This window comes from Megalops cyprinoides, chromosome 6 (assembly GCF_013368585.1).
Source record: "Megalops cyprinoides isolate fMegCyp1 chromosome 6, fMegCyp1.pri, whole genome shotgun sequence".
NCBI lineage: Eukaryota > Metazoa > Chordata > Actinopteri > Elopiformes > Megalopidae > Megalops > Megalops cyprinoides.
Genome location: NC_050588.1, coordinates 30,118,677 through 30,262,855, shown reverse-complemented (window position 1 = coordinate 30,262,855; position 144,179 = coordinate 30,118,677). Strand labels below are relative to the sequence as shown.

At 39.4% G+C, this 144,179-nt stretch overlaps 2 protein-coding genes across 6 annotated transcripts; one reads left to right on the top strand and one right to left on the bottom strand.

The window, feature by feature from the left end:
* The first annotated feature begins 27,293 nt into the window (after positions 1 to 27,293).
* slc6a6b (solute carrier family 6 member 6b) lies at positions 27,294 to 55,869 on the top strand. Of its 3 annotated transcripts, none has more exons than XM_036530859.1 (14): positions 27,294 to 27,690; positions 37,229 to 37,458; positions 37,699 to 37,833; positions 40,369 to 40,603; positions 41,162 to 41,294; positions 42,632 to 42,766; positions 43,537 to 43,640; positions 43,773 to 43,897; positions 45,900 to 46,012; positions 50,906 to 51,043; positions 51,972 to 52,074; positions 52,802 to 52,902; positions 54,067 to 54,237; positions 54,435 to 55,869. In XM_036530859.1, exons 2-14 carry the CDS (start codon positions 37,230 to 37,232, stop codon positions 54,588 to 54,590), a joined length of 1,878 nt encoding a protein of 625 aa, XP_036386752.1. In that variant the 5' UTR covers positions 27,294 to 27,690; position 37,229; the 3' UTR covers positions 54,591 to 55,869. The 3 variants fall into 3 exon arrangements, with proteins under 3 accessions (XP_036386752.1, XP_036386749.1, XP_036386751.1); XM_036530856.1 differs by lacking the exon at positions 27,294 to 27,690 and adding an exon at positions 31,340 to 31,791; XM_036530858.1 differs by lacking the exon at positions 27,294 to 27,690 and adding an exon at positions 34,255 to 34,549.
* Positions 55,870 to 65,357: 9,488 nt separating this feature from the next.
* Positions 65,358 to 141,574, bottom strand: grip2b (glutamate receptor interacting protein 2b). Of its 3 annotated transcripts, none has more exons than XM_036531938.1 (24): positions 141,451 to 141,574; positions 107,905 to 107,985; positions 104,901 to 105,036; positions 102,816 to 102,961; positions 101,898 to 101,984; positions 101,423 to 101,498; positions 100,330 to 100,475; positions 98,569 to 98,716; positions 98,100 to 98,269; positions 92,907 to 93,044; positions 92,186 to 92,338; positions 91,743 to 91,929; positions 88,848 to 88,993; positions 86,777 to 86,857; positions 84,393 to 84,456; positions 81,427 to 81,572; positions 78,030 to 78,174; positions 76,448 to 76,593; positions 75,701 to 75,880; positions 75,469 to 75,622; positions 73,953 to 74,070; positions 70,386 to 70,613; positions 69,658 to 69,804; positions 65,358 to 66,576 (listed from the first exon to the last, which is right to left on the bottom strand). In XM_036531938.1, the coding sequence occupies exons 1-24, from the start codon at positions 141,491 to 141,493 to the stop codon at positions 66,379 to 66,381; spliced, it is 3,264 nt and encodes a 1,087-aa protein (XP_036387831.1). In that variant the 5' UTR covers positions 141,494 to 141,574; the 3' UTR covers positions 65,358 to 66,378. The 3 variants fall into 3 exon arrangements, with proteins under 3 accessions (XP_036387831.1, XP_036387832.1, XP_036387833.1); XM_036531939.1 differs by having other exon boundaries at positions 104,901 to 105,033; XM_036531940.1 differs by lacking the exon at positions 141,451 to 141,574 and adding an exon at positions 118,782 to 118,855.
* Between the last annotated feature and the right edge of the window lie 2,605 nt (positions 141,575 to 144,179).

The window sequence follows — 144,179 nt, the reverse complement described above, 5'->3', positions numbered from 1 at the left end:
CTATATTTAAACTCGGTGAACTGTGTGGGTTAATTTTCCCCTCTATATATCAAGATAAAAATGCATACAATGTGATTACATAATACATGAAGGGGGAGGGGGATGACATTGAAAATAACCATACTGCACTATCAAACAGACTAAGCTGTAGGATCAAATTACGTGAACAAAACTCAACGCACGTGAGACATGGCTCTGGAGATATTAGAATCCTGCCTCATTCCGAATCAGGATAGTGTCTGTTTCTTCACTGCTTTAATCTCTGCAAATTTAAAGAGCCTTCAATATTACATTCAGTTCATAACAATAGTTAGTGTAGGTCCTTGTGACATCCTTGTGATATGTTAAGATGCAAACAAAATGCAGTGTGAACTTGCATTTTATTTGCATCAGTAATGATAAAACACATTTCTATGATAGGAGGGTCTTCACGTTTTCAAGATGTGTTATTACAGCTATGCTGTTGCAGTTTCTCCTGGGAGTGTCCAGCAGTGTGTACAACACCAGGGATGAGGCCTGGAGCTTGCTGGTGTTGAGATTTTCCTGTCAGTGTATAGTGATAAGGAGTTTTATTTGGAGTGTGTTGTGTGTGTGTGTGTGCGTGCGTGCGTGCGTGCGTGTGTGTGTGTGTGTGCACGCGCGCACGCACATGCGCACATGCACACATATGCGTGTTGGTGTTTGTGCGTGTTCATGTGCGTGCGCGTGTGTGTGTGTGTGTGTGTGTGTGTGTGTGTGTGTGTGAGTATTCTGGACGCTCTATGTCCTAATAGGCATTTCACTGATATTGTGTTTATGGTGGTATCAGTTGCATGCATGGTCTGAGGTGGATATGAGAGAAGTGATGGGTAGCAGGGATGACAGTCTCATTAGCAACGTTACACAGAAAGTACATTTTGTGTTGGATACGCTGCTGCCTTCACACCACATGCTATTTAAAGACAATGTTATCTTTATACAACGCAGAGGGGGAATCAGGGTGAAATACAGCTGTACACAATTTCAATTGCAACATAAATAAATGTGAAATTTCCAATTTTGTTATAAAACTGTGCTGTTGTAGATAAATAGCTGTACTACTATTACTTTTAAGAATGGATGAGCCAAAAAGCATGTAAAAAAACAAAAACAAAAAGAGTGTCACATGCCCCTGGATTAGCAGACACACAAGTCAAAAGTCAAAGACAAAAGTCACATTGCTTCCAACATATATATTATATGTTTCCAAACATACTAAACTTCACCCTTCTTTTAAATTGCACATCACATGGTATATCAATGATCAGTTTCAAATCAATATTAATGGTATATTAAAGATACGTTTGAATTATTATGGATACACACAATTCCATACATCTTAAGTTATGTTTTACAGCATGTGTGTTATCCTTTAAAATGGCTTATTTTAATCTCTATCTGTGATTGAAGTGAGGAAACAGTGTCTTTTGGTGTGACACACTGCAATATTTGATTTACCAAAATAATAATAAAAATAGTACAGGTCTTTGGTTAGTTTAGACAGACAGCCTTTTTTGGGCCACCAAAATGTATCTTTTCTGGATAGGTTGTAGAACTCCTGATAATCCCTTAAAAACAACAAAAAACTAAGGTGAAACCATACCACTTTTTTCTGAAGGTATGTAAATGGAAAACGTCTCACATGGATTTCCAGAAAGACACAGACCTACCACAGTTTGGTGTCTCATTAAAGGCAGAGCCATGCATTGGATGCAAATGAGATAAGCCTTTTGATTACTCCATGGGTCAGTTGTTAGGGGCATCCACTTGATGAGTGTTTGATATATGTAATCAAGCAATTTATTTAGATCTAATCACAGAATACCTATTGACTTTTTTTTCTTCAGGCTTCAATTACAATTATTAAACTAATATAGTATGGCATAAGTATCAATTATTTGAATGGACAAAGCCAGATAACCTTGAATCATGAAATGATGACGCACTTAACGTGTTTATCATTTAGACAGAGATTAAGGTTCCACACCCTTTTATTTTCTTCTCGTTGCTGCCTTATTTGTGTCTGAGCCATTAAATGGGACATTGTGGCCCAGATTGAGTAAATGCATCTACTAGGTTTTAAAAGCACTTAAAATACTGTATCTGTAAAACCAAAAATCACTTTAACTTGTCCGAAACAAGAGTGTAACTTTATGTAACCATTAGTGTAACCATTAATCACTGTCCTTTCCCACCAGAAATAATCTCCAATACAGAGCTGTGTGTTCTTTTCTCTGCATGTTCACAAATGGCCCATGTGTTTGTTTCAGAAATGATATCCATTATCCATCAAGGCAGCTAATTCAAGAGCAGCAAGCACAGAATCAACAATATAATCCAAGGCCAAAGCGTTTTTATTTTAGAGAAGATAATCAAACTTGGATGTTCTGAACAGCTGCCAGTGGGGTACAATGCTCTAGTTGTGAGACTAGTAAATGGGTCAGGTGCAACAACCTGTTGTTATGGCAACTTCTGTCTGTGCCATACCAACTCACGCATTTAACAATTATTCACTTTATGTCCACTTTGACCATGATTTCACACATTTATAATAATTTCCATCATTCACCGTCACTGTCACCCTTGCTTTGTGCTTGAAATCGCAGATCAATTGACTTTTGTGAATTCCAGTCCTTTAGTGCCTCACAGCTGGTAAAGATGATTATAACCATAATTAGTTAATAATCATAAATATAACAGTAATTCATAAAAAAATGGAAATAATAACTCGTTTAGCAGTGTATGTGATTCCAGTGGTGGAAAAAAAGCGACAATCACTTGCTTACTTGTAAAATAATTAAAAAAAATTTAACATTATTTGTATACAATACATTGTATCAACATACCTATGGTTCCAGACGCTCAGAAAGGGGCAGGACTCTCAGCTGCGAATTGGATCCGATGTATGGTACACAGGATGGACAGACGAGGGAGGCCAAAGTGATCAGAACAACTCTCATGGCCTCTCCGGTATTCCAAGTGAGGTCTTGGTTACTGAGTATGAATGGATCATAGTCAGGGCCTAAATTGTGTAGGTGGCTGTAAAACAAGGTATGGTCTTAAGGTGGTAGGTATCTGTCAGAAACGTCAACACAAAGACTGGTAGCAGCAGTGGGAAAGGCTGTGAATTTGAAGAAGGAGCGATCATCGGTGTGTCTTTACAAGATGTTTTATTACCATTCTAATCTACCTGAAAAGGAAGGAATCAGCATCATGCTGAAAACACGTGCACTGTGTCTGTGGCACAGGCACATTCTCAAATTGCATAACATTTGCCAATTTTCTTACACATGACATTTACCCAACAGCGCAATGCACATATAGAGTTTTAAAAGTTACATAAACAGCACACATTTTCTCCATGCATTGATGCACATCTCTCAGATGGGTGGTGAATTGCTTTGTCGTCACAGAAGCCTGTTTTGACATTCAGTCATTGTCAGTGCCTCCTGAGTTCAGTCCCAGTGAAAGCGCTATCATTCTGTTAGATTTAGACCAACCTAAATCAAAAATAAGATGGATTGCAACAAATGAAAACAAGTCACGGCATTTTCAGTTATTAACAAGAGTGAACCAGCCAACAAATTCTATTTAAAAAGTACAACTTCACAATCAATACTTGGAAAGTCACAAGTAGAATCAAAGTGAGGAAAGGCTAAATAGAGTTTGTAAAAGTAACAATGGTAAAATCAAATCAAGCTTGGCATATGAATGGGCTTTCTAGATTTTACAAGGAATGTAATAAACTCTAAACCTGTTAATAATAATGATAAAAAGCTGGAAGAGTAATGACTCATTGCAGTCCTTACAGCATGTCTGTTAAGAACACGATGTTGCATCTTGTACATTGTGAGCAGAAGACTGTTAATCAGCTAAAGGGTAAACTACAGATAAAGAGTGAACATTGTCAGCTTTACGTCATAGTGAATTATTATTTACAGTATGTATGTCACTTGGCTAGACACACACATCTATGAGAACAAAGTGGTAAGGAAGTTATCTTTCTTATTGACCTATGTGAGTACTGTGAAGACTGAGCTTTAACTCAGAGAAGGCATCTTCAAGGTCATCTATATTTTCTTCAATGAAGTCCTGAGAACCTATTTGCTGCCAATGTGAAGTGAGGGTATGACTTTGGAGTTCATTTATAAGTTTAATGCAGTATTATTTTTATGCATATTATTTTAGCTCAAGCTGAGACAGTAGTAAATCCACACTAAATACATTGCATATGATTCTGTAAAATGAGGTTAACAACAGGACATTACATAAAAACAGCTGCAAGCTGAAAAAAAGTAGCTAAGACTGCCTACAGGACAAGGGAATGTACAGTGGAAAAAAAAGATAAAAATATGCAGATGAGAGACTCACTAACCAACAGATCCAGACCTCTTGCTAATTAGTCTGGACCATTTCATTTACATTTACATTTATTCATTTCACAGATGCTCCTATTCAGAGCGACTTACAAATTAGAGAACATTCAGTGCATATCATAAACAGCTTAAACAACATTAAAACAGGAATAAGCAAACAACACATTCAAAGAAATTCAAAATCATTTAGCCTGATTAGTCCAGACGACATTTCACAAAATGTTACAAACCCCTCTGCAACTGAATATAAATTCATTGTAATGATGCTAATTTCTTGTCATTTATTACCAACAAACTTATGGAATTCTGCACTGGATGCCAGTTTGTTTTTTTTACTAGTATTGTGTCTTGGTGTCAGGTCTGGTCACTGTCACAATGATGCTTATCCAATAGCAACTGTTGGGTGATATTCTTCTTTATGATAATGCATATTTTCAACTGCAACTTCAGGGAAAGAAACAACCGTTCATGTAGCTTGTGCCATCTAGAAAGTGTACTTTATTTGTAATTGCTTCTCCATTTGCATCGCTCGAGGATTTCTTTAGTCTCCCAGAGACCAAGGTGCCGTGTCATGTGAATTGCTCTGTCAAGGAGAAATACCAACTCCATGCCCCAGCACACAGTATCAGGGAGGGCTTCAGCCCTGGAGGCCAAGAGAATGTCAGCTATAGCACAAGGCCAAGGGTGTCCTTCTGAGAGAGAGTGCTGGAGAGAGAGGGCGCTTTCACATATGGCCTTTTGGTACGTGCCAGGGCTCAGTTCAGCTGTTGTCTCAGTAATTGGCCTTCCATGAACAAGGATGTGTCACTCAGCCTGCTGCAACTGGCACAGTCAGAGGGGTAGTGCTAGGGTGTGATCTGTCGGGCTGCTTTGCTGTGTTGAAGACACTTGTTCTTCATTTATACCCCTGAGACCAACCATGATACTGTTTTATGGTCAATGACTAAATGATTAATAAGATTTGGACAGCAGTTGGCATTGGATGAAGGACTGGTTGTAGGAACTTCACGTATCATTAGCTTGCCCAGATATGTAAAGCTCTGCATGTACAAAGCATGATTCTGATTGTGTTGACTCTAATAATGCTTTCAGTGGACTGATAGACAAAGTCATACCGCATTTGTCAGAAAATGCAGGTTGATGTAGATTTTACCTTTTAGTTGCCTCTGAATACCATCTGTTGAGCTTTTCTGAGAAATACACAGTAAGTGTAAGGAATTATGAAGGAAGTGACAGGTAGAGAAAAGGAGATGGATAGAGATATGGATAGCTGTCAAAATCAAGGCAACAGTATGATCAACAAGAAATGAGGCAGGATATTCTGATAGAATGAGGACTATTTTATAAACTCCTCCAGTTCTGTTGTGACATGCTCAAACTAGTTTGTTCTCCAACAAACTAGTTTTAAACTAATGCGAAAACAGTTCTAGGAAAAGTAACTGCATTTTGAAACTATTTCCTTTGAATATGCATGGGAACCGAGACATGTCAGTGTAGCATAGTGGTAAGAAGCAGGGCTTGTAACCAAAAGGTTGACTCCCCACTGGGGCACTACTGCTGCACCCTTGGGTAAGGTAACTACCAGCATTGCCTCAGTAAATATTCAGATACGTAAGTGGACAACATTAAAATTTAGGACCTAAGTAAGTTGCCCTGGATAAGAGAGTCTGATAAATGACAATAATGTTTATGTGACAGTACCTAGACAGCAGCAGAGGAACAGTGGCAGAAAGATACATTAGTAGAAGATAATACACATCATTATGTTTAAGACCATTTATAGGTTAAAAAAATAAAACACAATGCCCAGCTGCAAAATACAAGAAAAGACAATTACTAAACAGAAAGTGACACCAGATGAATGGCATAAATTTTTGTTCACTGAGAAGGACTAGATGCTCATTTAATTTTTGTAGTGTTAGGTAAGCGTTAGCTTACATTACTCAGTGTTATTGCTCACAACTATATTCACTTGACTTAAACATAATGTAAAAATAGAACAGATTTTTCTATTGTGAGTGAAATCCTCTTTTTTTTCTTGGAAACAACAGTGCAACATGCATTTACTTTAGCCATGAAGGTCTGACCTATGCCAGTTTCCCCTTGATATAATGACATGAATTTCTCTATATCGATGTCAAGTAATTAAAATGTCCTAATTTGCTCTTCCAAGTTTCTGGGACTATGGCCTGACAATATTTGCACCAGTGGACTCTAATGTTTCTTATGGGATGTAAACTGCATCATACTGAATGGACTGTGTTTTTCCTTTTATCTGAACTGTGGTGAAGCTAACCTTAGTTATCCACATTCCTGGTAAGGGTGAGGCTGTGTCGCTACATCACTACGGCATCACCACTAGCCAGAAAAAAGGAATGTTTATTTTGCAATCTTCAAAGATAAATTATTACCAATTGATCAAACATGCGCATGCATATCAGCCTGAGGGTTTAAGCAACCTGTGATGGTGCAAGTATTACTTGAGCTTATGAAACCTTACACATTTGTTTTATTTTAAACAATGTTTCTCTTCTTCACAGTTGTTCTGTCCTTCAGTTTCAGCTCCTCTTTAAGCATTCTTTCGAACAACCCTTATTTATTGTTGTTATCAGCTCAACCTGGTTTACCTTTGCGGTTTCCTCATCACCAAGCTTCTACCTTTTACAGCAGAGGACTCACAGATGGTATGGCTGTTGACTGCTGTAACAATAAAGTGACCTTCATTTTTATCACTCTAGATACTCTTTGGAATTACACTTAGCAGCGTATTTACAAAGTCTGTATTGTCTCTGAAATGTGAAGAGCTGTGATGATTTTTCAGATTGCGATATCTATAATGCAAGCATTTCATGTTTTAAACATCTGTGTTAAAAATATCAAATGACTGTGTTTTAATAATAGGAGGCTCACTGTTTGGGAATTGCAGTCAATGTGTTTCCAGGGGAGTCATATTCACAGCCATGTTGACATGGTCTGTTTTATTTATATACTTCCTTAGTCATTTATTTATTTACTCCATTCTTGCCTATATGTCATTATCCTGAAATATTTCAGATGTAAACTATCATTTCAGCCCTAAATTTGTTTGCAGCCTATTGTGTTTTCTGTGACGATGAAATAACACAATTTGCATAGTATAGTTTGGCCCTTGGCTACAGCTAAAATCTCAGTCTGTAAGTTTATTTTAGAGAATGTTAATGCCATCGCTATGTTATCTTTATGTACTCATTTGCATTAGCCTTAGCTTGGCTTACATCTTTACATCTTTTTCTGATGTGTATGGGAAAAAAAAACTGACATGGGGGCCCTGATGTGGGGGTTACTGTAAATTATTTATGTTTTATCATATTGTTCAAAATATAATTAAGTGAGATTGTGAATAAATGAATAAACTGAGAATTTTTTTTCCTTCCTATGACCATTTACAGCATATTCAATTCAAAAGTTGTGATAAATGTTTATGGTCACTTATGCTAATGATTATTAAGTGTTATGCTGCAATGAGGAGTCTGTTGCATACAATAACATACACTTTATGGAAGGACTGACATAGCTCAATAAATACATTTAAGGACATTGCGCATGTGTTATCTTTTGATAAATGAGATTCCTTTTCATTTCATTTTATGCTCAAGCCCTATGAGAACGATCACAACAGAATGAATGTTACATAATTCTGGGGAGTACTTGTAAGAATTCAATGACAATCTGCCAGGTTGTGAAGCCACCAAGCATTATAGCAGCCTTGCTCTCCTACTTATTTCTTAGTACCATATATTGCTACAGAGAGAGGGTTTGGTAGTTTTATGTGTGTTATATCTATCAATATCAGGATTTGAGGAGGTTCAGGGTTTTTCTTACCTCTGGTATTCAAACCAAACATTGAACGTCTTGCGTCTTTGGATTACAAATGACAAAACCAATGCATTTAGTGGTTTATGTTTTGGGTTAGCCCTTCTGCCATATACATGCCATAAACCTGCCATAAAAAGTGGTAGCGATACTGGCTTTGTTATAATTAAATTCAGGTTTTTAAATGCTTTGTTTGAATTCTGGAGAGATGGAAAAGCTGCCATGGTGGGAGGTTTGCAGTCCCTTTCAGTGTTATAGTACAGACTCATTCAAGGATCACTGTGGCATTGAGGCATTTCAATTTAGAGGTGTAAAAACAATGCAATTAGCAACCAGAATCATTTAAATAAAGTACAATAATCAATGTAGCAACACATTAACTGTTCTGTGGGGATGATTGTAAAAGGGATCGCAGTGAATATATAAATCTCATAATGGTTTCCTCTTCGTTTCAGAGGAGGACTGTCGGGAGCAGCCTGAGTGGCTGACCTCTGCCATATGTATAATGTTCAAATGCATTCTCCGTCCATGTTTTCTGTCTCTTGCTGTAAAGGTGACTGCTGTCTTGTCCTTCTGTGCAACAAAGGTCATTCCAACACACTGTGGCGTATTTCCCAGATGGTTGTCAATTTTGCAGATTATCTCATATTAAGTGTTCATTAACTTCATAAAACACATCAGGAAACATTTTGTGAGTGTAAGCCGTACCAAAAGAAAACAGGGTGAATCAATGACCCTTGTGACTTCTGGAATTAAAATTCATTGTCTGTGAACAATATTTGCAATGTGCATTGCCATTAAGATATTTAATATAACATTTAGACTTTCTAAAGCAGACACAGTTATCCAACATGTACATTTTTCTCTGTTGTATGGTATCATATTTTTGCTCATTGTTCATTTGATGAGCAGCATGAATAAATATGGAGGGCACAGCATGAGGGTGGCCTGACCCTGGCAAAAGGGGAAAACTCCCCTCCCACCACACACACAAACACACACATTTTCCCACTTGCACTTTGAACTATTTGTCAATTATTGTCTGTTATGATCTGTTATTACCGGCAGTGTAATAAACAAAGAAGGGGAGAGGTTGGGAGCTGGTTTCTGGTTGTTAAATGAATGAAAAACCCTTCATGCTCCTTATCAGTGACTGATGTCACAGAATTAGGACAAATATGAACACCAAGAATGGGCTTACAGCTGCATTATCAATTTAAATTGTCGATGAATGTCTCAAAAGAAGTTATGGGAACTTTAGCTAGTCTTACTATAGTTTGCTCAGCATAAGTGCATGCAGCAGTAATGAATTCTGTTAATGGCCTGAATTCATGAATTATCATTCATTCTGTGGTTATTAATTATGTTGATTCGTTAAAAAAAACAATATTAATCATTTATTTCAAGGTTTACCTATCGTACTTGCATTTACATCTATAAATCATATTTATATTAAAACACAGTGAAAATTATGACATGTACCAAATCTTCTTCAGGATGTTTGGCTGATCCATCCCCCCCAAACACCCCTCATAACTTTGCATCACAGTTGTGTCCTCCATCTTTCGTGACCCCAATGTAATGGACAAGCTTTGTCTTGCAGTCAGAACAGTGAAGATACTGGCCATCTTCTGACACAGACTGAGGACCTACCTCTTCAGGCTACATCTCAGTCTTCCTACCCAAGTGTTATCTTTCATTCTCCTTATGTTGAATTATGTATGTGGAAGTGTACTTCCAGGTTATATGTAATTATATATGTAGAGGTTTACTTCAGGGTATGTTTTGGCATTGTATTTGGAATGATATGATCCTTACTTTATGTATATCGCATGACACTTGTGATAACAGCACTAATACTTATTTATATGTCGCTTGTGATGTCTGGTTTGTGCAACTTTTCATGCCACTTTATTAGATGCATTTTGTAAGGCACTGTTGATAAGAACATCTGCTAAATGACAATGATGCAATGTAAAGTCACAGCTATGTATTAGCAATATTTGATGTGATGTTTTAGAACTGCATTTAGGCAAGCAGCATTAAACCTCATCTTTACTTCACAACTCCGTAACTGTGTCATTGTGAGTCAGGTGACAGTGCAATGTCTGACACTTTCAGTGATCCTTCAAAATGTACCTTCTGTGTCACACATTGCCATTGTACAGTCACACGCATAACTCTGATGATATCATGTGCTTACAGTAAATATGGATTAGTTGTTAATAACATGTGTTTTATAATCAACTTAATCTTTGATGAGACAGGACAAGTACTGAATCCTTTTGTGTATTTTTGTCCTTAATGGTCCTTTTGCATTTTCTCAATGAGCACATTGATGTCCATATATTCAAAACATAAAACGCAAAAATAAGAGCATCATCACTAATACAATTCATAAGCTGTTGGAAGTGCTTGGGTAAGGCCAGCTAAATGAAGGCATTGATAAAATATATAATGAACAGAAATATAAACAATCAATTTCCCTCATTGCCCTAACAACAATTACTATGTATGCAGTGTTCCCATGATGCATCAGCATATTTTTAAGCTTCACTTACTTTCAAATTTTCATTCTTAACAATGAAATCTTGTCAGATTTGTCCCATTGAATTACGCATGCACAGAATAACTGCATGACAGGCTCTTGTGTGAACGCCAGGGGCACTACAGGTGAGAATGACGAAAGGAAAGCAATTTGAATGCACTGCTGCATCTGTGGGAATGTTGATATTTTCTCCTTACAGCACTGTCCCTTCTGTGTATTCTTGTGTTTTAACTCATTTTAGACTAATCAAGCTATTTAAGCATACTCTTAATGTATTTACTAATAAGTGCTCATGTAGTAGTGTGGCTGTTGCTATGGTTGCTGCTGAATGACAGTACCCGATTTGAGTGTAATATACACTTTAAAAGTATAACCATTACTTGTTTTGACATCACATTGTGCCTTTAAAGTTGTTAAACCACTTGTTGTGTTGCTAAATGAAGATTGTCTGTTCTAAAAGTTCTAAAAATGTGTCCTTCAACTTTATTACTGTAATCCTGTAAGTGGTACGATCTCCAAGGAGAGCAATGTTGAATAAACAGTCCAAGGTCTGGGCAAAATCTCACCGTATACTCATACTTGAATGTGTTAGGGTTGTTTAGCAAACATGATTATCCCCTTAGTGTTATTGACCCCAAAAAATAGCTTTCAACATGCTGATACCTCAATTAAATACAAGTGGAAGCTTATCAAATTAGCACTATTCTAAAATGTACCAAAGTTTTCAATTCTAATATAAAGCACAACAATTCTTGTGTTTCTTGGTATCAAAACAAAAATATGATACCACATCACCTCTCTTCTGCCCAGCCCTCTGCTTTTTTCCTCATGTAATATAAATATATCCCAAGAGTCTTTGTTAGTCCATTGAGGGTGCTATCTTGTTAAGTGTCTCGATTGTTTCCGTTGCACCTTCCAGGAAGTGTGATGGAAATAGGAAAATCGGTTTGCGTTGATCTAGTAGGCACAAGCAAGCCTCTCTTTCTGAATTCATTGGTTGACTTGATGTTCTTTCTGTGTCTATTTCTTTTATCTAAAATATGGTCTGGTGTATAAATCTACATTTAACAGGAAACACTTAATAATCAACTGTGTAACATTTTCTGTGATGGAGGCTTAATTTCCTGTTAAGTCATACACATAAAGGAATCACAGAATATTGTCATTGCCTTACAATCATTTCATCAGAAGGCATAAATCTAGGACCTGTACTTGATATTTACTAAAAGGTTTCACCAACTCCTAAGAAGGTGCAGCTAATGACTTGCAGTATTATGCAGTATTAAGTTACAGCCATCTATGGCCAAAAAATCTCGCCTGAATATTTTCACATAAGGCCAATTCCTTATTTCATGAACAAAGAATTCTGCATTCAGGTGTCCGTCTGTAGTATCTGGTTAATTAATTAGCACATAGGCTATAAAGCTAACTAGATGTATTTAGTGTGGCTAAATGGATGCCTCTGTAGCTAGCATGCTGACTATCTGCAGACAGGTAACTAGGTAGATGTTGCACCAACTTCAGATTTACTGTTTAGCCATTAAGCTACAGTAAGGAGGTCATGGCTATCTGAGGGTACAATTACAACTTGATACATTTGGGGAGACAGCTATCTAGTGAGTTGAGAGGGTATGTTATATGCTATGTTATATGCAATTGTTGCACATTTAACTAACTGCAATAGCTGGCTAGCTAACTAGCTGGCTATACCCCAAATCAAATGCATACCTATCAGGTACTGTATTTGCAAAATTACATATCAGAATGTCAATTAATCAATCAATTGGTCATGGCTGATTGGATAACATGGGATTGGAATATCATTCTCTGTGGTGATTTTTTTTCTTGTTATCTGGATTTGCACTAGGACTTGTTGCATTAGATCAAAAGTATTTGTCGTGCACACAGACACCAGACAGCACTAACAATCAACTAACTAGCTTCTTAGCTGTGACTTCACAGATTTATTTATGCAATAGCAGAGGAGCAAATGTACCTATAGGTGGTACAAGGCAACCGTGGCCCTTAATCAGGGGAGTGATGTCCTTTTCCTGTTTTTCCCACCAAAACCCCACAAATCACTCAAATCAATTTAATCAGAGTTTAATCCTCAGAAATGAGGTCAAGAATAATGATGTGGCACTCACCAGGAAGCAAAGGGCAATTAGTCTAGGAAGAATGTTTATCTTGTGAGATTTGACGTTTGAGGAAATAGGCAAAAGGAATGACTTACGACAGTTAATCATGAAATGTTTGAGTGCCAGAATACGTCTAGGCTTACCGAGCTAATGCTTTGTAAAGGAGATGGTAATTGTACTACAGGACTAAGTCTCTCTTTAAACAAAGCACAAATGAACCCTCTGTTAGGAAATTGGGAAGAAATAATACTTTGTTTAATCCTTTGGAATTTGAAGTGATTGAAGCCTGCCTGGTTGGAGTTAAGAACTGCAAACATTGTTTGTCGGCTGTCAAAATAAGAAAGTAAGAAAAAGAAGAAAAAGTGTGATTATCTTATGTACAAGGATGTACATAATGTACATATACACATACAGTACAAGAACTGTAGCATTTGAAGACAGTGTTGTCAGTATCCATTGCTAAGCCTCAATCTATTAATACTGAGTTCATTCATTTTCCAACACTCCTAAATATACTTGAATGCTGACAAGGTATCTTATTACATCTTGTAAAATTAGAAGACAGAAAGAGTTACCCTAGGACAGTTATAATAATAACATGGAGTGGTGGAGATCATGTCCAGCACTTTTTTGAGTTTGAGAATTTTTTTTCATTGAATGGTTCAAAGGCTATTATGTTAATTATTTGGCATGAAATTTAGATTTAAATGATAGATTATACGCTAAAGCATAAATTAAATTGTCTTTTTCTCAGAGATTTGCACACTGTTTACAGGTTAACAGATGTGCGTGTTGCTGTGTTATGGTAGTGGTCACACTACATTCTTAAACTGCTGGAAATCCTAGTTAGACTTTACTAAACAAATAAGTTGATAGTAAACAAAGGACCACCCTTGAGACTTTGTCAAATTTAGCGCAGTTCAAACTCAGAACAGACAAGGACGCACAAGCTATCCCTGCCCCTGACCAGAACTGCTGATTATTGGTTAACAACTGAGACTTCATGTACGTCACGTGACCCTCTCTGTTCTGCTCTCGTCTATTCTGTTGCACGTACACAAAACACTTAGTTCACTTCTTTACTCCGGGCTCATTTTAATAAGCGCCGAGAGCACAGCGCATGAACCCAGCGGAGACAGGACATGTAATGAGATTGTCTGCTAGTGTGAGGAGAGGGCAATGGATTTACCTTGAACAGCATTAAGCAGGTTTAGGGTTGACACAGAGGACTTATGCATGTCCTGCAGACATTAACACAGTCGTTACTACTCTCACTTCGCATTGGATTCCTCTCAAATGGCTGAGCAGTCACTGTTTACTTTACCTCCCTGCTTTGCCACGTGGCTTTCTTTGCGCTGGGGCCCAAAATGCAAGCCCAGGCAGTCGATGAGCCAGGAAGCATGACTGTTAATCTAGGCATTAGTTGACTACGTTAACATGCCAGACAAATGCCAGCTCTCCAAGATGTAAAAGCACCCCCATGAAAGAAAATGTGTTAGTAACATACAGCAAATTTTGCCACCAAGCACAGCATTCTGTCGGAATGTAAGGCCATTCATACCTGTGTGTCTCCAGCCTGTTCCTACCAGGCCCCACTCAGCATGAATACCTTCTCCCTAAATATAAAATCACACTGACATTGTTTTCAGTCACTCGCTATCTACTTGGAGCTCAGTTTATTTCAGCTTAATCTCTCTTCTTGGCAGCACAAGCGAGTCAGATGCTTAAAGCTCACATGACAAGGCCTGAGCCCTGGTAATATGGGATTAGGCCGTACATGCTCACGTACACTGCAGCCAAAAAAACCCAAGCAAGTGAAAGGCAAACAACAAGAAGTCCTTTCCCTTTCCCCCCTTCCCTCCTCTTCTCATCTCACTATCCATAAGCTCAACAATGTCACTTTCGAATATGACCCATGTATTGTTTTGGTACTCTCCTGTGGCTAACACTATGGCTGATAAAGAGTTGTCCTCTGTGACTCTGATGCTCCATGATAAATTAGCCATTTGTTTACAAAGCTGTTGCATCTACTTTCCTGTCCTAGACACCTGCCCTCAACTGTATTGCCTAACCTTTGAACAGAGGAACTGATTCAAGAGTCTGTAGTGGCTGATTATAACTAGTTTGGTCATTTTTATGTACAAATTTAATATTGGTCGATGTTTCAAAATGGACAGTGCGTTTTGCTTTATGCTATGTGCAGCACCCTACAGGAAAAATCTGGAATTTACCTTGGATTTATTATATTGTCACTGATGTACGATAGGCTACTTTAAAAAGTTAAAATGACTCTATTTTGCTGTTTCTTTTTCCAGAAGGCTCCACCCCATAAAACAAGAGAAGTGGTTAAAAGTTTGCTATTGTATGCCTTTCAGTTCAATGAAAGTCACAATTTATAATTCTTATTTGCTTGTGGTCACACATTCAAGCATGGCCAATACAGTTGGAAATGCATTAATATGAGCCCGTGGTCAAATGAAGAAATAGCTAATATGGGTTGAGCTGTACTGTATTTCAACACCCTACTAGTAGTTATAGTCTAATCAAATGTTGGCAAAATCAAATGCAGTCACATAAGAGAGGTTTATAAAACCTTTGGTAAGATATATTACCAGTGCAGTTGCCTGTCAATGTACAAATAAAAGGATTGGACAATAATGCCTTCCATCCTTAACATGTAATTCATGTAATGAGGAAAACATTTGACGCCATTACATTCACCACTACTACTAAGTTTTCATAGCAATCAAATGGCACATTTTATTGCTCTTAGACACTTGATTATGAAACAATGATGGATGGGGATGGCACTGTCCTCATTAGTGACAGCAACAAATGCATGATCTTCTTTCTCCTGTCCATACCTTCCATAGGATGACTGCAAAGTGCAAACAATCAATGTTTCTGTCAGTTATCATCTTATCATGCTGAAAATATATCATCAGGGACAGGGTATTCCGTTTGTAACTGTGAAGCCGATGTCTGGACAAGGTGATCTACAGTTTATCACAGCTATGCATTAGCAGTGAATAGGTAGAACTTTGTGTGTGTGTGTGTGTATGTGTGTGTATCTAGACATTATTACATATGTGCAGCATTGAAGGAGGTTTTGATTTGTACCTTTACAGTTATGCTCCAGATTCTTTCTGATTAGCTCAGAGCATGTGGAAAGATTGGAAAAGGAAAGTGGAGAGGTTTAAACATTGAACAGCACATGGCCTGAGAAACTAATCGCTTTTGTGGGGCATAATTGCATTGTGTTTGTGTGTGTTTTTTTTTTCTACTGGCATACCCACTATCTGTCTCAGCCTCCCATGATTTCACTTGTCTCTGTTCTCAAGCAAGCAAACAAGCACAGGGAAAGTCAGTCACAAGGTTGACACCAGATCAGAGAAACATGGAAGTACCGCAGGTAGATTGTCTGAGACTCTCTGCATGTGGGAGGGAAAAGAAGATTACACACAACTACTGCTCAGATGCAAACTATACCAAGGACGAGGACAGCTACCTGGCACACTCCTCAAAGGAAATGTTCAGACAGGACATGCCACCAAATTGAGGTATGGATTTAATCAAAACTTAATCCAGTCCCAAAGGCAAATTATAGGGATGGTAGCAGTATCATGTTCTCAGAGTTTGGGGCTAGCCGTAAACAAAGCCACCGTCAATGCACTCCCGCACATCCAGACCACCGGCACAGAAGTCCTGCACTGTAATGAGATAGCAGAAAACAAAGAGATAAAAACCTGAGGAGCCGCATATTTTCACATCAGCTCTCACTTTGCCTTATTAATTCCCAGGCTACTCATCTCTCACCTCACCTCTCCACAGTAGCAGAGGGAAGCAATCTTTCACTGGGAAGGGCACATTTCCCACTCCCGTGGTGACTAGTGTTAATTTCATATAACAGTGCCAATGCATCTGTCATCTGTGGGCAACACATTTCCATGGCAGAGATGCTGTGCAGACTCACTTCAACACAGACAGAGCAGAGCTCCTTGACGACTTCACTGACTTATTTCATTTAACAAGCAACAGTGAATTACTTACAACACCACTTAAACATTCATATTCATTTGTCATATCATCATGGATATGGAGGCAAAGTTTTTTCCAATATTATTTCAGGTGATGGAAAAAAGAAACATAAAATATAACTTTTTACGGTGTGCTCCTCTTCAGGCCTCACATTACATTGCTCCATTACACAAGCCTGTGTAGGGAGAGTGCAGCTGTTCAGCATTAGTGATACAAAATGTGAATCTGTTGTAGTTACAAAAAGGGAAAGGAAGGCAAAATGTTGAAACAGAAACTGAATAAGGTACAGCAAGGATACAGCAAATGATCATGATTGTGGTATCAATGAAAAAAGCATGCAATGAAATGTACTTTTAAATGGAGATATTATGCAACTCAAAATTAAATATCCTGTATATGAATAACACTGGTCAGTTTGGCACCAGAATATACACCAGAATTGTTAAGAGAATACCAGGCCAAATGAGGCCTCCAACCTGCTAATGTGAGCTTTTTTATTTTCCAAATAAATAAATTAGTTACCAAATAAGAAAACAGTTTTAAAATATAGTAACTATTGTATATAGAACAAGCTGCTTCTAAAAATGTATCTGCATCATTGTTATGCATATGGCCTCAGATGATTGAACAGAAATATCCATCGATAACCTGAGTACAACGTGTATCATAGAATTACAGTGAGATACGTCCCTCAGTTTTAATGGCCCAGTTTTCATTTCTGAACAGAAGTTGGAAATTAGATTCCACTGTGAACATGTGATTGCACCACACGTAGATGTTGGTTCGTCCACTCACCGCACATCCTCACATCACGTCGATCAACTAGATTTACAGATTTTCATTTTTGAAGGGAATAAAACAGGGATCTAAACTGGTTAACATTTACATTTACATTTACATTTATTTATTTAGCAGACGCTTTTATCCAAAGCCACTTACAAAAGTGCATACAGTAAGTCAGTCAGTAAGTCAGTTAACACTCAGAGCCCAACCCGCCTTCAACCTCACTGGACACATTCTTTGCTACTTTTCTCTTTTTCTCTTCCTGTCTCCTGCAATAATAGCACAGCATGCACGGGTCAACAGAGCAGGTACCTATGGGCTTTAATTTTTGTTTACGTAGAAGTGCCAAAGCACCCATTAAGAGCCCGTTAAGAACGTCATTGGGAGGCTGTATTTAAAGAGGAGCTGCAAATTCTTACGAATAAAAGAAACTCCACAGATCTTTACCGTCCCATCTAGTAGATAAATGTGCATTGTTAATGGTATTCATACTAATCTATGCTCTTAGATGTAAGCCTGCCTTCACTACACAACCCACTCATTTGTATTATTCTTGGGGTGGTTAAGAGCAAAACAAAGGACTGCATGAAGGAGATGTAACTGATGGATGCATGTGCCAGTGCAGGGAAGGTATGAGTTAGTCAGCTATAGAACGTCTCATTAACTATCTACACATTCATGTCTTACATGTTTGTTATGTTAAAACTGCAGATGATTGTTAAAAAACATTGTGTTAAGGCATTGTGTTGAGATATTGCTTCTGGGAAAGCATATCAAAGCAAATTTTCAGGAATGAACTCAGAATATGTATCTATTATCCATGCTGATTTCAGGTGGAAAATTCTGTAATCTGAATGATTGTTTAACCCCTCTAAGTGCTATTGGGTAAGGTGTTAGAATGAACACTGTTGAGTCTGGTGACTCTGTATATTAAAGTTCTGAGTTTTTGTGGTTGAGGTAATAATAGCATTCACATGCAAAGGTAATAGCTATATGTAATGCACCAGCCAAGGTTTGTCAAAGGATTCTCTCTGCTTGTTGTTGCAGTGGCTTTGAAATGTGCTGCTGTGTACCAGGAAGTGATGCTTTTAACTGTTTTTTTTCTTTTCTGCAAAGGACTTCCTGTCACATTTTCCTGTCAGCGCCATTCTTGGCAGACCAGCTGATCTGAGAGAATTATTTTTATGTCGTGCCTGTCACAGAATATGTCGTGCCTGTCACAGAATATATTTCCTGTGTGGAGTAAGAAAAAGGCTTATGCAGCAGAGGTACATTAAATTCCTATTAGTGCTACCTTTATATACAAAACTACTTAGATACTACAGACTTATTCCTGTTTTCTCTTTGTTGTGCACCACCCCCATGTTAGAGTTCGTTTGAAAGACTCGAGCTGTTCATGCACGTCATGTGTCTGTTTACAACCACCACACATAAAAAAGGAAGTGATTTTTCATTTTGCCTAATGTTGCAGAAATGAAAAAGACAACGAAAAAAAAATGCTGCAGTTTCCCTTTTTCTGCTTCCTGTTAAGTACGGATGGAAAATTACTGAGTAGCTCACTCAAAAACAAGGCCGTGTAAAATCATTGCTGTAAAAACCTGACTCAGAACTACACTCCACACAGTAAGGTTTGTGTAAAACAAGTTGTCAAGTTTAGATTTAATCGCAACAAGGGATCTATCTGAGGATGGAGGTACTCAGAAAGCATCTCAACAAATTAGGACAAAGAACTACAATTTTCACTTTGTTTCTGTGATGCAGAGACAGGTACAGTACAAGAGACATTGTTTATATATTAGCAGGTAAAGCTATATCATTTTCTTGTATGATCCATCATATAATAACATATGTTTAAATAGTTAACACAAATTGTAATAAATGTTTTAAATACCATTTTCTGTATTTTCTGCAAGGAACTTGACATGTCTTTATAGCAGTTGGCCTTTGAAATATCTTTAAAAGGATCGGGCCTAGGTATGTATTGCCTCAGGGATTATTTATTCGGACTGAAAACAGAGTGAATTAGTGTTCTAGATTAATATCCCAGAGTGGCTCAGTCAGTAAAAGCACTTGATGTTTCAATTGCAAAGCTGAAGCCTACAGCCCAAGTTTGATCCCAGCTATGTCATCGGTCAATGATGACTAGGAGCCCACAGCAGTGGAACAAGTTGGTTTCATTCCACTGGGGATGTAGGGGAGAGTAGGTCAGCCAGGGGCTTGCCTGTCCTGTGTCTTACCAGCTTGTTCATCTGTAGTTGCCTGTCGTCGATGATTGTCAGTCCCAGCTCAACATGTGGAATCGTTGTCAACCGTCAGCGAGAGACTTTCAATCTTGAGCCATTCAGGGTACACAGCCAAGAGAGCATAAATGAACAAAAAGGAGAAGAAGGGTGTAACTTTCTTGTGTAGCAAAGAAGATACTTTTCTTCAGTTATGGCAGCAATTTGGAGGGACAAGAAAGAGGAACAATTAATCAGCTAGGCTGAAGAAAGGCCAGAGCTCTATGGTATAACAGAGAAACAATACGGCAACAAATTCATAAAATCCAATCTATAGCAGGAGATATGGCTACTATGGCTACGTTCATTGTCTTCCTAAGGAGCAATGTTTAGCTAACAAGCCAACAATATAACAAACTGACTTAGCAAACTAGGATGGGGTTGGAGAGGTATGTTAACTCTCCACGCTGTGGACATGTTTGTAAAGGAACTGTCAGCTCTAGTTTGGCCTGTGTGTTTCAGTGCATCTTTTTCAAAGATTGTTGGCCAACACTTACCCTCTATACTGTCTATACCATCAGAGCTCATTGGCACTTGTGAAATGTGTGTATCTCCAGCATTAGAAGGTTTATCAGCCTTTTTGATCTTGAGCTGTGGGTAGACTATCATGGTGGCTTCTGTGAAGTATAAAATCACACACTCTCAAACATTTCTTAGTATTTGAGTCTTTTTTATACCCGCTGTATGTGTACACTGTATTTTATATTATTTTTGCTTCAGAATGGCCTGGATTCTCACACCTGGCAGGACTCTCTCCCTTCTGTTACCCAGTTTCAATACCCCAGCATCTTGAGATGGATCAAATAACAAGTGCATCATTACATTTTGTTGGATCTGACCAAAGGTTAATTTGACGAAGCAATATTCAATGCTTCTTTTTTACTTCCTCTGTTAACAAGACAATGGGATATGAGGAAGTCCAGCTTTTGGTGATGTGTTCTCAGGTGCATGTGTATTATTCTCGTTCAATTTGTGGTCCTTTGTCAGTGATACTATCATGAGTATGATGCTACTATTTCAAGACTAATATTTTATAGCAACTTTTCTATTGATCATTTGCAGTAATATATACTATCTTCTTAACATTTTCACTTGCAGGTTGCTGCCGTCAAACTAAATTCAAAATGTGCAAATCTTGAAATTTACTCAATGTCCAATTCATGCAGCTTGGAGAAGATATCCCAAATTAATTTTCACAACATTAAACAACATGTTCCACAAAAAAAACAAACAAAAAAAAACAACACCTTCAGCCCCCCCGTATACACACACCCTTACACAAAACAGCAGCAGTAACTTGTTTTGTTTATAACAGCATGTAGCGTTGCAGCACCCTGTTGTAAAATGAACACTCTTCGTTTGTGATTTTTGTAAACACATCCATTAAAAGCAGCTGAATAAAATGGAAACAACATGACCGCCAGTCCCTTGCATGACATTATGTGCGACTGACCGAAATGAAAAGGCTGAATTAGCAATAAAACACATGGAAGTAATTACGGAGACAGTGCACTTTTGCCAACAGTATTTTCTTTTACTTTATTTTAAAGGAGTTACAACATCAGCTTTAAAAAAAGTTGCACACAAAATGTACCAGAAGGTGAATGTGGCTGGTACAAAGTGCCTGAGGGATTACAATGCAGCAAGGAGAGAGTGCACGGAAACTTCAGGTGATCTACTACGTAGTGAATTGTACGATTTCTCACATAAGTCTTAGAATACCTGAGACTCATTTCAGCAAAGCATTGTGCCAATGGAAGAGTTCACACAGGAGCTCCTAAATCTGTGAATGACAAATGTGTTCTTAAGTGAGATAAATGGCATGGATATGATGATATGATAAGAACAGCCTGACCTATGTATCGTAGGATGATCCCTCAGTGTAATTTTATTGCCATCTATGTGGGTGACCTTTGCACAGATTATGACATCATTCAGCTGTTACATGATTTTACAATAAACGGACAAGCTGAATGTAAACATTTATGCACCTAGATACAAGAATCTGTCAAATCCTCATAACATATGTATTTACATGTCAGCAGTCATCGTTTTGGTCTGTACGGTTTTAGATCTGGTTTATTACACATTATGTGGACCATAAGAAGGGGTATCTACATGTATGTACTCTCTCTAAGTACATACATGATTCATTATATATTATTATCTACATAATAATGCATTTGGTTACATATTTGTATGGTGTCTGCAGATTATGGTTGTTTTTAAGCAATGTAAAAACAAATCATGCCATTAATGAGCATGTAATGATGCAAAAAGGCGTAATATAGGTATAGTATATAGGTTATACAGGTCTGAGGTAGTGCAAGCTAGCATCATACTTCACACTGCTAATGCAACATAGCAGCATCCTTTAGATTTCATTCTGCTCATCTTCTCAAACTTTTTGAAATATTTTATTTTTATCACACTTATCACAATGTTTCACCTAGCACAGAGGGTAGCCTCAAGATTTACTGGTTCCTTTTTGAAATCACATGATATTTTCAGAGCTGTAGATACAGAATGACAATGTCTTTGGAAACTATATTCAGAAGAAGGAAGTGTAAAAGGGGATATGACTTGTGCTGTTATATAAACATTGAACTGTGGAAGATAGCGTCCATAATAATAGTTGGAAAAGAGTGACTAAAAGATATAAAGGATTTACCATTTGAGTTGGACCGATGATGTTGACTGTTTTGATTAATTTTCCTAAATCTGATCATTCTGATTACAACAGCTTGGAGCAGAATGCTTCACATGCCGAATGAAGAGGCCTGAAGCATAATCAGGCCAAACGAGAAAATACTTTAAAAGGTGTAAGGGACTGGAAGATCTCAACTTCCTCATTCACAGCAAGATGAGAATCTTGGGCACCCCCACCCACACACACATATTAATGTTCTTGGGTTTAGTCACTTTGGATGCAATCTCATTTCATTACTGCCTTGATTTTTTTTCTATCTCTGTTAAGGGAGAGTTATAATGCATTCATCTCTGACAGTATGAACCCCCACCTGGCTAATCCCCAGCCTTGCCTGACAGGAGGCTAGGCTGGGCCACATGACTTGGCCACCTGTTTGGGCAGAACTGTGGGCTGCAGTGTAACTAAAGAGAAATGGCAGGCAAATTGTACACAGATTCAAATCAAGATTCAAATACCAAGAATATGGAGCTCTGCAGCAAGCATTTGTTTCCCATCCACACACAGAACCTGCAAGAGAAGTAGAATTTGCATGTAAGAATTAGAATGATGATAAGCAAATACCCCATTCTCAGTATTCTTAAACAAAGTGGGCTCATATTCCATCGATTAAAGTGAAGGGTAGAAGATGAACAAAATGCCAGTCATTTAAAAAAAGTATTGGTCACAATCATTGCATTGTACAGCTCGTAAAAGCCTGATAATAAATAATAATAATCTTATGATTTGGTAATTTGATGAAATGAGTATTGCCTTTCTGGAGAGAAAAATACATTGATAATGTACTGGTAGGCAGGCTTGGCCTGTAAATGAATGTAATTGAAATGGTCTGTTATTTATTTATTTATTTATTTATTTATTTTACGGGTGAATATGTATTCATTAAAATGTAGGTAAAAATAGTTGTTATGGTCATTCATTACTCCTTCCATGTCTGTTCTATGAACAGAATGTTTACTAGGGGCAGGGCAGAGATTGCATTTGAGTCACAAAACGCATCACATGATTGCATCAAGGATCTTGTGATGAAACACTCTTAATGTTCTGTCTGCACAAAGCCGAAGGCTCACAAGGGTTTGTTTCTGTTATTCTTACCAGATGAATATCCAAAGATTCAATGCTTCCAATGAACAAACTGACAGTGCATCGCTCATTTGGAGCCTTTTGAAAACAAACTTAATGGGCTCACAATGTCTCCAACCCAACCAAAGAGGATTTACTCGTTTGTTTGGTTTGGTTTGGTTGGAGGAGACAGGAGATGGCTAATTAAGAGGTTGGTAATAACAGACCAAAAGACATCCATTAATGCTGTTTTGCCATAGCAGATTCTGAATAACTGTAAACAAACCTTAAGATGTCTTCAGTTGTGCGTTATTCAGAGCATAAAACTTATCTCAAAAGTATTGGACTTGGTGAATAGAAAAAGTGTGGACCCTGTCATGGTGAAACCATTACTAAATCATGTCCTTGCTGATTATATTATGGGGTGCAGTGAAGGGTTTGAATGGATACAGTTCATATAGCTTTAACATTTTCATATTATGTACATCTTAAGGGCATTTCTGTAGATACCCCTTTGATATAGGTCCTTAGTCAGTATTCCTCTTTTCAAATGACAAATGAACAGGAAAGTAGTGGGAGTCAGGGTGTGCATTGACTACCTCCCTAACTACCAAATCATCACTTGAGTCTCTGTGTTGACTTAAAAAGAAGCTGTATATCCATGTCATGCATCAGTTAACAAAACAGAGCTGTTTAATATTGTATTTACGGTTGTTGTAATTTTTAATTTGGGGATACAGGTTGGGGACACTGAGATTAACTGGTTATCGAAAGATGTGACATTATCACTTGGATCAGAACCATTTATTTTCTGGATGTTTCACATGCATTGATAAAAAGGGACAAGATATAATATTTTATACCTGCAGTAAGATACACAATAATCTGTCCAGGACAGCTTTCCCCTCAATTCAGGGGACAGAAACCTGTTCATGCTAGTGGGTTTACTGTTATCAGAGCTTTTAATACCATGAATCATGCCACTTGTTTCAGTATTGAAATAAGAGAAAATGCATTTGTCTGTGCCAGTGGCCCATGGCTAGAATTTAAGAAAGTACTTAGTGTTCTTATTTTTTTCTGAGTGTAATGTTTCGTAAGGATTATGTGTAATTGAATATGTATGAATGAGTGTGATGCACCATTGTAACATTTCCTTGTGTCAATGTTGTATTTTGTTTAGAATATTTTCACCTGCTCTTTTCAAAGTTTTGAGTGCATGTATAGATTCTGATGAAATCAGGGTACATATTTACTATTTCACCTCAATTGTTTTATACAGTGATTATTTTGGGATTATTCACACTGAATTTTTAAAGGTGAAATCATATAGTTAACTTATATATTGCCTCTTCATCCATTTGTAATAATTCCAACATGCGATATACCTCAGAGATCACACAGGTTCCATATCACTGTGGCGTACTGAAGAAACAATGGTTACATTACATCAAGTAATGTGTGTGGAAATAGAAAGGCAGGCATAATGTCAACTGTCAAGTGCTTTTCCACTTTAATGGAGGATCCATGATGGTGCACCCACAGTTCAGGGTCAAAGAGACTGACCAAAACAAATCATTCTCCTATGACAAAAACAATAGTTATTTTCACGCCAATAATTAGACCAAATAGTTATCTATAATACGAATGCCCTAGAGAAACATAAATAAGGCTTGGTTACCCTTTTGTACAATAACATGCTGTAACATTAAATCCAGAAAAAGTCTCTGTTTGCACGTGTCCACTATCAGACAGCCCTTCCCAGCAGAAAACAACCTTACAACTTCCAGCCATGTTACTTATATTATGCTATTTTATTGCAACATTACCTGTGACATTACATACAGAGGGAGTACTCTGCATGTGATGACATTAAGTTGCATCTACTACAATCACCTACTACATGTTGTTGTTGTTGTTGCACATTGTATATTTCAGCTGCTAATATATTTATATATATATATATATACACATATGTAATACACTCTGAATCAGGCCTGTCCAGGATGATTTGATTCCCATAAGCGATTGAGTCTTAAAATAGGAATTACAAATGAATTGTAAAAAGGAAATGCAGTGTTAAACACTTTCGAGCATGGCTGTGACAACCACTACTTTGTAGGCCTCGATGTTGTGGCAGAATCACTGTTTAATCATAAACCTGTGAACTGCGACCGGTGCTGCCACACTGGTCATGTGTGCGATGTGAGCCATGTGTGTTTGCATTTCCTGTCTGCTCTGTCTTAGAATTTTCCACAGTACAGACAATGGAATGCCCAGCCTGACTTGGGTCGATCTTAAGAAGACCATCTGAAAACTTAAGAATGATATGCTTTTAGTAGCAGAGTGCATAGTAATGTTTCTATCCTAGTATTTTTGATTCTATCCTAGTTTTTTGATCTAGTTGACTCCCAACAGAGTGCACCTTATGCTGCACAAAATAAAACAAACCCCAATTTTTTACTGAAACATGTAGCCATGTCCATAACTCACGACACATACTGTTTTCTCAGTAACGAAAGAGCTGCCATACATTAGTCACAAAACTCAGTTGAATGTGCAGTGCAACTTAATGGCAATCATTGAATTGATGTGTGGAGGCAACAGAGTTTTTAGCAGTAGTGTGAATGTTTATGTTGCCATCTGTAGTATAGCACTGCTAGCCTGGTAATGATAGGCAAGCTTTTTTGTGATGTCATTGTCCTAAGTAACTCCTCCCAGGTTCTCCTTCCTAGGTCTTATTGTAGAGGTGTTAAAAAATGAGCCTTTTTAGCAGTTACTAACTTTGGGACCTGGATACACCAACAACACAGTAGTAGAAAAGGGGTACCTGAAGCACTAGGCTCCATTGTCTGTAAAGTAGTTGAAATCACAGGGACATTTAAGGAAAGTCTTATATATTATTACATGGTCAGTAATTCTTACACTGAATATTTATATACAAAACCAACATAGGCTACATACATGTGTAGGATTACTGAAGGTGAGCAATTAATAACTCTTCTATTGTTTCTGGTCGTAGGCACTGGTGATCATTGATTGGAGTAACTAAAGCATGAATAACTGCTGAGTGTTTCCAAGTCAAATGATAACTTAGCAAATAGCAAGGCAATTAAATCAATTCACTATACGGTTCACTGGTGAAGAAACATCCAGTTGAGGTCCTCCAACGTCTACAAAACAATTACATCTCCTCACGTGTTTGATTTCGGCGAAGCAGGTTGTTAATATTCACTGCAAATATTACAATCCAATTACATTCTGTCGCCATCTTTTCACACGAAACAGGAGTTTGTATGTGCTGCGCTCTAAGATCGTCACAAAAATTCTACAAAGCACTATTGTATGACCCCCCCCCCCCCCCCCCCCACCCCCCACTCCCTTGTGCGTGTCGTTCATATTCAGCAGACGCAGAAGATACCATGTACTGCTCACGATAGAAAACGGAGGGAATACACGTTGCTTTTCATACGTTGTTGCCTACAGTTTAATAGTATTGTATGCACTACATGAAAACATCCATTTCGCAGGTTTAGTGGATGCTGTGTTTATGTGTGTCAGAGGGGGTATTTATCCACCCCGTTCACCGACGTTCTCATGGTTGTCTGAACGTGCGCGTGTGTGCATGTTCTCAGAGCAAAGGCAAAAGAATGTTGAGTAGCGCCGATTTTCAGGAACTGTCACTTTAAGAAGACGCTCTCCTGTTGCACGGGAGGCAGGCCGGTGTTTTTCCACTCTGATGTCTAATGGTCACCCATTTTAAGAGACAAAGGTCAGAAAGAAAAGCTTATAAATTAAATTTACTGCTGTAATTCTTCTATTCAACACTCAGCCACCGCACAATAGACAAGGGACAGCTCACTTCAAAAGGAATAAAAGGAAACCATTGCAGGTAACGAACATCGCAAAACATACATGCCACTGAAAAATAGCTAAGAGAAGACAAAGAATAGGTTTTTCATTGCAAATTATTTTGATTGTGTGTGATAAGAGAGTTTGTTGTTTATTTTCTGTTTTTTTCTTCCTTAATATACATTTTTTCTTGTTCTGCGTGTTTTTTTTTTCTTTCAGTTTGTTTAGGGTACAGTTAATCATAATTGGTATAATTGCAAGTATCTTTTCATAAAGTCTCATTTAAAAGCTTCACTGTTACAAAAGTGGGATGTTTTATTTGACAAAAACTAGCCGCCCACTTGCATTGAGAAAATGTTGCATGGTAACTACTGATGATGTACGACGAGCAAGGGGTAGTTGGTAACGCGGATGCTACATCCGTTAATCAGGTTTTTCAAATTTTTTTGTCGATTCCTATTAACTAACCCATATGGGACCATCTAAATGCTGCCGGGTTATTTGTTTAGTGTTTAAAATGTACCATATACCATCAGAACACAACTGCACAGGTATATTTGAACAGGGATACAGGTAAAAAGATGCTCAAAGGATCGCACTGATGTCTATACAAAATCATTTGCTAGCTATGTAAACTTACTCTCCCTCTCAAATGAGGTGCATGGTAGGGTTGTACATTTTCTGATTTTGGCAATAATAATAATTAATTCCGCTTTGTCCTATTTCCTCTATCTGGTATTGAAATGACCTCCTTATAAACGACGACGTGATCTTTGGTTACAGTCATAGGCTACATAAATAATGGAAGCTAAGAGGATTAAATTCCTTTGGCATTATAAAACATTAAATGTGTGTGGATGTGCACGTATTGCAGTTTGATTTTCCCCTGAAGTATGTTATTTGGAGAGAATATGGCTATGTTGGTATGAAGCAACAACGCCCGCTATTGTTCGCTTCTGTATGAAAAAGACTATGATTCTACACCCTCATCACACGTGCGTAGCTGGATTGATAGCGGTCCTTGTTTGCGAAAACGGAGTGATGGTTATTATGGAGTACTTATTTTTGCTCAGTTTTTAACATGTTTGGGTCTGTCACCTCAGTGGTTCTTTGTTAAGGACCGGTGCGTGACTTAAGATGCAGTGTGCTGTGCCGAAACATTGTCTTGTTACATTGTTACAGACATCTAACGTTACAGTCAGTCTACGACATACTATGCAGACTGCTTAAAGGACGATCGCTTGTATTCTGTAAAACGTAGGCCAAATCTTGAATACGGAAATAAGTGTGCTTGCCGAGGCAACGCTAATATATCCGTCTCAGATAGTCGCTTTCCTTATCTGAGACAGAAACAGGTCTTGTATCCGCAGCTCAGACACCATCGCGTTTTTCGGATTCACCCTTTGGTTGCATGGCTCCGTCTTGGTAGTTTTTTTCCATAGCTAAGTATTATCAGGGGTTATTGTTGGACATTTTGGGTACATTGACACTGATTATTTGGAATGTTAACAGTGTCCTTGAGGAAATAAGAATGGGTAAATAAACACGAAACGGATAAGAACAATACAAAGGTACAGCCTGACCTCTTCTACATCGTAAATTAACTGAGGTCTTGAAATGAATTTGGCGAAAGAAGACAAGTCTGTGGTGTTCAGTAGCAATGCCCAATTTTGTCCAATCGAGTCAGCTGTTATTGCCAGTTAGGAGTAGCTGGAAATGTATTTCTTCATTCTTGGTCGCTGTCAGCTAATGCGCTTGTATTTCAGTTGTAAAATGAACTGGCGAAACCAGGCGATCTTAAACGATTAGAACCAGAGCTGGAACAAGATACTTTTAACGTTGTTCATCCACCCGCTTTTCCCGCAAGTAGGGTTACTTCGCCTGTTTCTGATTTCAGAGTGGTTGTCACTGAAGTTTTGTATGAGTCTGTCGTATCAGGAAATAGGCCGTGGTCAAAAGAAGATATCCAAATACGATTCATTTCCGTATTTCTGCTTAGTTCACTCGTGGCATGAGATATTTTAAGTGTTCAAATGGAAACTGGGTAGTTTTATCAGCTGCCTATCTAGCCCCTGCGACTTTCTCTCGTTTCCACGTTCTCTGACAGCAATTAGTTGTTTCTCCCGATATTGCATGAAACATTTACGCTATAGTTGCATGGATTATTTACCAGCCAGTCGCCTTGCTTCTTGATACACATTTTGACTGTTTACGCGTTCATGTGACCGTTTTATGTCAGTTGCCATGGCGGCCGAGGTAATATTCACGCTTTTTTAAACAAGACGGATTGATTTTTATCGATAGAAATGTCCCAATTTGATTCTGTTAGCATAGGATGTTCAGGTGCAAATTCGAGAACAGAAAAGAAAAAAAAAATCCCGCACGTGCTTTCATAGCTAAAATTTGGATTAGAAGACAAAGCGGGATGAACGTTCAGCTGCTTCCCTCCCCTGGCATTGTAATATCTCAGCAGGACCGCAGACCGTTGGAGTTATTCAAGCAGGATTATAATGTTCCTGTAGAAAGGTAATAAACAGAACGCTACATAGGAGCTGGCAACTTACATATGTATTGCACTTATCTCTCCTTTTTGTGAAAACTGTTTGACATTTAATTGGATATCACAGCCTGGCCTGTCACATGTAGCCGTATATCTATTTTAATGCGAGCTGTTGTAAAGACACAAAACCCCAAAGGTTACATAAGCCTTTTTCACTAAGCAAATTAGGCTGTCAACAATAACAGCATCTATATAGACACAAGGTCTCTCCTAGAAGTCCTACACAGGTCAGTAGACAGATTCTACCTTCTGAGAAATGTGAGAGGTTTACTCTTCCAAGTCAAGCATTCTAAATCCATAAATCTGTTACATAATATGTAGGGCCTCTGCTGTTATTCCAGAAGTAAGTAGGGAAATCCATGCTGGAAGGCTGCGAGACTGCCGTCTTCTGGACATACATAACTCCTGCTTTTGATTGCATGTGTGCTGGACACAATTATAAACTATTCACTAAATAAAGAATAAGGGACATCTGAATCTTGAAAGCATTGTAAGCTTAAAGTTGCTATTGCTCCTTTTTCACATTTAATTCTCTTTTGTAAGGGGTGGGGGTTGGGGGAGGGTGGTAGTATCAGTGCCATGGGTGCCAACAGTTGGTGTAGGGCTTATGTCACTATTTTGTATTTATTATTTTTGAGCTGATGGCACATTAAAAACTTGCACGATGCAAAGATGCAAGTCTGAATGCTTTTGGGTGCACTCTCAAACTTCTATATTACTATGTGGTGTATAGGTAGCAGAGGCAAATGCATAACATTATCATCACATTCATTCAAATTATGCTGCTGCTGTCTTACAGCACTGCCATTGTCATAACTACTGCCTTGTTTCTACATGAAATGTTTATTTCTTAATCATGGCACATGATCAAAATTATATCCACAAAATGATTGAGAAGACAATGCAAAAAGGAAAACACTGTTACAATGCCCAATTGTACTCTGAATTAGCCAGAGGGTGATTTTTCTGATGGAGCTGGTTCCACTCTTTATCTACGTTACTATGTCGTTATAGATTACAGCTGAATTTCCATACTTGTGCAAAACACAAGATCATGACCATATTTGGTGCCTAACCCTTGTATGCTTTGAATAGATGGTCATGCTGATGCTGATTCCACAAGTTGTTTCTTGAATTGACAGTTTGCCATCAACACCCAATTTAACCAAATGCCACAGAGGTATAATAATAAAACATGTTTTTACAAGTAGTCTGAAGAGTAAACCTTTGACATGTGGAGATTAGTTCAGTTGTGCACAAGTTTAGCTGACTCTGTTGCTCAGGGATTGATCGTTGAAAATGGCAAATATTTATACGAAGTGACAATGGTTTGTTTGGGTCCACACCCCCATCTACAGCACCCCTCCCTCCTTCCCCACAAGGGGTTTTAAGCATTCGCAGCCCATCCAGTGAATGCCAATGTGATGCTGGAACCCCAACTACACAGCACACAGGTCTTGCTGTTGGCTCACTCTCACACTGCCAAGGTGGTGACTCTCACAGAACACAGGAACACTGGAGCATTCAATCAAAGCAACACTGCATTCTGCACTTTCACCCAAGAATGGAGCAGAGTGACAGGTAAATTATGCCAGGACACTTCTCAGCATGGGTAGGTTTTCTTAAATCCTTCAGTGGTTGTGCCTGACAGCTCTGCTGATGGATAACTTTGCCATGTCAGAGACGTCTGTATTCTATATATGTGTTACAATTTGTGCAACTGTGATTTTGTGTGTCTGTGTTTTTTCCACTGTAGCTCAGATAAAGTACTGAGTGATGTGATTGGGTATAGCTACAGGTATGAACAAACCAGATGATTAAATATTATGGATTAGTGTCGTAAAACAGTAGGGGATACACACCTACAGTGAGTCATGCAGGATGGGTTTGGTTCACGGGAATATGATTCAGCGTTCAAAGGGTATGAGTGGCCTGCCTTGGTCATACCTGAGATCAGTTCTATGGCTAACCAATAGCTGGGAATTTATCAATCGCATTTACTGGCAGGACAGTGTGGTTTTTTATTGTTCAGTTTGTCATGGGTGTGGTTATTGAACTAAAATGTTTTCCCGTGTTAGTAATTTTGTTAGTCACGATTATAGTTTTACTACAGACTCCAATAGTCTGAGTTAATGTGCTCCATTACAGCCATACATGATGTAAAGCCCTCTTAAGATACTTAACTGCAAAAATACCCCAAACTTTAAAGTGAAAGCCCTATTCAGCATAGCCTTTCAAAATGTTGGACCTTGGTCCAAGCTTTAGTCCTCCACATGTATTATACTTGAAAGGAAGATAAACAAGGGACATTCATGTACTGTGGGGTAATATACGTTATGGGGTGATAACGGTATGGGCTTACTAAGGCTGGGTGCTTTCGAATGAATGGCACTGACACACAAATGACCTCCTGTCTGAGAGATCATGACATTGCTCTGTTGAGTCTTACTTCATCAACATTTCGTTACCTACATGGCATTCTTAACTCTGCTTCCCTGACTTTATCTGAAGGGATTAAAGAAGTACATTATGAACTTTGAACAAGCTCTACTAACCTACTTCATCCTATGACCTATTTCCGGTACGTACCAGATTTGGAAGATGGTAAAATCACTGCAGAAAAATGTCCCCCTCGTGTGCCCTCACCCAGCATTTATGTAATGCCACTGTGCAGCGTAGACAAAGTCAGTGTGCATCGTGGTAGCACACCGAGTGTTGTTTCGAGTCATTTGCATACATTCAAAGTTTCTGTATTGGTTCTGTGGTTCACTTATAGTTTCTGTTGTTACAATCTACAGAGCCACTTTTTTAGAGCCGGACTCTCTTTACGACGACCAGTCTATGTACTGGAATGCATCAAATGAGGGGAGGAAGGAGTTTAATGGCCCTCAGGAAATGTACATGGTCTTAAAATAGGGGCATTATGTAAGTGCACAGAGACTCACGTGGATTCCCGACCTGAAGTCTCCCTTGATGCCCAGGACCACAGAATGTGCATTCGTTTCAGTTGCACGACAGAGTCTTTTATGGACTGAAAGGCTTCCCAGCTGAAGGCATGGGGTAGAGTAATGTTAGTGGTCCTAATAATAATAAACCTCAGTGATAATGTCTGTGTGGCTTGACTGTTATCGCACAACAAACAAAAATAAAAAGAAATAAAACAGTATCTGTATGGACCTACATCACAGGAATGACTTTTGTATTTTTCACTTCGACAGTGGGAAGGAATCAGTCTTTATCTGGGTGGGATTGATTGAGATATTTGAAAAATTGCAGGCCTGGGGTTCTTCAATCCTGTGTTTTTGAAATAAAAGTCTGGTTCTCTTTAAATGGGTCATAGGATTTTTGTACAATTGCAAAGCTGTGGTTAGTCGTTCTTAGTTTTCATGCTGAATACAGACGATGCAATCCAGAATTGTATTCTTGTATTTTCTTGTCTCAAAGTCAGTTGGTTCTTTGTTCCCCATTGAAGTAGTTTCTGCCCCTGTAAAATGTACGAAGCATCTATGTTAACACAACACTTCATTGTAATTTTATTGATTCCTCAGTTCCTCGCCAAAAGCTTCAAATAAAGGCTGGCTGATGATGCACAATGCTCCTTTTTGTTCACGGCTACTGCACATCTCTCCTATGCAAAGATTACCCAGTGCTCAGCACCCAGCAGGCTGTAGAAAATGAAGAGGAATCACCGAGATCTGGAGACACAAACCTCTAACAGTATCAGAAAATCCACAATTGAATATATATATATATATATATATATATATATATATATATATATATATATATATATATGTGTGTGTGTGTGTGTATGTGTATGTGTGTATATATATATATATATATATATATATATATATATATATATATACACACACACACATACGTGTGTGTTTGGTGTGTGCATGTATGTCTGTGTGTGTGTGAAAGAGAGAGAGAGCTGTCACACAAGGTTTTGTGTGTCGCAGGAGACTTACAGTTTGAAATTGCCTCAGTGGAAATTCACAGGGGTGTGCACTGCCACCAAGTAATGTTCTTGCTTGGTCCGTCTGTGTCTTGAATTACAAGCGCACATGATACATGCAAAGTGGATGATTCAAACGATGATGCTGTGTTGGGGAAGTGGAAATTTACAGTCGGCAGTCAGGGCAAAGCATGTCGTCCTCGGCTCAAAAGCTGTGCCCAATCTGCAGATTGCATTTAATTGTCTTTAGTCTGGGGGAGGGTCCTGCTGTCAGCTCCATTTACAGTGAGCTGAATCTACATTAAGGCATTTAGCACAGAGGCATGGTGACAGCTGAGAGAGCAGGACAGAACAAACGACTGCTGCCATGAAGGAACTGTAAGTTTAGTTTCCAAGACTTCCCTTTGAATGAATGGCTTGGAATGACTTTGATTGATTTTGATTTTTATTTTTATTACAGTTAAATGTGTTTATTCAGTTGTTAGGGAGATCTCTGTACTTCTGTAGAGGTCTTTGCTGTGCTACTTTTTTTCCTCATTTGAATTGTTAATAAAGTTGTAATTGCCTGCTTTTCGATTAATTTTTAATTATTTTCACAAAAAAGTTGTAGAAAATCAGCATTTGAGAAAGTGTCTACAGAGACGTGGGGTTCTGGTAAAGATTCTTCATCCAATTCAAACTGTTTATCATGGCTTGGCTGTTTTCAGAATCATATCTGGAAGTTTGAGCTGGTTGAAATACGGTTATCTGTGCCCAGGTCAGATATTCCTTCCGTTACGGTGTTAGCAGTAGATCGGTCTGGTTATGGGACAGCTTTCGCTTTAGCGGTGTGTGAAATGGCAGAGAGACAGCGTTGGGAGAGAGAAAGCAATAGCGAGAGCACGAGACTATTTTACCTGGTTATGTAATGTAGTGGGGTGTTGAAAGCCGTAAAGCTTGCATGCACAGCAGGCGGGTTGAAAGCTTGTGAAATTGACAAGAGTACGGTTGCACTGAAGTACAGATAGAGACAAAGAAATGGATGTGGTTGAGGTTTTAATAAGTGTCCATGCAATCAGCTATACAATTATCAAATAATCTTACCCTTATTAATAGCAAAACCAAACCTTAAACAGAAATTTTACAGGAAGAGTTTGGTGAGCGGAACCTTGCAATAAAACTATGACGATAAAACCATAATATCTAAATAATGAAAATGTGCTGGATGTCTTCTCTTACTTTGTGTAGAATAAATCCCTTCATTGGCCATACACGGGAGCCAGACGAAGCTCAGCCTCTGCCATAACCGTTGGCAGAGGAGTCAGTTGAAAATAAGCCTCAACTTAAGTTGGCACAATCTAGCCTTCACTTAGTGAGGCAGTGCAGCTTGCCAAAGAAGAATCTAAAGCTAATCTCCAATTTGTGCTGTGAAAGACTGTAATTGAATGAATTATTTCCTACGCTTTTTTGACACCGTAAACAACATCACGGAATGCCATGTTGAAAGACATGGTGTGGATATCCATGGCAGCTGATGTAAGATGTTTAATACATTTTGGTTCTGGTTCTGAGCGTCATCTTCCCTGTCACTCGAGACAAATCTATGTCTTTGCAACCGGAGAGCCGCTTGAGAAATGTAGGAGAGAATGAGAGAGAGAGAGATGGGGACTGAGGAGCTTGTTTGGGAGTGGCATGGCTCCCAGGGGTAGGCTTAGAGACTAATGAAGACAGTTAAACGATTGGGAGCTACCACATAAACCTGACAATTCCATTGATTTTGTGCCGGTTCTGTATTAACCAGGCGGGATGCTGTATTTATGTCCTTTTGTCTTGCCTGCCACAGTATCCAGAGTGATTTTCATACTTTTTTACTGCATAATTTGATACATTTTCGAATGTATTTCTGTTTTTGAGCTGGTCTTACTGTGACAAGACCGCTTGCTATGTAAATATAATAGGCACCAAACTAAACTAAAATTTATTTATGCTGGTGATTTTTGTTTCTCATTTCATTTGTTTCTGTTAAATTCTCTGTTATAATTAGGGCTCTGGTGGACAGAAGACATCTATGGAGCCTTTTTTGTAACCAAACAGAAACCATATTCTGTAGTCATATGCATTGTTGATCTGATGTTGAAGTATAGATTGATTGGGAAAATGTCTTACCTCTGTGATTCCATTCTCCAGCTCTTGTAAGTGTCTCTCACACTGTATATGTACAAAGTAGGCTTTCCGTTGGATTGCTTTCATGATGTGCTAGTGCAATGACAGAAATCATGTATATGAGCTTTTGTTACATTCAGTTTTCAGTTTCCTCAACTTAAACTTTGAGCCGTAACTACAACCTCATGAAACTGAGTGCAGTGACTTCGTCGTCATCATCTTATCGTTTTATGTGCTTCTTAAAAGAAGCATGACGTGAAGATGAGGCAAGTTCAGTGAACAGCAGCTCTCAGAGCTCGCAGTTTAAGTGACACCAGGCTGGAAAACCAGTTAGGCTTACAGGCGCCAAGGCATTTATTACGTAGGTAACCCTGTCCTCAGGATTTCAGCGATGGACTTCTACAGCTTTTTTAGCTCACGGTTTGAAATGGGATACCTAAGCCAGTAATAACAATTCCTTCTTGGAAAAGTATCTTGACAGTATAAACATGACGTGAGTTAAAGCTGCAGTGTTTCCCAGAGCAGAGCTGTAAAAGGTACAGGAGTATTTTGTGGCCTGATAATAGACATGAACAGCATATGTGGCTAGCTTTGCTCCTGCCTTTCGATGGACAAGGTCCTGTCCAGTGACCCTACACAGCTGCCGTGACGCCCATTTTGTGTCAGTGGCTGACCTAATTTTAGATAAAGGTGTGTTTGTGTGTCAGCGTGTGTATGTTAGTACATAGGGAGCCAAGGAAATGGGAGAGCAGTGAAATCTATTATCCTTACGTAGTGAATGGCAGACTGTTTCTAGAGGTCATTTGCCCCTTGCAAATGCAGTCTGTTGCCCAGCACACGGTGCTGTATGTCCTTGTTTCATATTGCTAGCCCCATGAAAGTCAACATACCTTTCTTTTCCCCTCTTCCCTGCAGCATGGCACAGAAAGAGAAGCTCCAATGTCTGAAGGATTTTCACAAGGACACCCTGAAACCCTCACCTGGGAAGAGCCCAGGCACCAGGCCCGAAGACGAAGCGGAGGGGAAGCCCCCGCAGCGGGAGAAGTGGGCGAGCAAGCTCGACTTTGTCCTGTCGGTTGCTGGCGGCTTTGTAGGTTTAGGGAACGTTTGGCGTTTTCCATACCTCTGCTATAAGAATGGCGGAGGTGAGTTCTTTGGTGTTATTAAAAGGTTATAAATCATTTACCCTGAAGATTCACCTAAAAGTAAAAATATTTAACAAAAGGTAATCCAGTAATTATAAGAGTATTAATGAGTGGAGTCCACCAAAGCAATTTCATTCTCCACTGATGGAATCTCATTTTAAAGTTATTTTAATGCTAATCATCGAAGGGGTTATTTTTTAATTGAGATTTTGACTGATATGCCTTGTTTTATCCTCCCAGGTGCATTTCTCATCCCGTACTTCATCTTCCTGTTTGGTGGAGGTCTACCCGTCTTTTTCCTGGAGGTGGCTCTTGGGCAGTTCACCTCTGAAGGTGGAATTACCTGCTGGGAAAAGCTTTGCCCCATCTTTACCGGTAAGTCCAGGTGACTGTGGTGGATTTTCAAAAGTTTGTATTTTGTCTATGATGAAGGTTTATGTTGACCCTGGGGCTCTGCATACCTCCCAGTGGATCTGCTACTAATGGTAGTTTTTGTTGTGGTAAAAGTCTTATGTCTGTTACCTAAAGGGCCTCAACATTGTGATTTTGTCATTGATATGTATGGGTTGAGACAAATGCATTCACGCTCATTACATTCAATGTGCCCTCATAACCTGTAGATGAGAAACTGAAACCAAATGAAACCCTCGACAGGCAACATTTGCTTCCCCTATGCATGGGGATGTATTGGAAGGCAGAGATTATTACATGATCGTATTTATCTTTATGAATCTCTGCAAGAAATTCCTGGATTGTTATGGATGGATCATGTTTTCACAACATGCTTGCTAGGTTTCTGAATAAGCAAGAGACCTGAGGTGTCCCCGTCCTGCCAAACTTCAACAGAGTTCAGGTTTTTTTTTCTGCTGCTGGTTGCTAGGAGTCGCGTAGATGCATAATGTTCTCTTCAGGTGGCATTTCCTGTTCTACAGCTAACTGAAATGTGATTCATTAACCATAGCACATGAAAGAAATGGTCAGGATTCTGTGGATTTTTTAGATCAATTGGAGCACGCACACCAAACAGGCCTCTCTATATATCTGTCTCTTTACATTGCTTTTGTTTTCATTTATTTCTTGCTGCGTTAATAATTAAATAAGTATTCATACTTTTTTGAAGCCATACGAAATGTAGTCTCCTCTCTCCCTCTGAACAGCGCATCCCAATAACTAAATCTTAGCATCTTGACTCATATGAGGCCACATACACACAGACACACAGACCCAGAGTCTCAGGCGTGTACAGAGTGTACTGAATTCTGTGTTGCCATGGCAGCAGTGTAGGAAAACATCAGAGAGATGCCTAGCAATGAGATCCAACCCAAAGAAACAGACATCTTAGGAAACAGAAATCGGGAAAACAGGCGATGAGAAATGCAACAGCAAATGACAGGCAATATCAGATTTGTACACATGTGTATGTTTACTCTCAGTGCATATTTGTTTCACCAAACTCTCGTCCTATTTATAGAATAAATTGGGTTGGGATGAGACGGGATGTCAGCAAGCTGTTAATTTCAATCCTGGCTGCTGGTTTTAGCAAGCAGTTTCAGTTTCATTCAGGCAAGTGCCAGTGGCAGGGTGCCTCCTGTTAGTTTGCACAGTAATATTACTTATGAGTGGAATGGCTGGGTTAAGAGTGGAATAACCTGGGCAGGAGATCTCCAGCAGCTGTTAATTAGCTTGCCGACTAAAGGAGGACTGCTGAAACAGCTGTCTGTTAGCCTGGCAGGAGCACTGCTGAAAGACAAGCACTCACAGGTGGCAAGTGCCATAGGCATTGATTATTTTGGTCTACATCTATTGCCCAATTTGAAATTGGTAGGTAGTGAAGGAAACACAATTGGTATAAAGGATTTCAGCCTTGGTTCTTGGTTATTTTCCATATCATATAAAGTGAGCATTTTATTTTATTATATAAAATGAGCATGTGTCTTTGGGGGAAAATCCCTGGCATTTGTAAATAACTGGCAGTTATCTAACAGTGGCATATCTTGCTAAATAGTTTAGTGCAGTATCAGTTGTCTATTCAGATATTTAAATAGACCTCACATGTAGGGGTCCAGTTTACTGAATTCTAGGGAAGTCCATAAAATAATATGTAATGTTTTATGGTGGAATTTATATTTAGCTGTAATTGACATACTGTTTACATGTAGCTAGCTTCAATAAATAAACTAAAGCTATTTTAACTCAAATAGGCACACACTCAAGTTGCTGAAAGTTAATGGTTACTTTATGGATATTTAAGGAAATAGCTTGCTTTTGCACTAAAACACCATATTAGTAATGAATAATAACTTCATATTGAGAGTTAAGAGAATATTCGGATAGCAGCAGTCCATATAACAGAAGATAATACTTGACATTGACAGTATAGCAGCTAACTAGCTGACTAGCAAGTACGCAGTTTGCTGAACAACCCCTTTCTCTCTCACAGGAGTGAAATGCTGTTTGTGTGATCACTATAACACTGTAACACAATAACTTTTGTCCTCATTATTATTTTTTTTTACTTTAAACTTGCTTAAAATGTTAACTAAATGAGCTGGCAAGTTGTTACATTGTTGCACTGCAGAGAGAGAAATGCTATTTCCTTGTAGTGCCACACCACCTGCAATCTTGAATTTACTGGTATAAGCCCAACATTGATAATAGGAACCATTGTGTAATCTCCTGGCTAACAGGGCAGGAACATTCCCTGCATCGCTAACTACCCTCCACACTTATATATAACGGACACTTATCAGCGCTTTGGCATTTTCTCCACCTAGATCTATCAGTGCATGCGAGAGAACCACCAGGTGGCTTTACTAAACACACAAACATTATGACTTTCTTTTTCTTATCACATAACTTTCTGTGTGAAGAGAACAGCCAAACTTATGATGTGATGTTTTGTTTTGGCAGGTATCGGCTACGCTTCTATCGTGATCGTCTCCCTTCTGAACGTGTACTACATCGTGATCCTGGCCTGGGGACTGTATTACCTGTTCCAGTGCTTTCAGCCTGAGCTGCCGTGGGCCAAGTGCAAGCAGAGCTGGAACACCGAAAACTGCGTCGAGGACACCGTCCGCAAGAACAAGAGCCTCTGGCTGGCATCCAACATCACCAACTTCACCTCGCCTGTCACTGAGTTCTGGGAGTGAGTGTTCCAGGCAGACCCCTGTATCACTTCACTTTCACCTCCATGCTCCATGTCCTCTCCTTCCTTTCTACACCATCTCCCATCCCTCTGTCACGGTCTTCCCAACGGTTGTGTTTACTCAGTTGGCAGCATGGACAATGAACGCCTGCGCAAACACAAGGGAGAGTAAACACTCCAGATCAGACAGGCCGAGGCAGGAGAGGTGGCTGTAAACTCCATTTCAGCCACTCTCAACTCCCCTCTCATCTAGCTGTTCATTTTGCATGCTTCCTTTTTTTTTTGTGCCTCTTTATTCTGTCAGATAATATTTCAGCCATTAGGCGGCACACACCCACCTGTCCCGATGTCACCTTTTGAAAGGGCAAATTGTAAAAAGGGTGAAACGGGAGGATTTGCATGATAACGACAACCTGGTGGAATAAGTAAGAGAGGAGCGCTCGCATAATGAGATCCCGATGCGATGGGGCATTCAGATAAGGAGTGACCACGGTCTGCACCACTCAGGGATTTCTCTCTTTTTCTATTAAAACCAGCGACTGTGTTTTCTACCCACAGACGCAATGTCCTCAGCATCTCCAGTGGCATTGAGGAAGTTGGCTCGCTCAAGTGGGATCTTGCTCTGTGTCTCCTGGCTGTCTGGGTCATCTGCTTCTTCTGCATCTGGAAAGGAGTCAAGTCCACAGGGAAAGTGAGTTTGAGATGAAGCTGTTCTCGGGGCTGTTTGTTTGTGCCGCTGTCACGCTTGTTTGACTCAGCTTGATGAAGTGCATCTTGGCCTGGCGCTCAAGGCTCTTAGTGGTCGCAAACCACCGGAGCCTCCCGTCTGCTAATACAGCACAGGATAATGATGGGGGGAACGTTCCCCTGGCAGAATTTGCCAGCCCTCCAGAGACCACGGGGCACAGAGGTGAAATCAATCAACTACCTCTTTGTCAGATTGTTTAAATCGTATTTATTGATTGCTTCGCCTGGGTGTATATTTACCCAAGGTACACCATTATAGTTGTCCTTCTCTGTTGCCAACAGAGTGTCATTTTTCAAGGGAGTGTCTTACCCTTTAGATTACAAGAGCAGGCCTCACACATTGTGAATGGTTCTGTCACATGCAGCTGTATAAGTACATGTACATGAAGGTTCCTCATTTCCTCAATAAAGTGATCTTGAGCAGAAATCAGAAGACAAGTTAACACATTTATATGTTTTTGATGCCAAAACAAAATGGCTTTCAGTTCGTAACTAACACCAGAAAGTACATAAACTGAAAATTACCCAGTCATTATGCCATGAGCAGATACACAAATGTACATAAACATTATAGGCAGCTCCAGAAGCAAACCAAAAAACAGAACGTTATAGACTCTAAAATTCTTGAAAAGACTACAGAGCAGCACAGTACAGTGGAAGGAGGCCAGCAAATGGCTTGAAGGTGAAACAAAGCTGCAAGGTAGATCAAGAACAAGGCAGCTTTAAAATCACATGTCGGGTTCCACACATACAGTACAGGCTGTACTGTCAGACAGCCTTGGAGTTTACACCACTCTCATTCTTGTTGTGACGGTCTGAATCCCAGAGTTTTGACTGGAAAAGGAAAAGCCAAGGAGATAGGGTGGTACAACACATCTTCATTGGAGAGGCCCTTACAAGGCCCTTATGAACCCTCAGATAGCACGGTCACCTCTTCTGTCAGCAGAGTGCCACAGACGCCTTTGTCTAGTCCCACCCACGTTTGGTCAGTCTGACAACACAGGCAGCTGGACATCTCAATGCAGCTGCAGACAGATGGGCCCACGCTGTCTCTAGCAGAACGACAGATCTGGGAGCTGGATATGCTGCTGACAGCGTTTCCTAATGCACTTGTGGCAGACTAGTGCCTTCTTCAAATTCTTACTGCTCATTTCAGTGCCAGCTGAGGGCAGTGACTTATACACCCGTTGTTGATCATGTTCCTTTGCCAGTATGTTTTAGTGCAGCAGATATGATGACCCACAATATGGGTGGCTGATGTGAGCTTCTCTCTGTTTGCAGGTCGTCTACATCACTGCAACCTTCCCCTTTGTCATGCTGATCGTCCTGTTGGTCCGTGGCGTGACTCTGCCAGGTGCGGCCGAAGGGATCAAGTTCTATCTGTACCCGGACGTGTCCCGCCTGAAAGACCCCGAGGTATGCGCCGGACCCTGGATCTTTGCACCCTTTTCTCCTGTCTCTTAGCAAAGTCTGTGGCTGTCACACCCTTATCTCCCATGACCTTCAACCCCATGCTCTGCAATACAGTATACATTTCCCTAGGTCTTTTTACTGAGCCTCGATGTGTAGCCATTAACCCGGACCCAAATATCATAAAATCATTAAGTGTTAAATACAGGACGGGCAGAGGGGGATGGGGCTCTGGCCTCGGCAGTAGTGACTCATTATACAACAATCCAGAGGGAGTGTACACAGACGGTAAACACAAGACTTAATGGGACTTTTTAGGCCTTGGAAAAAGACTTGGCTGACTCTTATGAAATGATACAATCTGTTCCAAGCTTGTGGGGCCAAATAAGTAAAGTTTTGTCTGTCTGCCTCCAGTCCCAAGTGATCAATGTGTCAAGGGGGTGGAATTAAGACGTTTTATCCAGCCAGCCAACTTGTTATAAAACTGTAAATACAGAAAACAAGCACAACTCTGATGATTGCTGTTGTTAGATAGCTGCACTGTTATTTCCCTCTCTCCACACTCTTTTGAGTTTCTAAGAGCACTATTTTGATAGACTGACACACTGCTGGTCAGGTGGCATGCACTTGACCAGAGAAAATGCATGGAAGATAGTTTTACTTTAATCTGATCTAACCATGAATGTACCACAAAGCATTTCAAGGAAAAGAGAAGTCATTCAGCCTATGTCTTTCTATAAACTAAATCTGTTTTCATTTTTTCACCCTACCCCTAGGTTTGGATAGATGCGGGCACTCAGATTTTCTTCTCATATGCAATCTGTCTGGGGGCAATGACATCACTGGGGAGCTACAACAAGTACAAATACAACTGCTACAGGTGAGCTCCCAAGCTGCGGGGAAGGGCGGTGAGGGATTAGTGCAGTAAAAAAGAAAGTTGGGTTAAAAAAAAGTGGGGACCTAGGTTCCATTTGTGTTAATTAACAAACTCCATGACATATGTGTGACATAGGGACTGTTTGCTGCTGGGAGGCCTGAACAGCGGTACCAGTTTTGTGTCTGGCTTCGCAATATTTTCCGTCCTGGGCTTCATGGCACAAGAGCAAGGGGTGGACATTGCCGATGTGGCAGAGTCAGGTACGAGGGTAAAAGTAGCAGTGATGGTGGGCGCTGCTACTTAAACAAAAAAAGAGTCTGGTCAATCCAATATCTAGAAAAAAGATAAAACCCAGAAAAGAAAAAAAAAAAAACAACGAAATAAGAAAACTTACGGAAAGTTTAAAAAAAAAAAAAAAAGACGACACTGAAATGTTGACGTTTCGGCAATCCAACACTCCTTGATAAGAATAAAGAATTTAATTCAGTGAAACATTTGCACGTCCGTCAGGCTCCAGAGGAGAGCGGAATTCATTCTGGTTGGACTTGTCAAAATAAACTATTTTAAAGCTACTGTATCAAGAGAACGTGCAAGGAAACGCTGGAAAGATTAACTTTTCTGTTACTGGAGCATGTCCAGAAAGCTAGTGGCGAAGTGTCAACTATGAGAAAGCATCGGTTTCTTTTTCCTCGTTTTCTCTTGATTCAAAAGTGCTGCTCAGATCTGTTGCAACTGAAACAAGTGGTCTTGTGCCAGGTTAAACAAAAAAAAAGAAGAACTTGCTGAGGTTCTTTTGCTTTATCGAGTACTGGGCTGTTATCACCCGCATCTACGGCATTTTTCAAAAGCTGTTAGTAACAAATGACCGATGCCCGTGGCGGATTCTATTGGTGCTCTCTCTCCCCCCTTGTTACTTTATGTGGACATTAAGCAAGATGCATCTTCATTCAGCATGCTCCCTCAATTGCAAGTCTTGTAATTGTTTTATTTTCTATCTATGTGTCAACTTGGCCAAAGGAGGAAAATGTTTCAGTGTGGTGATTTTTTTTTTCCAGGAAAGTATTTCAGAGAAGTGTAATAAAAACAGCTATTTCTGTTTATGGTAGACACTTCTTCTTACAAGGAGAATAAGGATGGGTTTATCACTGTTGTTAAATTACGATCCTGTTTCACTGGCTCCCTTTTTCAGTGTTTAGTTTCTCTGTAATGCTGTATTTGCCTCTAAGGAGACTACTGTATATAGTGCATTGTTCTGCATTAGTCCTCCCATCAGTATGTTCTTTTGGGGGCAAGGAAAGGTGTGCAGGGATGGATTCATAGCTCCATTTGTATGCATATTGATGTTATTTGGGGACACAGAGAAGTGAATTAATCGATAGAGCATAGATACTGTAACTATATTACAGAGGTCTCCTTAGAGAGCTTAATGTAAATCCAAGCTGGGTACAAATATTAAAACTAAACCAGGTTAAGGTAAGCAGTGAAAAGGTTATTGAAAAGTTACGCTGGCTGGGGAAAAAGAAAAGTTTGTCTCGTCTTAACTGCAACAGCTTGACCCCGATGTGCACTTTGGAAGTTATTGTGGATCTAAGCATCAACGGCTCTACAGTTTGCTAGTTCTGGTGTGTTTGTTTGAATGCTCTGTCATTTTCCGCAGCTAAATGATCTGCTGTGTTTGCTGTTGTTTTGTTTTTTAACTTCTATTGAACAGGTTATCCAATGCCGCGATTGCAAGATGTTGCAATATTGTAAAGACGAGAGGAGGCCATTAGTATGTTGCCCCCCCCTCTGTCATTGTGATATTCTTCTACCTAGTTGTCAGGAGCACAAGGCAGTAATTTATCACAAAGAATCTTACGTGTATATGTATATATGTATATGTGTGTATATATATATATATATATTTATATACATATATGTATTTTTACGTGAATTTTGTATAATTCTACGAATTCATTACGAAAATGCTTAAACGTACGTTTAAATATGACTTTTTTTAGAGCGATAGGTTTTCAGTGTACGTTTACCGTGCTGTGAGGAATAATGAGATTTGGGGAAAAAAATGCATCAGACTGATGTGCCTCGCTTAAGCGCATACAGAAGTAGGCAGATCTGCTTGACTTTTTATACTGTTAGAATCTGGTCTGTGCTGCTGTTGCTCAGGCGTGGTGTTGTGGCACAGATCAGATTAAACGCATGACTGTTTTAATAATTGTCTTCTCTCCACTTCCCCTCCCCCCTCTCTTTCTTCTACCCCTTTAGGTCCTGGCTTGGCCTTCATTGCCTACCCTAAAGCTGTGTCCATGATGCCGCTGCCTACATTCTGGGCCATTCTGTTTTTCATCATGCTTCTGCTCTTGGGTCTCGACAGTCAGGTCAGAGCCTTCTATGGTATACACTTACATGCATATGTGTGGGCAGGAGAATCTCTTCCTTTGTTTTGTGGCAACCCATTCAGTAGTTTAGGAACTACTCTACATCCTATCACACATACTAATGAAGTAAGGAGTTGTTTTAAAGATCAGTGGACATAAAAAAAAAAATCAAAATCTCATGGACACATCCCGTGAATCACTAATAAAATCAGTACTGAAATCTGACATAGATGAGAACACATTTGTTCATATTAACATTTTACTTAAGTAAACACAACAGTAAATATCACTTTTATGTTCTGTTTACTGTTAGGGCATTAGACTGTGATAATAATGTGTAATGGACTTTTTTTGCCCACAAATCATGACAGGTGCTATTTATTAAACTTGACACATAGAACCTGTTCTAAGAATAAAGATGAGATACAAAGAAAAGGGAATGAAATTGCAATTTAAGAAAAAGATACCAGTATGTTGGCAAATTCTCAGGGATGTGTCAATTGGGTTCACTAACTATCAGATTTCTCAGTCCTTGTGAAATTGTACACTCTGCTAAATCAGTCATCCTCAGTACTGTCTGGATGCAGGGGCTCAGCTCGGGGGGTTCAAGTAGTTGAGTGAACCTGGGTTCAGAAGTACATAAAGAAGTCAATAAGACTTACCCAGACTGTATTTGGCTGTATTAAAATCCATTGTGAGAAGAATCACACTTTTTTGGCAAGCTATAGCTAACTGTCAAACAATCAGATACCTTAGCTGGGAATCTGCATCCAGTTAATACAACTGAGAGGAGATACACAGATTAACAAACAATATTTGATATTGCTAGTTAGCAACAATATTGCTGTAACTGTGTGATAGTAGTCATTTACTGTAATAAATGGTATGAACAGTATTGACGCTCTTAACTTTCTGCTGAATAACCATAATTCCCATGCATTGACTTTAGCAAACTATGTAGCTGCTTAGTGAATGGTAACTGCATAGCAATTGCTTAGCAATGGTAATTGCTTAGCTATTTACCACATTAGCTAGTAAGGCAGTAGAAAGATTATGCGTCTGCCAGTTAACTTTCTGTTTTACAGTTCTCAAGTATTGCAGATGTTTTGACTCATACCTTGTGGGCTAAATTAAGTTTAGTTATCTAGCTCACTACTGGTCCAAGCACCTTTTTGGCATCTGGTGGACTTATTAAACTTTCATTAGTTGCTTGCTTGATTAGGTGACAGATTTCCTCTTTGACATTTTTTCCACCCATTGAAGTTCTATCAGTACAAATTACATACAATTAATTTTTAAAAGTTCAGAAATCACCAACGTTTTCAACATATGCATTATTAATGCACTAAGTTGCACTACACTAGATATGGTCCTAAATCTTGGAATTTTGGTAAGTGAAACCTAGACTTTGTACTACAGCATTCTGTGGTCCTATGGCTCTATGGTCTGTGGTCTGCAGCATTCTATGGTCATCTGAATAAGACACGGTAATTTAATTATATATAGAATGGAGTTCAAGACAGTGTTTACTAGGGATGTAATGATATATCGAATTTCGCGATATCACAATAAAAAATGTCTCGATACTGCTGTGGGACTGTGATGAAATCTTCCAGGATATTACATAGTTATTTCGCTAGTATAGCTGTGTTCTACTATCTCTCCTTGTCGAAAATTGTATCGTTTTTGTTTTGCAGTTGTACCAGGGGCGGTTTGTTCCTTAGGGCAGTCGGGCGACGTACCACCAAAGGGGGAAAGGGAGGGAGCTTTTCTATCACATTCTACCACAGTGTTACGCTAGCTGTGACTGTTCTAGACAGTTTGGCCTGCCTCTGAATATCAAAGTCCAGTCAGCATCGAGTCATGTTCCTTTCGGGCGATTTCAGTCTGGTTGAAAATCGCTCGGATTGCTTTGATAGACTCTCATGTTAAGGCATTTTTTTTCGAACTGCAGGCACTGCAATGCAATCTGTATGGGTTCTGGGTGGGCTTGCATTAATGTGCTTTCGTCATATGTAACCTGGTGTAGGGATCGCCGGGGCAGCCACCGATCTTGTCACATTCACGGTCAACATGGCTAATGTTACCTCAACTCAGAGCAACTCGATCGTGTCATTAAGAGAAATACTGTTCAGTCATTGTAGTAATCAGGATACATTGGCAACTGAAGAATTAGGACCACCCAGACCAAATTTAAACATGAAGCAAGTATCTACAAAGGGGGGGAAATCGTATAACCAGGAATTTTCGTGGAGCTGGTATGAGCGGAAAACGTGGCTAGAAGGCTGCGAAGTAGCTAACGTTTTGTTTGCAATGTGACAATGTCTAGTTAGCTAGCTGTTTTGAACGGGTCACCTTAGCCATGATCGCAACAATTTCCCCCCTGAGAGATTTGGCAGGAGCCGCTACTGAATTGTACATACATAGTTTAATCATTCAATGCCAAAGACAATTTATGCCAATTTTTGTACATGCTTAGGGCATGACTGACTACTTTTATTTTGTTTTATTAAAGAAGGAAAGCAGAAGCACTTTAAGTTAGAAGGAAAACAAATTTTATACGAATAAAAAATGCTGATTTATTATTAAATAAAAGACATTTCAAGTCATCATTTTTTAGTTTTTTTAATATCGCAATAAATATCGTATCGTATCGTGGACATTTTATCGTGGTATTATCGTACCGTGAGTGGTTGGTATCGTTACATCCCTAGTGTTTACTATCTTGAACTCCCCTTGAGGGCACCACCAAAAGTGCTATTGGCTTTGCACGTGAAGGGACAAAGTCAGTTAAAAGGTTTTGGAATGAACACATCCTGGTTAGGCTTGCCTGGACCTCATCACCAAGTATATACCCTAGCACAGTGGTTCTCCACCGGTGTGCCGCAAGGCAAAGTGAAGTGTGCCGTGGAATTTTGAGGAACCCAATGCGTTGTGTGTGTGACATTCTTCATAACTGATAACCAAATTTAAGTTGGTGTACCTTGATGTTCTGGTTTGACCTTTGATGTGCCTTAGCCCCAGAAAGGTTGAAAACCTCTGCCTTAGGAGATCACTTTAGGATACAAATTATTGTGGTCACCTTTATTTGGTGTATGTTAAGATTTTGTTCTGGACCTTACATTCAAAAATACTAACACACAGGTGCACTTGCACACCTTTTGGCTGAAGGGAACAATCCCTAAAGAAATGCTGAAGCATTATTTAACTGAGAATCATGCAGAAATCTTCCTTTCTATTTATTTTCTACGCATACTGCAAACAGCACATTAAAGTGCTCTAATGACAAGATTAAATTAGCCACAAATATTACAGCCTAAATACTTCACTCAGTGCTTTGTACAAAGATGTTTCTAAACATTTAAGGACATGGAGTCCATGAGCAATATTAGTAACTGTGTAACACAACAGAGTAGGAGAAACAGTTATCTCACAGAACCATGTGATTAACAGCATTCCAAAGATTTTTCATCAAGTATCTAGGGAATTTAAATAAGCTGAAAAAGAAAAAAATATGTACACAGCAGGATACTGTATTCCTGTAGTAGGGATATGTTGATGCATACAGACTCAAAAATTAGTGAAGTATGAAAGATTTAGGTCTTCATTTAGGCCATTGCAGTGAATTGTTTTTAAGACTAAAAATCCACCTTCTTTCCTGTTGTAATAGTCTTTCCTCTAAATGTGTTTGCCTGCAGGTCAGTGTAATTTTAACAGTGCCACAAAAATAGACATCAGACGCCTGATTATTGTCATCAAGTCTTTTAACAGGACATTTGGTGTTGCCTTTAAGAATTTCACTTCTGCTTTTATTTATGTGTGAGCCACAAACTGGTTTAGCCAATATATTATGATACAATAATGAATATAAATGACAATAATAATGCAATAATGGAGGCTATCAGCTGTGTTGGAGCTCTGAATAGTAGTGAGCACTTGAGCTGTTCAATGTGATTTTTGCAAAATGCTAAAGGACGTTCCTTTGCAGTATTACCCAGCAGAAGTACTTTCTTAGTAATATCCAGGCTTTTCCTTTCTTTTTACTGCAGGATATGGTATTTGTGTCATAGTAATGCACTGGGGGGGATATATGACTTACATAAGGCATGATGGTTTCTGGTGTCTTGATTGTTGAGTTTCCTTTCATTACCCAGTAATCTTTGCTTGCAAATAAATCACTTTGCTTGGAACAAGCAACTCTTCAAGTTGTTATTTTTATCGGTATAAAGCATGAAGCATAAAATTCTTGTCAGATTTCATATGCAGACTATAAAGCTACCATGGGGTAAAGACTGTAGAATATACATTCCAGCATTCCCAGCTGTTTGCTAGAAACCAGAGAACAGGCAGCCAAGTTTAGTCCTGACTTCTTCACCAGAGAACAAATTTTTATTTGCACACAAACAGATTCATAATTTACTGAGCTGTGCTTTTAAAACTGTTTTGGAACGGCATCAGACAAAGACTGCTATATTGTGTAATGTTGGTGGTTTAGTTCATTTGCCAACAACCTCAGCTGACAATCAGTCTTCAGGCTGCTGACTTAGTACATATACAGACATGTTTGCATTGTTCAGGGACCACATTCAAAACTGAAAACAAAGCACTGTTGCCTAAGAAACTATTGCAAGGTTTCATTTCATGTGCATAAAGAGAAGTCCATGACTTGCAGTGAAACTCCCCCTCCAAATACACAGTCCTTTGAACCAGAGCAGCTTTGATAGGTGCGGCCCATCACACACAAACGACTGTGAATACAGGATTTTCCAATGCATTTGGACTCCCTTTAAAGTGCCATATATAAATGAGTGTATATATGGTTTCTTGTTTTATTGTAGAGCATTATGTCATTTGCAGCCACCTGACTCTTTACTTGCCCCTGTGTTTCTGCAGTTTGTCGAAGTGGAAGGACAGATCACATCCCTGGTTGATCTGTATCCATCCTTCCTAAGGAAGGGTTATCGGCGGGAAATCTTTATAGCTATAGTGTGTGTCGTGAGCTATCTTCTGGGACTTACCATGGTTACTAAAGTAAGTACACAAGCCACTCAATCAGTCATATCAACGTTTTGTCTTTTGTGCATCCCTCTGTAAGATGTTTGGCCCTGCAGTTAGTGAATAATAAATTCTATGTGCACAATTACAGGGAGGTACACTCATTCATATAGAGTCAAACCGACATTTTGTTATCTTAACTAAACATTAATTGCACCAAATATTAAAAATACAATTGTTCTATCACTAGTTGCACATTTTCCACCTTTTTGCTTGTGATGTTTCTGAATTTACCTTAAGAGTCATATGTAATAGAGGTTAAAGAAAAAGTTTAATGGACCTATGGCTGCTTCCATTTGACTAGTTACATACTACAGATACAATCCTAATACAAAGGAGTGTGATTCTTCACACTGCTGCTTCCTAGGGCACAGGAGAAGTGCCTCACAGTTCAGGGGGAACGAGAGTCTCCTCTCTGTTGTATGGCTCAGACAACTCCTTTATCTCTTAGTCTATTTTTATGGCTTTGCTGTTCTCATTTGGGTTCAGAGATTGCCTTAGAGTGGCAGCAGTGTTCTCATAGCTATACTTGGAGATAGAGAACAGCCTCACAATGCTTCAGGCATGTGGGCTTCTCCCCGCCCTGCTACCACAGATAGCCCCCACCTCCAAGCCTCCAGGAATGGCACACTGGGAATGCCATTTTGCGGTTTGCTCACAGGGGCCGTTTTTTTCCATGACATCACGCCTCCCGTTGCTTCACTTTATGAATACTCTGTTCTTGAACAGCTGATGGGTCTGTTCTGCTCGCAAATGAAAAGAAAAGTCCCCCGCCCTCCCCCGCTCATCAAGGTCTCCTACTATGTCCCCCAGTGTCTAAGCCTGTACATAATATGCATCGATGCATGGAATTCTTTCATGTGGCCAAGAAAACACTAACTTCTACTGTTTTCTCCTCCTCCAGGGTGGCATGTATGTGTTTCAACTCTTTGACTACTATGCAGCCAGTGGTGTGTGCCTTTTGTGGGTTGCATTCTTTGAATGTATTGCTGTAGCCTGGGTTTATGGTGAGTACCATTAAAGAATAGAATATTTTTATAGATGTATGTGCTATATCAGATCTGCTGTAGCCTCTCCTATAAATGTTCATTTGAAACCACACATGAACACTACACCTACTCTTCCTAACACCTGAATTTTACAATGCTTTTTTAAATCATCTTCTCAGTAAAGTATGAGTGAAGCAACCCATTCATCACATTATCGTCATGTCCTGATCCCATTCCTGGAAATGTTTTTGCGGAAACTCATATAGAACATGAAAGGGCATGTTGCTACCCACAAGTCCTAACAAGGTGTCTACATTTTTTTACTGCAGGCGGAGGTTTTGTAATCTCTTTCAACAATAAAATGTTGTGATAGGGCGTTTTCCTTTGATAAATGGAAAAACTAAGATGCCCTCCAGTTGTATCCAGTGCAGTTTTGCCTTACTTTGATTGTCATGCCAACTCCTACATACATTATATAATCGCACTTTTAACAGACCATCATTGCAAAACTGACATTGCTGTTTCACATGGTGTGTGACAGATTGCAGTTTCTCTGTACTGGCATTCATCTCAGTCTTACTTCTGTTCAAACACTTCATTACTGAAACACTATAAAATATGACGTTGGCGACCAATGCACAGTAGCATAGTAGAGCTGTTTTTTAATTCACTTGAATGTCTTTACTTCACTTGAATATCTTGTGATGGTCAGAATTAAATCTTAAGCCTTTTCCCCCATAATTAGGCGTTGATAATTTCTATGATGCGATTGAAGACATGATTGGCTACAGACCAAATCCCTGGATGAAATGGAGCTGGACTGTAATCACGCCTGTCCTTTGTATGGTGAGTCTTCCCCATCAGTCTTGCTGGTCCCCCATTTTAAAAAGAGTAACTTTCCATTCAAACTCACCCTGCCTGTGAAGAGAACTGTCCAAATTCATTTGTAATTCACCTTTTTTTTTTTAACTTGTCATTCTGTCTGCATCACTCATAAATGAGAGTGTCTCTGTATCCACCTCCCCACCCCACTCCATTCTCAATAAACCCATCATCGGGTTCTGCTGTGTTGGATTTGATGTGAAAATCCAGTACTTCAGTCTGCACAAAACTCCACTCCAGATGGAATGACCATCTGCCTGGTAGTGGCAAAGTGAGTGGAGGGGAGATGCTGGATTTGTTACCATGGCAAAAGGGCGTGGGTTGCAGGAGGAACCGAGTTAATCAATGAGAGCAGTGAGAATTTTCTTAAACGCCTTTAGTGTTTTAATGGCCAAAACCTACTGTTGTTTTAGCCTCTAAAAAAGATTCCACTGTTCTCTCTGGTGGATAAAACTGTGCAATAGAGATATTTGGAAAATGTAGTGGTTTAAACCAGAGTAATCCTCTTTTGCCCTCTTAACTTAATAGGCAGGAAGCCTGGCTTCTGCTTCTTTAGTGCTTTTGTTACTTTAGCTTCATAGAGATCTATACTGTGAACAATTATTGGTGTTTGCTGTACCTCCAGTTACATACTTTAATTAATATCTGAATTTTGCTTTGGACTTATATTTTTTTCAAATCTGCCTTCTGTCCTTCAAAATGAATAGTGAATGATTGGTGACATACTGTATGTTTCACATGTCCACTATGTTAAATTTCAGATCAGACATCATTAATTTTATAGTGCTCAGAACATGGAAGTCCCAAAAATATTTGATACTTTTTGAATGTAAAATTTATGTCAGACGGAGTTTTGACATCATATCTGGTCTTGTTGTCTAAGAGAAATGATTAATATGAATCTGAAACACTTAATCACTATGGAGCTCATACCTTCTGTGTTCTGGCTAAAGATGTCCTGTCACAGTGGTTTGACAAATTGTAATTGTGAGCGGTAGTTCAATGTAATTTCATTGTGGAATAGGTAAATACAGTGTATGCATCAGTAGCCACACAGGTGTGTCTGATCCCCTATGGCACATTGTTATCAGCCACTACAACCTCCATGTGCTGTTTCCTTTCCATCAGGGTTGCTTTATCTTCTCCTTGGTCAAATACAAACCATTGACGTACAACAAGATTTACGAGTACCCTGACTGGTCTATTGGTGTTGGCTGGACTCTTGCCCTGGCCTCCATGATTTGTATCCCCATGGTGGTGGTCATTAAGATCATACAGTCTGATGGGCCTCTGATAGAGGTAAGGACACACTTCAAACTAAACTTTGCTTTTTACCTTGTACTATATATGTTAATGCACTGCAAATCATGCATATTACAGGGTAAATAACCTCAGTGACGTAAGTTACACATTTTTCTGTTCTCCCCTTCACACATTTTTCTGTTTCTTTTTCTCCGTCCTCCCTGTCCCATCAAATTTTCTCACCCCCCCCATAGCGGATCAAGGCAGTGGCTGCTCCGGTAAGGGGGGGTGCAAGCTCTCGCCCCACAGACCACCGCCCCAAGGGCAATGAGCTGGCGTACCCTCTGGACCCCAACGGGAACAACGGCTTGATAAAGCCCACCCACACTATTGTAGAAACGATGATGTGAGCGCTCTCTATGAGAGGATTAAAATGACCTGCTTTCCATGTTATATATTCGCTAACTTTGAAATAGTCGTAGGACCAGGTTTACATTGCTACGTGTCTGCACTAGGAGTCTTCTTTTTTTTGTTTTCTACAGAGGAAGTTACATATGGTTTTTCTGTCTGTGTTTTTACTATTTTTTATTATAATATTGTTATTATTACTATTACTACTACTACTATTATTGCTGTAGCTAGAAGGAAGTTTTATCTCAGACACATAAGGCAGTATCTTAAAATAGACTGAAATGTTCTATTTTTTACTTCCTTTCTGTAGATAGTGGAATATAAGTGGTCTGTTGTTTTATTTGGGGAGGACTGAAAAACAAAAAAAGGGCCATATTTAACAGTAAGAACTAAATGTGTATCGTGTTTGAAAGTAACACTTCGATATGTGGGTGTATTCAGAAAATAAGCCCCTTCTCCTCTTCAATCATGTCTTTATGTTACTGTGGAGGTGCCCTTGTATGGTAAGGTTATTTTACTCTGTTGTTGTTGATGTTCGTTGTGAAATACAGCTGAATGTACCTCAGCCAGTGCAGATGCCAGGCCCCACGCTTCTCTGGTGCTGCTGGGGTATAGGTCTCCCTGTTATGTACTGTACAGTGACAACACCATTAGTGTAAATGCTGGCGTGAAGGACACTACTGCTTTCCATCCCAGTGCATTTGTGTTTTACTCAAACTTTTTTTGCACTCTACGCAGTGAGATACCCTGTATTTTAAGTGTTTTCCTTCTTGTACTGCTGGCTCTTAAGAGCTGTCCAGCAAATTTGAAGCACACAACAGCACACTATCGTGATACACTCTTACCATCTAGCTCTCTCCATCTGTCCACTGAATGACAGGAGAAGCTCTGGCATTATTGAGACTAATGACATCAATGCAGAACATCTCTCTCACCACAGAAATGTGAGCAGTCTAAAAGCTCATTCAATTGAATGTTCCCCTGGTAACTATTGGTCAGAATATTGGGTTTATTTTAAAATTCTAATGCAATTTACCAAATTGCTAAAATGATCATCTCCCCCTCACCTAATAACACTGTCCCAGCCCTCATATTTCAACTTCACTTTTAAATCCACTAGCTTTTTAAAAAGAGTAACATAAATGCATTTTTAATAGTTAAATGGATTGTAAAAAAACACAATAGTAAGAGCCACAGCACAATTAAATGCTTTATATACACAAGAGGCATTCTAACCAAGGAATGTGAAATTAATCTTCCCCAACTGTCATTTAAATTCCAATTCAAAAAATAGTCTCTCTTTTTCTTGGTTTTATTGTATTCAGAATATTTTATGTTTATTTTGTTTGTTTTTCAATCACATTTGCCTTTTTGTATTCAAAATGTTATAATTTACATCAGCACTCTGTCATTAAGTACCTTCAGGACATAAGACAGAGGTAGCCATTTACATTGTAACTGTTAATCAGCAAAAGCTTAAATGCAATTTGTAATGTGCAATACTTTGTAGAAAAAAAGCTATTTTAAAGGAATTTTCCTTTCTTTCTTTTCTTCTAATAGTTGGTACTTTTAAGTTTGGAATTAGAGACTAAACACAATACATTCAAGAGACACAAGACATTTTGTGTGGGGCTGATTTAATGTATTGCAAGTGTTTAGCCATAGCACAATCTAAAAAAGCTAACGAATTTAAGGAAGCATTACTTTTGTCACAATCTACACATTTATAATTTAAACAAAAAGTGTTGCATAAAAGACAGAAGTTCAGTCATTAAATTGATTGTTTTTTATGCTTTCACAGGCTAAGTGTTGAGATAGATTGAATTAGCCTCTCAATTACACAAATAATTGCTTCAGCCAAACACATGTACCATTATGCTATTAGCCAAGAGCAGATTATTACCTTCTGAACAGCTAGTTTGGTGCCTGTATGGTGCTATGTCAAAGACGTTTAATTGAAAACCAAATAAAAAGACCTCAAGGGGAGATCAAATTCACCCAAATGCAGTTAAAGGCTCCATTTTGACTACTCAGAGATTCTCCTCTTCCAGGCTGTCAGAAGTTCACACACTTTGACAGAGATGGGAAGAAAGTCAATCCTGTGTATGTTTTCGCATTTACATCTTACATACCAGCCCTTCCTTTTTTAAGAATGTAAAAGGGGAAAATGTTTTTAATTCATAAAGCAACATTTTTAAACAATTTGAAATGTTTTTATTTTTTATTTCTGAAACTAACCTGTAAACAAAAAAAGATGTATTTAAACAGGTTTTACAATATCTAAACTTTTTTTATTTCTAAATAAACATTTGTCTTCGAAAACGCCTTCATTTGTCATGTGCAGTAAAAGCATTCTCATTAAGGACTGAGCACAGAACAGCCCGTCTGCACTTAGTCTCAATCAGGGTCCAGGGTAATTTTTTTAGGCCCACTCTTTTGTAGATTTTGACAGCTCCACTTTTGAAATTTCCAGCCATGTGCTGATTGAGTAGTTGGGCAGGTGCAGTCTGCACCTCTCAGCAGTGGAAAAGCTGTGATCAGCATTCCTTTTCTCTCTACTCTGACTTCACATCAATGCTGGTTCCAAGCCAGGATATTTCTATACATGCATGACTTAAAATGCCAATCTTGTGTGGACGGTAGAGAACATTATGTACCGCCCCAGAGGTACACAGTTCGCTTTCGGTGGGTGAATGAGGCGTTGCTCGAGAGATTCTTCATGAACCTGAGCAAAACAGGAAAAGGGAGAGCTTTACCCCTGTTTCAAACCTGCCAGTGGCGTGGAAGCACATGTGCACATGTGACATCACAGCCTTGCTGTGAAAAATATACCCCAGGGATTTGGCTAGACTATGATGACCTCCAAAAACATGCACAAATATGCAACCTCCCCTCTGAATTCGGAGCAGAAAAATAGCCACTTCCTTTGCAATGCTAATGAATTTTGCCACTTCCATTCAGCACCATAGACTCTGCTTCTGAACAATTATTATAACTATTTTTTAAGTTAAAGACAGATTTCTATTAAAGCAACCACGGAGCAAAAACTCCATCCATAAATGTAAACAGCCACTTGGTGTGATGGCACATGGATGAGCTGGGAGATACAATCTAAGATGGCTCTACAGTCTGTTAAACCCTGATCCAGTGATAGGCTGTTGATGGAAAATGGAATTCTTGGAAACTGGGCGTAGCCTTGATAGTTTCCTGGCAATTATATTAGAATAGCTCACTGGAAAACTTCTGCTTTGTTAAAAATCTTTCAAATGCATCATATCACATTGCTTATGGCAAGCATGATGATTGACATCAATGAACCAGGGCTTTCAAGACTGAAGTCAGTCCTGTTATTTGGCATTCTGTCTATTATGTGGACACCTATCAAGCTGACATTTTCCATATAGCTCAGGACCCCTCTTGAAAAACAATCAAAAATAATCTCTATAAGCCACTATATGAGTTTAACTGTCACGGCTATGGAGTTAATCCATCAAAATGACAACCAGTAAATGGGCTGTAAAAGTATCTGTTTATCATGGTCAAACCCTCTGTTTGAGATACAAAAAGCTGCTACCAGCTAAATACCCTCAGAAGACAGGTAAAATTATCCCCTCTAAGCAGTCACACAATATCACACTGGCATTTTATGAAAATAAAATAAATATCCTGAAAAGGACAAATAAAAGAAAATACTACTTTTGGTATTTAAAAGTACTAAAATGTCTTATTTCTGTCTTGGAACTAGCTTGATTGGTCAATACTTGTGGAAAACCTACAGACAGTGGTGAACAAGGCAAAATGAACAATGTGTCAGTTGTGCCGGCATTGATGTGGTCAGTGGTGACATAACATGGGCTGGGCCATTGTCAATGGCGCCTAAGCTCTTTCTTGTATTGTAATACCAAATCTAACTTTTACATTACACTGTTCTCCATTTCATTGCTCTGTGCAATTATTTAATAGTTTTTGCATTTCTAGACAAAAAAAAACATATTTTAGTAACATGTATTATTTGCTTTGATAGAAGACATTTGTAATTTGACAACTTTGTGAGGGAAAAAAATAAAAATAAAAAAATGTATTAAAAACATGTTTTGTGTGAAGGGTTTTGTTTGGAAGTGCTCTGAATCCTGGAACAATGTTACTGCCTGCTTATGAGAATTTATTCAGTCGAACACATTATTTGTGTACATTATTACAGCAAGACTGAAGTTGTCTGTGCTGGACTGGAGTTAGACTGTTGCAAGACTGTTGCATGCACATCTGCATGCCTTTTCACTGTCTAGAACAGATTTTCAGTTGTGATATATCCAAACAAGATGGAAATACAGTATATCCATTACAAATTGATGTTCCTTTTTCATTATTTTTAAGTTTTAATAAGTATTAAGTTCTATTACATGACATTATCTTTTGAGAAAGGTAGACTCTCTCTATTAATCCACCGAAACAAAAACTTCAGGCATTTCCTTCACTCAGAGAGCCTGCCTGAATGATTTCTGCGCATTGTGCTTATCTTGGCTTCCTTTAGCTGCATGCTTTCACTGTCACAGAAAGGAAATGGTCTTGTGCAGGGCCCTGCTGCTTGCAGTGCCAATGCTTCAGCCCTCACTGGCCCTAAGAGGTTAAGGACGAGTTATTTCAGACAAAGCAGCAGACCTTGCAGAGGAGACCACATGATGGAAGGTGTCATAGAACTGACGCTACGGGACTTTGCAGTGACTCAGGGGAAGACAGATCTCAGAATAAAACTTCCCTTTGAGAATATGGAGCTGTTTCATTAAAAAAATTTTCCACTGCTTCCATGCCAGCTTTCTCCAAGAATCTATTTATTTTTTTACTCTTTTTTTCTGGGAAGAACTGGCATCCACTTGTTTCATCTGCACAAACAAGAAGAGCGAGTTAAATATTCACTTTTGCATTGCAATTCCTACATAGAGGGATACGGGAGTGTCTGAAGGCACTCTCCACATATGTAGATGTATTATCTATTGGCAGATTTCTGCTGTATTGTGTGAACAATGAAAAAATATTTAGGATACTGGTTTTTTCTGCCTTTCTGAGGATGACTAGGAAAAACTGCCCTTTAGCAGAACTCATCCCCTACAACTATACTGTTCAGCAGATATTCATTTCCATACAATCAAACCAAGAAAGTTGCATTTGAGGTGATTAGGGTTGTACCTTAATTTGGCTTGGAGTCCGATGAAGGGATTGCACCTGGCCACAGGCTGAGCTTGTGACCCCCATCTGAACATCATAAAAGGGGAAATGAAAGGGGGAAATTGGGTGAAGGAGGAATGCCATGAACACAGTAAGGAAGCAGTATGTGTGATTTTTATGGTTGCGGATGTTGTAGGTTTGTCTAGGTTTGGTCAACTGCATAAGGATTGTCTGAAAATTCTTGACCCAAAACTTTGCCTGGAGCTTTAACAAATCTTGTTAGGTAACCAGGCTATGAACCTCTTACTCTTCTCTGTCAGTGCTCCCTGAGGACACCGACATCATCTGTAGACCTCTGACACACAGCATCTGTTTTTCCAACTGTCAATCCATACAAAAGAAGAGGGTACCAGTGTGTGACAATGCATGTATTCATTAATGTCTGCACATTCTCTTTGGAGAATCTCCAATGATTGTAGCCTCTTGATCACATTGCAAGGGGCAAAGCTGGTCAACAAGGCACTTACGGTTGGTTTATGCCTATCATTATTGTCCATCCTCCACTTTTGTTTTATTATAGTTGAAAAAAGAAACACCCAATTTCTACAAAACAGAAATTCTACTGTGGGTCTTTAAATGTGCCACATGTCCTTGGTGTGCAAATTGGTTCTGTTGCAACATTCTTTTTTCCAATGCCCCTATTTCAGAAAGTTTCCAGCTTGGTGAGAGGAAAAACTGGAAATGTGGAAAGGTGAACGTGGACTCCACTCCAGCAGCAGGGTTCCACCGTTACCTTCCTGAACAGTGCTGCCATCTTTGCCAGGCAGAGTGGAGAGCAGTGGTGGAAAAACACAGCTTTAAGCTTATAAATAGATCCACAGCTCTCAGCAGGTGCCAAGGGGACTATGTCACTCCATGAACCACACTCACAAAAAAGAAAAGCGCTCCTGGAATTTGTGCCATGCAAAGTTATCAGGACACTTTTCGGATCATATTACAAAAAAAGGCTGTTTTAAGACTCTGAATGCACTCTGATAGCAGCCATTATGTAAAGAATGGTATAACGACATTCGAGTATGGTGCAATAGATTTTTTTTCCAGATTCAATTTGACCTTTGCACTACTTGGAAATAATTCAAGCAGTGAAAAAGTGGCAAAAATGAATTTGTACACAGGTGATGATTAGATTAATTATTTACAATTTACACTGTATCTCTAAAGAACCACCTCTTCTGTTAATTGTACTCATTGTAACCCCATCCATCTGTTGATTCCCTGCATGGCTCATTAAGAATGAATGAGCTCTTGGAACTGTGTATATAAGCATAATTGTGCATTATATGTGCAAAGAGTGATGTTTAATTCTCCTCTGTCTTTCTTGCAAGATACTTACTGAGCAGAACTCTTTATATTCATGCACTCGAGTCTCTAAAGACCATTATGCTTTGTAGGACATGTACTCATAAAATGACAAATACTGGGTACATGTTCCTATCCAAAGATTTTCACACAGATCCCAATTCTTTCTTTTCTTTAATTGGAAAAATCAACAGCTTCAGTTCTTTAATATCCCATTCATTATTTGTATACCTTTTTAAAGACAGATTCCAGGTATATTTGTTTCAGAGAAAAAACAAGCCAAACAGAAATGCGCAACACATTGCATATTTTTCTTTATTTTTCCATTTTTATAAAAAAGAATTACTTGTTACAGTCCCTTATCATTAAATGATAAATATTTACATGTGCATCCATCCAAACCTAAGTTCATGAATCCACTACTCTTTCATTAATTGTGCTTAGATACATCAAGGGAGAAAATTTCATATAAAAATACTATACAGAGAATAGATCTTTAATATTACACATTTAAAAATACACATTAATATCAATGCATACATACTTCATAATTCGAAATGCATAGGGATGGAAACATTTAAAGCCTTAAAAAGCTATGTAAAAACCATCAGAAGCACATTTTCGGCTTCCACTGAATATTGCGTATAAAACACTGCAATACCCTTCAGTGTCAAGTACAGCACATTAAGATACTTACACACAACAAGTTAGGTTTTGAATATTTTCAAAAAACTACCCAAGGTTTCAGTAAAAAAAAAAACGGCTGCTGCTTCAATATTAAAAACAGTCGCCCTCAGCATGCTACAAGACCTCAGGACCTGGCTGGATTCCACACAGTGAAATGCATGAATAAAACAAATGATTTAGGGGCAGATTCTGTAACAGTTTTCAGACGTTACATGCCAGTAAAAAAGGCATTTCTGTAGAAATGGTAGGAAGAGGACTCTGGCCAGGTTTATGTGTAAACTAAACAGAGACGTCGTTGTTCTGAACACTCTCAAAAAAAAAAAAAAAACTTCCTCAAACAATGAATGCTTTCAACTTTATTGCAAATAGATCTTGCTTGTGCTTTCCAACAAGGGAGAAACATACTGTGGGGCAGAGAAATAGTACGTCCTAATCCACAGATAATTATGTATAAAAGTGCATTGGCAAGGTCGGGGATATGCTGGGACCATAAGAAGTGCAGTGTCAAAAATAGAATTTGAGCGTGGGCAGGAATTTTCTGACCACATGAGACAAGGCCTAAAATACTCATTTTAAAAAACAAAGTCGTTTCCTTAAAAACAGCTTTTGATTCAGCTGGACTCTTTCTCCTGGAATGAGCGTATTTAAAAACAATTGTGAAAGAGAGGCCTCAGAGGACACATATCCCCTTCATCCAATCCAGCCCTAATCGCTTCCTATTATTGTGTGTGTGTGCACGTGTGTGACTTAATTTTCCTCATTGTATTTTAATGGTGCCATGGCTTGCAACACTTTACCCTGTACTGTGGAGTCTACACCTCAAACTCCAGCCACTGCATTTGGCCATAGGAGAAAAAAAAAATACATGTCGAGCATGGCAAACAGTTGCCTCTACTGTGTGATTGGGTGAGGGAAAGGGGAACAAACTGGAATAACCTAGAGTACACCTTTGAAAAATGACCGAGAGAGGAAGGTCTTTCAGAGGTGTAGGTAAACACTGAAGGGCACTGGCGAATTCGATGAATGGTAAACACAGCATGAGTCAAAAGTCACAGGCTGGGTAAGTCACAGATTTCACATGACCCTTTGAAAAGGTGGATTAAAAAATATTTCTGAGTTTGCCTGATCTGTAATCTTATTTGCTCAACAGAGAGAGAGAGAGAGAAAGAGAGAGAGAGAGAGAGAGAGAACAGTGCAATCTGGTATCCCATAAGCAAATTCAGGGGGTGAACAGTTCAGCATGGAATGAAGAGGATGAGTTATGTTTACATGAGTTATGGATGAACTATGTTTATACATAAACATGGTGGCGAAAGAGCTGTTCCATAAAGGACTGAAACCTCCTTAAATATGCAGAGAACACACAAATATTTAGTTTCCCCCAGGTATAAATAACACAATAATGATAGTGTGTATACAATTAAAAAAAAGGTCAGTGATGAAAATGGTTAAACTCCAATGAACTGATGAGTCATATTAAATTGGCTAATCCTTGACAAGGAACACAACTACGTACTAAATTGAGGACCTCGTCACACTATACTGGGCTCCCCCAACGTCGATCTGCTCTAAGTATGCTGCCTGGTTCAAACCTTCTGTTTTCCTCAGGGTCTGACCCTGTTCACCACTAACCAAAACTGTTCTTAAATCAAATGCACTACCTCTTCCCTTAACAGATAACATAGCATGACTAACCCACAACAGAACATGCCCTGAAATAAGCAGGTAAAAACCCAATGTGCAGGAAATTGATACAGTTCCCAGAATGCATCAATACCTTCTGCATTATATGCAAAATACCCATACCTAAAACACCCAGTTATAAATTAATAAGACATACGGCAACCTCTATACATCCTGCTTGCCTGAACATATAACAAATGTAATATTCTGGGTCATATTACTAGTACACTATACAAAGCAACAGTTGGTCTCCTGCTTTGATGCACATCATTTTATTTTTTTTTTTTAAATAATTCAGTATGCCACTGTAGATGATCAGGTTTTTATACTGTATAGTGTCACATAATAATACCTAATAATGAATTGTGATAAATAGTAATACTACTTCTACTGCAATTACTAACAATCACAATAATCATTATCATCATCACCATCATCATCATCATCATAGCAGTAGTAGTAGTAATTTCCTGAGTGGAATGAGTGGACTGGGAGCTTAACAGTATGTTGCAAACATTACATGTTGGTTGAGTCTAAATGAAGGCAAAATTAAAAACCTTGCCAGTTATTTAAATGGTGTGAAAGAGCTTATTTGAAATTAAATACAAACACCAAAAAAGTGTCTGAATTTGTCAACAAAGCAAAAATGGCTGAAATGAAGAACAAGCACTGTGATCCATCTGCAATGAAAACACCTTGGTTGGTATGGAGTTGGAGCTTTGAAATATGACACTAAGATAAGTTTATTCTCAACTGTGAAGCAGCTGAGTTGAAGTTACTACAAAAAAGGTGTGGTTCAAAACTGGAGACCAGCTGGTCTTAGGCTAGTCCCTAGATAGTCCCAAGCAAATGCTACACCCATATATGGCCTTTTGCCTGTTTTAGCTGTATGTAGATGTTACCAGAAATCCTATACTGGCTGACTAAACAGTTGATCCTTCTAGCCTGTAGTCTCAGCAAGTGATATTTAAAGAAACAAGTCAATTGAATCAAGCTGACATTAGTAATTAAAAGGTATTCAAGAAACTATTACTTCTATCACCTCCTAATATTAAAAATAAAAGTAAATAATTTAAATTGAGTAATGCAACAAATGAGATCAAATATTTATCCAAGAGGAAACAATACAATGAAATGCACAAAGGAATAATAATTTCATCCGAACATTAAACTGGTTTACATTGTTATAATTGACACATGTCGACATATTTATGTAATCCTGGTAGTCAGCATCAGCCACAAAATAAGTGCATTTTAATAACTTCATGGTCAGATCAGTAGCAGATCAGAAGCTGTAATAGTAACTCATGTAACACTGAGATTTTTTTTTTTCATTTCTTCAAGTTATCAGAAGGTCTTAATCCCAATGAGGGGACAATATACATTTTTAATATACTACAGTGTCCTCAAGTGGTGGGTGTAAATAATTTGAAGTGGTTGCATTGAGGATTATTCTATAGTACAGAGCTGTATACCATGGTCCAGCATAATTCAATTCACTTTAAATTCTGAGAGCCTACACCAATTATTTTTTGCAATTAGTTTGTATTAGCCATATCATCAACCTGTGTTAATACCCTACTTTAAGTTTGTTGTGACAGAGTCAGCATGACCCAATGACCTGAGATGGTAAGCACCAGAATACTATCACGCTTGCATAAATCAAGCATGACTGGAGGATCTATTGCTACACACAACACAGAAAAATGTGAAACCGAAGAACAATGTAAACCCTATGACTCAGATCCAGTTGGAGTCAGAAGAGAGTAACAAGAAATATTTGAAATCAGTAATGTCTCTACAGAGCGATCATCAATATGTGATGGAAACGTAAAAACGAGCAAAAATGTAAAAAATGAAAGGGATTTGGGGGGGTCTGGAACAATTATGCTTTGATACGCATTTGTGATTGCTAAACTTTGCTTTTAGTTAAGGTCATCACTGCTATGACCTTGAAATAGTTGGGCTGTCTAGAGTTGGACTGGAGTAACCCTGTCTGGTATGCACAGGTCTAAGAGTGCTCTTCAGGAAGGTGATTTTAAAATAGAGCAGGGAAATGTTTGCAATACTTGGCAAGCAATAATGAGTAGCAGCTACGCCTAGCATTTATTTGGAAAGGGCAAAATGTGTCCTAAGGTTTCCAATCCCACTCTCTGAAATAAAAGAATGGGGTGAGGAAGGGACTGGTTAGATTTAAGGGCATAATGAAATAAAATGCAAAACAGGAAGTGCATATCATAATTAAATACTGTGTATGTGTATGCCTGTGTGTAATCACTTCCTGATTCCCTTTCTTCCTTGCAGTGTTCAGTCACAGAAAGTTGCTAATTAAATTCATGTAACAGAAATCAAATCTGAAAGAGAATCACACAAACATACAAAAACCGTGCCATTAAAACTCCACAAAACCACAATGTCTCCACATGGACTCCCTTCTTTCCAGAAGGGTTTTAGTCTTTGCTCATGGCTCAAACAGCACCTTTTTTTTTTACTTTGGCTCCAGCCTCTTCAGACCAACAGGCTGTCTCCTCATGTTTAGCCGCCTTCCTTCCTTTGTTGCAGAATGAGTTTGGCTTTCCTAGCCCTGTAGGCCAGAGTGTCTTCAGCTACCTGTGGCTCAGATGAACAAAATGATTTCAGCAGTTCAATGTTCAAGTGTCTGTCTTTGTCACAATATTTTAAAAAAGGTTTGACATTGGTGAGAGGGGTGACACAAAAGCGACAACATGAAACTAAAAAATAACAATAAAAATAAAATAAAAAAGAACACCCCTCCTTTATTATGAAATATGTTGGTAAGACTGGATATAAGCTGTTCCTGTACTGTTAACAGTTCTGGGATGTAGAATGATGTATTTGAAGCCAATCATTAGGATCACTGACTCTTAACCATGGTCACAGGTCCATGGTGCTTGTCTTGTGCTCTCGTGTGCTGGGCAGTGTGGCAGAGGGGTCCTCACAGTCCTTCGGCTGCCCCGTGGGTGCCTGCGCCAGGGGGTTCCTGCTGATGACTAGTTCCAGCTTGTCTCCAGCCTCTGTGATGAGGGGCACAGCCAGGCAGCAGTCAAAATCCCTAGTGCGGACATGGTTCACCTGTGAGAGGTGAAATCAAACAGTGAAGAAACATCATGACTATGAGACATGAGAAAGTTCTTGTTGCTCAGTTCATAACATGAATACCAAGTATGGTTCTATAACAGACTTTGATGACAAACCTTATCACTGATAATTCTTTGGTTTCACAAACACAATGTCCTGTGTTTCAGTAACAGACACTAATTTTAATGTGAATGTATGTTTATTGTATGCATGTATGTCTACTGACGTGTCAACAAATTGACAATAATGCAAAATGGACACTAGTTCAAATTCCTCAAAGTTATTCAAATTCTTTAATTTTTAATTTAAAATAACTCCAAGGCTACCTACAAACTGAAATTCTATTAATTTCACCAAAGTGCAGTGGAGTCATACATTGACAGTGATAGTACTTCACAAGAAATGAGAACCAAAAGAAAAGCATAACTCAACAAACTAGATACAAGTCAATATTAGCTCAGTAACCTCCCTGGCTAACTAATGCCAGATGGAAGTTAAGTAACATTGACATTATCTAGTTACCAAATTGACTGGTGAATTGATTCATAGCTTGCACATGCACTCAGGAATTTCAACAAAACATGACCTTTGTACAACTGTATATCATTGAAGTATTGCTTTTTCCACACTGTATTTGCCTTTTGTTCCTAGATAAGTACTGGTGAAAAAGGTAAAAAAACAAACCAATATTTACAGACAGTTGGTATTTACACTATTCATAAAAATGACCACATTAATTCTTTTATACAAAATCCTTATTAACAATGAAAGAGAGGCTGGGAAGTGAGAATGAGACCAAGAAAAAAAGCTAAACAAAGTGTCAAAGTGAAAAGAAAAATGGTTTCAGTTAGTTGTGTTGTCATTCTTATTGTAATTTGTTTTCATTCAGTAAACTTGTGTGTATGTGTATGTGTGTGTGTGTGTGTGTGGGGGGGGGGTTGATTTTGCACTGCTCCACTCAAACATCCTCTGATAAAATTTATTTAGTTATTTATCTAAAAATGATCTAGTTATTCTGTGTCTTTTGATTCCAACACTCCATGTTGTATCTGTCACAATAGTGTACTCCATGCTGTACTTCATGAGCAAAAATTTAGTACAGTATTAAAATGTTCTGAATATTTGGCTTAATTCCTATTTATTTTTTGTTAAAAAAAGTCATTTCTAGCCAATATCCTGAAATGTACCCCCTGCTTACAAAGTAGTGTCTATGGAAAAATAAAACTGAATTCCTGATGATCTGGTTTATGCTGGGGTTTCCAGGAATACATAGTGGTGTAAATGTGGGGACTATCTGCACACAAAATATGGGTGAATTATATACAAATACAAAGTCTACAGTGCATTACAAAGACAGCAGAAAAGACAATGGGGCAACCATGGAGGGGGGGGATAGCTTACAATTGGGGTAACATCTAACCAATGGTAAAGGGGAATTAATACTGGGGTGAGGGCCTTTAATATTGTATTGCTTCTTCATGGTGGCAACAGAACTGAAACTCAGAAAAAAAGTGTGAAATTTCAATGTATCTCTGAGGATTTACATAGATAGCTTAAGCCTGTCCAATAGCTGGTGGCTTAAGCCTGTTTTTCCGGTTGAAAAAATGACTTTCTTTCTTCAGAGAGATTATAATGAGTTTAGAAGAGGACAGAGTAGAGTACATGAGAAATTACATATCACCACGTGGACAGTGATGAATTAAGTGGCATGACAACAGCCCAATATGAGGCTCACATTCTGTAGCACAGTATTACAAAATTTCTGCATGGGGGGGGGGGGGGGGGGTTGTTTTCTCAGAGGGATGCACATGATTAACAATCAGGGAAGTGCACATTTATCTGTTTCATTGATACGAGATTTATCATTTTTACTCATAAGAGGGAAGACCAAGTTTGCCTTGGATACTTTGAGAAGGAAGACATAGATAATTTTCAAATAAGCAATGTAAATTTGAGATGTCTTTTGTTTCTATATGGAGAATATGGATATGTTAATAATACTTTCAAAACAACTGTTGAACAACTATTGATCAAGAATGAATGATTACATCACAGTCTGCAATTCTTGGGGAACATGCTGGGAATTTATGTAAATTTATGTCCTTAAATGATGACTTGTTCTAAACTTAAAACCAACCCACTGACTACGATTTACCAATAAACATTCCTATGGACGGTAGCTTTCCAACAGCTGAGGTTAACCTCATCAAAGAAAACTATGGTCTGAGCGATTTGACTTCTGGCCTGTGGCTGGGATCTGGAAACACAACCTGGGACACTAACAATTTAGGTCTTGAAATGCCTCCATTCTGTGATTAAAACTTTTATTTTTTGACAGGTTTAAAGATATTAAATGCTTTTATTCCAAGTAGTGGAACTCAAAAGTAGTTATTTATACATTTTAAAGAACTGGGCCTTATTAAATGCACTTTGTAATCAGAACCATTTTCATTATTTCTACTTTAAATTTCCTGTATTCTTTTTTTCAATATTGCAAAGGTATAAAAATATCCAGGAAATTTAAAACAGATAATGAAGGCAGATTTGGTGAAAAATATGGATGTTATTAAGCTGCTGGACCATATTTGACACACCTCCCAGTGGTTTAACACAATCTGTTCTATCTTGTTTTCTCTGGCTCCGATTCATAAACTAATATACCGAGCATTTATTAACTTTACACAGATTTGATCAATCCCAGATCCTATTCAAGGCCAGTGGGGCTCATACTGAGGGTGAGTAAGAAGTCTCCCTGCAGTCTGGAAAAAGTGTTGTCTTTACTGAATTGAACAGTGATTATATGTCACCTCTGAAAAGCTCCAACTCCACTCGTTCCACACTGTGTTTTTGCATGATATCCAATAGAATGTTGCACAGTGGAACTCCTTTTTAACTCACAATGACCTCACTATGAAAATTTGCTTTTGGCAAACACTTCCTGTCTGCCCTCGCTATATCAGGCTTGGTTTATATTTAACAGCGTGACTGTTACACTCAGGCGAGAAATACAAAGACGGCCACTGGAAAAACACTTGGCTTTTGAGGGTGCATTGAAGAGGGATTCGGCCATAACACCTGTAGAATCCTGTCATAGGGTTTAAGTCCCGCACGGTCGGCGGGCCCCTCAGGGCGAATCATGTTGACGTAAACGCCTTTCTCCAAGAAGCCATCCGATACACTGAAGCCGAAGTCATCACTCTCTGGGTCTTTCATCACTGTCACCTGCAAGTGGTGAAAGAGAAGGTATTTACAGGTCAGTGCAGACCTATCAGATACCACAAAACCTATGTCCTTACACTAGCAATGCAAAATGCCCATTAGCACGCACTATATTACGTGACCATGTGCATATACAGTAACAGTCAAATGTTTGGACACTCCTACTCACAGAGGAGTTTTTCTTTATTTTTACTATTTTCCACATTTAGAATAAGACATCAAAACTATGAAATAATACAACTGGAATTATGCAGTGACCAAAAAAGTGTTAACAAATCAAAACTATTGTATATTTTAGATTCTTCAAAGTAGCCAAAAAATAAACTTTAAAAATAAAATTTTTTTGGAAAGAAATTCATACACAGGCAACAATTTCACTGTTTAATAAATTTATCTAAGAATCAAATTTAAAGCATTTAATAAAAAGTCTATAGATAAAAATATCTTTGAATGCATTTTCCCATTATCTTAATCAGGTGTGTCCGAACTTTTGAATGGTATTGTACGTTATATTATGTGGCCTTGTATACTGTACATGTTCTACCATGTGACCCTGTGCAGGCAGGAGGTACCTCCTGCAGTACCTTGTGCAGCTCCAGGGGTGTAGGGGACAGGATCTCCTGCATTTCCTCCTTGATCCTCCGTGACTCCCACGTCTTCTCAGACACACGCAACGTGCCCTTGTTTTTGGCCTCGCTGTGCAAGTGGGAGGCCTTCCTCAGTGGGCTGATTCCCGGCTGGCTAACTGGCTCTGAGTGTGCCTTGGTCCCATCCACACCCAGACTGAGAGCGCTGCCCGTCATAATTGATGCCTACAGAAAAGAGGTAGCCAGAACAGGAACACAGATGTCAGATACTCATTAACTATTGACTACCTCCTTTCATAACTCAAAAACACATCATTACATTACAGTCATTTACCAGAAGCTCTTATTCAGAGTGACGTACATAGGTTACAATTTTTACATGTTATCCATTTATACTGATGGATATTTACTGAGGCAGTTTTGGGTTAAGTTCCTTGCCCAAGGGTACAGCAGCACTGTCCCCATGGGGGGCTGCACCTGCAACTTCATGGTTATAAGCCCTGCTCCTTACCACTATGCTACACTGCTATATTTGTATATAACTGTTGATGATGTGTTTATTTTATTTATGAGAATGTTTTATTAGATATACTTCATCTAACATAATGAACCTTTTACCTTTCCTTTGGACATTTAACAGTCTGGTGATTTTCTTGAGAGCGCTTTATTTTTTAACTGTCCAGAAGTAAGAATGTATCCCATCTCCTGATCATTTAGACTTTATGTTTAAGGGTATTATCCCCACGTTACTCATGCTGTATACTACAGTAATTGGATATGCGTCAAGAGACTAGCTAAGGGCATGCAAGGTAACACAAGAGATGGATGAAAATGACACCAATGATGTCATGGTGTAGGCTGTCTATCTGGCAATATGCACACTTCAGTCAAGTGTGAAATACAGTGTAACTTCTGCTCTGACATAAATAAATTGAGACATGCCACATTATTGCTTAGGATTCCCAGAACACATGATGTTGCCATATTCCTAGTCAACATATTGACGTAAGTAGGCCTAGCTTGACCGAAAAACTGGTTGTACACAAAAAACACATTATCAAATTTTAGCTGTAATTGTCAGGATGTTTTTTGGTTGTTCTTGCTTAAGCATAAGCAATGAATTCATGTTTCACAACAGTTTGCCTAACTGTAAATTGCTGAGAACATGCTCACCTGAATTTGTTATAGCTGTAATTTTTTCATTTGCTTTTTTAACTACAATAGTCTGTCCAAACTTCTTCTCTTTGGTGTAATAATACTTTAGATGCTATAATATAATAATACTGACTCATCTTGAGACTGTTTTGGGGGAAGATGACAGGGTGCCTGACATTGATGACAGTTCCTTTCTCCCCTCAAGTTGAAATCTTGAGTTGAAAAATGCAACTCAATTTCATATGGTGGCAACTGCTGACAACAGTAACAAGGGGATGCTAGCTATCTAAATAAAAAGAGTTTGCCTTAGTACAGTATAGGCTAGCATACTCATTACAATACTGTCATTTAGAAGATTCTCTTGTCTAGAGGAAATAACATACAATAGGTTACCATTTTTACATGTTATACAGGAAATTTACTGAGGTAATTATAATACCTTGCCCAAGGATACAGCAGCAGTGCCCCAGTGGAGAACAACCTTTTGGTTACAAGCCCTGCACCCTACCACTATACTACACTGCCCCCCATTATACCACACCATCACCTATTCAGTTCATTCTTCCTTAGGGAGAGAGCAAGCTAGTCATACTTGCTAGCTAGCTTCCTTGCTACTGCTGCCAGCCCAGTTGAGTTGCAGATGCCACAATTCATACTCAAAGCTATCAAAGCAAAGCAACACTGTCCTCTTCTAATGAAACAGAGTTGTTATGGTAGGATATACAGAAAAAATGTGTAACTGACAAGGACCTTTTATTCACTTGTTGACAAGGCTGAGCAACAGCTTGGTGATCAGTAGATTAGTGTCACTGAAGTGAAAGAGAGAGACAGAGAGGGAGAGAGAGAGAGAGAGAGAAAGAGAGAGAGAGAGAGAGAGAGAGAGTGTGTGTGTGTGTGTGTGTGTGTGTGTGTGTGTGTGATACACAGTGATACACAGCTTAGAGGAGTGGATCAGAGAAATGTACTCCAGTTGCATAGTTTATGTATTGATTGGTAGTAGTTCTATCCAATTAAAATATAATCACAAATGACTCACTGTTACACACAATAGATATCTTCCAAAATAGTCATATGGTAGTCAAAGATAGAAAATTGTTCAAAGTTGTTCAGATATCCATATTTACCAACTAATCAGCACATCCCAACTGTATACAACCATCATGTAAATGCATGCTCTCATGCAAGCGCATGCTCTCATGATGAAATGAGAAAACATGAGACCATGCACTATTATTTCTGCTCTAACCAAAACAGACAAGCCAGCTTTGTTTTTGCAAAGTTAAATAGCCACTGGGGGGTTCTGGGTTTCCATGTGCTATTGCCATTTCAGGCTGAATTCTCCAAAGTTCAGTCATGGCAGGACTGTTCATCTGGCTTGATAATGTGTTGTGTTTCGAGGTGCTGCATTCTCCGCCATTGTCTGTTATCTGTTATGTTGGTGATTGCCGATCTCTCTGCTTTGTGTGTCTACTCGAGGCAGGGTGGATAGTTACAGGATATTAAAAATGCAAAAGCTGTACCCTTAAGCTGTATTACAAGTACAGGCATAAAGTGGCATAGAGTAGAGGCATAAATTTTATATTTCTACCACGGAAGTCATGCACGAAGTTGCACAAAAGCACTTTGCTACAAAAACTTAACAAAAGATCAAACATTACAAAAGAAGTTGTAGGACTCTCAAATTCCCATTTTAAGTAATAACTGTGTTATGTGTAAAGAACAATTCTACTGAACAAACAGAAGAAAATAAAAAATGTGCACACCAGAATGGATACTCTGTGGGACAGTGTGCTCACATTGCTAGTTGATGGCATTGATATTTTCCCCCGCAGCCTATTTCGAAAAGACTTGAAATGAATATGCTACCTGGGGCAGAGAATGGCCTTATTCAGTGTGTTAAGCATGAGCTCTGCAAAGAGGCTAAACAAAACTCCAAATAAATCGATAAACCTCTTAGTGGCAAAACAGACTGTTCTGTTTTATTTTGGCCTTATTTATTTTGACTCAAATGTCACAGCTTGAGCTCACTATGTTTTGTCTATTGTCAAAGGTACAACCAGTATCTTTATTCAGTGGAGCCACAAATCCTCTTTATTCACAAATCAAGCTCTTTATGTCCCACTGTCCCCACTGCAACACCAGGTCTGACCTCATGTAGCAGACACCACAATAAGGTAAGCATCACCCGCAAATTTAACATCAAGTGTGACTTATAACTGATACTTATCACACTAGTACACAACATGTCAGGACTGGTTGCTTTCATTCTTTTTTTCACCTCCTCTGCAAATACGGTGGCTCTTGAGGCGAATGCATAGTTTCGGTGAAACCGTGGACCATGTTCAGAGGCCTCCCTGAGCAAAATGACAAGATGTCTGGAGGGACAGTGGTGACACACAGACAGTTTACCTCGATCTCCCTGAGGAGCTCCGACTGGCCACAGGTCTCCAAGTCCTCCAGCGCCTGGCACCAAAAACTGTCCTCGTGATCCAGGATGATGCCATCATGGTGCGGGTGGCTAGCATATCTGTGTCAATGCAGGGAACCAGAACACATGAGCAACCCTGCCGTCTGGAGAGGCTGGCAAAGCCGCCCCTGTGCAGAGTCCCAGCCGGACCCCCTGGGCAGCCAGGGGAGAGCTGGGGAGGGGGTCCTAGCCTCCAGTCCTAGCTTAAAGAGGAGATTTACTTTATTTATTGCAGCCCAAAAAGCAGTGTCCTTTAGAATACTGAAAAACCTCCATGCAGTTATTAAAAAACAAAAAAAATTACAACCAGAAGGCCTTCAAAAGTTAGGAGGTGGAGTAGAGAAGCATGTGAAGGTCAGAAAAAATACAAAAAACAAAAACAAAAAAAAAAAAAAAACAAAAAATATGGTGTCCCTGGCGGACATTTGAAGGTTTTAGGAAGACGTTTGGTGAAAACAGAGCGACAGAAAAAAAGATGCATTATGGGTAAGACCAGGAGCCCCACAGGCAGTTAGTAAGGCGGATGGGAGACAGTGATTCAGGGCTGAGAGACAGAACACCTGAGAAAAAAGAGACAAGAAATACAGACAGGAGAAACAGGACAATGTGAAAGAACGAAAAAACAGCCAGTCAGCAAATTCTTAATAGTATGAATTTCAAAGAAAACTACTGTATATAGTCCATATCTGTTCTCCATCATGTAATTGGCTCAAAGACATTATCAAGTTACCACAGACCTGTCAGATTAAGTTGACTTTGGAACCATGATAACGATTAGATTCTGACCCCCATCTGTGACAGAATGTTTTCTTACTTGATTCAGTGTTTATTTAAAGGTCCAATGGTAAAAGCATCACACATATTCTATAACCACATCACTGACCCAGCAGGATGACAAGAAAATAAACATTCATATCTTAAAGTCACATGAAGAGCTGAAATTAAACTACTCAAAAGTCTCAAAGGAACCATATGATGGGAGTATGACATTACACTGGCAATACTCATTGTTAACCCTTTAACTTTTGAATGCTGAAAGAGCAGAGTACATGAAATTATCTTTCCTAATTAAAATTTAACTGGATCTATACTTTTCTCACAATAATGAATACAAGTAGACAACATGGTGACATGTAAATACACAAACCAAGAAAAAAAGTAATGATCAAATATAGCAAGAGAAAAGCATTAAAACAATTAAACAAAACAAAACACTTTACTGTGTAGTATTTGTTCAGTGTCAGAAAGTGCCTTCTCTGTGACTTTGGAAGATAAGATTGTTATCGTGGAGATTAGATCTGGGTGTGTCTGGGTTTCACCACTGCCATTGTTTTTACGTTTCACACAGACTTCTCAGAAATGTTTATGATAATAATGGACAGGATGCCATTAATCATGCTTTAAAGATCGGGAGTGGTGATACAGTAAGCCTGAGGGCCTGGGGCTCTGCGTGCTTACCCAGAAGGCTTGTCCCAGTCATCCTCACTGAAGCCTCCATCACTGAAGGGGTAGTTCTTACGCCGGCCTGTAGGGGGAGTATTGTTCCTCTGCTTGGCACTGCGCCACTCGTGAGGATGCAGGGCTATGCCTGCTGCCTGGTGGATGTACGTTCCTGCAAAGGCAGTTGTAGATTAATAGCCCATATGTATTATAGCAACACACTTCTGCACATGTGGTTTTGTGTCCTCACCTTGACTCCCATAGCCAGCGTCGATGCCTGAACCATCCCATGACTCCATGGCGGAGTCCACACTGGGAATGGTGGTGGAATAGATCTCTGAGAGCTTGTTGGTCTTCTGGGAGTCCGTCATCTCATCCTCGTTATCACTCAGGTCATTTTCAAGCCCCGATTTTTTCTTCTCGCATGGCACTGCATGGAGACAGAATGCAAATATAACAATATTTCACAAATGATCACCCTTTCCCATGGACTTTGCCACCTTCCACTGGGGCATGAAAATCAGTAATTCAAATTATTCCACTGTGCTGAACACATATACTTACATACATAAATTTCAAATCCCATGCCCACCCTCTTCCTCCTTTATAATTCTAATTTCATACTCCCTTCCTACAAATTTCACTACACAACAGGTACATGGAGCAGACTATCCAGGCATGAAAATGACTAATATAAAAGAGAGGGGTTTGCACTTGGGTGCTGATTACATTGCATTGCATTTGCTTTTAAAAATATTTTTTTAGCTATTTTGAAGGACTTAAAAGACTTTAGGTTTGATTTGTTTCTAACACATTTTTAGTCACTGCATAATTCCATTTCCGTTATTTCACAGCTTTGATGTCTTTACTGTTATTCGAAAATGTGGAAGATAGTAAAAATGAAGAATAAATGTATCAAAACTATTGACTGGTACTGTATGTGTCATATGTCAGGTAGTCCCATAAATGTGGCCAGCTCCTCCCATGGAGTACGCACAGTTACTGTCCACTTGCTTCTTGATCTTAAGGGTGACAGTCTCCCCGGCCACCTGCAGCAGGTGGATGGCTTCGCTCAGGGGCTTTCCCTTCAGGCTCACGTTGTTGATGGCCAAGATGCGGTCTCCTACATGGATGGCTCCAGTCCTGTGGGTCATATCAAACACTCTTTTGGTCCAGCAGACACAGGGAGGGGAATTCCTCTATGTGGCTGTGTGTGTGTGTGTATGTGTTTTTGTTTGTGTTGTACTTTACCTCACTTGTAAGTCACTTTGGATAAAAGCATCTACCAAATGAATAAATGTAAATGTAAATGTAAATGTGTGTGTGTGTGTGTGTGTGTGTGTGCATGTGCGTGTGCGTGTGCGTGTGCGTGTGTGTGTGTGTGTGTGGGTGTGAATGTCTGTACATGTGAGGGGATGACAATGAGGAAGAAAGCTGCTTTTTTCTGGAAATTTCAGTACTGGGAAGTCCAATTTCAGTACTGGGAATGTGAAGCAGAGGTAAAGAGCAGAGACACAGACCTCCCCTCATCCACATTAGGAGATAATATCTTAACTGAGAACTGCTGGAGTTTCATGGTACATTCATCTGTATCACAATGAATGAATTAATATAATTAATTTTACTTTGAAGTTTATGTTTAGTTTGAACAGTATGCACATGACTGTTTGGTTGTGATGTGTTGTATGGTTGAGATATATGCAATATGATTAAATATAAGAGAAAACATTTCCTCAGGTACACAGTACTATGTGTATGTGCCACTGGAAAAGTGTAAAGTAATAAAATAAAAACCATAAATTGAGATGACCATTTCCTGGCAAAATATTAATGTCAGATCCCTGAATTCATGTGATCCAGTCTGGCACTGGGCCTCACTATGACTTTGAAGAACACGTTAAATCTTTTCGCAAACAAGTGCGGATGTTGCAATATGATTAAGTAATAGCACATTGGCAAATTTCAGAGGAGGCTGTCTCTTTAAATGTAGTTTCTGTTTTACAGCAACTGAAACGCGTTTCATTATCTTGCTTGACATAGACAAATGGCCTCACAATGTGTGCTTTTGTCTTCCAGTCACAAGCTGTGAGAACAGCAATCATGACTGAGGTCAAACAGTGATAAGCCTTTTTCTCTGAGTGGTGCTCTGTGTTCACACCACCCCAGCTCCGATCACACTGCAAACACAGCACGTTCAGCGGGAGAGCACAGAGGTGTAGGGTGAAACGGTTCTGACAAAACTAGATCTAAACAAGCTGAGACAGCGCGAAACTGGGAGAGACTAAAGCAGACTGAGGAGGATTTAACCTTGTACAGACATGACCAGCATCAAGCTTGAATACTGCCAGTAATTTGGCTTGAATCATGATACATGAAATAACATCAAGCACCACAAAAGCCATAGAGCCTGAAAAGATTATTATCATAATGCCCAAGGTGCCACTAAGCTTTCACAAGAGTAGAAGTCTGTGCAGGAGCGACAAAGATCAACAACCTGCAGTCCTTCATATCCACCACCAGAGGGCCTCATCTGCCCATGGAAAAAAAAGACATTTGAGACACAACACGTTGGACCTCACCTCTCAGCCAGGCCTCTCTTGGTAAGGCCGGAAATGACGATGGGGTCAAAAGGCTCCTCTGTTCCCGAGATAGTGATGCCCAGGGGCCCACCGTATCTCTTCAGCTCTACAGTATAGATGATGGAGCCAGTGGTCTCCTGTTCATCTGAGGAACAAAGACCAGGGAGGGCACACTTCACCAAGGAGCATTTTGCAATGCTTCCAAATATTTTTAAACAGCAATCAATTTATTTCATTAAGGCAACATATACACACTCATCACATGAATGTTTCATTGCAATTTCATAGCACTTTTGGCAATGAGTACAGCACCTACTTGTAAGGTATTTACAAGTAGGTCACGAGTAAAGTATGTCTGCACACATAAAGGAGAACTCAGGAGACGGCTTTTCTTTTGGACACAAAAATAATACATTTTTCCAAAGCAATGGTATGAAGACAGAAGACAGAGCCAGAGAGTTGAGCACTCTTGCCAGTCTGTCTGTAAACAATGCCTTTCATATCTAATGTGTCAGCAGAGATCTCAAGGCATTTTATACTGCATGTAGAATAGATGCAGGGTCTGAAAAACAGCTTTAAAACACAGGGCTGATGGAAGCGCCTCCAAGCAACAATATAGAAGTGTGCAGAGGTACAGAAATGTCCAGTTCCTATGACAGCAGACCTGAAGCACCTCTGCTCTAAGCAGATACCCAAGCCTTCTGCTCTGGATTCTACAGTATCTGGAATCATTACTTCATAGAGGAGATGTTTTCCCCACTAAGTAATGATATACAGTATCACTGACTGGTGTTATGAAACAGATTTGAAAAGCATAATCCTTGAGAATTTTTGGGAGACTGGTGGGGTCTGTCATCAAGTGCCAGTGAGGATCGTGTGTCACAGGGGACATGACAAAAGTGCTGTGAGATCTGCAGCCATATTCTTAAAAAGGTGGTTTGAAAATTTCTGAACCTATGTGTTTAAAAATTTAAGAATAATTCAGAGCTCAGTCTCGGTGCTCTCCTGAAAAAGTAAAACTCAGAAATACCCTTGTGAGGTTATTTCTAATGAATCATTTTCCACGTCAAAACTGTTACTTCTGCTTTTTTATACAGGTCTATACATACAAAATTGAAAGTCTGGCAATACAATCTTAGCTCTGTAAGTACTGGACAACAGATTTCAAAATGAAGCTTTGCAATCATTCTCTGGAAAATAATACATGTGGAAAAAAAAAACAAATTGTAGCCAGAAAAAAGTAAGCATCTAATTTTCTTGAATTTCATATTGCACAGAATCCAAGATGGCAAAAATAAACTGAAAACAACCTCAAAAAGCAAATACAGCCTGCTGTCAAGAGGCATTCTTTTAAGGTAAAAACATTTTCACAATTTTCTGTGCCAATTGCACACGAAGATTTTATTTGGCTTTTTTGTCTCAAAATAATCTTCTAACAAATATTTGACATTTAATTGTACTCAGTTTCATACACACACACACACACACACACACACACACACCCCAAAGTATAACCACTGCTAAATCTGAAATGTGACAGTACAATGGCCAGAGAAAGTATTCACCCCAGGACTTCTACCACATTTTGTTGTGTTGCAACCTGGGACCTTGTATCAACTTCTTTCTGATCTACATAACCTGCTCTACACTTCCAATGTGCTAAAAAAATAGTGGCTAAAAATAATTAATTAAAAACAAAACTCCATCTTTACTGGAAAAGTATTCATCCCTGTAACAATAACTCCACTAAATAAGCTTTGGCTCAGCCAGTTGCCTTCAGAATTCACACAGTTTGTTGTATTTTATCCACCTGTGTGTAACGAAAGTGGTTAACAGTATAGATTGAACACACCTGCCTTTGTAAGGTTAAATACACCTGTCTGAGTGAGGTCCCACCATTGGACATTCCATACAAGGAAATGTGAAGTCAAAGGTGCTTTCCCAGCAACTCAGGGAAAGAGCTGTGGTCAGACACAAGTTAGGGGAGGGATACAAAAAAGATTTCCAAAGCTTTGGTTATCCCACAAAGCACTGTGAAATCACTTGTCAAGAGGTGAAAGCAACACAAAACTACCCACAATATTCATCAACCAGGTCATCCTCTAAAACTGAACAGCCAAGGAAAAAGGGTATTGTTCAGAGAAGCAACCAAGAGGCCAAGGATAACACTGAAAGTCCTATGTTTCTTGAATGAGATGGGAGAAACTGTGAATAAGGCAATATCTCAGGTACTCTACAAATCTGGGCTGTATGGTAGGGTGGTGAGAATGAAGCCATACTTAAAAAATGTCATTTTTCTTTGAGTATGCAGAAAAGCACATGGAAGCCTGGAGGAAAAATTTGTGGTCTAATGAAATAAAAACTGAGTTGTTCGGTCTGCTAAATGCTATGCCTGGCGAAAGAACGGCACTATTTATCACTCCAACAACACCAACCCCACTGTAAAGTATGGCAGTGGCAGCAGTCTGTTTCAGGGTTGCTTTTCATTGGCAGGAGCTGGTAGGCTTTCCAGAACAAAAGAAGTAATAGATGGAGAAAATACAGGCAGATCCTTCAGAAAAACCTAGAACAAGTCTGCAAAAACCAAGAAACTGGGATAGAGATTCATCTTTCAACAGGACAATGACCCCAAATGGAGCTAGAGCAACCCTGTCCTAGAGTGGCCAAGTCAAAGCCCAGAGGTAAACCCAACAGGAAATCTGTGGCAGGAGCTGAAGAATGCTGCACACTGCCGGTCCCCACATAGTGCACAACAATTAGAGCACTGGAAGTTTGGGCAAAAATTAAACCTGCAAAATGTGAATCTTGTGGAGACTTACCACAAAAGACTTGCTGTAATTGCTGAAAAAGTGGAAGTAACAGAGTATTAAATGCAGTTTTCATTCAACTTTCTTTTTCAATAAATATGATTTTGCTCCATTAAAGTATTGGGTATGTTTTGTTTATTGGAGGAAAAAAAAACATTAAAATGAATTAAACTTTCAGGTTGTAGCACAACAAATTGTGGTAAAACTCCATCAGGGTGAATAGTTTCTCTGGCCACTGTATATAGGTATTGGAGAATGACTGCCTAGACAACAGAATGAACTTAACTCATGATTTACTGTACAGAATGACTTTTACTCTCACTCACAACCATAATTACATTCCACTGAGAATTTGGGAAAGAGCAGTTTTCATTGTTTATGTCCAGTCTTGTGAAACTCAGGTTTTTATTAATAGGGCCCCAGGTGACCCCCTCCTCTCAGTCTCTACCTAAGGGTGGGATTATTGGACTTCAACTCTCCATTGAAAAATTGACAAAGATTGTCTCAATAAAGACCTCCACTCTGAGTGCCCTGGCTCAACTGTGGCAGAAACCCAGCAGGAATACTACGTTTGTCATCAAGCATCTCACCGGAGTTGTCCTCGTCCTTGCGGATCTTGAGCTTGACCAGGTCCTCGCTCTGCTGAAGGATCTGGACCGCATCTTCCATGGAGCAGTTCTCCAGGCGGATATTGTCAATGGCCAGCAGCTTGTCCCCTGGCTCCAGTGTGCCAGTTCTGTAAAGGATGAAGGAAGGAGACAGTGAGAGAAAGAGGTCACTACTGTAACAAAGAACAGCAGGAGGGTGCAGTTAAAATCAAGACAAGGCCATTTATTTTCCCATAAAGGAATTTACCTATTGTTTAATACAAGCACAAGTCAAAATATTAAGTGTGGCCAACAGACAAATATATCAATTAAATACAGATGTAATACGTAACAATGTCTTGCAGTAATGGTGGTTAAGAAGTGCAAGTGCTACACTACACACTACTTTCTAATCAAGAATCTGCAAAGCATGCGGTATTGATCATTTTCTATCAGCGAGACAATTTCCCTTTTCTTATGTTAAAAATGCTTTGCTTCCTGTTTCCTACTGTGTTCCCTACGCTGATCAGCAGTTTTGCTCCACAGCTGAGACAGCCAAATTAAGCCACAGTTCAATGCAGTGCCAACTGTATAAAATACGGGCAGAACCGAAAGACTGACAATCAGCCCTTCATCCACATACATGCATTCAAGGCACCTGGAAACCCAACAATCCACATGTGCCAAAGTTGTATTTCCTGTCACAATGTTTACCAGTGTGGAAGACAAGTACTGTAGTGAGCATTGGAGATGTAATGAATCCATTATTACCCACACTGGTGAAACAAAAAATAATAGTAATGCTGTAGTATGACACAGATGAATGTATAATAATCAAACATCATGGCATATATAAAAACAATCACATAGTCTATATGTTCCTTTATTTAGATTAAACATGCTTTTAAATATACAGTTACAGAATAAACTCATGTCTGCAGTAATAAATGCTATATGAAATGCATATATACTGTTGGATAGTTGTGCCTTAGACATCAAATGGAGGGAAATAGATGATCCAAACCCTACATCACTCTGAACTGGTACTACTTTATGATTGAGTGGGTGATGTCTCTCCCTGGTGGACGTAACTGGTGTAAACTTTAGGCCATGGCATAAAACAGCATGAACCTTGGCCAGATCGCATAAAACCTGTAGGTGTTTGACAAAAAACAAAGGTTGCATAAATGTGTGTGTGTGTTTAAAATTTTGAGAAGTATTTGGTACTTATGAAGTTTAGGAATCTGTAGAAAAGTAGTGTTACGTTAAAGGATTACGAAAATTTTTAAAATAGAAAAAAATGTTAGGTGACTTCATGAAGGATCCAATCTTCTACAATTCTTTCATGAACTGTAAACTTTAATATTTCAGGGGAGTTATTTACCATTATTCCTCTGTGGTAAAATTGAAACTCATGCTTTCATCAGCATTTTTTTTTAAATCTGTGGAGGGTTCTCATAAACAATTATCAATCTGTTGAAAGATACAAGAAAAACTTCAAACCACTCACTACCAGAGAGAACTCACAACTTAGTTTTCCTTAAAATCAAAGGATAGTATATAAACTCAAAAAGTGCAAACACACTGTACAATATCAGTCTGTGTAACAATAAATTGCTAAAATAAAATATGTAGATTGCCAGGGCAGCTTTAATGCATAAATAATAAAAAGAAAAGAAGACAGTGCACTGAATAAGCGTTTGACTAGAAAATGTTCCTCCCACAAACTCTTGATAATAAACTTTTGACCTACTTCATCTGATTGGCAATGTTAACCAGAAATTATTTTCACACCTGTCACATAACCCTTCACAATCATGCAGAGGTATATTATTTCAGTATTATTCTTCTGTGTCTATATCATCTCTATCATAACATTCTGTCCACAACCTGTCAATCAACTCAGTGCACCTCAGTGCTCTGGGCTTGCCTTCCTTTATTGGCTATGTTCTACTATTTACTTGCTGATGCACTGCAAAAATGACACATTACACATTGTTGATTGATCTTTATTCCCTCCTCTTTATACTGGAAATGCACAGGAACAAAGGCTGCTCTGTGTTTAAAGTAGGCTACTGCTGATACTGTACGTTTTATATGTGGATTCAAGGGAGACATGGAATGTTTTGAGAAATTGTCACTGCTTTTGGTTTTTTCCTTCTTCATAAAACAACATGCACAGTATATCAAAGCTTCAGAACATAAATGTTATAGTCCAAAAATACATGATTTTAAACAGTATAAAAGTACATTTCTATAAAATAAAAGTCACAGCTGAATGTTGCCAATGCCAGTTTAGCATGGTAAACTACTGTGGAGGGAAGAGGAAACACTTTTTTGGTTGTGACTGGGTACGCTTACTCCTTTTCCCGTACCTCATAGCTAAACATCTATAACATCAATACTATAGCAAAATCTACAAAGTCTACAAAGGCTCTGCTTACTTAACCATGTCAAAGTGAAAGCATTTCTCATAAAAATTTGCAAATAAATAAAAGACCTTCTTGACTTCATTGGCTTAAATATTTAACCCGCTTCTTTCAATAAAACTCAGCACCATTACAACAATCAACCTTAAGGTGAGGATTACCTTCTGAGGTATAAATCTGTTCTCAGATTTTTGTGCATGCATGCCTTTCCCTCAGCTGGAGTACGTGTCCTTCATCTTCTACATTTGTAGTCTAGTCCATCTAAACTCTGAAATGAAATTTCAGCTCACTTTCATGCATTCTTGTACTTTTCTAAAAAAAAGTGCTTCCATGCAATTGAGATTAGTCGAGGACTACACAAAGCTGAATTGCTATGCCTGGGAGGAGCAAGTATACCCCCTTCCCTCTGTCACCGCGAACGCTTAGAGCTGACATCTCCATAAGCAGGGACGCTCACTGAGAACAGCAAGGATGATGAATTCTAGGGGTTGTTGACGTTCCATCCCCGCAGGGCTGCCAGAGACACGTCACATACAATACCTGTGAGCCATGCTCCCCTTCTTAATGTCAGAGATGATCAGGGGCTCATCGGGTTTCTTGCTTGCTGTTTGGGGCGAAGAAAGAAAAATTACAAGTACTGTTATCTACAAGAAACTTCAACCATACGTGTCACAAATTCAGGCCCGGGATGGCATCTGAGGATTTCTGGCACTGTTCTTTGAAGATCATGGTGTTCCTGCTTGTGTGCAGACAGTATGGACCTTGGGCAGAATAGCAAAATACAGCAATATGCCCGTCTATTGAAAAATGTAGCACCATGAGAGTTTTTGCATAGTAAATTTTGCATAAGTGTTGTAATGTTCTCAGCCACACACTGCCTGACAGTGCCTCCACTCCTCACAGAGGAAATGACCGGAACCTTCCACTCTTCAGCTGTGCTCATGTGCATGTTAAAAACAACACACGCTTTATACAATAATCTCTCAGGGACAAAATGAACACGTGGAAATTTGAAGATGGTCTAAGCCAAATAGCATGCAGTGCATGATTAAAACCAGTCCTTTCATCCTACACAGTTCTTTTTTCAGGAAATAATGGGCTCTGGCTCTGTTTGAAGTCTGTAATGGTTTTAATTAATCAAAACTTTCAGAACGACAGTTGGCTGCTGCTGGCTTTATACAAGAATGACAGAAAATAAAGCAAGGTATCCAGGGAGAGACCAGAGTCTCTCATAAATGACAGATTAAGTGCAGTATCAACCTAGCAACATGTGTCCTGTTTTTTTCTTCAAGTGGCTGAGGAGGACTGGGAGAGAACAGAAGCAGACAGCCTCTCTGCTTTCACAAGTAAACAACCTTCTGAGTTCCCTGGGAGAAAAGTTTTTTTTTTTCTTTCCACAAAGTCTGCAGCTTGAATCTGGGCTTTCCCAGGGTAATTTATTGATATGCCAAAGGCTACCATGTCTCTGAACTCAGAGGAACAAATCCTATAAATATGAGCAGAGCTGGGTGGTCTGCCTGGGACAAACCTTACAGATATCACCAGCAGCAGGGAAAAGACTGAATGGTTGGGGACAATGCAGGGAACTGGGAAATAATGACTTAAGTGGCTAAATGAACAGTGGATGAGAACTCTAAAATTCAGGGCAGCCTAGCATGTTATCCTTACATGGAAATTATCCACACTGCCTTTGAGACCTGTTGTTTTAATTATCAGTTTGTATGTATCACATGTGTATCACTTCATATTATCCAACTATTTCAAAGATGAATTAATTTTCAAGAATATTACTAAACTGATAGAGGGCAATGCTTTTCAGCATTAGTGACATGAAAGAGAGCCCAATTCAATACACTTCAGCAAGAGTCAGCTGCTAGAAAGTGCCTATAATAACACAACCTACTTTGCATCTGGATCTTATTTTTTCCATTCTTTTTTCAGAAAAAGCATTAGCCTCAATTCTGAAGTCTCTCAATGTCTGCTAATGCTGATGAACATGTATGCAATGTAAATTGCTGTTGCTCAAAAAAAAAATGAGCTCTTTTGAGTGGTTGTTATTTTTTTTTTTTAAAGTGATCTTAATCACCTAGAAAACAGGTGACCTTTTTGTGTTTGGCAGTTTGAATAATGAAAGCCATGAATTTCATCCTGTTAACCAAAAAAGACCATAAACAACCTAAAAATTAAACTAAATTTGAAATAAAAGGGTTTTTCTATATTTTGAAATATAAGGGTATTTCCTATAGTTTAAGTGCTAATTCAATGGTATAAATATTCAAATAGGTATAAATTATACATGCTTCTGCACACACAGGAATTGAAATAGCAGTTATTTAGTTGATTATTCCTAAGAATACTACTCTTTCTGATGACCACATCAGCAGAGACAAAGGTTTTAGGCAGCCATTTTTATGTGGTTGCTTTGCAGTACTTTAATCCTCCCTTATTTGTCATTGTCTTAGTTGAATTAAGAAGACATGAATAGAAACTCAAAGATAAAACAAAACATAACAAAGAGAAAAGAGCCATTCAGAACAGTAAAGTCCTGAGGACATGTGCTATGGTGTGAAGGACGCGCACAGTACCTTTCATTATCAAGCTGAGAGACTTGATATGGTGATTATTTCTCAATATGTTCTATTGAACTCGAGGTCATTTATTGCAGTGGAATACAATATTTTCGTCACCACAGCACAGTAAAGTGCAATTAATTTTTCCTGTGTGTGTTGGGAGGACTGCAGAAGAAAAAAGACATTGACAAATGTCTGGAACGAGGTGCCCTCTTTAATCATGCCTAATGAAGCGGTACTGGATGGGAGTGCCCCGCTGGCCTGGCTGCAGACACGACTAGCCGAGCAGAAAGATTCTGCCCGGATGGCAACTTATGCTGTTGGAAGTGTTGCCCACTGGCCTCTCAGACTCACCACTGATCGTGATCCCGAGCTCCACACCTCTCTTCTTGGGCAACTTTACATGAAAGGTACCACTACTGGGAACCACTGATTCTACAGGGAGAGAATAAAACCGTCAATTGTAGGTAGCGCTAACAGCAGCATTAGACGAATATGTCCTTACTTTCCGACTGTTGACGTTAATGGTGTCAACATTCAACTGCATCAACGTCAGAAACCAGGAAATAAATACAAACTTGTTTGTGTTACAAGTGTTTCAGTGTGGTTCAACTTGTTACCCTTAGTTTTTTATTAGCAATATCCATCTAAGATACACTTTTATGATATTCAGCCAGCTTCAATGTTCGAAAAATATATTCTAAGTACACATCCCTCATCTCTAAAACAGAATATGATTCAATATTAGCGTCAAACCTCAGATTTTTCCCATACAAAATGAAACCTGAGCAGACAGGGTTGCTCTGTGGGAAGGCTGATGCTGGTCCTGTGATAAGCATATTCACTGCATTTCATGAAAAAAAAATCTCTAAAGCTCAGGAATTTGCCAATCTTTCCTCCCACCAGTTCACTTTCAGCCGTGCTGTCAAAATAAAGCCCTCCCACAGTCTTAGCCAGATCACTCATCTGTAGGGCTTCAGGAAACTTCTTATCAGCAGGGAGGGCTTCTGTGTTCTCAAATGTTGAGTCATTTCCCCAGCTATCACTCTTTAACTAAAAAGTATCTTACCAAAACATCAACATTGCTAACCATTGGTTTGTTTTTAACAGCTGAGGAAAAAAAGGAGCATTATGATACAGCGGTTAATGACACATCTGTGTGGATGTGGATGTAGAAGTACCTTAAGTACCTAAGAAGTACCTAAATAAGACACACAATTAGGTCTTATATGTGGATGAAGAAAGTGACTGAAAAGCCATACGATTAAGTATTACATGTAACTAAATAATCTGAATCTTGTTTTCTACAGAACTTTTATTCAATATTGCACATTTACATTTTAGAAATACATGTCATTGCTGTAAAATAACTTATGTTTGTACATTGCACAAAAGATTTAAGGATCTTGACTTTTGCTGGCATGTTATGATTTTTTAAGGCAGGCTTGCCAAGCTTAGGACATCTGCCACATTTTCAGTCCATTGCAAGTGTCATGTGAATGTCTTGTCTCACTCTAGCAACATTGTACATTATATTGTGGGGAAAAAAAAACATAAAAAATTGAAATCTATGTTTTCCAGTCTGCATCACTTGAATAATTAAATTTATGTGCTTCCTTTACTGGACCATTTCTAAAAACACATTTCTGTGGATTTAGACTGTAAAATTGTTTTCATATTTGGTGTGTTGTTCCCTGAGAAGGGAAAATCTATTAAAATCTAAATCTAAAGTCTATGTTGTTTTCAGAAACAAGAGTTTGTAAACAGTTTATTTATACATGATTTAATAGGGATGACACTATTGGTGGATACATATTACAGCTTGCATTTTACACAGGTGAATACAGAAAAGTGTAATCTTCATACTTCATAATGCAGATTTATACCTAATTTTTCACAAATTCTAAACATCTCATTGAATTTTCATCAAAGCAGTGACGTAAAACTTACTATTTTTAATTACAATGAAGATTTCACATGGTGCACTTGATGTGAACCGTTGATTCCATTGTGTCCTTGAATTAGTTTTTTCTGTAAATGTGACACCTACTTCAAATGCCTTCTTTCAGTGCATGGCCCTTTTTGGGGAAAGAGCATTTATCTCCTGTATTCCCTGTTGTTTACAATAGATCTGAAGAACGACTGTGCTGCACTGTCTAATCGTAATTGAGAGGAAATGGGTGAAATTAGTATGCGGTACAGCATACTGTAAGACTGGGATGATAATGAGGGCAATAGGCACAGAGGCTTTAATCAACCTATTACATCTCTTGAAATAACGACAAATCAGCTTTTCCCAATCATTGCAAATTAGCCCATATCTTCAACTCTTTTGTTTCTGCTTAATATAAGGACTACACAATCAATATTTATATCATTCCTTTGACAGAATCAGGTTTTTAGAGGAAATATGTAAATCTCAAACCTGCAACGTCAAACTCTATCTCCAGAGTGACCTTATTGGTCAGAGCAGCATCTCGGAGAAGCTGATTGGCCTCCTCCAGTGTTCCATCCTCTGTCGGAATGCTGTTGATAGACAGGAGTCTGTCTCCCACTTGGAGCAACCCACACCTGTCAGAACAAAAAAAAAAATACAATCCTACAGATGCGGTGAAAATATTTTTCCATGTACTACTCCAAATTTCAAAGGGCAAAAACTCCAACAGCCAATTCAGCTTGTATAGATCTATGGAGATCAATAACTCATACATACAGTAAGTCACCATTTAGTATTTGCTTTGTATGGAGACAGTAACCCTTTGTGATTGATGCCTCCTGCTAGTGATGAAGACAGGTGAACAAAAACAGCTATGGCAGCAGCACCTGGCAACCTCCCTCCTTGATGTGGGAGTGCAATGTGACCATGACAACTGGCAGTGGCATACAATGACAGCTGCTACACTGAGATAGCATTCAATCAGTGCTATTGTGTGGTAGTCAGAGACTGTGCCCTATAAATTATTAAATAATTAAACAACTAAACACATTAAGAATACATACACAGATGGGAATTATTTGGAAGTGTATAAGCATTGTTGCCTGACCCATTCCAGACACACAGTGCAGTTCCAAACACGTTTAGCAATTAATTACAGCTGAGACATCCACTTTCTAGATCTGGATACAGACAATGTGACAAAAGGTTGGCTTGTTGCCTTTCTTCTTCCTTCCTGTCCTCCAGCAGAAAATGGATGCCTCGAAGGTTCAGCGGTGGAATTATCGGAGTGTGGCTGGGAGACCAGGACAGGCAGGCCAGCCTGGGAGAGCACAGAAATGGCACCGTGATGGATGCTCAGATCACCACGCGTGGCCCTCGGCCACGCTCCGGATTCCATTAGCCACCCGCTGACTGATTGCTAATTATCAGCTTCTTGCACAAGGTATAAATCAATAGCCACTTGCTACGAAACAAGGTTTTTTTTCCTTTACATGTCCTACATAAATTGAAGCTAATGCTAAATGTGCAACACTGCATACTGATATTGGACGAACTTCCAAGCGCTAGCAAGGAACTTACTTTGTAATGTCTTTTGAAGTGTTTGATACACTGCTGAATGAAGGTCATAGAGAGATGACGGAGAAACAAAGGAGACCTCTTAAGAGACTAAAGTTTACACACGGAATATGTTACTCTAATGGGAAATGAAACGAAAAGTACAGCACAGCACTGAGATATCTCATTTCAAGGCGGCAGATTTTCAAAACAAGATTTTGACATGTTCCAGCCCTGAATATGTTCAAAGTTAAATCCCAACCTTGAATCTCACTGATAAGTGTAAATTCTCCCATCTCAATCCCGCTGAGTCTTGACCCAGATACGAAAGTAATATCAACTCTCATCCAGCTTGATAACTGCCAACAAATTTCCTATGAAGTACAAAGGAACTGGCTTTTTAATTTCAGGATCCTTATAGCCAAATCCTTCGTTAAACATAATTTCAAATACTCACAGCATTGTAGCTTCCTGGGATGTAAAAATCAAGTGTAGGAAAGGTGAGATTGGGCTGGAGAGACCCATGGTGTGTTTAATTAACTCACTGTCAGTGATGTCTGTGACAGCAGGACATTCTCGCTGCAGCCTGAAAATAAAATGGCCCAGCCTCCACCAATCAAAATTCAGTCCCACTACACCACAGGTATGGAGTTTGGTTCAGAGGAACGACCGGTAACAGTGGTTTAAGCAAAGACAGCAATAGCATCAGACATCAACGTAACAGCCCTGCAACCACACTGAATCGGAAACAAACATGACAACAAAGGTTACATCCAAATTAGATGTCCCTCTTCGTCCTGGAATGAACAGCGATCCAAAGCAATGGCTAGACACCCTGGGGATATGAATTCAATGTTTTATACTGACATTCACATTATTCTTGTAAAGCAAGGACACAGCCGGGCTATTCAGCAGGTTAAATATTTGGAGAAGAAGACTGCTATGTGTGTCCACACTAAACACAGCTCCATGAGCCAACAAATCTTTCATGCATCCATAATCTTATTTGGACTTTAAATCCTTATTCACTGTGTGTTTGTGGTTTGGCATTTAATAGAATTTCTCAATCAACAAACAGAAATTTACAAAGCTCATGTTAATAATGACATCTCAGAGATTGTTCAAATTCCACTTGGGAGAACAAGCCTGGTGAGTTACTGGCAAACTACAAGAAGAAGAACAATTGCTGCATTAGATACACTCAGCTCCTTGGTGGCCTGCAATGGCCAGGAACTGGGAGCTCTTCTGAGTGTGTACATTTCTGGCTAGTTCAAGCTACGTTTACACCTCGGTTTACCTATATTAATTTTATACATTTTCACTGTCCAGCCGCCCAGTTGTATTCACCTGCTTATTCACTGAGAGTTCAGTGATACCCGATATCTGAGTATATGTCAGTGTATGACCTATAAACAGTTTCACCAAAACTGTCAAAATGATAAAACACACTTTTTGTTCAGTGTCAATTAATATGTATTCCACCATGGCCATTTGACTATGACTATATATTAACTGAAGATTCCTTTGTATACACTGATGATTTTGCTTACATGGGTTCATAATATTATTTAACTTAGCAGCTGTGTCACAGATCAAGTAATGTAACCTTAGCAAGAGTAGCCGCTTAACTTGGTGAATAAGCTGGGTTTGTAGAGAGAAGGTTGAGGTATTGGTTAGTTTATGAAATGTGCCTGAAACATTTACAGTGACTGCCTTGTCTTCACTGCAACTCTTCAGCCCATTGTGGTCCTACGGCCATATTTACACGTTACTACCAGTTTCCAGTTTCAGGTTTCAGAGGAATGCACATAGGTGAGAGTGTCTCACCTCTCGGCGGGGCTGTCTGGCTCAATGAAGCGGATGACAGGGGGAGCAGAGAGGGTTTCCGTGGCGAAGATACCCCCCTGGAGTTGGACGCCGAAGCCGTTGAGAGGGTCACCCCTGAGGGTGATCTCGCTGGTCTCAGTGTGCACGATCTGACCGCCAGGCCCCACTGAACTGGATGCCAGTGACACTGAGGTCACAGAGGAGGAAAGGTGGGAGCAGGGGACACGAAATGCAAAGAGCAGACATGCAAGAGAAGAAATAATTACCACAAAAGAACAATGTGGCTGGTCATGAGCAAACATACCAAAGCCTTATACAACATTAGCCTTTTTATAGGTAAGGTGCTAATCCCTAACAGCAAATAACTACCTGGTTAATAAGTAAAAATTGAAATGCAGGACTAATAGGCTTCTTGTGTGTTAGACAAACACTGCTCTACGTACGTGAGCTCTTGTGCTCCTTCTTCCTCTGCCTCCTCTTCAGCATGGAGTTTCGGGGACTCATGGGGTGTGTGGTGCGGGGTAGGGTACTGGAGTTTTGACTGGTGAAGCCTGACGTGTTGGTGGAGCCGGGGGAGAAGTTGGTAGAAACTAGAGCTGTTTGGGTAAAGGTAAACGCAAAGGTCTTTAGAAAAGAAAAGCTAGCAGTCACACTATTTATTTCGAAATGTGTTGACATTACATTACAACATTTACTGTAGATTAACCGGATTACCTAAGAAGCTGCAGTTTCTTTATTTCCTTAAATTGACTTCCAATACTGAACAAGGTGTTATCAGCTCACATTAAACACCCAGGCCTTCAATGTGCTCACTGTGATACACACATACTGCAAAGTCTACAGTTTCTCTGTGGCTCAGATTAAATTCGTCCTTGAATATGTGTAACAAAAGTAACAGTTTTGTTCATTTCAGAGAGTGCAAACCTCATGGGGTTGTGTCAGTGTCAGCAAGAGGTGCTTTTCACTAAAAAAAACACAATGTTGTTATATTGAATGAGTCAAGCACCTACATGAGGGCCACAGTGTATTGTACAGCTGAGAGCAAATAACAAATTACAGGTAGAAGGAAAATACTGATATCTGAATGGAACTACACATGCTATATAAGCACATTCACACGTTTATCCAGAGTCTTGCTACACAGTGGTTAAAAGTGATATCTACATTTGGAATAGTCTTGGCTGTTGGGCGGGTTGCTGGAGGAGGTCCATGTTGGGGTCTTGCAGTGACTAGGGTGCTGGGTATGGCAGTAATTGACACAGGGGTCCCAACAGTGAGGATGGTCACTCTTTTGTACTTTCACTGCAAGCAAAGACAAAAGAAATCAAGCTCCAACATACAATAAAATGAGACAACATGGTACAGTGTCTAGCTTTATCTGTCCAGTTATGATTTACTCCATTTAGCTGGAATTCAGGGACAGTTACTGCATACTCTGTCATTTCACATCATGTAGGACAACACTATATTAAACTACAGCACATACCTGTAGATTTGTAAAACTGAACTACTCTTAGTGTCAGGCATTGTCAAATCCTGCCACAAATGCAGTCGTAATGTTTGTATTCTTCCAAACAAACACTGTAGATGATATTATTCTACACCAATGGCAAAAAGACAGTCACAGGATTTATGGCTGAGCCAGGCAAAAAGATTCTGGAAATACTATGAGCCAGCTGATACTGTTGTGAGAGCAATATTAATATGGCGTGTAGCCACAACACATCTATAATCATGATTTATGAAGCATGATAATGTTACAGTACATTTTCTGATTGGCCCACCAATTAACAAATTAAGCTCTTGGTGAGATGTTTCTCACCTTGTACAATAACATGCAGAGAAATGTTGGTACTGCATAGCAACAAGACAGATTGTGTTTGTGCCTGGGAAGGATTATTAGATGAAAATTGTATGGTTGAGAGTTTCATTAGCATTTTTATCATTAATAATCATAATGCAGTGCATCTTGTCGCAAATCCTGCTTCTCTGTAATCTGTTGGGCCTGCGCCCGTCACATTTGAATGATAATATCCTGCTATAATACCTCTGATTGAAAAAGATATTCTCAGCAGGAACAACGAGGGAACTCATTTGTGCTTGACTAATGAAGTCTTCTCTGCCACTGGCACACTTTATTCATACCAGTGTGTGGAGGAGGACATGTGAGGTATGCTTAATTCCTGTACTTCCTCCTCCTGGACTGGGTGTGGCGCTGTGCATCAGGGCAGCTCTACAGAGGGCTGGCTGCTGTGTGTCATGACAAGGTGCACTGTCAGGGACATCAGGCCACCTCCTGTTTAATCAGGTGATTCAGTGCCTAAAAACACTGGGCCGCTCGCTAAACTGCCAGACAGTAACACCTTTGTGTCCTGCAAGATGTCACCATGCAGAGAATCAGAGTGTTCCGATTAAATAAATATAGCACGCCTCCGACTCTGTATACCTCATCCTCATTTACACTTAAATTGGCAGAAAGGTGCAGCATGTCTGTTCCTCAGGCCTGACTGGTATGCTGAACAATTTCAGCAGCTAGGGAATTCAAACACAAATGCAGGCTGTATCTTCTTTTTCCCCACCAGAGGCTGGGTGTGCATTCAGGAGGAGTATGAAGGATATGGCTCTATTACAAGCTACTGGGCAAGAGGCATGCCTCTCTGCCTCTCACGTTCTCTTCTGCCGCACTGGAGGAGACAGGTGATGTTTATCAGAGTGTGACTGATGTGCTTAGTGGAAAAGAACACAAATAGGCAGATAAATGTCAATCAAAAGTTTCAGCTTTCAAGCCAACTTGAAGAAGAAAAAACGATTTATTTATTTAATGCCAAAACGCATTTTAAAGATTTTTGCAAGGGGGCGGTGTATTAATGTTGACCGAATTGACTCCCTTCATTTAATCCAGGATTTCAACGCCTAAACATTTCTAAGTGGCCTTAATGAAGGTTTGAGTGATTCCATTGGCTGGTCAAGAAAACACCCTTCTTTTCGAGTTTTCATTGCAATAAGAGGGATCTGAAGTATGCGCTGCTGCCTCAGGAGTTTCCAGCCACCAGGTTAGCCGTTCAAGTCACAGAAGATGAAAACTGCCACAACGGAAACCTCGGAAGTATATTCATTTCTTCACCAAATTTAAAACCGTAAATCCTCAGTTCTCGCAGCTTATGCTAAGCTCATCTCGTATGGCTTTCTAAGAAATGCAATTCTTATCTTCATTGAGGGAAAAAAAAGTTGGAAAAATATGATGACACTGAAGTCATCTATAAAAAATGATGTGACAGCTGAAAGCTTAAATCTCATAAGGAGATTAAAACATTCACTCTTAAGGCGACATCAAACATTTAAAAAGCGTAAATGTTAACTCAGAGGTATGAACATGTTTGTGGTTTATTATTCATCCTCTAATTTGCCCCATGCATACAAGATGCTGTAGAACAGCTTGTTTTACAGGATTCACACCAAGTTTTTTTGCTGACAGAAATGCACAGGTGTTCACAATGTATTACTGAAAAACTGCAGCTTCATCCTTTTCATATAGTATGTTTTTTTATACAGTTTGAAGTGTAGAATGTTTTTAGAATGTTTTTTTTTATTTCAAAGACTGTCAAATACTCGAATATATTTGTGGAAATGATAACTCTTTTTAACTACTTTAGTAACGGAAACTAGACCTACAGAAAGAGCTACATAGCAGAATTTATATGCATTTACTTATATTCATAACCACAGAGCAAGAATAACCTTCTCCTGCTGGCATTACATAGTTCCTCTACCGGTGTTATTGATTTCTTTGGAGAAATAAAAACAATTCATTAATATTTTACTGCATTAATTATAGAATTATAGGATTAATTATAGGAATTCAGAAATTTATACTTGGGGAGACTAGCCTTCATGCTATTTTGTTACACAGCACCTCTTTGGATGTCCTGGGTGTAAAAAATAATGTGGCATTTACATTTAATTTGTAAATTATGTTAATAAGTAAAATGATAATCTAGCAGATAGTGCATTCTAACCCTAATCAAGAAAGGATTACCCCATGCCCTTTCATTATGGAATTCATTTCACCAGAGTACTGTTAAGCCAGTCTTTAGAATGGACTCCTGCATGACAATGTCCTTACAACCGCCCTATAAAAAAAGCTCTCTGCATACCCGGCATGTCATTGACGGTCTAGACTATGCATGTCTGCACGTTGAAAATTTCCTTGTAACTGTTGACCCAGTTGTGAGCAGTGATAAATCGGGACCATGAATCAGATCCTGGAAGGAGCAGCTTGTCTGTATGCATTAGGGACAGAAAGACCTGGGAGCTCTGTGCTTCAAGCCTAGTCAACCCAACATTTTACGTGTGATGCATAGCGTATGTGAGAGGGCAATCTCTCCCAGCGTTCCCTGGTGCTGTAGATAATCCAATGGCAGGAAAAAGCTACAGTGCATCACAACATGCAGAAAAGTTCTTATGATTTTCAACATGCAGTAAGTATACATGGAAACCATGATAAATCAGTATAGTCATATGCAACTAATTTGATATGCACCAAAGTAATTTTCCAATTGGACATTTCTCCTGAGGTCCTGCCTTTTACAGACCAACACTGGGTTGCACAAAAACTACTGACTTTTACCCCGCTTTAATATTCTTTTAAAATTCTACACTATGTAGTCGGCATATAACCGTTATCATAATATTCACAAAAAGGGGCAAAATTAATTAATATTGATGCAGTTGAGCATTTAGTACATATCAATCACATTTATACATTTACACAACAACATTTCTTAACAACATAGAAAAAGAGGGAAAAATCAATTGACATAAAATAAGAAGAATCATTATTATATTAAGTACACAGTATGTTAAAAATGGATGCGCTTGTTGACTTTTGTTCACATTATAGAGTTAAACCCTTCAAGGGGATTTTCATATTTTGCACCACAGTAAAGCACTGAATATTACCTTGTCGGATTGTCAGAGGAGCAGACCCAGCAAGCCTCAGTTTGCCAGATTAGCTTTAACTCCTATCCATTAGCTTTATCTACTATCCATGTTGACACCAGCAGCTAATTAGCAGTGTGTCTCTCCAACATAAGTGCTTCTATGAGGACAGCTGTACTGGTTTATTAAATTTTGATTCAACAGGATTACAAGCTTTGTATAGTGCTGTCATCAAAAATGAGGAAAAAGTTGGAGTTTTGACTTGTTCAGAAGATTCTTAAGAGTGAATATTTGGTTTCACACGACTTTGGTTTAATAAGACTGTAGAATTGTCTGCATATTTAGTTTGCTACCCAAATGCATATCATTACAATAGAGTCTTTTAAATCTTTAAAACTTTCATATGAGAGGGTTATACTGAAGCTAAATGATTCATAACGTACATTCATTGGAGCCTAAAGAGCTACACTTCCATGCTGTTCATAGTTTTTGTTTGCTTACTTGTCCATGGCCAAGTTACCATCTACAAATGCAGTAAGTCAGCTTGCTAACTATATGCTAAAAGAGGATGAAAAGCTTACTTGTTGCATTTACATACAACGTATTAACCATTCAAGGGCCATTTGCACCATTGATAACGGTGTATTGATGGGCTGTCTAACTGGCTGAGCAAATCTGACAGACAACAGTGTTGGGAAGGTCTTACCATGTAGAGAGTAAAACAAGCAGTTTAATAGATGAAACCTGAGCCCATTTATAGAGCTTCTTAGAAACTGACAGGCTTGAATCTTTGGCTTTGTTTCGGTGGTCTAACCTTATTGGGAGTTTACAAGTACTACACAATGGATCCAAACAGAAAGGACAACGCATGAACTCTGCTAAAAAAACACCTTGTTAATATTACAAATCATTTGCATTTCATAATCAGTATGTTGCACCTTCAAAAATATTAGCTGACAGTGAAAGTAATAGTAACAGTGATGTCAATGGCATTAAAATGATTCTTTTTTATCATTGTTAACATTTTTATTCTTTATCATCATATTCATTTGGTAGATGTACTGGGCATTTCGTGAAAGACCGCAGATGGTGATGACTGGGGAAGTTGCAACATGTCATATGGCAAAGAGTATGCTGTCCTGAACTTAACCTTGACCATGCCTGGCTTGTGTTTTGAATCCACTGCACTTTAACAGATATAACACTCAAGAATTAAAGCACGTGGCAAGCACATAACTTCTGGGTTATATATCCACAATATCGTAAAAGGCATGCAGCACTTCAAGCGGATGCACACGGATGCGAAGGGCCTATTTTAAACCAGACTAAGCCAATGAATATGGCGCAGAGGAAATTAACATGCAGAGCACAGTCCCTGTCCCGTCTCTCTGCCCTCAAGTGCGCCTACAAAGCACTCACCAGTGTCCTGCGGCTTGCTGGGCAGCCTGCTGTGGTGTGCGGGCAGGATCTCCAGCTTGGCCTGGTCAGAGGTGCTGGCCAGAAGCTGTGTGGCTTCCAGCAGGGAGCAGTGTTCTGTGCTGGTGCCGTCGATAGACAGGATGTGGTCACCCACATGCAGTGCCCCACATCTGAGACAGGCAGAAGGGATGGGAAAGAGGAATATGACAGGTGGAAGGGATACAACGAAAAAATATCAGAGGTAGAACAATGGCAATAGCTTACTGCCGAATAAAACTAGAATAAAAAGACATCCACAAATCAGTAGAGATAAAACTCTGGGAATCCTATCATTGGGTTTGTTTTTAAGAATAGGCAAATATAACGTTTGTTTTACACAACAAAACTGAAGGAGTCTATTGTGCATCACTGATGTGTAGAACTTGAGTAAATGTTAGAGTGATGTAGAATGGAGTAAGAGACCCCTCACCTGTCCACCACACTGGCAGGTTTGATCTTGTCGATGACGATGACCTGCTTGTTCCTGTGTGTGGCAGTAGCCAGGGTGATGCCCAGGGCTGTCCCAGGAGACTTTGCGATCTCCACCAACAGGGGGCCGGAGGCATTCGTCACTGAATCTAAGCAGCACATCCAATACATTACAATATAGCTCTTTCCACGTACAGCAATTCCAGTGTGGTACAGTGTAGTCATGGGGTCATGGAGCTCCTAATTCCAACCAGCAGCTGCATGGAGAAATTAAATCTAGTGAGCTCTAATGTTGCAGAGGAAGCGGTAAATGGCTTGATGTCAAGGCATTGCAGGCAGTTTTCCAGGACAGTGCAGAGACCTTGTCAAGTGTGAATGTGTGTGGGCAGGAGGGGGCGAAGGGCGCCAGACAGACTCAGACACTAAATGTTGCCTTGAAAAATGAAGGGGGCACGTAGTCCCTCGTAAAACTTCCTGCATGTCTGGCATTTTGCCCTACTACTTAATAACACCATTCCAGAGGGGCACGCTTAAAAGCCCGCACAGCCACTGCTGTCTTCCAGCTCAGGGGTTCAGCAGGGTGGGGGTGAGGGGCGTCTACTTCACACTCTCCACAAGGAGGAAACAAGGGTCACAAACCTGCTGCTCAGCCAGATGGAAAAAAAAAAAGCCATTTCAAATCAGCAATTAAGAACAGGCCAGCGAGACTCCAGGGAGAGGAGGCAGAAGTGCCACTTAACGTTTGACTTTTCGGAGCGATGAGTTTCTGCCAGAGTTTTTCCCAACCTTCTCAAACATTTGAGAAACTTTTCTCTGTGGCAGGGGGGAAATGATCAAGCATGGACTAATACACAGCACAGCATTTCTGCCAAGGATGCCTGCTTCTCAGAGAAATATTCATGAGACTCCAGTTTCACTTGCTCCTCTCCTGTTTTCATCCTCTCTGTCTGCTATTGTATATTGTTCTGTTGCTTGACACAGACTTACTTTGAAAGACCCCAGTAGTGGTGCTGTGAGAAAATATTACCAAAGGAAAATATTTGCCTAGATGCACTGCAATGTTCACAAATTTGCCTTGACAGGTCCATTGACTGCATGTGTGCTTCATACACTACGCCCAACTGCCCGTTTTTCCTGGAATTCTTTTTAATTCACTATTGATTTACTTCCAAGCTCTCAAACTATATTTGCTGCTCATAACAGATATTAATCTGAAAAGAAAATCTGTTGATTATTTCAGAGACTGTCACAGATGGTCTTTAAGCTGCCATAGCATAGGTTAGTAATGAGATCTCATGGCATTCAAAAATTGACTTCTGTTATACAGAAACAGTACATACTGACCCTCAGAGTGTTTATAAATAGAGATGCAAATCAGGGGCATTAAATTAAGCCCGTTACCCTAACAATTTTCATTCATCTTTGTATTTCAACCTCCTTCTCCAACATACAACATGCAGTTACTGTCCATACAGTGAGACAGTCAACACCATATTATTTTAACCTTCAACAACAGTTTATAAAGGGTTTATACATTTGACACTAAAACGGACCTCCTCATGTGTTCTGTTAAATCTGTTGTTGTTTCTCCTTCTACCAATAAACCTCTTAGACCTTGACATTGAAACGTTGACATATTAGGAGGAAACAGTAGAGCCCATTTTCTAATGCCATGACCCTTAACAAAAGCAACTGCAGGCCTCCTCTTTCTTTACCTCTGTCTAGCTTTCCTGCCTAGCTGTGCTCCTTGAGAGTGGCTCACCCATGATGGAGACGTCGTACTCTATCTGGAACAGCGCCTCCTGGCCACACTGCATCAGCACGGTCAGCGCATCAGCGTGGTTGGCATTGTGCAGGGGCACCCCATCCACACTCAGGAGACGGTCACCTGCTTTCAGGGTACCCTCTCTGCAGAGAGAGGAGCAAGTTATTGCCGGAGCTGTTCAGGTACATCCATACAGCTAATGAGTGATATAGGAGATTCACTCCAAATCCTGTCTGTTGTCTATCAGGAAATGTCCAACAATGGTGAGGCTGATTAGCGGATTGAGATGTTAGCTGGATTGATTTGATATAGCTACCTGGAAAGAGTAGTGCTAATAAATGTGAATCAAAGACAACTAGGAAATGAACTAAAAGGGATATTTACAAGTGATTGATTTGTGCCTCAGATGTACATTTTATTCCTTGATGTTGCTGTTTGAGCTATCAGGATGGATAGTTTTGTCGCAACCCAAATAACAATATAAGCAGAGAATTTGAGCATGAGTAAAAAAAAAAAAAAAAAAAAAAAGCTGTGAACAGGTTGATTCAGGAGGTGTGATACTGACACCAGTAGAGGCAGATCAAAAGTAGGCTGTGGAAACATTGAGGAGCTCTCAGTGACGTGAACTGTAACTGAGAATAGATGGTAACTTGCTGCAGCAGCTGAGAGCACACAACCCCATGGGTGCAGAGGAGGAAAAAAGGGAAGTGGCACATTCCGTTCCAATTTCTGCAACCTGTCACACTGTGTTTCAGAGCCCGCATCTCAGACAATGCTCTGTAACTAAACGCCCTGACTCTCGTACAAACCTCAGAAAACCAGTGCCCCTTATTAAGTGTGGCATGAGGCATAATTTCCTCCTGCACTGCACACGCTCTCATCCTTTGTGCTTTTGCCTCTTCACTGCTCCTTCATCACCCTGGGCAGACATGTGCAATTCTTGCTTTTTTGTAACATACGCACATATGCAGCCATGCACACTCAAGACACTCATCTATGTTTGATTGCTCTTCTATTGTTTGCTGCTGTGACATTCACACAAAGCCTACCCCTGCGAAGGCATCAGCACTGACCCCCTCCTGCCCATTACCTGTCTGCAGGTCCCCCGGGTCGTACATAGGTCACCACCAGGGGACGTGATTTGTGCCAGTCTTCATGAGAACCCCCTGACAGATGAAAAGAAATCACCCACTTGATGACACCCAGCTCCAAATACAACACCACTACATTTCACGTTGTTAACTAACAGTGGGACCAACAATCTATGTCAGCATTGCTTTTGATATATCAGGACAAATTATAGATTTTTCACTAAGCTGGCAGAGGAAAGGAAAATACAGAGAACACAGCTGACAAAACATTGTGTAAGCAGCGATGTTAACTCTCTTCCGAGGATAAAGTGTCTTTTATTGAAAAAACAATGCATAAAAACGAGCATTCCTGACAGAGAGGTTGTTATGGCAAACTTCAATTACAACTTAAATGTGGGTTTAGATGGCAGCTGTGGAGAGGGAATGAACACACAGGAAAATGGAAACTAACTTGTTGGGCAAATTGATGCCTACCTCGCATGACGAAGCCAAAACTGTTGCCTTCCTTGTGCAAACATATCTCGATTGTCTTGGAAATAACACCTGAGGTACTGTCTGGTGCTGGCAGGGGAAAAGAGATGAGAGATGTCACTGCCTTCATTAAATCACTGAGTTTACAGGGTTTTCCTCCACACAGAGAAGAGAAGCGGACAGATACATAAACACATTTTGGAAGGTCAGTCAGACAGAGAAAGCTTGTAAATTTTAAGTGCCCGATGCACAGACACATTTTTTTCAGACACATGAAGGACCAGAGCTAGAATATCCAGGCAGTTTACAGCCAGTCATGATCATATTTCTTAAAAGATGCGTGGAAAAAATGAAGCACTTTCCCTGACAGGTTTACAACTCAGGAGACACAGAGATGACCTTTACTTATGGTGTGCTTCTGAAAATGAATATTTCCTGAGCACTGAACAATCAGAAAACACAGCATTAATCCTAATATGGTAAGGAACCGTTCAATCAAACCGCAATGCAAAGAACAACAGCTATACATTCAAGGGAATCATTCACAAACGCTGTCAGGCTGTATTACTTCTGTCATAACTTAACCATTTTTGTTTTTAGTTCAGCATGCCTTTTTCCAGTTTGTACATGGAAAAGACTGCTACTCAATCAGTATTAAGAATAACAATAAAAAGAACTGCTGAAGAACATGAAGACATGTTCTTTTCTTTTGAATAAAACTGCCACAAAATGTGCATAAACATGCTCGCATCCATTCATGCATCCATGCATTCATGCTGCAGTGTCTAAAAAGAGGGGGGCTATTAAACACTTCCACTGAACCACCCCTAGACCCTGCATTCCCTGACAATCTACACCGAGACAAGACTGGAATGCCATATCCCACAGTGACACCCACAGGTAAAATACTCAACTTCCTACCAGAAGGGGGCAGTTCATACTCCACTTCCAGCACCACCCGCTCGCCCACGTTCTTCAAGAGGCTGATGATCTCGTCGTGCCGCAGCTTGGTCAGGTTGATGCCGTTGACCGACTTGATGTAGTCCCCCACGTTCAGCTGGTCGCTCCTTAGACACCAGGATCAGACGTCGCGTCAAGCACGGGGAATGCCACGGTGGGCTAAGTGCTTAACAGCACGTGGGTGAATACGGCTTTGGGGGATCATCCCGGCCTCAGTCTTTTCCTCGTCACTTCATCTTGTATACAGTGTCATTACCAACACAATTTTGTAAGCTGCTAGTGAAATCCCATGTGTACCTCTATATTATCGGCCTCCCTAACACCATTGTTACACACTTCCAAGATACTATGTGTTTGGTTTCTGCTTCTCTGAAAACAATATCATGTGGTTGTGGAAATACACACAAAAATTTAAAATACTGCAGCAAACCATATTAGACTGTCTGTCCTGTCAAAATTTAAATCCAGTTTCAGCTTCATATCCAATGCAGGCTAGCAAAGATGATATTAAAGATAAAATGTCCGTCTATTGTTTTAGCGCTGTCTTTTGGTACCCTGAACCTCCAAACTTAGAATTGTTTATCTCGTATGTAGAAGTCTACAGGGAGTCAACATATGCTCATTTAGATGCTAATTAGAGAACCGCACACTATTTATTCTTACTCTCCTCTGGGCCTCTAAACGTTGGCACAATAATACTTGACAAAAATATATTATTAGCCCAGGACCACAGCCAACTTGGTCTCTGTTTCTCTCAAGTTATAGAACACATTTCAGGGCAAAAAGCAAACCATTACGCCAACGGACAGCATCTACAGGAATGAGACCTGCTGTCATCTTGGCAGATAAAACCTATTGTGTACAATTGCAATCAAGCTGACCGTTCTGTTAACAGATGAAGGGGTGGATGGTAGCATGCCTGCAGTAGGAGTTCAAAGAACAATCCCATGTGTACCTACTTTCCATTTTTGAGCTGGGACAAGGCTGGCTTGCTTCATTATTAATATGGATAGTTTTCTTTTCAGTCTTAGTGACTCATATTAGCACAGCCAGCTAGCATTATTGTTGCTGGCCTGCTTAATAATGACCTGTGTGGATGTAGTCTGCAAGCTGTCTAACCATGTGGATTCCATCTGCATCAAAAACCAATGAAATAAAGATGTCAGAAAGGAGCATATCACCACAGTTGATCACAGCAGACAACCAGAGGTAGGCAAAAGTCTGTGATTTCAGGCAAAAATTAAGTGGACTGCAGACAAGCCCAAGGCAGCCATCTCAATCTTGGCAGAAAGCAGCATTCAGTGTGAGACCATACTAAGCTCCTGCTGTAGTTGTGGGTAATGCAAAGAGAGGTTCTGGCTCATGCTAGTCTGGTCCCAGCTCTATAGTGGAAATGATTATTCAAGGAATCACAGGCCTAACTGTATGTGATTCCCTGTAAGTGGCATCTACATTCAATACCAAAGTTATTTGTCCATTTTTTACTGTGAAATGATAATACCATTCCCATGGGTAGCATCAACAAACAAAAAAACAGTAGATAAGGAAACCCGTCTTTCTTTTGTTCTCTCTCTCTCTCCCTCCCTCTCTCTTTTACACACATACACTCACGTACACACACACACACACACACACATTCGTGCACTTAATCTACATGTGAAAAGCTTAGAACAGAATGTCAAATGTGTGTTCAAGTTCACGCAAGAATCATGCTCTCACAAAATGATTCCTGGCAGGTAGGCTCTATTCATTTTCCTGGTAGTTCACCGAAAGGCACACAGGTCAATCCCCAAAAGTACAGCAGTCTGTGTATTCATATTTTTAGTATCATCAAGGGAGTAATTTCACATGCTTTTGGAAATATGCCCTTGTGAAACGTCAGGCGATTCCCAGATCATGCAATGATTAGCTGATTCACTGTGACTTCTTTGGGAGCTAGTGCAGAGGGGATGTGGTGGGAGGAGAGAACACATACACACACTGGGGTAAAAGTAGCCCGGGGCAGGGTTGCCAGGTTCCGGATGCGCCTCAGTGCTAAAATCTCACCTGGCAGCCAGCCCGCCCGGCCGCAGGTTGGACACTCTGGGCTTCCCGTCCTTGTCCGTGCCCCCGGAGATGGTCAGGCCAAGGGTGCTGCCCTCCTTCTTAATCAGCTCTACTATCGTCACCCCCCGCAACTCTTCTACCCACAAACACAACGACAAAAGAAAAAAGAGTCGGAGAAGCGGAGTCAGCGTCCACTGAGTGCTTGCAAAAAAAAAGGAAGCTCTGATGATGGTTCAGTAACTTTTATACCACCAAACCGGCACATGTGGCCTGGCCTGCCAGTACAGCAGGTCCCCCACAAATGTCTGCTCAATGCTTCTTATGAGTTCAGCTTCAAAATTAAAGTCTTATAATGCTCCCTCTCTCTCTAGCGTGAGTCCTGTCCTGGATGCTGCGGTGATGATTCACTGCACTTATCTGAACCCCGCAGCCCTGTGCTGTGCTGAAATCTGCCACATCCCGCTTGGCCCCACTGCAGAGTTCAGGAGTGTCATTAACCACAGGTCTCAGTACAGCAGTACTGACAGACGGGAGACACATGTAATCATCCATTAGGGAGTTAGAGATGATCTATTCACAGGTGATTTGTCAGGCCACACAGAAACAGAGGAACAGAGGGAATGTCTGATAAAAGCCAGTGCATTTCAAGTGTGTTGAAAGACTGGATTGAGCATTGGGGGGGGGAATAAAACTGAGCACAGAGTAGGTTTACAATCACACCTACAAAAACATGCAACAATCGCACCTACAAAAACATTCAACAATCGCACCAACAAAAACATTCAACAATCGCACCTACAAAAACATGCAACAATCGCACCTACAAAAACATGCAAATGACAATTTATACATTCATCATTAGGCTGATTTATCAGATATTCCGTCTTTCAAGAGAGGACTGCTCTCTCAATGCAATATCCTTCTGATGAATTGGACCTCTGTGATACAATGCCTTTGCGCTAGAAATACTAAGGAGCTGAGAGGTTGTCCTAGTTTCTGTGGGTGAGACAGTGCCTGCTGAATGCCCTGGGAGATCAGAGACGCATGCAAAGGGAAAGGCTTGAGGCGACTGGCCTAATCGGTCAGCTGTCTGCACTTTAATGGGAACAGATTGTCCTTCGCAACATGACACAGGACCATAGGGAAGAGTGGAAGCCACAATGTCAATTCAACTCACAAGCTGACAAACTCCCAAAAAAGGAGGTTACTTAATGATTAAAGAGCAATAACCTATTTTTAGATCATGATAATCACAATAAATACATAGAGGGGAGGCAGCTGAGCAGCCTTCATATTTCAAATCTTCAATTAGCAGAAGACACACTGCTCTCTTCATACACATGAAAATGCTCCACAAAATCAATTTACTGCAGAGCACACTCAGGTTTGGCTTTTATCTGTATCTTCAGTGTGCTACATTTCCTGCATCTATGGCCTTTATGAGACAGCAAGAGTATTTTCAAAAGGACTGTACATGGTGAATTCATATTGTCTCCTGTAAATTAAGGGAAAAAGATATTCTGCTTTCCACGAGATGCTGCTCATTTCCGTTTTTCATATGGTTATGAATGACTGAGCATTATATGCATGATCACTGTCTATCACTTTTGTTTAGATCACAATACAAAAATTTAAAGCACATCTGTCATTTCACAGAGGTTGAACAACAAAAGTCACACCTCATTTGTATAATCTTACCGTGCATGTTCACACTTACAGGACAGTTTATGGTGCAGTGACTGCTTGCTGCTTTTGTATTTTGCTTCATACCACCTGCATATTTTTTCCTTGGTCAACTCGGCATGGCATGGAGACCCCTGAGAAATGCACTTCTTGTGTATTACGCAGTATTAAAATTATGCTTCAGTTAAAAGCTTAACAGTATGAAAGCACTAGAGGCTTGCTCTGGACTGCACCAATAGAGCAGCAACAGCACTTTCTCCTCTAAAAACTTTCCTTCCCCCAGGAAACTTCTAAAGCAATTAACACCAGCGTTCTACACCAGTCGAGAAGAAAGAAAATTTCTCCCTCTGAGAAAGATAATACATGAATTGTCTAATGTGTGTGAGTGGAGCATAAAAGGATGATGATGACTACATTTACTTTTACACTGGTCGTGAATAATTTCAATTAACCATTAAAAAGCCAATATAGCTAATAATGCTGTAAAATGAGTCAGTGTTCGGGACTATGAATTTTTATCTCTAAATGTAATGCTACCAGCAGCAATAAAACAAAAGTATCCCCTTTGTGGTTTTCTGTTTTATAGCTGCAGATAGCCTGCAGCTACTTTTATTACAATGTACAGCAACCACACAAGTCCCAATGGAATGACATGCTTTCAAAAGTGAGCTGAGCCAATTCCTCACGCATCATCTCTGTGATTATTCACATTGACCACTTCACATCTGAAACAAGCTGCTAAAAATCACCCTTGTGTGTACATATCTACTTTCCCCTTAATTATTCACCCCAGGATACAGTCTGAATTATAGCGGTTCAGAAAAAAAAACAGACAGATAAAGTTCTCAGTGCACTCCAGGTCCATTAAAATGCTATCAGGAGAGTATGTCTAGCCCGTTCAAAGCAGGACACAGTAATTATAATGAAAACAACCTCTAACAGCCTACATCTAAGCCTCTGTACATATTCATGAATTAATGAAGCCTGCACAGGAGATGATTTCAGTCAACCCTCCACAGCATTGACTTGAGCTACCCTGAGAAAGCCGGTAGCCTTGCAAATCCCAAGGCAGCCATCACTGTACTCCAGTCCAGGCACATGTGCAACAGGGGAGAATTGTACAAAAACACCCAAGAGACAGGCAGTAAAGACATGCATTCACATCAAAAGGCATTCTTATACAGCAGAACAGTGCCGTGCCGCTCCCACTCCACACAGTCTCCACGGCAGCTGCACACAGGGGGCAGACCGCATCTCTCTACAGCGGGCACAGAGTGGAGCGACCCGCGGAAGCAGAGGACGGGGAGGACTCCTTGTGTACCTGGGATACTCTGTCTCCTGGAGGCCAGCGAATGGTCAGCCCCTGCAGGGTCCTTGTTCCCCTTAGAGTAAGGGCCATCATCTGAAAGTGGAAGAAAACAGCGCTATTACCAGCCCAGCCAGCAGGAGGCGCCACATAGGTGAGAGACAGACATGAGTATTAGAGCTTGGTAGGTTGGGATATTAGAACTTGGCTACCATGTTAATGGGATGGAGGACAGAAAAGATGCACAGGAGAATGAATTCTTTGTTTTTCATTTTTCCTTGGATGATATTTCTGAAATCTTTTAATTATGATAATTATTTTATTATGAGTGAATATTGCGCAAGAAAAAAAAAGACCATTCAATGAAATATGCTAAAATGCCAAGACATTTTGCTGGAGCCACTTTCTCATAGATTTTATTTGCAGTGACTCTACTACTGAGTACAAGACCTATATTCTGAATTTAATATTTACTTTGTTGAGTAAAGTTTTCTGTGAGTTAACAACAGTTCATTGAATCACAAAGAGTTGTCAAGAGAAGCCATACTGATTTATTGCTAATACAATAGATACAGATAAAGTCAATGAAATACACACTTGTGTGAAGCTTTGGACCTCGAGAGAGGGAGATCCTTGACCTCTGTGAAAATTATGAAAATGCAGAGGCCTTCATGTGCCACAACATAGACTTGTACGTCCGTTAACTACAAAGTCACTCATCTGAACCTCTGGTTGTCTTCTAATGCTTTTAATTGTCAAAGCGTGACCTAATTTCTTCACAGCCATATCTGAGACACATGCACTGTGCATGTTAGCCAGCACTACATGGTAAATATATGGGTTATAATTTTGAAGCCCAATATAGGCTGAAGTCATGCTAAGTGTAGCAGTAGAGCAGTCTGTCATGTTACAGTATCAGTGCCAGCGCTGTTTTGTTGGGAAATAGAGCAGTGCATTTGGGCTTAAAGCAGGGTTTGAGTGGATTAATAATTCATGCATGCCGCAGTCTTAATTTCTTTAAAAGTTTTCCTTCACTGAATGCTCTAGGCTTGTCATCAATAACTGGCCCCATCGTTCCCTCATGCGGGCATTAAAAACTTCAAAGCAAAGCACTCACTACCGCTTGTGCTAGAATGAGACAGATGTTCACAAAATGTTTTAAGATTTCAGATAACCACTCCATGTCAGATTGCACATTACAATGAGGTTCCCTATTCAATCTTGGCCTATATGACAGAAGGTGACGGTCAAAGCTAAAGACTGCAAAAACTGCCACTACAATGGGTCTGGTTGCACCCGTCACCAACTGACAAGACTGTTTGTCACAGAACACTGAAATGGCTCATTTTAAGAGACTGATCAAACGAAAGCCACTTTGTGACAGCTCATTCTTCATACGTGTTCTCTCAGAAAGCACATGCCACAGGTGTCATTCAGCTAAATGCAGGAGTATAGTGGAGCTGCAACAGATTCTAACGTGAACCTCAATGCACGAAGAATTCCGAGTACAGCTGGTGGGCGACGGAAAAAGGCAGCAGCGCCGTGCCGGGCGAGGTGCCAGACGCCGGCCACTTGCGCTTGTGTTTGTGTTGAGAGAGCGGCTCTACAGCACAGGACCTCTTATTTCTCAGCAGCTGCTCCCCCCGCTGACCCTGTTAGTCCCCATTACGTTCGGAGGCAGACTGCTTAACTGCTCCGCTAGTCGTGGAGTCTGCACTACGAGCAGTTAGACAGTGGCAGGGAGATCTGCCCTCACTGGTATGCCACAGAGCAATGCTGCACTAAGACCTTCTGAGGAGTGTTAAGGAAAAAGGTAAAATGGTGGTAGCAGAAAAATATACACACTTAAATTACAATGACACTGTTCATTTGATCAATAGAAACCTTAATTTATGGATCGCACATGTTATATCATACATTTACTCAAATGTAAATGTTATGAAGCAATTCAGTAAGAACTTTCCTGAAGCATACAGCAGTACTGCATGAGGTTCAGACCTTTGCAACCTCTGAACTTGCTTTGCCAACTCATGCTGTGATAGAAATTCCTCCTGAAATAAGTGAAAGCTGTGCAGGAGGTGTGAAGAAAGGCCCAGAGAAAAATGGTAAAAGGCTACCATCAAGGCATTTCTTATAATAAATCAAAGGGACTATAATAATAATAAATCATATTTCATATTTGTTCTGGTGTCTGTGAAAGCCACTACTAACATGGCTGAGCAGTCAGATTCCCCCGCTCCCCCACCGACACACAGCACACAGACAGACTAACACACTCAGAAATACACACATACAAGCAGCAACCATCAACCCAACCGCCCCTCTGAACCTTAAAGCAACTTCAGGCATATCAGCATTTGCAGCAATGAGACGGTCTGCCTTAATCCCGTTGCTAGAGGGCTTAAAAATTCTTTCTAGTCACCTATCAAAGGAAACGATTTAGCGGTGATGTTACCTAACTTAAGGAAGCACAGAGTCATCTGTTTTCTGTGTTCTCCACTTCCTTTCCTCCAACCAACTCCCCCTTATAATTATCAAAGTAGGCTACCTGCCATCTGAGGCAGCAAGAAAAGTAGATGCACCCAGTAAGAAAATATGGAATTTGCCAACCGTTTCAATGTGGAGCAAAGAGGGAAATACGCATAAATAAACATTCTCACAAAGGGGAATGAAAAAAATAACCAATTAAACAGGATGGCTACCACCTTAAAAAGGCAGCATTGCATTTTTCATGATCCCCTACATTCTCAGTATGATGCTAAAATGCAAATACTCATGTTCCAGACATAAACCTTATATTCTGCACTTGGGGTTAAAATGCCAAGGAGCATTCAGATAGTCTTATATTATGTTTGGTGGTAAATGTTGCCTTGACATAAGTGGGAAAAGAACTCAGTGAGACATTTCACTCCAGTGTAGCTACTTGGCTGTTTTCAAACTTTCCATACACTTTTCCCTTCAATTACCAGTCCCCCTAATTAGCAGGAAGATAAATGCTGTGGTCCTAATCGGGGGAAGCTGGGCTTTCTCTTTCATTCAGACAGCACATTTAAACCTTAATTACCCTACATTATCTGTTGCAGAGCAGCTGAGACACAATGCAGAAGAGCAGGGCTGCAGCCCTCTTTATAGTTTCGCACAACACACAGAGCCCTGCTGTGTGACGCGCACACACACACACACACACACACACACACACACACACACACACACACACACACACACGCACGCACACGCATACACACACACACACGCACACACACACACACACGCACGCACGCATGCACACACACACACGCACACGCATACACACACATGCACGCACGCACGCACGCACACACACACACACACACACACACGCACACACATGCACACGCACAAATGCACACATACACATGCACACACACACGCACAAATGCGCACACGCACACACGCACAAATGCGCGCACACACAAACACACACACACACACACACACACACACACACACACACACACACACACACACAAGCAAAAGAACAACTTTTGAATTTTTTTGAACTTCTTCCATCTCATTCCATTAAGCTCTCCCCGTTCACACAGTACAAGGCCCACTGACCAGTCTCTGGGGTAAACCATGCTGTTTCTGTTCAGCGCTGGCCCTCACACTGCTGCAAGATACATGCTCAGCCCATTCATATGATCATTTGTTGGAGATCATTTATTAATGTTATACAATTATTCCCTAATTAGTGAAAATTGTTGTGAATGGAGGCCAACAGTGTGTGGGTGGAAGAGATTTTTCACATGGTTGAGCTTCTTTCTTTAATCACATTTCCATTAGGGTCATTTATTCCAACGAGTCCCCACAAAGTTCTCCATGTGTTTTGATTCCTCTGGCTACAGGTAAAACAGAGGAAGTGTTAATCTTACCTGAGAGAGATCACACACACATTCAAAAGCGTTAATTCCCATCCCTTTTACACTGTAATCTCCGCAGCTCTGACGCTTGGACTGAATTACTCACTCTGGCACTTGAACGCCCATGACTAAGCGCACCTCGATCATCCTTGGGCGTGTTCAGCTATTTGGCTGACAGGCTGTGATGTTGGGGACATGCTTGTGACCGGTACGGGGTATTACAGAACGGTACATTGTGCAGATCTCCGTATGCTATCCTCCTACTGCTCCTGTATTAATGGGCTCAGGACTGACGCGGCAGCAAGTGGGTGAGCTTGCATTTTTGATCAAAGGCACCCTCACACAACGGAAGACTCGGCCAGCAGTCGGTACCTCTTTTCTTTCTGTTTTTTTTTTTTTTTTTTTGCTGTTGTTGTTGTTTTTGTAAAGCCACATCAAAACAGATTACAATTTGTTTAACACAGCTCTTTCCGGAGAGTCTCCTGTGGAATTCTGACATCCATGGATTTAATGAGGTTCTATTCAAAACTACAATGAGATAAACAGTATAGCCCTAACATATTATTGCCTATACTTCTACAGTAATGACTACAGGAGCTGAGAGCCTTCATTTTAATTACGTATTTAGTACAACTCCTTTAGAAACATATGCTTAAATAAATGGTTACCTGTGCTGAAATAATAAATGGGTGCTCCAACACAGCATAGTCAGCCTTCAATCAATACGTGTAGTCCATGTGTAGTCCATCTACTGGGAACCTTCAGTAATCAATGTTAAGAATGACTGCTAAAGAAGAATCAATTTCACATGTCACTTGGGTTTATTTCTGCAGTATGTCTTATAGGCCTCCAAGGACATCTGCCTACAAATAAAAGCTCAAGTGACACATTGAGAAAGGCAAATATATCCCCCCAAATGCCACTATCTAGAAAATAAAGGTGTACTTCGGGTCAGCTCAACACAAGTCAAATAATGGATTTAACTAAACACATGATAGCAGATCTGGCACCTAAAAAGAGAGCAGAACCCTCTGAAGCAGTTTTAATAAATCTGTTAGATGTTCAGCAGTCAAGAGAGAATAACTCTCTTTTCATGTTTTCTTTTCAAAATTGGCATCTTGCTGGGGCTGTTTGACTGTATGGGCATACCAATCTGTACTGACAGAGCAAATGTTATGTACGTGACATGACATAATGTAACAGTGTGACTGTTGGGTCATTTGCTACTATGATCAGACTTATATAAGCTAGAAGATGCATCTAATAGCTTATTATCATCTGTACCTTACATTCCAATGAGCACCAGGTTGCCTACTGCATCTTGTGAGCTATGCTACTGTGTAATGGACATGTTTCTACTTCATCTTGGACAAGGAGAAATAGACACATTTCAGCAGATCAACTGCTGTTTCCATGGTGACTAGGAAGAGAGGCTGTTGGGTAGCTACAGGATGAGCATTTCTGAAGTTAAAGAAAATATCATACATACACGTAGGCTGCTGTGCACTAGTACAGGGGAGATGTGTCACATAAAAATAAGACCTTCACGACAAAAATGTCGATTTATGTTGTAAAATTAATACATTAACCCTCAATGGAATGTAATTAAATAAAGTGAGACCCTTAATTTCATTTAATTAAATTGTCTGCATTGTTAATTTGTTGAATCAGGTGGTTTAATTTAGCTTTTTGGTTGCTGTTCAAGACAACACTGTGCATTATTATATAAAACTGCCATAAAATATGCATGTGTACAAAGAATTAAGTGCAATAAAAAGGAAATTCCTGCCATCTGAGAGATTGTTCCGGAATCCAAAACACATTAATACACAAACTACAAATGTGGATACTCCAGAGGCTGATGGATAATGGAGAAATACCCATATTACATTTACAGTAGATTTGAGAAATTGAGAAATTTGACTTAAGTGCTCACAGCTCAAACATCAACAGATCATTACTGTCTCAATTAGTACTGTCTCAAACCAGAAGCTACATTGTTAGTAATAATTATATATGTTACGTTTCAGAGATAATTCTACCTGCTCTAGCTGCTTAAATTTTGAAATAAACATTATGAATATTGTTTATGGTTAACTTGATAGCAAACCTATGCTAACCTAATCAAATGTGGCAGATCGTTCTGAAGGACCACAATAACTAATAATAATAATAATAATAATAATAATAATAATAATAATAATAATTATCATTCTGTGTAGTGTAAGCTTAGCCAGTGGAACACAGACATATTGGAAACTGCTGTCTATGTTGTCACAGACATGCACGAGTAAAGACTGTCTGGTCCTTAACAGGGTTTGATCACAGGAATATTCTGTGATAAATGTGCTGGATGAGGATGAAGAAGTGGAAATTGAATTCATGTCCTGCAGCTTTGTGACTGTCCGCAGTGACTGCTCCAACACTACAGGGACAGACACCCAACTGTAGGAGCCAGAGCCATTCTGACAAGCAACCCGTATCATGCAGGTGAGCAAGGGGGACAGAGAGTAGGAGATGGGATGAGTCTGTGTGTGACTGCGCGTGCACAAGCATGTGTGTACAGTACGCATGTGTGTGTGTGTGTGTGTGTGTGTGTGTGTGTGTGTATGCGTGTGCACATATGCTTATGTGTTCATGCTGAAATATCAAACTGCTTAATGCATTTACTAATTAAGAAATGACATCTGTGTATAAATCCCTTATATTCCTTATACAATGGACTTAATGGAACCAACTGTTCCCACATGCTTATTTCAGTACAAATGGCACAGCTCTGCATACCACATACAACTACACTGACACAGCTTACTGTGGAGAACTTAAAGTAACTCTTCATTTGTCAGACATCCAAAGATAAGACGGCACGTCTCCTAAACAAAGGGGTAAGAGATCCTACCCAGCACATTGTGAATTATTCAGCTGACGGGACTGTTAAACTCACCAAAGCAGAGTACAGATTCCTGGGTGTTAACCTTTGTCTCCTGCCTCCCCCTCTAAACGGCACAGTGGGATATGAAACATTCCAGACTGGGGGAGCTGCTGTGTTTTCTCAGGATTTTCACAGCAGGACTAATGACCTACCTGGGGGAAGATGTACAACTTACAAAAAATGGGGATTACTGCTGGACGTTTTGCTGTGGAATTTTAGGGATCTTTCTCACTCCTATGCCTGGGGCTGATATCAGACATCAGACATTGATGTCAAAACTAAATAAGAAAATGTAAATGCTCCTTTTAAAGCCATCCTTTACTTTCTTGTTGAAGCAATATAAAAGGGGAGTGATGACTGTTAATAACTAATGATATAATGTTAATGTAGTGAAAAAAGGCTGTGGACAGTAAGCCCTCCTCATGGGAGGCTTCAGTCCTGAAGGGTTTCTGCACCACAAAAGCTGATGACTGAACTACAAACAATGAATGTATCCTTGCCTTCCATCCCATTGGTTAATTGACTGATGCAATTACGCAATTAACATGATGGACAGCACTTTGTAGTTCAACAGATCTGTATTGATTATCATTTTTAGTCATCTAATCTTCCCGGGAAAAGGTCAATATACTGTGACGAGTAACGCCATTAAAGGAATAAAGAAAGAGAGAGGTGTCTCTGTCACAGCAGATGTACATAATATGCTTGAAAGGAATCTTTTATAGGTGAGTCATCATTGCCACCATTGCCACTGAAAAGCAGACAGACTCACTTAAAACTCTGAGTGAAAGCAGGGTGAAAATAAGTAACAATACACTTCATGCAAATGTTCCTTTCAGTTTCAGCAGAATGTATTGAACAGTTTCTATTGCTGTTTCAATTCATTTTCTACTGTGTCACTGCACATTATTATGCTACATATTATGATCATGTGCTGTTTTGACTCTCATTTTCAGTAGTTCCAAAAATTCCAAAAAATGTGTTAATGCAGTATTTTAATGCATGTTCTTTTATATCTCATTGAATAGCTGAATTATTTTCCAATAATCTGATCAAGGTTTGGTCCCTGTTTTTATGGTTACTCAAAATGGAGCTCTATGTCCTCTTTTTGTTGTTCCTTCCTACTGTCCTATGGTCACATAATCATACAATGTTATAGACTGTGAACGAAAGAAATCAAAACAAAAAAATAGTAGTGCAATGACATATAAAATATAGTATAAAAATAAAATACATTAAAAGCTATACTTCAGTCCCCTTCAGTCTTTACCACTTGACATATGCTGAAAACCCTCCCAAACATCTGTGAGAGATGGATCCTGCAAGTGACAGAAAATCCATCTGCAAATATAACCACTTTACAACTGCCTTGAGTGTGTTCAGTGTTGGAGTAGCACAGGGTGAACTTAAAAGCATGGCCTTCATATAACAGCATCTGGATTTATCTGCTTGGGGCAAAAAGGTTTAATTAGAAATACACTATCCTATATAATTTAAATTACAGCAGGGTGTAGGTGCTAAAAGAGTAATATACCATCCCAATCATTTTCCTATGAGTCAATTAACACTGATGAATTAGGTATGCCACACACAAGCACTTCCTGACAATACCAATCTAAATAGGTTACATGCAGACTCTTGCCAGCAACTCCAGTGGAATTGCATTTCTATTTTCAGAGGTTGTGTATTATCGGTAACCAATTGTTCTCATATTTAAGCAGTGTTTTTTTGGTTTCCCATTCAAACATGACATCATTCTTACCGCTGTTTACAGCACCACAGCAATTAACCGTGAAACATCTGCAATGATTACGGGCATTAAAATAAGAGTGACACTTCAAGCGCATGTATAATTTTACGTTTCTTTTGTAATCTCCTCTAGAACAGCATAGGGAAATAAGCACAGATCAGGAAAACAACCTGTAATTAGTGTAATAATTGGCTGCAAATTGCAAGCTTTGTAGATCTGAGATTACTCACTGGCACAAAGTGGAGGAAAGTAAGATAATGAACTTCTCTGCATCTCTTCAAATAAGCTGTACTTCAGCTTTTGTCTTCAATCATAATTGTTCCTCCAAAGCGTTGGTCAGACAGCTTAGACCGACTGCAGACGGTACTGCTCAACAATGTGTACTACAACAGGTATATCTAAACACACTGCAAGAGGAGAGAACAGAATTAATGCAAATACAGGAAGTAGACAAGATAGGATATGAGAGGCTGCCAGTCAATGCAAGCAAAAATCTTACAACATCACAGCACCACAAGGATAGATTACTCTGCTGAACAGCTTCCACTTGGAGCTGGTTAGGATGAAGATGAAGTTGAAGTTGAGGTTTTCTCTGTGATGAAGGGCTTGGTGACAGACATACATTTTTACAAAGCACTGAGCACACAGTGTCTCTCCACAAAGGCATTTCCTATTTTGAATGAGAAAAGTCTCAATTAAGATGTAGAGAGGCCAATTCATGAAAAGAATGAAGTACTCTAAATGGCAAGACAGTGGGTTCACAGTTCTGTCTACTAAAAGCATTAGGGCAAGTCCCCTGGACTCATGGCTTGGGCCAATATGGAACGGATACACACTGACACTGTGATTGATGGATGTTAACAAAAATGGATGATATACTCACAGGAAATCTATAATATTCATACATCAAAATGCCAGGAATACAATGTGCCCTTTTTGTAGAAGAGAACTGAGATAAATCAAAGTGATGCATTTTTGAAGTTTTTAATGCTGAGCCACGGTAAAATGGAGAGAGTCACCATGCCTTTCAATATGCGTCTGTCTGCGAGACTTATCGAACGTTGCATCTGCACTGACAGAGATTACTAAAAGCTGTTTTTCCTCTTTTGGAGCGATGCTTTGATAGATAGCCCCTGTGTGAATGGTAATGAACGCTCGTGGGCTTCTCGGAGCGGCTCGCACAGCCGGCGCGATTTGGCAAGCCGCTAAGCCCGTGGAAGTTCTCATGCCCGGCTTCCCAGGTAACGGGGATAACGCAGCGTGCTTATCAGCTTTGCCTCTATCTGACAGCGTGATAGTCTCTGAAGCGGAGCGTCATTACTCAACACATCCCCGCCGCTCGCATCCCTGCTGGGAGAGCATTAGAGAGCGTAGTGTAGCATGACTCCTGCTTCTGCTCCAAACCAAATGACTCTGTCTGCACGGCGCCTTAAGTCTTCAAAGCTAAAAATACTGCAGATTAGTCAACGTTTTGGACCAGGACACCGGTAAAGGGGAAACAATATAAAAATACGAACGTGACCTACTTAGCATACATTCACGGACGGGCCCCTGAAATTGTGAGGAATTTATCATTTTGCATTTTGTTCCACAGGTTCACAGGTGTTGCACCTGACTGAATATGACATGTTTTACATACTGGGAGGCTGGAGACAGAAAATACTGGGGTGAAAAGAAATTGTGGGAAATACTTTCAAACCCAGAATTAGCTCAACATTTCTATTATCAATTTCAACAGTTCAACTGTAATGAAATCCATTCAGTTTCTGGTATAGGTAATATTTCGTAGATATGAGGTCTTCTGATCTTAATTCTAAATTCTAGTTCAGGAGTTATGGGGTTTTACTGCACAGGCAAAGTTGTACAAATGAAGAGCTAATATTATTTTCAAGCATGACAAGCTCTATGAAACCATCTGACATCAGAGATGACATCTGACATCAGAGATGACAAAATCTAGTTAGCTTGGATGCTGAGCCTCTGCATTCTACCTCACAGACGAGCCATTACTAAGTATAAAGAGCAGAACTGAGATGGGTTAAAGAACATTGAATGTTTACCATTAATTACCCGAAATCCATACATTTCAGTGCTTGCCCATCAGATATTATGTTTAAAATATCAAATTTGGTGATTTTATGACACACACTCTTGGCAAGAAACTGTATAGTAAATGAAGGAGACTAAAGCAAATGTACTCAGTTTTTCCTTCACAAAAACACACACACACACACACACACACACACACACACACACAGGCACAGATACTACTCTAACAGCACCAAAAAAGCACCCCACTGACAATGCTTACCAAAGTTCTTCACCTCCCTCCTCAGACCACACAACATGTTGGTTTGCAGCTTCTCAGATCATCCACTTACAAGCAGAGGGGAGCCCAGGGTGAAGCACAGAGCAGGGTCGCAGTGGCTGCTCAGACAGATTTGTCGTCCGCCGTGCCACACTCACAGACTCACTCTCTCTGCACGGGCAGTCCCTTCACAAAGGAGGACAGCACAGCTTCCCCCCCTCATCCCTGTTCACGGACTGGAATGCGCTTTCGTTCTCTTCCCTTGTGCCCGTCACTCTTCAAACGCTGCGCCCCCAGAGTCCAGCCAAAAGACAGGCTGATTCAGAGTTCATCCAAAGCATAAAACTGTGTCCTGTGAAAAGCTGTGCTCCACAGCCTCGAGTTCTTATCTTGTCAAACAACGGGAAGCCCCTCAAGGACATACAAAGCCAGTTTGTCACAACCCCTCCCCCTGACCACAACAGTCTTCAATGAATACTTATGTTACTTTAAAAATCAACAAGACGGTTAGTTTTCAGGTTCTTGTAAATCTCTCCATTAATTGTCAAAATAATGAAGAAAATAACAAGTTAACTCGTAACAAAGGCTGCACTAACAAGCAGCCGAAACTAAACTCTGGCAATCTCTCCCGTGTTTTTAATATAAAGCTCCACAAACAGAACAAAGAGACTTTCTCCTTCCTCTGCTTCCCTCCTTTCTCTCATCTCCCTGTGGCCCCTTTTAAAGGTATTGTTGGTCTCCCTTCCAATTCCGCGGTATTAAATCATCCCAGAGCGTGCGCACGCGCAGGCACACACACACTCTCGCACAGACACACACACACACAGTTTCACACACCACTTCTCACAGCCTGTCTCACTGCTCCTCTCCCTGCTGGGAGAGCATGATGAGGCAATCGCTCCCCCACAACAGGAACTCACGCCTGTAGCCCTGCCCCTAACATCCGTCACGCACTGACCCCCCCCCCCCACAGCTGACAACATGTGACAAATGTCCTGGTCATCAGCAGTCATATATCTGTCTTTACACAGGTCACCCTTAAACTAATAAATGGAAGGAGCTATTAACATAATCCAGAATGTTCCATGGTGCTAAGGTCCGCCATACAAGTGTGAGAATGTGGGACTACATTTGGCTCAGACGGCATGACTGCTTCATGCAGAACTAAAGCATTTGACTTGGAGACATGTTTGATCAACAGGGAGGCTAACCAGAGTGAATGCCAAGAAATATCTAGTAGTCTTCTGAAGAGGTATTAGAGGATGCTAATAAGTAGGTCCAACCTGAACCTGGATTATTAATACACAATTATGAAGATGGAATGAAATGAAATGCTTTTCTCAAATTCTCCATACACATGAGAAGAGTGATAAGCCTTTTACTTCATATGCATTTTAAACACACACTGCAGACAGAAGCACTAGACTGGGTGGGAGTTAAAAAAGCTGGTTCTTCACATCAATCATGGACTGCTGGCCCCACTCCAGTCAGACCCAGGAGGGCTTCCAGGGTTATGGACTGAATAAGACTAACACCTGCACCTTGTCCATTCATCACTTCAGCACGCCACATATGCCCTCTGTGACCCCCCTAAACCCCTCCCCTTTCCCCATTCATAGTCACAGCGCTGTCATCTCTGCTGCTGCCAACAGACTGGGACACTTAATGACATCAGTAAATACCACAATCTCTCATGTTACACTCTCCACTCCCACCTCTCCTCTCCACATTTTAGTTCTTCCTACAGCAGCATTATGCTATTTATCTATTCCTTTATTTAATGATCAACGCTAATTAGAATGTGGCAATTGTCTTAGATAACTGCGTGACTTTGGCAACAGCACCAGGCACAAGTGGAAAAGACAAGTGGAAATGACACCTCACAGGCTGAATATATCTAAACTTCGCTCATTAGCAACCAGGGAGTCTTTCACTAAAGCATAAAGACATGCAGCCAGGCTAATAAATGTTAAAGATGAGCCTGAAGCTAATGCAAACTCAAACCCAAGGTATTAATACAGTGTGACATACCAGTATAACTGTTAAATAGTTTGAGTTAAGTCTTTATCCATCCTTCAGTTGTCCCTGAACACACTGCTTGGTACTGCATTTTGAAACCCTTTTCCTCCTACATTTTTCAAAACTGAGGTAATACTTTTCTTTCAGAAAATCTCCAACCAGACAACTGAACCAAAATTCAGATCGGTCTCTTTCAAATTATACTACATGAATATTTAACTTGAGAATACTCTAAGCTCCACTCAAACATTCCTGGCAACTTGAACGGCAGGGGTACATTTCCATCTTAATTCCTGTCCTGTCATAACATGGTAACACAAGAAAAGGCTCAACAACTTTCCCAAAACTATTTAGTGTTCACATCACAAAGTTTTTAAATGTGAATATTTCATAAATAATTTCTAAGTCTTTAAAGAAAAGAGGCACCAATAAAGACTGGGTACTGATCTTAAAGATTCCGCTGCGTACATATTGTTTCCAAGTAAGGTAACAAAAAATGTATTTGAATATTTTGAAGGATAATTCAGGTTAAATGGTAAGAAGAACAACCAATACACACATACATGCATGCACACATACCACACTAATCAGTAAAATGCTACATTATTTTAACCAGATCAAGCCAATGGAGAGGATTCAACTTAACTCACTGACATGACACCCTGTATATCAAACCTTAGATATATTCATTAAATACCATAAATGGCTCTCAGTTTTTTTCTAGCCAGTCCATCGAGCTATAATGTAATGTAAAGCTATTAAAAAATCCAAATGAACCTCTGCTCCTGGAAGTCCTGACAGAAAATTAGCAGCAGGGCATGAACTGAATTAAGACACTCCTGTAGAGAGTCATCTCTTCTCCCCTTGCTCATAATTGTATAATTATTGGACCCGACTGTCCGACAAACTGGGACCCAATGGATTCACTATATATTTGGTAACATGACAATTCTTGTCATACATTCTATTAAAAATCTCCAAAGATATAATCCTTACAATATATAATCCCTACAAGGTATAACCCTTACAAACAAATGCAATGTGCCATTGTGTTCATGAAGTTCAAGACTCAAAAGAAGCTGCTTAACATTTGGTAGACATCATTGCACCATTCATTCTTTAATATTAAAAATAATTAAAATGTAATTAGTTCCTTTCTTGAGTGTTGAGAAAAAAGGGAACCAATATCTTACTTCAAATCTGAATTAAAACTATTGAACAGAATACATAATGACTATCATCAAAGAGGCTTGAAGTACACCTGCAAAAAGTGGTTAATGGGGAGGAAGGGACATAATTACCCCCAGATCCGGACACTGTTATGATCTTATAGCTCTGCATATACTTTCCTCTCAGCAACCTTTGGTCATCTGAGTGTTTTTCCCTTCCATGGTTGGGCGTATTCCAAACTGACTGGCCCTGTAGCAGTGGGGTGAACTACCTATAACCATCAGGACTGTAGTATCACTTACCACCTCACAACAGACTGAAAATCACATCTGTTCACACTTCACTTGGGTTCCTACACTTGCAGGACCTGCCTTACACCCAGCATGCAGAATCTGATCACTTCCTCCTTTCGGTGAATTCATTAAGTAAGCCAAAAAATAAATACATAAATAAATAAATAAAAAACAGCCTCACTGGTATGTTGCTTTATTATGTTCCAAGATATGAGATGCCCAGAAACTGTGCAATATGTGTTGGACCTGGGTTGTGGAGCAATCTCATATGATGCAAAAACAGCATTTCAAGGTGAAATAAACAGAGGAAAGGCTGTGTTCATTGTAGCATACTGTCACTGTCAGTGCCAAAAGACAATTAGCATCTTCAATCTTACATGCCATGCATTTATATGCATATGAAACTCTGGGAATAGATTAGTAGGTGGCAAAATATCTGTAAATACTACCATGACAATAAAGTTAATGTATGCATGTTACATTGATCTGAGCTCTAATTAGATTGATCCTGCAGTGGCCACAATACTGTTGACAATGATAAGCTCCTTTGAGATTTCTGTCCTGAATACCCAATTGACTTCACAAGCGTGGAATATTCAAGACCAAGACTAATTGATTTCAGACAGGAACAAAAAATAGGGACAAGGACAATAGTTGGTTGATTAGGTAAAACCCTGGAGGATTAGGAGCCAGGATTGGGATAATTAGGGATGATATTCATTCAGTAAGTCAGGTAAAGATCTTATTTAATAAAAATATAACTTCATTAAATTCAGTTGAAAACCATTTTAAAACCCTGTGCAGTATTTCTTATGTTGTAGTATAAGCTGCAACAATAGGACCTATGTACTTTAAATCATCACAAAATAAATGCCTCAAACTGGCAATTTTGACAAGGTATCTGACCAATAAAGAAATGTCCTTGTGAATAATCATCTAGTTTGTTAACAAACTCCTTGAAGGTGTGTTTAAATAAAGCTTATATGACAAACCTTAGTGACAGTCACAGCTTGGCTAGCTGCAGATGTGTACTGTACATAGCTCATGTACATATATTCTGTTCCTAATGCTTTCCTGGGATCAGTTTCATATTTTTTAAATAATGGTTTGGATTAGTGCCGAATAAGATGATTATGGATCAGTTGCTAGGGGCATTAAGTACCCTGAGCTATTTCAACTGGCTAGCAAAATCCTTCATAGTTAGGTAATGTTAGGGAACTAGACAAATGTGCCTGTGAACATCAGTGTACTGAGAAAAAAGACTATTTATGTAATGTTTTAGCAAGCTAGGTTGTTAACTAAATTCATAGAGGGAGCTGGCTAAACTTGGGTAAAGCATGTCAAAGTACTGTCCAGTCTCAAAGTACTGTACACTGGGTTAAATCTAATGAAATTACTTTCTTTCTTGATTTATTTTTTATGTTACAAGAGTACAAAATCCATTTTTTATAAAGCCCAGCAGATGGTTTGGCGTGTGGTTTATGCAAATACTTATGCAGGTCTTTGGACCAATCTTTGCAGTTTTATTTTTTGATGTGACGGCTAGAGGGTAGACATTAAAACTGTCTTTTATACAATATTAGAATTTGCAAATTGGAATAAGAAACAACTTTCTCTTTTCATCTGTTATCTTACATATCAACATGAAAATTCTTCACTTGGATCTGGAAGTGACTGCACCACAAAGAAAATCCAGACAAAATATGACTGAGCAACACAAGGGATAATTTATTTTAGAAACCTGTGCATGATGCCATCTATACTGCCCAGGACCAACGTCTACCATGCCACTGGATGCATCGGCACCTGCTGGTACATTTCAATTAACCAGTTTTAAATACTGTAATCAAGCAATCATCCTCAAACCTTCAGACCAGACAGCTGAACATGAGAATAAAACCTATACTTTTCATTTACACTTTTCAAATTGCTGTGTAGCTGATAAAAATTTGCCAGCAGTATGCCAAAAGTTTTTCACTGTCTCCTTTCAAAACACATCAAAATAGGCTGCACTAATGTCTGAAAATATCACAGCCAAATTCTTCTTCCCTGTGACTAACAGAAGTCACTCAGATCAGATGTATTTGTGTGAGACAATCTGTTATCTTCACTGATGACGGCCCACTAGTAAGCAGCTGTGGGAAGATGCTGTCTGCACACTCCTTCCCAGGTTGTCTCTACAAATGAATGTCAGGAGACCACATCTTTTGAAAGAAGAAAGAGCTGCTGGTGACCTGGTACTCCGTATTGGAATGGTTTGTGTAAATGGTTGTTGATTGGGGGATTTCAGCAACATCGTTAATAATCTCCTGTATCTGGATTACAGTATGATGACCAAGGTGATATGACATGGAGAGTAATGTGTATTACACCCATCTTTTTCACTTCAGTGAAACTAGCTAAAGAATTAAAGATAGTCTGGCAGGGGTGTGGAACACAGAGAGAGAAGCATTTCCACCTTGGCATATCCTAAATGTGGAACTCTATTAATATATGATCAGAAGTACTCCAAGACAGTGTCTACAGGTAGAATAGGAAGAAAAAAAATTCACCAGCTATGGTTGAATGACTCACTCACACGTTTCCTGGTTGCTGAACTAAACAATGCTAAATGATGGCAGGAAGTCTGTGTCTATTCAGACAGAAACATCCAAAGTGTGACCACTGTCAGTCAAAACTCTAAAATCCTCTCACCCTAATCACTGCCTGTTAAATCAATATGAGTGGTACATAAAAGCAGGATAACTATTGACCAATTTTAACATATATGTTTTTTTAAAAAAAAATCAGATGATGGATCGTGATATTGTGTAGATGAATCATGATAAAGCCAGGGGCGTTTTCAGGTCTTGATTTGTTTGCGAGATGTTTTCAGTATTGCAGATTAATGTGTTGATGTGCTCCATTGCCTCCCCTCCCTCTATTCCCACACCTCCTCTGTGCTGTTTGAAGTAGCAGAAGATTATTCATTAGATGACTTGCCTCTCCATCACCCATCCAAAGCTAAGAAAAACAGACAAGAGGAGAAGACAAGGGAATATGGTAACCGGTTGCAACACACAACAGGACTAGGGGGGGAAAAAATCCTCATTATTATGCAGAGTTTGATAAGCCCCATTTCTTCTGAAAGGTAAAGGGGAAGGAGGCGTTAAGAGTCTGTGGGTCTGTGAGACGGGAGGTGTGTGCCACTGAAAAAGCCGTTTCCAGGCGCCTTCAGCTTTAATCTAGGGGACGGCTCCTCATGCTTATGCGGCAATGGCAGATAAAAATATCCTGCAAAGGCATGAAAATGACTCATTTCAGAGGCTTTTTTTTTACTTTGCAGTGTGTCTGATTTTTTTCATGTGGCAATTAATACAGACACAGATGATTAACAAAAGCACTTTGAAGTGGTAGTGAAAACCTCCCCCAGCTTCATAAAAATAACACTCAGAACACTTAAAGGCATCACCTTTGCCATTCAGATTAACAGGTTATTTCACCACACACACCACACCACTACTTATATTTTTACAGTAGGTAAGTTAAAAGTAGGCCTCATCAGAAAAAAAAGCAACTAGCAGTATTGTGCTGTACAGATGTTTAATTCTAGGTATGTATTTGTACTCAGGTGCAGTTTAATACAAATTTCAAGGCAAACTGGAATACACAGAGGACGTCTGATCTCAACAAGCTCATGACCCTTGACACCAGAGCACTGATCTCTGACACCAACACAGTGGCAACCCTTTCTGGGAGAGAAATAAAATACAGAAATTACACACAAATTCAGAAATTAACTGAAAAAACCTGTCACAATATTTTCTCTCAGTAAATCAAAACAAAGGCATGTTTTAGAATGCTTGTCCACACGCATAATCATTCTATTGATTAGATTATTTAGAGCTAATAATCAAGTACAGTGCCAATTTGCAAGCCATCAAAATCCTCATTGAAAAAGCAAATGGCTTGGTTCAAAAAATTGAAAGACACTTAATCTGAATTACTCTTCCTGCTGTTCCCACTCAGGCAGATTTTCTTGCTGTTCTCACGATTTAATGACTCAACTTGCTAAGGGATGGGGAACAACCATTAGAGAACCAGCAGGCTCCCGAAGTTTCAAATTTGGAAAACGCAGTTGAAATGCAAATTACTTTCTAAAAGACGTTTCTTTTTCAAAATTAAGGGTGGTCTCCGCATCTGGCACAAAAAGACTTTGACATAATGGGGGCAGAAAACAGCGCTCATCAGAAATGTGTGTCACTTGCGTCTGTTTATTTGCTGTTGTTGTTCTTGGCTTTCTCATTTTACCTACAAGATCAACATTCACCTAACATTCTCAGATACTCAAAACAAAGCATGTAATGTTGACTCCTAGCAACAAAGATATACTGTTCTTTATTTTCACATGTTGTAAAAAATATTGCCATATTGCCCTCTAAGCAACAAGTTGGTATTACATTCAAATTCATCAACACAAAAGCCTAAATGTACGAACATCATGCCTGCAGGATAATGTGATTCTCTACACTAATATTAAACAAATATATATGGTTATGAGTTTCTGATTAACACCTAATACCTTCAGAGCTCTGCATTTCTGATTAGATTACTCAGATGTTTGTGTGAATACATAAAGACATAAAGTAATATTTGCATACGTGCACATCAATGCATGAACAAAAAAACAGTAATAATATTTCTACTGTATACTCTTTATATATCTATATATCTATATCTATATAAATTTATATATATCTTTATATATAAAAACCTATTTGGTTGCATCACTCTGCTTACTCCTGGATGACATAAAAAGACCAGGTAGTAATTTATTGATTAAAAATTCCCAGCAGAGGCTTCCTTCACTTGGCAAGAAACAGTATAGTAAATGAAGGAGGCTAAAGCAAATGTTAACAGTTTTTCCTTCACAGAAACACACACACTCACACACACACGCACATGCAAGTACACACACACACACACACACACACACACACACACACACACACACACACACACACACACACACACATACGCATAGCCAGTCCTGGACATGAAGATCAGGACCAGCCAGCTTTGAAGAACAGAATGAAGAATGTCAAAAGCAACACATAAAGCCTTTCACATGCAAATGTGTATAATACAGTTTTGATACAAGCCCATAAACATGCTGGCATACACGCACACACACACACACACACACACACACACAGACACCCACACAGACACCCACAGAATATACACATGCACTGTGATTCCCAAATGAGGTGCTTCACTTTGAGTAGAATTGAGTTCCTCTTTTCTGATGGAAATGTGTCTGAAGTGTCTGTCCAAGGTATCCTCATCAGCCTGTGATTATAATGGTAGCTCTCCATCTCTCTTGCTTCTCTCTGAGCGGATAATCCTACACAGTCCACCCAAAGGGGGCAACCTGCAGTGATAGCTCCAATAGCTATTCCTGTTTTCTTTTATTTCCCACCTGATGAGGATGTCATTCGTTCAAAGGATGAGGGAGACAGGGAAATAAGCAAGCATGGCATGTTGTGAAAAAGTATAATCCTTTCAACGAGCAATGATTATTCCAGTCCAACCCTAGCTTAACAGAGATTCATATTTCCATGAGCAGCCAATTTCTCCTCATTACTTTTTTAATGAAAGCAGACTGCTTATATCGGGAGTACATATCCTCAACTCAATACATCTACAGAAAATGGTGAGTACCGGTGAATGGACTGTACTTACAGTGCATAATGTTGAATCCCTCAGCTTGCTTAGTGTTTGCCAACATGGCAGCTAACTGTACTGTACACTGCAGCGAGGGAAAGCCTTGGCGGTCTGCTGGCTCCATTCCTCTGTGAATGTGTTTTTCTACAGGGATAATGCTCTGCCTCATTCTCTCAGCTCAGGGGGGATATGTGAAAGCACTGCATGAGACTGTCAGATTGGCAGCGCAATGTGTGCATATGCCACACAGATCCTGGTGCCTTACGGCATACCAAAGACTTCAAATCTCTTTCAGGCTTTTCTTTGTTTACATATTCTGTGTTCTGTACCCAGAGGTAAATGTATTTATCTGCACACCTGTATTCAACTGCCAGTGTAAAGCATATAAATCTATTTTTCCCACCCAAAAGACTATTGCCTTGGAATACTTTGTCTAAAAAAAAAAAACTCACCAACTTACAAAGAATTCCCCAGTATGTTGAATTAATTCAAAATTCTGAAATGGATTCCTATTTCCAAGGCAACATAAAGAAAGAAAAAAAAATCGTCAAAGGAAGCTGAATTGAATAATAACAGCCAATATAGTCATGATGACAGGATGATTATACATAGACTCATAATTATCATTAAACAGATATAAACGTTCTTACAGTACAAGAAAAATGGACATAAACTGATGCTGTCTGTAAAGCACCTAGCATCATAAGCCCTTTAACCATAAAATGTTATGTTCATAGTGATGTATGGACATTTCAGTGAGTCTTTTTATCTTGGGTGCTTAATATAACCCATATCAATGAAAATAATATGTCATAATCTCAAACCTTCATGCATAATCTCACACTTCTCAAGTAATTACACTAAATGTAATTGATGGTAAGCACATAATGTGAATAAATGTAACATAAACGTGAATACAGCTACAAAATGCAATGACCAGAGGCCAAGTACAAAACAGACACCTGCACTTATGACTAGTGTAATCATTTGGATGACTATAACATGTCTTGCAATTATCACGAGTGACACTTATATGTGTATAGTTAAAAAAACAAATAAGATCGGCCCAGTAACTTTGGTAGGATGAAACATCCCACAGAACCAGGTAAGCATGCCCAGTTTCACTGGTTTCCTTATTATTCTACAGTAAAAATGGTTTCCTTATTATTGTTTCATTATTTCATCATTTAATGCTTGAAACTGATTGGTCTGGGGTGACCATGCTGTTGAAGATATCAAAAGTGTTGTTAGATATATCAAAGGGTTCATAACATGAGATGATATTTTTTATTGTACTATTGCCGATAGTTTTTTTTTCAATTGTTGCTAGTGTCCATACTTTTTCTCACCGATACAGCATTTCATATTTTTGCAAAACAAAGGAAGAAGCAAAAGACTAGAAACAGACCACAGACCACCGCCATCTGTAGGTATACACTGGATCACACCTCAAAATAATCAAAAATTTCCATAGTGCACACTGCTCCTGGATCTCTGATATCTTTACAGGTCATATCTGTATTATCCAGTCAGATATGCTGCTATTGCTGTCTACAGACATCCTTCAATGGATTCATTTCCATTTTTTTAGAAACAAGGTTACCTTTCAATGACAATTCTACAGATACAATGCCACAGATCCGTAGTGAATTGACACAGTAAGCTTGCTACTGAGAGACAGACAACAGCATTAGCACACACAGAGTCTGATCAAAATCTGAAAATATTTTCAGCCTCTTATGTTCATATAGGTGGTGTTTATCATTAGACTGAAAAGAGACATGTTAAAAAGTGACACATTCTCTGTCAGCTAGCAGTGTCTTCACAAGGGAGTGGACTCCACAATACAGCAACACAGAGCTAAGCAAAGCCCATTTTCAAAGGGTTTTAGGATGCCTCCCCCACATTCTTACATGGAAGTATGCTTGCTAATAAAGTGGTAATTAATCTCCTGTGAGAAGAAAAAACACCACAGAAAACAAATTAGCATTGTAAAGACAGATGTGTATAGAGGTAGATGTGCACATTGGCTGTAACAACCAGTAATTATTACTTGCGCAGGAAATTCCTCCACTAAGACAGAAAAATAGGGTGCTGTAATGATGAAAATAAAATACTCCAGAGTCAGGTGTGGTTGGTGAAGACCAACATCTCAGTTGAGTTTCAGTAATTTCTTGGAAACAGACATAGTACATACACACATACATACATACATGCTTACATACATGTTTACATGTAAACATGTACACATACATATATGCAAATATACATACATACTCACATATATCCATAAATGAATAACATGCATATAACGTCTCAAAGAAACACTTTTGCAATGCATCACTAATTTTATTAGATCTGTATAATTTATTCAGTACATACATCTGTAGACTTGAGATACCCCACCATCTATACTATTGACCATATACACCCCCCCCTAATAGCATGCATCCAGCATTCCATCTAGTCTTAAATGCCTGCATCATAAACTGCCTACTGCATGTTACAAAGCCCTAGAAGGTAATGGTGGTGAGATGTTCATCCAAAGGTTTTAAAGGAAACTAATTTATGAGAACAGATTGCTCATCAATGTACAAGTCATAATTTTAGAGAAAATTTTCATATTCAGCTTTTCAGAGTACTTGATGATCCATTCTCCAGAGACAAATAAGCCATTAACAACAATCTGTTTTTAACCTGCTTTTTTTCCATGACCCAAGATGTGAAGACAAAATGAAATGATTTTCATTATGTCTATGAAGCAAACTGCAGACTTTTTTTATTCTATTACCCCATTCTACAGACACAAAAATGTGTAATTTCTCTCCTCAGAGAAATAGTGTGTTTGTAAGGGGCTATTGCACTTCTAGAGCTATCAGTGACAGCTTCTCTTCATGCTTTTCATGGTTCCCTTTTCAAAAATTATGACTTCAGTCTTAGTGCATTTTCACAATCACATCGGGTCTAAGGCCCTCTTTACACCATTCAAACACCTGGATCCCCCTCAGCACACACCAAAAACACACTACAAGCCCCAAGCTGCACACATCCTCCTACATCAGTTTGCATACATGTCACATCTGCAACACCTCCATGTGACAAGTACACTCACATATGTATTCTGTGACCTTTGACCAGCAGGGGTTGTCTTCTCCCACACACGGGGTGTAACATGACAAGCTGCTGTTTAACTTCTGCAAATAACTGATAATGCCACAAATGATGCAGCTGTCTATAGCTAGAAAATACAAACAAGAAAGAATTAATTAGACTTGTTTCAGTGTTCATTCTAACCAAAACCCAAGCAGAGAAAGGAGAACTGCAATAAAATTGACATACAGACAGTTTATTTGAATAAATATTAAATTTAGAAACTATTATAGATATTGGATGCCACTGATTGGTTGCCCCTGGCACAATTTTTGTTCACTCCTGGTTTCAGAATGGAAAATTGCCACTCAAACTGAAATTACCACAGTTTCTGTGATTGTGAAGTGTCCCCTCACACAATGAAATTCAATCACCTCTTAGGCCTTTTTAAATAAACACAGGAAAAGCAGCCATTTTTAGTGCCATGGAAACGGCAGACCTCTACTATAGCACGCTACATTTTAAGAGACATCGGGTGATGTCTAAACAATCAGCTGTTTCGAAGACACTGTAAGCCAGTCCTACAGCCATACAGCACCTCTGACATGGAGAGTAATTATGACCAATCATATGAATCTCAACTGCTTGTGTAGCTTGTCTGTAGTCTACATACAGTCACTACTTGAGTGTCCTAACAAACTTTTAATTTTAACAGTAGCTCCTTTTCTGTTTATTCTGATGAATTTAAAACTTTGACACTAACTTGTACAATTTCCTCATACATCTGATTAAATATTAACAAACACATAACAGAAAAAATGCGAGCAATGTATCATTTTTTATCTTATTTTTAATGCTTTAATCTTATCAGCATTGCAAAGAGCATAGTCATGTTATTCAAAAAGAATGAATTTTCTTTCTGAAAATACAAGGGTCACATGTATTTACACCTGTATGCAATCAATTAAATAATATCCATCAAAAACAAATCTACACCAACGGTCTGTTTTTGGATGTTCAGTGTACATTTCTGGAATTTTACTGAGGACTCTAAAGGCTTCCTGTTTCCTTGGGGTATAAGAAGAGGCAAATTCTTTGGTGGCATGCATCATCATCGTTAAGGTCAGAGAGCCCTGCGAACACTGCAGGCAGTGCACTGACCCCTGCAAGTTGGGAATTGGCTCTACAAGAATCTATAAGCTGAATGTACCACTTTCTACTGTAGTGCCCATTAGCAAGAAAGACTGTTGGCACAGTGACAATCTGGCTGGGACGAGGACACCAGACTATCTTCAATACACAGGCTATGAGACAAGTGGTTCTGGAAGCAGTTGTAAATCCAAAGGCAATAGTGGTCAAACTGACATCTTTAGGATACGAAGTGCCAAAAGTATTATTCACCACTCCTTACAACCTCCTCTGAAGCTAAACCACAAAAGAAGGCAATCTGAATTTGCCAAGCTATTGCCATTTATTATAGAATTTGCCATGTGACTCAATTGGAAGCATTTGTTATTGTTAGATAAAACCAAAATGGAACTTTATGATCATGCTCTTTAGCATTATATTTGGCATAACAAGGTGAAACTTATGTTGAGAGAAGAGACATACCCACTGGCAAATATGGCAGGGTGTCCATTTTGTTTTGGGGGTGTTTTGCATCTATGGGACCTTGATCCCTTGTTACAATAGAGGCAGACATGAACTCCAAAATGTACCGGGACATCTTGGCCAAAAACTTTGTTCCCTCTGCCAAGAAGCTTGGCTGAAAATGGAAATTCCAGCATGACAATGATTCAAAGTATTCATCCAGATCTACAAAGTGGTTAGCTGAGTGCAAAATAAAACTTCTCAGATAGAAACCTCAATCTGCAGATATCAGTCCAACTGAACATTTGTGATTTGATAACACTGATAATCTTATGATCTAAACTGATCTAAGCACTTTTGGACTTTTAATATTGGCAGTGGTGGAACAAAAGAAAGAATTTTTCACCCTCTGTAAAGATCCTCTGCTTGTTATTTTTCTAGTGTGCAAGTTCCGTTTGCTTGATCACGGTTTGAGCCCAAGAAAACAGTTCATAAATGAAACCAATGAAGGACCGACAGCATGCTTCATAACCCCCTAAAACAAATGAGAAATTATAGGGTGTCCTAGAATTAATCCTCAGGAAAATGGAACATAGAGAAAGACCAGTTCCATATAAATTTATTTGAATGGTACTTAATACAGCATACAATAAATAATACCTCAAAGTTTCAATTGTAAGCATTCATATATGAAAACTGCTACCATCGTAACTGCTTTTAACTGACAAGTGGTCATTGAGTTAGGATAAGGGGTTGTTTTTCTCTCTGAAACTTCAGCATCATTAATAAGTATTCATAGGTATACAATGCTTACATTTATATAGAAGGCTATGGACGTTTTATAGCACATGGTGTTGTTCACTTACCAAATTGTATTCTTGTATAGATTTAATTATTTTTCCCTCATTTAAGTAACTTGACAGAATGAAAGTATATAATGACTACATCCTGTCCCATAAAAACGGCTCTAAACGCTATATCAACGATCTTGATATATTTAAGTGGTTTTCGCATATGGATCCAAACCAAATGCAAGCTTACAATGAAGGTGTTGATTTATGCTGACCTCCGAGCCAACAGCATACCATCTCTCCAGCAATTACATACAGATTAAACCCATTATTGCCCAGCTAGTGATTCATGTGGCTGGCAGCAGCAGTTCCCTGCTAATTACACAGAATGCAGGGATGAGAAAGGTCCTCCTACAGAGGGGCGATGATGACAGGGCCGTGCCACATTTTTTTTTTTTTCAATTCCCCGGTGCTTGGTCCTTTTCACCTAACAGGTGCTAATCAGCTCGCTATTTTCCAGCGGCAACAACAAGGGGAGTGTTACTTGCAGTGGAGTGAAAGAGAGTATTCGTGAAAAGACAAGTGCCTTGTTAAAAAAAACATCAACATGAAAGTATGTCACTTCACATTTATGGGAACATACATTTAGGGAGGCTCTACTAGACATACTTTTTCGGAAGATGAAAAAAGTTACATTTTCAATGAGAGATATTTTGATTTCCACTAAAGAAAGTACAAAAGGTATCCCCCTTTACTTAGGAGTGGCTCCCAAACGACTGCAGATTGTTCTGTGTAGCTGTATGCTCCTTTCACAACAGTAGCAAAGATGGTATGTTGTGTCAGTAATCATTCATATATAGACCTCACATATCAGGTAATTAGCTAGAGGAATACCAGAGCATATCCAAGTGTCTCTATGCAAGGTCACTTCTAAAAGTTAGGTTTAAATCTTTAAACACTTCATGTACTCAGAGTGAGTAATGAAAAATACAATCTGCAAATCTGAGTTAACTAATCTCGACATAACAGTGCACAATGAATAGAAAGAAATACACTTGACAATTTGAAACTACAGCTAAACTGCATACAGTATTTGTCTTCCCATAATTAAATAATTCAAAATAAATAAATAAATAAAGCATGTGGATACCCATTGACAGTAAATGGCACTGCCAAAAATTATGAAACTCGCACACCAACTCATAAGCAGAACAGCAGTTATTCTGAAACGGAAGGAATGATACATGGACCACAACATTATTCTTACAGAAGAAGGAAAAAAAAATCTTTTTTTTTTTTTTTGGTTTTTCTCATAGGGCAGTTAGCATCTGCTACAACCTGTTTATTTTTCTGGAGCAGTAAACACACACAGACCCAGAAGAGTTCTCTCCTCTGTCTCTGTGGCTGCTAAACTGTTTGATTCAGCACAGCAACACCTGAGGGAGCACAGGTTGCGGAAGCTATCAGGGCTTGAGAGGTAGGACCCCCAATAGGAGTAAAGACATCTGGATGTCCGTAACAGTCGAGGGACAAGCCCTCTTAATTCTGTGAATGAATTTGGTGATCCTTTAAATTTGTAAATTGATTAGGAACTCTTACATGACTGAATGGGTTGTTGAAATCTCAGCTTGGCAGTGATTTTTTTCACTGAACAGGAGAACAGATTTAGAGCCTGATTCACTTTTTCATTTTTCATGATACTTTTAATAATTGGGAAAGGTGAAAAAAACTGCTTTTTCCCCACAGCTCTGTGCTACACTGCACCAGCCCCTTTGGCAGCAATTCATCTCATCTTAATAACATTACCCTTGGTCCTCTGCAAAGTGCTGGTCTGAAGATGTGTAGGTTGGGAAGTAACTGCTAGCGATTGTCTCAAGTCAAAGAAGACACACTGACCATGAGGCTACTGCCCTAACAAAACACATTAAAGATTCAGTTTGCGCTGTGCTCCAATGCAACATTAGTGCTCTGTGATGCCCTAAAACCTACTCAATCTTGACAAAATCGTTTCTTTTTTCCACAGGCTGCACCTCCTGTTGACTGGATGTCATCCATAAAAATGAAAGTTTCACGAACCCTCTGAAATAAACCAAACTTAACTTTTGTGTACGGCTGACTTGTCCCTGCAGTCCAAATGAGACTGGTAACTAGCTCATTTGACCCTCTGTATAGAAAAGCGTGCTGCACCCTGCTGTTTCCACATTTAGCTAACTGTAGCCTATTTGGCCATGGGCTACTACAGCAAGCCAGCACTTCAAAGTATGTCCTCAGCCACTCTTCCTTTCAACTCCAGCATCGCCCAGCGCTCAGCTGGGAAGAGATGCAGCCTGCTGAGACAGTGCATAAGGGATGAGTCTTCTGTAGGCATCTGAGCAGACTGTGGAGCACACAAACTCAATCTAAGCCTGTTTCGGGATTCTCCCTCTTGCTACTTCCTGGCAGCTCGCAGGAATTAACCAGCAAAGGAGCCGTGTAAAAACAGATTTTAAAAACCCGGTATTCTCTGACAGCACAAACAAGAGTAAATGCTACCACACGTTTGGAATATCAGATTTCAAATTATACAACAGAATGTTTAATGCTATTTTTGAACATTAAAAGATATGTCATTTTCACACTTAGTCAGTGCAACTTTGAGCTAAGCATCTGGGTCAGGTTCAATAAGTGGTAAATGACATGGTTGGAATCCATACATGGTTCAAACACAGCATTTAAGTGCCTGAAACACCTCTGTAATTTGGGTGCAGGTAGAGAAATCTTTTCACGCTCAACTGATTATCACATAGCAATCACAGATTCTGACCCCAAGGCCAAGGCTGCATCTCAAATGAATCAGGGACTCATTGAGAAAACTCAGATTGCGTGTGACAGCATCTGACCTGAAAAAGGCATACCATATAACAATAACATTAATGTAACCCGTATACTTCTGAGAAGAAGTGGCATAGGATCCTCAGTAAACAGAGGGTTGACAATTCATTAAAAAGAAAATAAAGGAACTGCAATTCAGAGAAAAGCAGAACAAATCCTGCTCAGAGTAGCAAATAAATCGATACTGTTCAGCTTTACCAGAGGGTTTAATGCTTTGAGCATTTCGCTTGTTAAACCTGTAGTGTATCTCCCTAAAACAAAAATACTTTTTAAATATGACTCTGACCACATGCTGTAGTGATCAAAAGCTGCAGTAAGCTTGCCGGAGATGACATGTGTGATGTCAGCAAGCCTGGCATTCTACAATAGATTCTGAATTTTCCCCACCAGTGGAATGAGTCCATTTGTAAAGTCTAATCCTAGTTACTCAAGGTACTGAAAATAGTTGAACAGAAAAAAAACACTGCCTATTCTATTCATAAAGAGATACTTTCATTCACTTGAGTGCCCTTCGATTTGAGAAATATATGGTTAGTGTATTTTTGGACATCTGTGGCAAGGATAATCCTGAGTACAGCTTTAATTAGACTAAGACAAATTATCAACAGACACTGCTGGTCCATGCAATGGCCATTGCACTCAGCCAACAATACCACTGCACCGTTGAGACAGGATGCAAATTCAACACTGAAGCATTTAAATAAGACAAAACAATACAAACACAAATTAGACACACAGGGCAGACGGAGGGCCACCACCACACAACATAATACTGGAGACTTATCCCAGTGGTGTGATTCAGCAGGCCTGCCAAGGGTCCCTTGGCAAGGGTTCCAGGATCAGACAAAATGTATGCTTAGTGTAACTGACAGAAACATGTGGTCTCAAGCCTTCTATAAAAAATGCATGGAATGTTAAACAGGTATTATTGTTCATGGCACAGAAAACATTTCTGAGGAGCTGAGTTCACACACAACCAGTCTAAAGAATGGAAAAGATTAACTACATGTTAAGCAAAGTTACAGAAACTGAAGCTTTGCAAGTTACACACAAACCGAACTCCCTGTGATGCACTTATTAACACAACTTTATAGGTTGGTGTCGCTGTCAGTTCACTGCAGTCTCATTTCACAAAGGATGGCCAACCCAGGTAACAGCAAGACCCCTTCAGCTACTCCGTAAAATGCACCCTAATCAGACTCAAGTGAACAACCATTTCACTTGTCCTGCCACAGAGACCATATGTTATTTTTTTCTCCACTGATTTTTGCAGTTGTAAATCCGCCGCACTGGCAAAGTGAATAATTGAGATGTGTGTGCTGCAGGTGTGCTGTAGCGTGAAGTCTGTTAATCTTCCCCGGGCTAGCATGCGACAGCTCCGTGCAGACAGCGCCACACTCTGAGCACAGTCACTGATCACGAGCCCACTGGAGCCTGGCCTCTCTCACTGGGCCCCAGCCCTGATGCAGGAACAAGAAGGCAGGATACAAGTGCAGGAAGCACCAGAGCTCAACTTCACCGCTTTTTTAGGGCCAAACAACCACAGACCCACATAACCCATCTGCACCCACACTAACTGCGCAGAAGTGGTGACACTAAAGTGGGTTTGCAGTCACTGGCATGTGATGAAAGCATGACCTTCTCTCTCAGGGAAACATGTGGCATCTGGCTTTTCTGAAAAGGGTGATGGGATGGAAAAGGTGCTCCCTAAAAAGCTACTGCACCCAACTTTCCAGCTAAACTATCTTACCCTTCTGATGTTTACACAGGCCCTGGTTTTTTTGAATTATCAAAGCTCTTTAGTGTATTAGCATCACACTGGAAAAGTAATATTACCCCTGAATTTATTACTTCAATACGTGGAAATACAGAAGTATTTTTTTGTGAAAGGAGGCAGTTTTTTTTCGAGATCCAATCACACAACTGGACAATTAATATCTATGAATCAAAATATACTTGTAATGCATTTCTGCAAGCCATAAATACCTGGTACAAAAAAACAGGACAACTGTGGAAAAATGAAAAATATTTCCTGATCTCAGTGGATATATACTCCTGGAAAATGGTGAAAAAATGAAATCAGCAGTGGAACAGAAAGACATGATGACCTGTAAATGATAATATCCATCATTTCCCTATCTACATCCAGAGGCTGTTTTGATGGCTGACACAAGGGCATGTTAGTACCTGCATTTGTTGCCCAGCACTTTTCTCTAACTAAAGTAACATTAAATAGTCCCCAGGCAGTGACACAATATTGAAAATTTTCTGGTACTTCATCAAGTTGTACAGTGTTTGTGGTTGAACTCTAGAAAGCTGCAGGAAGCTTGTTAACTAGCACACTCTTATTAATATTAATGTATCTCAAGGTTCCCAAATGTTTCCAGTTGCACGGAGGATTAAAGCGATTTTTTTCACAGACTACCAGGCTATCTATGTAGGACAATCTCAGAACTGTTGAATTTTTCACCTTTTTAACACTGAAGTGGAAACACACAGATACGTGCCCTAATACGTGTGAGGTTAGCACTGGTCCACAGTAAAAACAGTAATATGCATCCAAGAACACAGGCAGATTCCAGATATTAGCAAACCATTCAGTGACTAAACAATAAATCAACAACGGGACAAAAAAATGGTTAAACGGATTTTAAAAGAGCATGACACTATCTGTATGGCAAATGTGTAATTTCATGATCTTAATTTTGCCTTTTGGAAGGGTTCAGGAAGGTAATCTTCATTTTAATTGTTTTACAAATCAATTCAGGACTACTTCTCCTGCTCATTTCTCTCTTTTTTAACTGCCGTCTAACTAAAATCAATGGTGTAGGGAGAATGCTGGAAGCTAATGTACTTTGATTTCCTTTTTACAGAGCTGTGAGAAATGCCTGTGATCTCTGCATTGAAAATTATAATTTGATGTGGCAATTAAAAGTGAAAACCACAGTTAGCTATTCATGGCCATGAGTAATTTGAAACTGAAAATAGGAAAAAAAGGTTAAAATAAACATTGCCATATTGACGCTTTATCCCTGGTTATTTTATGCATTACGATGTTTAAGCAAAATTGACTTGCTTGAATAAATTTAAAACTGAATATGCCAAATGTGTTTTAGTCACAATATAAACATTGGACATGACATTAATATTTCAGGAATATGGTCTGTCAAACATGTAATTCCTTACTCATGATTTGTCTCTTTGCCAAAGAGCTATACTGCAATCTTGTGGATATCAGCTCAACTGCTAGGGATGTGAATCTGTGTTAAAGATTTTATGTAAAATTAATCAGGAAGCTGCACGGTCTATAAACCTCTGCCAATACTCTGTGCATCTTTACTGCGTACTTAATTATACTGGCTGAAAATTGGCAACGTCAGAAATTGCAGAATTGACAACATAAAGTGTGAAGAGAGGTGGTGGTCAATGGCTGTAAATAACACTTTTTTTTAAAAAAATGCAATGTGTATTTTCAGTGTGCTTTCAAGGACTCTCACTCTAGTAAACATTGTCACCACTTCTGGCTTCAATGACAATGAAGGTATCCCATAAATACTCACACATTGTGACATTTCAGACAAGGCTGTATCGTTGATCACCAAGTGATATTTGACAAGTCGGGATGGACTAACCAGAATTAAAAAGAAATAATAACAACAATAATAATAACAATAATAATAATAATAATAATAATAGTAACAATAATAATAATAATTTGTTTTAATGAGTAGCAAGCCATGTGGGATTTGGTTTTTGAAGCAATGCATGGCTCAGTCCTATATGTCTCTGAATTTGTGAAGATGAGAGAGAGGAACCCTTTTATGTGCAACCCCCCCACCCCGAAGTCCTTCCCATGAGAACTGAATCTGGGGCAGTCCCTTTGGTTTCCCCTTATATTACAAACTCTAACATGAGGTAAATGGTCTCTGTTTATTTAAAAGTATACATATAAATCGGCTAACATTATATACTCTGCTTCGAGTGTCGAATACATATCTTTTCATACACCTTTCTACCAACAGGAGGCAGGTTGCACCTACAATAACAAATCTCAGTTAAGCGCGCTATACTTCAAAGTCAGTACCATATTTAAAATGAATAAATTATCGACCACGCTACGTCCAACATAGAGCAGTACGGTAGGAGTGCCTTGTTATGTAAAACAGTGTTACTGAAATCATCTCATTGATATACATAACTAAAGTCCGTTCGTCTGGCGATAGACTGGATAAATTTAATGAGACACGAGAGCTCCTGGTCCTTTCTGATCCAAAACCGATGTAGGATCCGATCCAAATCAAGATTCCGACAATTAAATGATACCTTTACTGTTTGGTGGCAAAGTCTATTTAGCCTTATGGCGAAACTAAATTTTGCGGTTTTCGTGGCGCACCACGAGGAATGGTCGACTGTGATTGACGACATACTTTTATAAACATTAGACAATCAATGTAAATGGTCAAATCGTTTATTTTCACGTTTTCCATGCACCATGGTGAGTGATAGTTTCTCGAAAAATTGTCATTACTATTGAAGCCATCTCCAGACAGGAGTCGCAAATACATGTGCAGCCTATGTCTGTACGTTATACCACTTTCAGTTTCAGTTGCATAACAATCGCACTGATTAATAGGCCAGTTGTAGTGGTGATTAGGGAATCCGAAAAGGTAACTTTACAGTTGGTGCCACAACATTTATGCCCAGTCAGCGGCACTTCAGTCGTCGTGTAGCCTGTCTCCGTTCAGATAGGAAAGCAGCGGAGGGTTAACTGTCATATTACATTAGCCGTTACAAATGCCATTACAACCTTGACGCCAGTGGCACTGACAAAATAATTAATAGTTGGCCAGTGGCTAACTTAAAAGTCGTGTGGTGACCTTTTTATTTAAATACATAACAACGGCACACTGCACGTTAAACGCTTAACAATGCAAGCAGTCTATAATACCAACATCAGTCCTCAGAAAATATCCTTTTTGATTTACTGTAGTGACTCCGTAAACCCCTCATCCCACATAGTATATAACGAAAAGAACAAACGTGCATAATATCTTAACGACAAATCTAATGCGATAATTATTTGGTACAGCTTGCAGTATGGTATAGAAATTGTTTAATATAGGCGTGATAATATATAGGTACCTTTATGTATTCTTCTCCTTAATATAGTTTGTAGGAACAGCATTTTCCCCTCGTGTCTTCCAGCTCCGATAGTATCCCTCTTGCTTTAATCGTGGAACATCCGTGCGTGGGAAAGACGCGCGCAACTTGCTTCTCTCTCTCACCTCATTCGTACCCAAGACTCCCCTCCCCCGTCAGCACGCTAATGAAGCCTACTGTACCTAGGGTGTCAGTCACATAAACGGAAAAATGAAAGTCTTAACGAGCGATTAGCATCAATGACTTCAGAAGTCACGGGTACAGCGACCCCAGATGCTTATAAAAAGAGGGACTGTTTTACACCGCTTCTTTTAAATAACAGGGTCATTGACCAAAAGAGGCATGTTCATTTTTTCCTTATTAACTGTATATTATGCGAAGTCACCCTTGAAATAATCTCTCCATCTCCCCCCTCCACCGCTGCTCCCCCTCCCCCCGACCTCTCTCTCTCTCTCTTTCTCTCTCTCTCTCTCTGATTAATAAATGCAAAATGTATGCTCAAAGCCTTCGGGACTTTTGATGCCCTACTTTTTATTCTGCTATTTCTGTATAAAACTCGAAGATAAACGAGTTTACACGGCAGTGAATGATGAACTTTTTCCAGCGCCTGGTAAGTGCTTACCAGAACCAGTATCACATAGGCGCTCCAACCTTACCGTGACAGGCTAAAATGGATACAGTATCACTGGAGGCCCAATCTTATTGTTAGGTTTGCTTTACAGTCCCTAGTGCTGCAAACATAATTAGTTCGATCGCATAATATGAAAACATGTTGATTTTATTGAATACATTTTCTCGTAGATACGCCGACAGCTCGATGTCCTGTATCAGGGTCGTGGACAGTTTTGCAACAGCCATGGTTAAAAAATAGGATGGATTAATTAATGACCGGTTTGGGGCTATGTATGATCCACACTCATCATAAAAGTAATCCTAATGTGTATGTGTAAGAACGTTGATTGTCAGTCGTCTTTTTTTGCTCAGAATTTAGTTCTGTAAATTAGAATGCCACATTTTACTGTTATGGGGCTAGTTGAAATGTAAGTGGGGCAAGCTGAAACTGCTGTAGGTGGGTCATTGTCTAAACATGTACTATTCTCCTTAACTATATCATCTATCATTCAGTCATGAACTATATCATGAAATTAGGATGCCCCTGGGACTTTTGACTTCTGCCATAGACACCTACACCCCTGCACACACAAACACAAACATGCACACGCAATTAAGAAATGAGAAGGAAACTCGTAAAAATATTACCAGCTTTTATTCAGCTAACAAAGAAAATCTAAAGGACAACTGAGATCCCCCAAGTCACCGCAACTTAGATTAAAGTGACAAATATGTGTTCTTTACACAATCATGAGGGTATAAGTGCATTTTAACTGTACAAGGAGAAGCTATAGAAGTTGGGTATAAGACTATAGGTTGGCAATGTCGCAGTTTCCTCCACGTATACAGCTTGAATTTAACCCTGTCATCTCGAACCTGACCCACTTTGTGATGAACAGTCTGCTATGCTGTAGGTGTGTACACCCCTGTTTTATACGAATGTCAGTTCAAAATATGAAACTTGATGATGTTTCCTGTTAAAAATGTACACATTGTTTTGAATAGGCAAAATATCAATCTTGGATGAAAAAACTTCAGCACAGTTTTTAAATGACATAATTACAATATCAACATCCAGTAGCAGGAGACAGAAATCTGAATGATAGATAGCATTTGGGCATCTGTATAAAACAGCTAATTTCATGAGTAATGGGTTCAGTTTTCACTGCATTTTAACAAGCTCCATTTATCCCTCTACATTTAGCCTTACTGAAATTTTAGTTCATCTCATCTTAGGTTGTAGAGGTGTTTAATCTGTTTCTTCCTCATTTATATTCCCCAGTAAAACACACAACATTTGGGAATGTCAAATGAATATGTTTCTGCTTCTGGTATAAGCTATAATCTCTAACACAACTCAACACAACTCTTAAATTGGGATACTGTGACTTTGGTATCAGTGGCTAGTTCCACACTGAGCCATGAATATTCTCAGGAAAAATATCTTGTAACAAAATATTTAAAGGGGAAATGTTTTATTAAATAAGGATGACTACATTAATAACCATACATGTAGGCTATGTGAAATTTCTGTATATTTGGGGAAAATCCTTAATAATCCTTAAAAAACTCATTTTCAATAAAAACATGCCTCACCTTCTTATCATACATTCGAACACTGGTCTAACCGAAGTAATATATATCTGGGGGTTCTAAATTCTTCCCAAAAGTAATACGCAATTAGTAACTTTGCTATTGAGATTAAAGTGGGTCAGCATAACATACTGTATACGGTTTACCATTCATACTAAGTGGGGAAAAATTCAAAAGGAAACAATGCAAATGAAAGAACATAAAATGCATCTAACCACAACACATCACAGTGATAGCATCCCTCATAAAATTTAATGAAACTGAGAAATAATTTGCAATACAAAGAACTCCAGAATCCCACAGAGGAAACTCCATTACAATGTAGTGATTTGCATTATCAGCTCTAAGAAACCTTCATGATCAAGAGATAAATCTCAATACTCACAGTTGCATTTCTGAGCACAGATGGCCAATGTCCCCTTCATAAACTTAATATGCTGTATGCACTGAGGTAGCTGTAGCAATTAGACATAAAGTTTAAAAAAGTTACAATAGAAATACCTTTT

What these genes read in the sequence shown, in the direction of transcription:
- grip2b (XM_036531938.1), bottom strand. Translation starts at nt 141,493, where the DNA reads ATGCTGTTCCTACAAACTATATTAAGGAGAAGAATACATAAAG. An exon ending in CAGGAGACAGAGTATCCCAG is followed by an intron (nt 105,037 to 107,904) that starts GTACACAAGGAG and finishes GTTTGTGGGTAG; the next exon opens with AAGAGTTGCGGGGGGTGACG. An exon ending in CAGCAAGCCGCAGGACACTG is followed by an intron (nt 93,045 to 98,099) that starts GTGAGTGCTTTG and finishes CTTTGCTTGCAG; the next exon opens with TGAAAGTACAAAAGAGTGAC.
- slc6a6b (XM_036530856.1), top strand. An exon ending in TGCTGTAGCCTGGGTTTATG is followed by an intron (nt 52,075 to 52,801) that starts GTGAGTACCATT and finishes CCCCATAATTAG; the next exon opens with GCGTTGATAATTTCTATGAT. An exon ending in TCACGCCTGTCCTTTGTATG is followed by an intron (nt 52,903 to 54,066) that starts GTGAGTCTTCCC and finishes CCTTTCCATCAG; the next exon opens with GGTTGCTTTATCTTCTCCTT.